Source organism: Mesoplodon densirostris, chromosome 6 (assembly GCF_025265405.1).
Source record: "Mesoplodon densirostris isolate mMesDen1 chromosome 6, mMesDen1 primary haplotype, whole genome shotgun sequence".
Taxonomy (NCBI): Eukaryota; Metazoa; Chordata; class Mammalia; order Artiodactyla; family Ziphiidae; genus Mesoplodon; species Mesoplodon densirostris.
Window position 1 is genome coordinate 53336379 of NC_082666.1, and position 144179 is coordinate 53480557.

Sequence of the window (144179 nt, forward strand, 5' to 3'; positions counted from 1 at the left end):
ACCATCTGGTGTCATTTCTGACATCTGGTGTCAGTCTGAAGGAATTCCTTTATTAATTCTGTTAAAATGGGTCTGCTAGCAATGAACTCCCATATCGTTTTTTATCTTGGGAATATCTTTACTTCTCCTTCTCTTTTGAAGGCTAGTTTGGCTAGATACAGAATTGTTGGTTGATTTTTTTTTTTTTTTTGTCTTACACTACTTTCAATTTGTCATTCCATTCATTTCTGGCCTCCTTGTTTCTGATGAGAAGTCAGATGTTAATCTTATTGTGGGTTCTTTGAACATAATTAATTTGGTTTTCTCTTAAGGATTTCAATTTTTTTCTATGCCTTTTTGGAAAAACCCAAATGAACTTTTTGGCCAACCCAATGTATCCATGAGAAGATATCTTGGTACTTAATTCTACCTTTTCTCTCTCTCCCTTCCTCCCTCCCTTCCTTCCTTCCTTTAGCTTCTTGGATGTGTGAATACTTTTCATCCAATTTGGGAATTTTTTAGCCATTATTTCTTTAAATATTTTTCCTAATATTTTTGCTCCTCTCCTTCTTGGTTCCAGCTACATATATGGTGGTGTACTTGTTGGTACTGTACAGATCTCTGAGTCTCTGATCATTTTAAATCTTTTTTTCCCATTCTGATATGCATATTAGATTACATAATTTCTATTGATCCACTGACAATGCCACTGAGCATGAATATCATCCAATGGTACAAATGCAGTAAGTCTCCTTAAACCTTTGCAGAGAAGATGCTAGTGTTCTTCTAGAGTGGTCATCCTAGAAGTGTGGCAATCCTTTATTCTGTCATACTGGGGAAAATTTGGGTGCAGCTTTAAACAAGAATGATGCAGATTCTCACTGTTCTTACTTTAAGTTTGGTAGGTTTACAAACACAAATACTTCTCATATTGTTGTATACCTTGCTTGATTTTCAGAGTGTCCAATGATTAGTTTTATCAATTTTGTAGTTTTAAAATTGCTATGGGGAGAAGATTTGCTCTTTGAAAATCCTGCATCTGCTTAAATTTTTCAACATATAGGAATTGGCTTAATAACTGTTTTAATGTTCTTATCTGCTAATCTAAATATCTGTGCCAGATTCAATTGATTGGAGTTTCTCCTATTATCCCACTTCTTTGTATTCCTGCTAATTTTTGTTTATATAGCAGATATTATGAGCTTTACCTATTTGAATTCTGGATATCTTTTTATTCCTATTAATATTCTTGAGCTTTCATCTGGAAAGTAGTTATTTGGAAACAATTTGATCCTTTTGTCTCACTTTTAATATCTGTTATAACATACTTCTGTGTAACCTAACCAAAGCCATATGAATCATGTAGTATTCCAGTCTGACTTGTGGGAACAGACAGGCATTATTCCTAGCCCAATGTAAGTACAAGTATTGTTACCTTAAATCTTTTCTGATGGGTCTTTCCCAGGCTTCTAGTGTTTCCTCACTCAAGTTTGCTGATCAGTACTCTGCTGAATACGGAGTCAATTGCTTTGTAGATACCCAGAGTTATCAGGCTGTACTGCTCTCTCCTCTCTAAAATTTCCCCTGTGATCTCTACCTTCCTTTTTTTCCCAGACTCCCAGGTCTTGATCCTTAACTCAGGATATCTGCTGAGCTTCATCGAGGCTTTTCCTCTATGTGCTTTGGCCTGGAAACTCTTGTCCAGTGTCTGGAAAAGTGTTGTTCATATATTTGATGTGATGCTTTAGTTTGTTTTAAACAGAGGTTAAATCCAGTTCCTATTACTCCATCATGAATGGAAAAGCAGTAGTCTCTGTTTTTGTTTTTGTTTTTTAAGGAAGAATATTCCTTACTAACTTGAATAAGTATACACTGAGGGAGATAAGAGCTCCCACCATTGTGGCCAGGGTGTAAAATTAAAATGTAAAGTGTGATCCCCCGTTAAATTTGATACCAATGAACATAAAAGAAATCAGCAGAGCAGCAGATGGTACTGTTTGCTGCTCTGGGAGAGACTTGAGGCTCATAGTCACCATCTGCCTGCACAGCATTTTCTCAAACTTAGTATTTAGCAAAGTTTATTACTACTAAGCTTATGAGCATTACGAGACAGATTACCAAATTCCTGCATTCTACCATGCTTTAATTAAAGGAAATATATGTCATGTGTTGGATAGTTATGGAAGTTATGTGAAATATAACTACCACTGCCTGTTACTCTTCATAATAACTTCAGATTTTTCAGTTCAATGCCAAAAAGAAACATGCACTAGTTATACAATATACCTTTAAGAGGTCTGTGGGATCAATCCGTCATTGGGCTTTGTGCAAATTCTTACATAAATCCTATCCCTGAACACCTTTATTAAACCTAACTCTTCATAGTTAGTGAAGTTCTCATGAATGCAGTTTGTGTTTCCTGTTATAGATTGTAAAATGCTGATGGTTATATATTCTGTATTCTGAGCAACACATGTTCAGTAAATTTCAGAGCATTCATTGGCTAAAAGCATTATAGCTACACATATTGAAGTTTAATCAGCTGGTAGAGAAATTTGTTTAGATACAATAATGCATAATTAATCTCAGCTTTGAATAGAGTTGCAAGTTCTGCATATAAATCTATAGATATCTTCCATCGTTTGCATAATCCTTATTCATAGTAATAGGTTGAAACATAGGCAAGGCTATTTTTGTAGGTCAAAAGTGGTCAAATTTGGCAATCTCATACAGTTCAAACTGACATAAGGCAACTCTACCATCTTTTGCCAACACTGAGACGATGCTTCTTCTGTTAATGATTTCCAAAACTGTTACATAAGTATTTTTTTTTACTGTTATTGCTTTTAATATAAAGATACACAGTGAACACCTTGGTTACTAATTTATTTTTATTTTTATTTATTTATTTTTTTTGCAGTACGCAGGCCTCTCACTGCTGTGGCCTCTCCCATTGCGGAGCACAGGCTCTGGATGCACAGGCTCAGTGGCCATGGCTCACGGGCCTACCCGCTCCGCGGCATGTGGGATCCTCCCAGACCCGGGCATGAACCCGTGTCCCCTGCATCGGCAGGTGGACTCTCAACCACTGTGCCACCAGGGAAGCCCGGTTACTAATATTTTAATTCTGTAATATTTCTGATTATAAACTCTTAATGTGAACTGAATAAAATATGAATTTATAGTTGCTAAAGTGTGGTGAATCTTCACTAAGTTTAAAGGTTTAAAATATATATATTTCAAGTGATTTTCAAATTTCTACACAGGAATAAGAATGTTACAATAACCAAGATAATTTGGGGAAAAAATGCATGGGTGGTCCTTGCTCTAATTGAAACTATATTAAATAAACCATGTTTCCAAGCTGCACAATCAAGAAGGACTGCCTGTGTTTTCTTCCATCTTTGTTATTTCATAGATATGTGGCACTAGATGTGATACTTGACATTTCTGTTCCAGTTTTTTTAATAAGTAAAAGTAAAATAGTATTAACACCTACCTCAAAAGATTGTTTTAAGGATTAAATGAATCAATCCATTTAATGTATTTCAAAGTCTCTTAGGCATAGTGAGAACTCAATAAATGCTAGCTGTTGTAACTATTGTTATTTTAGGTGTATATTTAGTATTTAGAAGTGAGACAGCATGGATTTGCATTTTGGCACTTGATATTCTGTGACTCAGTTGTCCCATTACAAAAATGTAGATAAAAGAAGTAATTATTTCATAGGTTGTTATAGGTTTAAATGAGTTGATGAATGTAAATTACTAAAGATCTTGGTCTTTGAGGCTTAAAACTGACAAACTATTTTTCTGCCTGTATATAACTTATACAAATTTTAAGAAAATTATTGTAATTCAGGCCATGGAGAATATCTAATTTACCACTCCATCTCATCCCCGGTCTCCAAGCAAGATTAAACACAGAGCTCTCCAAAAATTGATACATTCTCCATTGCATAAATCTCTGGGAAAAATATGAACCAAAACTAACACATTCATTTATGGAACATAGAAGTTATTTTTTATGGTGTGGTGTTAAGTGTGTAGGAGACATGCAATAACAAAATAAAGATAGTTGGAGGAATAAAGACTTATATTGCTTCATTTCCATTATTGTACCTGTCTTTCAGAGAGACCAGCTAGGTCTACTGAGTACTCTGAGTCTGGACCCCACTGGGCCCCAAAGCAACTCATTGACCATCTTGGCTTTTCTTTATGTTCTCTGTAAAATCTTCCTGTGTCCACCATTTACATGGTATTGCCTGACGACTTGTTCCCTCATGGTAATATGCCTTAGGAATAGACTACGGCAACAAGTGGGCTGTGGGAGAGAGAAGATATGTGGGAATGGGGTCAGAAAGGGGCAGCATCCCCATTTTTCAGATGACCAAATTAATTTACCATAGTTTTTGGTATAGGTCATGATTTTTATGTGAATAAATGATGCTAATTGGTAAATTTTCAGGGTCACATTTTCTAAATTGAATATAGATCAATAACTTAGTGTTGGGCTTCCCTGGTGGTGCAGTGGTTGAGAGTCCACCTGCCGATGCAGGGGATGCAGGTTGGTGCCCCAGTCCAGGAAGATCCCACATGCCGCAGAGCGGCTGGGCCCGTGAGCCACGGCCGCTGAGCCTGTGCGTCCAGAGTCTGTGCTCTGTAACAGGAGAGGCCACAACAGTGAGAGGCCCACTTACCGCAAAAAAAAAAAAAAAAAAAAAACTTAGTGCTTGTATTTTTTTCAGTGATTAGATAGTATAAATAAAATTTCCCTTTTGCTTACATAATTTTAAAGGAATATCAATCTAGATTTTTATGCAATACCTATAAATATATAAGGTAAGGCAGACTGATTAAGGAAAAAATAGCTTGCTTCATACAACAGGCAATTTCATTATCTAATTTACAGAATACTCAACAGCCTCTATTTTGTATACAAAGCAATCAGGATTTTGGTTACTTTACTAAATAGGTGATACAAGAGCTTATTTTAAATGAAATTAAGAAATTTCATTTGCTTCCTGTGCAAAATCAGCACAAGTTTTGCTTTAAAGACGTACTGAAAATATTTTAGAATAAATTCTATAAATCTTTGGAAAAAAATACCTTAAAGGAAACATAAGACCATTTCAGTTAAATCAAGCTAAAAATATTCATTCTTTGTAAAGTAATATTTATGATTTATTTCATTCCTTCCTCCATATAATAACCTTTAGGAAGTCATAATAATCCATTTCTCTGGTGATTTTAATTCCTAAAGTAGATCAGCTCCCATTATATTAGACATAAAGTAAGTATTTGCATATTGCTATTACTACTCTCATATACACAAGGATATAAATGTGAAATAACTGTATATACTCCCCACTTTTATGCCACTAAAAAGTTTTATGTGTTTGGGTAAATATTTTTAGAGCCCAGTATAGACAAAGCAAACATTTTCTAGCATATTTTTGTGTGCACTCTGACCTCTGGATTTTTGAATTATAAATGAGAATAATAAATCCGCACAGTCTTTGTTATAATAATAGCTCTTTGATATGTTTATAACATTCAAATGTTGTATTCAAACAGAGATAAGTGGAGTTGTGGTTAATATATAAACCACATGTAAGTTAGCAAATGAATAAATAAATGCACTTTGACCCAGTATTTCTACTTTAGGAATTTGTTGAAAGAAGTTAGAGATGTGGATGAAAAAAGCCTTTGGCAGATATCCCAGCTTTATTTACACCTGTAAACAATTAAAACACTATATAATTTGTATACTAGTAATGGAAGTCTCAAAAATAAATTATAACACACTTCTGTGTTGGAATACTAAAGACAATGGTGTATAAGTGTATTGATAGACAATGTAGTGTAGCTGAAAAAACCAAAACAAAACAGAGACAGAGTGGTTTGTACAACAGATGCTAAGAGAAACACAAACACAGAGAATACTAAACTTGTTCAGAGAAAAATGTTAACAGTATTTATCCCTCTGCCAGATGGATTGCATAGGATTTTTCTTTTTCTTTTTGTGCTCTTTTGTATTGCATTTAGGAATGTCTATACTCTTTAAAATTCTTCCATAGAAAGGATAAGGCAATCTACCCTGAATTAGCCACATAGAACAACTACAATAAATTTGATGTATTGCCATCATAAAACATTTGTCGAGAGCTTTACATACGAAAGATATTAAAACTAGACAGTCATAATTGCTCAGTTCTTTGGTTTCAATCCTTGAATAGCTAATGAAAGAGGAATCAGGGCATGAAAAGTAGTGATGTATTACTTTTATCTATCTATCTATCTATCTATGCAAATAATGAACTAAATAATATTCCTTTAAATAAGAATGTCTTATGATAAACCTGTTACAGGTTTACAGTAAAACTACGAGTTTTACTGTAAACCTGTAACAGCAGTGTTAGAACTCTTACCCACAAGTTACTATTATTGTCCAGTTTATGGATTTTTGACAGTCATATGATTATGGTAACATGTGGAGAAGACATGGGTATTCAACCAAGTTTGATCACATTGAGATCATTAGATTACCACTCTGTGATTATAGTTGCCTGAAAGATGAAATCCTTTAAACTGGATCACTCATTTACTCTGAGTGATCCACATGGAAACTGTTACATTTTACTACTACTGAAATATACAGTCAGTCTCAAACATTGTTTCCAGAAACTAAATTATCAGCAAGGTAGCAGGATACATACAAAAATTGGTTGCATTTCTTTACACCAACGATGAAATATCAGAAAGGGAATGTAAAAAAAAAAACTTTTAAAATCACACCTCCAAAAATAAAATACTTGGGAATAAACCTGAACAAGGAGGTGAAAGACTTACACACTGAGAACTATAAAACATTAATAAAGGAAATTGAAGATGAGTCCAAGAAATGGAAAGATATCCCATGCTCTTGGATTGGAAGAATTAATATTATTAAAATGGCCATACTACCCAAAGCAATCTACAGATTTAATGTGATCCCTATCAAATTACCCATGAATTTTTCACAGAACTAGAACAAACAATCCTAAAATTCATATGGAACCATAAAAGACCGAGAATCAGGCTTCCCTGGTGGCGCAGTGGTTGAGAGTCCGCCTGCCGATGCAGGGGACATGGGTTCGTGCCCCGGTCTGGGAAGATCCCACATGCCGCGGAGCAGCTGAGCCTGTGAGCCATGGCCGCTGAGCCTGCATGTCCGGAGCCTGTGCTCCACAGTGGGAGAGGCCACAACAGTGAGAGGCCTGCATACCACAAAAAAAAAGACCGAGAATCACCAAAGTAATCCTGAAGAAAAGAACAAAGCCGGAGGCATAACCCTCCCAGACTTCAGAGAGTTCTACAAAGCTACAGTAATCAAAACAGCATAGTATTGGTACAAAAACAGACATATGTATCAATGGAGCAGAATAAAGAGCCCAGAAGTAAACCCACACACCTACAGTCAATTAATCTTCAACAAAGGAGGCAAGATTATACAATAGGAAAGAGACAGTCTCTTCAGCAAGTGGTGTTGGGAAAGTTGGACAGCTGCATGTAAATCAGTGAAGTTAGAACACACCATCTCACTATACACAAAAATAAACTCAACATGGCTTAAAGACTTAAACATAAGACATGACACCGTAAAACTCCTAGAAGAGAACATAGGCAAAACATTCTCTGACATAAATTGTTACCAGTGGTTTCTTAGGTCAGTCTCCCAAGGCAATGGAAATAAAAATAAAAATAAATAGATGGGACCTAATCAAACTTAGAAGCTTTGGCACAGCAAAGGAAACCATAAACAAAACAAAAAGACAACCTATAGAATAGGAGAAAATATTTTCAAATGACAAGACCGATAGTGGCTTAATTTCCAAAATAAACAAACAGCTCATACAGCTCAACCAGAAAACCCAAACAACCCTATCTAAAAATTGGCAGAAGACCTAAATAGACATTTCTCCAAAGAAGAAATACAGATGACCAATAGGCACATGAAAAGATCCTCAACATCACTAATTATTAGAGAAATGCAAACCAAAACTACAATGAGGTACCACCTCACACCAGTCAGAATGGCCATCATTTAAAAATCTACAAATAGCAAAGTCTGGAAAGGGTGTGGATAAAAGAGAACCCTCCTACACTGTTGATGGGAATGTAAGTTGGTGCAGTCACTGTGAAAAACAATACAGAGGTTCCTCAGAAAACTAAAAATAAAATTACTATATGATCCAGCAATCTCACTCCTGAGCATATATCCAGACAAAACTATAATTCAAAAAGATACATGTACCCCTATGTTCATAGCAGCACTATTCACAATAGCCAAGATATGGAAACAACCTAAATGTCCATCAACAGATGATTGGATAAAGAAGATATGGTACATATATACAATGGAATACTACTCAGCCACAAAAAAGAACAAAATAATGCCATTTGCAGCAACATGGATGCAACTACAGATTATCACACTAACTGAAGTAAGTCAGAAAGAGAAAGATAAATACCACATAATATCACTTATATGTGGAATCTAAAATATGACACAACTGAACCTATCTATAAAACAGAAACAGAATCACAGACATAGAGAACAGACTGGTGGTTTCTGGGGGCAGGGGCTTGGGGGAAGGATGGAGTGGCAGGTTAGGGTTAGCAGATGTAAGCTTTTACATATAGAAGGGATAAACAAGGTCCTACTGTATAGCACGGAGAACTATATTCAGTGTCCTGTGATAAACCATAATGGAAAAGAATATTAAAAAAGAGAATTATATTTGTGTATAACTGAATCACCTTGCTGTACATCAGTAATTAACACAAATTGTAAATCAACTATACTTCAATAAAAAATGAAAAAAGAAAAGAAACCGAATTATTCTTGAGCTTCTTGCACATATATTCCAAATCAAACCTCTATTCAAAATTATCCCCTTTGATCAAATAAAGCTGTTCTTAATTGTGATACAGCTTTCTTTTCCTCAGTTGTGTAAATCAGGGCTCAGCAAACGTTTTCTGTAAAGGGCTAAATACAAGATACTTAGCCATATGGCCTCTGTTGCAAGAATTCAACTCTGCCATTGAAGTGTAAAAGCAGCCACAGACAATATGTGAATAAGTGAGTATGCTGTGTTCCAATAAAACTTTATTTACAAAATGGGCAGCAAGTTGGATTTGACTTGTGGGCCATAGACTGCTGACTTAATCCGGATACATGATCCAATTGTCCACTCTGTGCTATATGCTTAAATTTAGTTCTGAACTAATAGTGCAAATGCCTATATAAAGCTAATAGGACATTATGAACATTAAAGAGCAGACTGAAGAATTATACAATTTTATACGAACATGGACGTTCATTCATAATTCTCCTGAATTTTGCAGACAGCAGAGTAATGAATCTGACAAATTTGCTGAAGGTTCTCTTCCTTCCCCTACCCAATTGCAACATATTTACTTTGTAGTCTGAAAGATTATTTAACTTCTATCATGTGCCAGAGATATTTTCTAATTTTTAATCTTTACATCAATGCTGAGATATATTTTTTATTGTTCTCATCTTAGTGATGAACAACTGAGGTTCAATGAAGTTAAGCAACTCATAGAATGGGATAGAAAATGTCAGGTAAACAAAAGCTATTTAGTCCAGTATTATAGGAGAGAGCTAATCCTCAGGTTAAATCTGTTTGCACCCTCTGACCCTTGTACATGAAATGGACAGTTTTATACAGTTGAACAAATAATAGTTTTAATACATCACAAATTATATGATTTAATGGAATGTTAAAACATTTTTCTTTGGATTATTTTATGATTAAGTAATAAAAACTGAAACTTGTCTAGCTAACTCATTTGTTAGCTAAATATCTGCAGTGACTTTGTGAACATCTTACATTTCAGGTTTGAGATATACATGTATCTTACATTATATATGTATATATCCTATTGTGTGTGTGTGTATACATATCTCCCCAGAGTACATTGTGATATATCGCTATTCTTAGCTTCAAAATATTCATATACTTCACATAGGTATAAGAATGTTCTATGAGCTAAGAATAAAAGTTTTTTTGTCCTTGTTCTTAGAAGAACTATTCTGTCACTGAATTTTCTAAAATGAATTTTATAACTGTGTTGCTCCTTAAGCTTTTTTTGTGGGGGGAGGTGCTGTCTACCATTCTAATTCTTCTACCCAGCTCTTTTTCAAAGCCAACTATCTAGAAATTGCAAAGAGCATAAAACCTAAATATTAGAATGAGTGTGTGTTCATTTTGTGTAGCAAAACTATAGTTCAGTGACATTTTGTATTAAATAAATTTTAGGGGACATCCCCTGAGAAAGCTATACGCTACTTATAATATTTCTGCTATGAGAAAAAGCAGTACACTCAGCTCTTCTATTAGTGTTGACTCTTGTTTATTTATTCATTCAATGCAAAATCATTGAGCCCCTAATCTTGCCTAGGCACTATGTCTTAATCTGTTTTCACTTAATAACATGCTAATTTCAATAGTAGGAATTTTCTAGTGATGTAACAGAAGGCAGAAAGAAGACTTTAATTTAGACTGGGCTATCAGGGACAGTTTATTAGATGAAATGCTGCCAGAGTTCTCTGAATCAATGAGTATGTTAGCTGGGTGATTGATAAGTGGGAAATTCGGAAAGGGAATGGCAAAGGGAGCAGAGTGTCTGGGAGTCTGTCAAGGATTTCTCATTCTCTGACAGCAGAGATGTGCGCCCTGAGGAAGGGTTGCTAGGAAAAGGTGTTTTTAATGCTGTAGGTGTTTGGGTGAAGTAGCAATTGGTGGTGGTGATTTTGTATCAGTCACAAAGGTAGGCTGAGATCCTAGTGGCAAAACAGACAGGGTGTGGAAAGGAACTTCTGCTTTTTGCAGAAATGGATAAAGTACTAAGAAATGATGAACTCCATGATCCAGACCATTCCTCTGTATGTATATTACATCACAGATACCAGATTTCAACTCTGCTTCCATTGAAGGGTCAAGTAACTTTTGTTCTGAGAACAGTGAAAGTTGCATAATGTGGCCTTATCAATTTTTCTTTATTGTTAATATTTATAATTTACCTATATTATTTAAAGGTGCACTTTATTACTGACACCATCTTCACCCAGAATTTCTGCTAAGTAAACACAAATTTAGGATGTAATGCAAACTTTCTGACACTAAATCTTCCTGTAATGACTAAATTAATGGAGGAGATAAAGTAGTCAGAGATATTTATGACACTGATTTAACACCTTCTTCAAATTTAGTGTATCACAAAATTTTGGGGTACTAATTTTATGTGTGACACTCAACTAGTACATTATACAGTACCTAGTTTAACTGTTATAGAAATCCTATATGGCAAGAGAAATTATACCTACTTTACTAATAAAGAAACAGACTCAAAGATTTAGTAAACCCTCTAGCCTTTTACAGATAATAAATGATTAAGCAATATTCAAACTCTCTTACCTTTTTGCTATCCCTTACTATAATAACTTAGCATAGATAAATTCCAGGGTAGAAATATGAGTCACAAAGACACTTTCCTAAAGGCATTAGGTAAAGTCCAATTTTCCTTATGTTTAGGAAAAGTTCAGTTTGCCTAAAATTAATGTATTTTGAATTTTACAATGAAATAAAAGTAAATAAATAACAAAGTGAAATATAATTTATTTACATTAATATTTCACATTACAGTACCTAAAACCACTATTTTAAGAGTTCTTTAGTTGTTCTATATATACATATTAGAATAATCCTATATGTGACAGATTGGATAATTCAGAAGTAAAAAAAAAAATCATTCAGTGTGCCCACAGACAATTTATTTTAGAGTAAGCTTAAAATGATAAAAAAAATTATCAGAAAGACACAAAATGCAAACAAAACTAAAAAGGGTGGCGCTATGGTCATATTTTAGGCAAAATACTAACTATGAAAATTGTTCATAAGATGATTCGGTTTGGTATAAATTCAGTTTAGTTTGTCTAATGTAGAATCCAGCCAGGACTCAGGCTAGGTAGTACTTCAGTGGATGAGCAGCTGGAGAAGGAAAAGATGGTAGAAAAGGGATTTCAGGGACCAACTGGATTAGAGATCTGGTCTCGGAAATATGTGGTTTGTACCTTAGTGTTCAATGGGACTGTGTTTGTTTTCTGTGGCTGCTGTAACAAACCACTACAACCTTGGTGGTATAAACAACAGTTTATTCTCTTATAGTCCTGGAGATCAGAAGCTCGAAATAAATATCACTAGACCAAAATCAAGGTATTGGCAGGGCCTCACTTCTTCCAGAGAATCTAGGGGGGGAATCTGTCCTTGTCTCTTCGTTTCTGGTGGCTGCCAAAATTCCTTGGCTTGTGGCCACATCACTCCAATATTTGCCTCTGTGACCTACTCCTCTTCCGTGTGGCCAAATCACTCTATGCCTCCCTCTTAAAAGGATACACTTGATTTCATTTAGGCCACTTGGATAATGGAGGATAATCTTCCTATCTCAAGAGCCTTAATTTAATATCTCCAAAATCTTTTTTTTTTTCATATAAAGTAATATTCACAGGTTCCAGGGATTAGGACATAGATTTTTTTTTTTTGGTGGCAGGGGGACATTATTCAGCCTACCATATGGACATAGTTTAGGATGATATTTATATCTATATTTAGATTTGCTTGGATTTAAATATCAAACACTAATTTCTCAATTAAGAGCTAAGAGTAGGTACTGGAAGAATACTAATGTGGTTCATAGACTAGAAAAAAAGAAAAACGAAGTTCTGGAAATGGCCAGGATTCTTGGGTAAGTCAGGTACCAGGTGGTATAGATCCTGTAGCTCCATGTTATCCCATCTAAAGGGTGAGGGAATTAGGGTGTTTAACCTACCAGCTCCTATCAGTCATCAGTGAGGGCTGCTCTTATGAAGTGTTAATTCCTCATCACTTTTGGCTTGCCACACACGTGCACAGAGAGGGCTCTAGTAGCTAAGAAAGTCCACAGAAAGAAATGCAGGTGTTATCAGACAGAGGTTGGGCCAACGTGCATGGAAATGGTAACGGCTAAGTGATGTGGTGAGGCATCATTATCTACAATACTGTATCCTACAGCTATTGCCAGCTTTGGGTGTCACATTATCTTTCTTTCACCATATCAGTGAAAGTAGCTCTTGTCCAATTCAAATTTGAAAACTCCTAAGGAAAGAGTCTGTTAGGGCCGGCATTTGTCACTTCTTGAATAAATCCCTATGATTAGGGAGATGGATTCTTGAGAAAATGAGATAACTCCAAGTCAGGCTACATGGTCTGAACTTGGGGGGAAACAGTTTGCAACTAAAAGTAGGTAATATTCCCAGAATAAAACTGTTATGATTTGTCTATTATTTACAGAACATAAAAAGGAGGTCAATAAAGTGAATGGGACACAAAATTCAGGTATGTTAGTCTCTGGAGGCATAATTGAAAACTCAGTATGATCTATCTGGCTTGATGCCAGATTACAGGCAGCATCTGAGTACATATAAAATGGGCTGTAGGTGCTACAGGGAAGAGGACGAGAACTAGGTGTGGTGTGAGGGGTGTAGGAAAATAACTGGGATTAAGGGCATCAATTGAGTTCCAATGAAACTGCTGTACAATCAGAATTTGACCTAGGCATCTAGTTACCTAGTGAATAAGCAGACGTGGCATTCCCGTAAACTACACTGCAATTGAGTGCACTTGCTATTCATCGGTAGATTCACCATATATACCCATATACTATAATGAGAATAAAACTGATAATTCCAAATTCTACCACTGGTGAGGCGAGGGCTTACTATGTTCTGCTGCCTAGATGGGAACTGGTTTCAGTCTTGACAAGAGTGAGTTTGTAATTTGGAGGCCTCAGTTCCTGTAGCCATGAGGGGTCAGGAGAAGTAGGAAGCAATGATCCCTATAGTAACGAGTCTAAATAGTCATCTTTCTACTATATTTTTATTAGAAACTTATCTTTAAAAGTTCAAGTTCAGAACTATGTGACCTTAAATAATGCTCATTTTAAAATAGACTGCCAGTCATTATAGAATCTGAGAAGCCAGTTGAAGAGACTGCAACAAACCTAATCTAGTTTTAATTATTTTGGACAGAAGGAAAAAATGAGAACTGAATCAGTTTTCATTTATTCTGTTGTAACAGCACATGTGCAGTCTGTGTCAGGGCAATTTCTTAATGCAGGGTTTTGCTTTTCTGTAAAAGTATTAAGACCTGCTACCTTTATACTTTATTTTCATGCTTCTAGGGTTTACGATAGAACTTTAATGTTCATGCTTTCGTTTCACAGGATTAAATATTAAACAATATCACTAACTAGATACGGTACATTTACTTTCCAAGTAATTGGATTGTGGATGAACCTGCTGCTACTGTTCATTAGTCTGTAACTTCATAAGACTTTAACTTTATTCTGCTTTTACAATACTGCAATTTGGAAACTTTCCACAGGCTGAGAGAAGCTGAAAATGGCTGGATATGGCTTGACATTGCCTTTGGGATGCGGTATCATGCTCACCAACAAAGGTATCATGCCATCAGTGTTGAACTATAATACACAGCATGCCAAATCATTCAAAATTCCCCACCTCAACATAGATGTCGCTATTAGTAATTTAACAGTAGCTTTACTTCCTTTAAAAAATTAGCTTTAAAGTGATGTATGCTCATTGTAGAAGATGTGGAAAATTGGTGAAAACTTTAAAAACACTTATAATTTCTCTACTCAGAGATAACACTGCAAATATTTTCTTGTACATAAGTTTATGCCTCTCAAATCTGTTGTTTTTCTTTTAACATTATATTATAAGCATTTTCCTTATTTTAAAACTTTTCCTAAGTATATTTTAGAAGAGCTGCCTACTCTTTATTCTTATGGCTGTACCATGATATAGGTAATCATTCATTGCAGGACTTTTGTATTGCTTCCAATTGTTTGCTGCCATAAATAATGGCATGATAAAATCTTTGCACATAAATCTTTGTTCTTATTTCTGATAATTCCTTTAGGAGACATTCCCAGAAATGGAATTGCTGGGTCAATGAGAATGAATATGTTTAAAGTTTGGATACCTTTCCAAACTTGCTTTCCTAAAAGACTTTATGATCATATTTGTATAAGTATCATGAGTTTATGACCATGCCTCTCTCACTATACCCTACCAGATTTGTATGTTAAAAAGCATTTTAATTAATTGCCTAATACTAGTCTAATATTTGAATAAGTTATGATACCATCACTAGATGGAATCATGCATTTCATTAAAATTAAAATTATGCATACTATGTTGCAGCATTAAGCTTATTGATGATATGCTATTAAGCAAAACACATGATATAAAGTTGAATATACTCCATCCTCACAAATATGTATGCATACGGAAATTATTGGTCAAAGATGATGACCAATAACAATAAAACCTAATAATAATAGAGTACCTTAAAAGGAGACAGCTTACTATATAGTTAATAAAAAACAATGTAACAATAAGTGCTTAAAATTCATTATTTCATTCCATTTTATAATAACCATGAGAAGGAGATCCTGAAGCTTGAAGATTTTATGCAAAGGTCAAATAATCATACAGGATGACAGTATGGTTCTGGGATTTAAACCCAGGTTGCTGACTTCAAATCCACAATTAGGATAGTAAGCTTATATTTGAATTCCTTAAATATTTTTCTAGTCCCTAAACTTTATAAGATGATGCTGCATATTCTTTATGGTAGGATAATGTAAAATGTTATATTTAATAGAAACCACAATGAATAAGCTTCTTATGATTTCATAGAAAATAAAGAAATCACTAAGAACCAAATAAAAAAAGGACTTATAAGGGCTTCCCTGGTGGCTCAGTGGTTGGAAGTCCGCCTGCTGATGCAGGGGCCACGGGTTCGTGCCCCGGTCCGGGAGGCTCCCACATGCCATGGAGCGGCTGGGTCCGTGAGCCATGGCTGCTGAGCCTGTGCGTCTGGAGCCTGTGCTCCTGTGCTCTGCAACAGGAGAGGCCACAGCAGTGAGAGGCCCGTGTACCACCAAAAAAAAAGGACTTCTAAGACACAACTCTGAGTAGGAAAACAAATGTTTAAAAAACATGAAAAAATAATATTCTACCTAACAATCAGTGAAATGCAAGAAAAACAATAGAATAACATCCATTCAACCCAATCCAAGGATGAAGAATAACTGAATGTTGCTCAGAATTCAGTGTTTATATTTTATTATTATGACTCTGATATAAATAAATTATTATTTTAATATAACTATTGCTCAACTGCTTTTGCCATGAATAAAGGTATACATTGTAGTAAAGATATAGGCTGATTCTTCATATAATTCATGAATCAATTTTTCTTAAACATTCAGTAAACTTAATATTTTTCATTGATAAAATACATTCTTTAATTCTTTCAAGAAATATTGATTGATTGCCTATCAAGTGCTAGGCATTATTGTAAGAGCTATGGATATATACTATATCCAACAAACAAAAATACTTGCCCTTTTTTTCTTATACTCTAATATGGAATTCAGATAACAATCTAGATAAATCATCAAACTCTGCATTCTATTATATATTGATAAATATATAAATAAATGCCTATAATAAGACAGGAAAGAGAGACATGAAATTTTGGAGAGGGGATATTGAAATTTTACATATTTTACAAAAATACATACATATTTTACATCATTGAGAAAGTGGTTTTGCAGTACAGACTTCAAGGAAATAAGAGAGGGCATCATGAGGAAATTTGTGGCAAGAGCATTCCAGGCAGGGCTAAGCAATGTTTGCAAAGACCCTGTGGTGGAGGATTTATTAGTTTGCTCATAGGAGCAGAAAAGCCAAAGTAACAGCAACAGCATAGTTAGGGAGAGACAATAGAAGACCAGAGAATTAATGGGGGCTACATAAGATTTTGTAATCAAGCTGATCATATACCCAAGTTTATGCCTGTTATTTGGGGGTGATTATTAATAATGTGGTATTCACTCTCAAAAGTGTCCCAGTTTGGATAATAAGTCACCATGATTGTAGTATGGAGTTTGAATTTTACCCTAATAATTTGTCATTGGATGGTTTGAACAGGTGGATGATATAATCTGTCTCATGCTTCACTTGAATAACTCAGATGGCTCCACTGAGAGTAGACAGAAGGGGGTCAAGAGCTGAGCTAAATACATTTATTATTTAAATTTATCCAAATTTAATAATGTCTTTTGAAGCAAAAAAAAAACAACAGAAAGTGTCTGGCCAAGATTATGTGTGATGTTTAGATGTCATGAATTTTTAATCCTTTTTAATTTGGAGCAATTTGTCCCTCTTCCTTTGTCTTTCACAACCTTGCAATTTTTTAAGACTACATAGCAATTATTTTGTGGAATGTACCTCAATTTGGATTCATCTAATATTCACTCTTGTTCATAAGTCATATTGATTACCCTCAGTATTTCATGTCAGGATGTCACAATATAAATTTATCCCATTACTGATGATCTTAAGTTTGGTCACTTAAGGTGGTATTTGCCTAGTTTTTACAACTATAAAAGTGTCCCTTTTGTAATAAATATCTTCTTATCAAATAATTTTAACAGGCATTGATTAGTTTTGCCTGAATAAATGATACCTTTATGGTATCATATTTCAAATTGGTGATTTTCTAATTCTGTCAATCTTTTTATATCTATTAAAGGACATTCCACTGTAAGAAAAGTTTTTTATTCTTCCCTTACAGATTTACATTTTTTTCCACCGTAAGAAAAGTTTTTTATTCTTCCCTTATAGAGTTACATTTTAATAAGAAAGTTATAAAGGTTTACAATCATTTTTTATGCTCAAATAGTTTCAGACTTGTCCATGGAAACTCCTTCAAAGTATGTTCTTTTGGTAGGTCCCTATCATCCTTTGACATGTCTTCACAATTTGACAACGTAAGGTGTTACATGTTTCATCATGTGATTTCCCAGGCCTAGTCACTGGACACACACCTACACACACACACACACACATTGTCAACTATTGACAGAAACTACTGGTCTATATGATCAAAGAAGATAGAGTGGTAATCCTGGGGATTGAAACATGATGCACATGAATAGGCTGCTTCACATACACAGAGGCTGGAATGGTATCATTCAGCTCATGTGAAAGGAAAAAAGTCAGCCATTCATTTGGATGTTTGGGGTCTCACTGCGCCGAAACTCTGGTTTTTTTGGAGGCACATTTTGAAACTTGCACCAAACAAAAAGTGCTGCTTGTTTCATTTCTCTCTGGTTCTATGCCAAGGAAGACACATTTGAGTTTCAGAATCATAATCAGAAGTTGTGTTTTATGTGTTTTTTTTATTCTGGCAGAAGATTCATATCCCTCTGCTCTTTAAGTTCTTTCTCTGTTTTGCCAAGGTCTTGCCTTTATGTGATTCTCAGAACTCTTTTAAGACACAACTCTAATGTGCAGCTTCCTGTTTTACGTAAGTAACTTTTGAACAGATGCTATTTCGGAGTGGGGAAGGAAATACACTGGCATATTATTTTTGAAGGAGAAGTTAAAGATAATTAATATTGTTAATTCTATTTAGCAAAAAAGTATTACTTTTTCCTATAAGTTTGCTGAATAATAATATCTACCCTAGGACCAGTAACTATTAATGCTAGATTATTGTCTATTGACAATAGAAAGAGAAGCAAGCATAGTTTGACTTGTAAGTATAAGGGAAAATTATTGTAAAGTAATATAGGCCATATGTTCCACACTGTGCCAAAGTGTCAGGATGAAAATTTTAAGAAGTAATGAAGGAACTAAAGATGAAAAAGAAAAAAGGGAGGAAAGAGAGAAGGAAAAATAAAGGAAGAAACAAATAATTCACTTCTTACCTAAATGATTTCTAATAACAACACTTTTTTCAGTATGTCATCTCCACATATATTTTTCTTTCTTTGAAGATTTTTCCCCTTTTTCTCCTTTTTCTTTCTTACAAATCCATGAGTATAAAGCTATGTTGAGGGGCTTCCCTGGTGGTGCAGTGGTTAAGAATCTGCCTGCCAATGCAGGGGACACAGATTCGAGCCCTGGTCTGGGAAGATCCCACATGCCGCGAAGCAACTAAGCCCGTGTGCCACAACTACTGAGCCTGCGCTCTAGAGCCCATGAGCCACAACTACTGAGCCTGTGTGCCGCAACTAATGAAGTCCATGTGACTAGAGCCCACACTCCACCACAAGAGAAGCCACCCCAATGAGAAGCCCGAGCATAGCAACTAAGCGTAGCCCCCGCTCGCCACAACTAGAGAAACCCCATGCACAGCAACGACGAACCAATGCAGCCAAAAATAAAAATAAAGAAATTAAAGAAATTAAAGAAAAAGAAAGCTATGTTGATATGTACTAGTCCCTAATATAACATTATTATGTGACAGAAATGGGAATAATGATAATAAAATAATATCATTGCTGATGACTCAAACTAAAGTTGATTTCTCATTATCTCCAGTTAGATAAATGATGTAAAAAGCACTTCATGTTTGGCTATTATCTCAAAACATTATAAAATATGCTAAAGTTTAAATAACCTGAACTGCAATTACCTCCCAATTATCCCTGACATTGAAAACATAATTGATGCCTGTGTTTAACCCACAGACTTCTGATTTATTTACTACTAACTTATGATAAAATTATTTTTGCTCTCCTTGCCAAATTTAAGAAGCATTATTTTAATAAGTCACTTTAAGATTTCATCAGAAGCTTACAGTCCAAGTCATAGCTTAAAATGTGTAATTTTCAGGCTTTCAGTCAGGTTCAAACTTGAAAGAGTTGATGTACTTCTTACCCTACACTGAACAAATGTTCAAAACATTTGAAATAAGGTGTCATTACCAGTGGAGATAAACAGGTTGAGATAACAAGGTGCTTAGGTAAGAAATTAAGAGCAAAATAATTTCTGCAGAAAATAATGTGCATTGTTGTAAAAAAACAAAATTTCTTTTTTGGCAACAGTGAAGATTACTTTCCCTCATGTTAGTCCTCTCAAAAACTTAAACTGATTGCAATTTTCCTGGCTATCAAATCCAAATTTCAATGACTAATTACATTGTTTTTAAGTTTCTGGAAGCATACTTCATTTGTGAAGTGCCAGGGTTTGAGAAGTTAGTTGTAGGTTCTACCCCTTGTGACTTTTTAAAAGTATATTCTTCCAGAAAACAAATTTTTATTTTAGGAAAGAAAAGACTTCATTCTTGAACTGAAAATGGAGGATTGAGCAAGGTACATTTAAGAAAATAGGGTAAAAAATAATTAGAGTCTAATGAAGCTCATTTAGACTTTGATGAAAACTAAGTTAATTTAAAAGTGAGTCATATTCAAGACTTTCTTTCAGTGCTCATACATCAAATCAGAGAGCAACAGTCGTATGTTACATATGGTAATATAAATTTCTGTTGATATTCAGAAGAGATTTGTATTTGTATTGTAAAAATCTCTAGTTAAAGAATTGTATGTATGTGTATGCATTTGTATTTGTATGTTTATATATAGTCATATATTAATATATATTTTAACATTCATATATTTATATATGTACCCATATATATACAATATATGTGTTTATATATAATGTATATGTATTTAGATATACATATGTATATTTATTTGCATATCAGTACTTAGGTATGAATTTACATGAACTATTATAAATATGTATGAAAACTATCTAACAAGCAACTTGTTCCTTAAACATGGAATCATATGTGACTTAGAACTTAAGCACTTCAGCATCCTCTACTGTACAGTCCCACACAATAACATCACATTCTTTAATGTACAGTGCTCACAATGAATAACTGGATTGATCCTTCAATCTCAAAAAAAAAAAAAAAAGAAAACAGAAAACAAGCATGTTTGGGCACAACCAGAAAATTAGGAAAGAATGTGCAAAACTGGTCAAATGATAAAAGTGAACCATTTTCTCCCCTCTTTCCTGAGTCCATTAATCAGTCTGTCATGACACTGCCTATGATATTTATATCTGCCTAGAAACAATAAAAGTTCACTTTTCCCTTCTCCAAAAAAGTTCCTATGTTATGTTGACATTTTCACCCTGGAGGAAAGCCACACTGCACTGAACAGATGCTGCAAACTGGTTCATTCATGCTAATTCTGTGTAAACATGATTACCTGCCGTGCTCAAAAATAGATTCACAGCAATATATTTCAAGGCATATATAGGACCCCCCAAAAGAGTTTAAATACAAACAGAATTGAAAAGAAAGTTTCCATTTGATTTGCTGATATAATTAAAAACATGTATCATTATTTCTTTTTTGATATTTTAAACTTAGATCTTTTTATAGGGAGAAACTGAACTTCTTGGTGACAGATAACATGTGTTTTTAGCCTTGTAGGTTATGAATCTGTGGGTCTTACCCAAGTTGGATCCTCAACAAATATTTTTTGTGCTCAAAGGCTGAAAACTGAAACACTTAAATATAAAAACATTTAAAATAGTATTTAAGGTTTGTATCCTTTTAAGGAATATACAGATTAAGTTTTTGTGCTTAATCAAGTCTTACTGTTGTTGCTTGAGTGCTTACTGATATATTTTGATTTAAATTTGCTATATTACTGTTTTCTCTTTGTCCCACCTTTTCTGTATTTCTTACTCCTTTCTTTTCTTCATTTGTAAATTATCAATTGTTTCAGTTTTCCATTTACCTCTTTATTAGCTTACTCAGTATACATTGTCTTTCTATTCTCTTAAGGGTCACACTTGATATTACAACACCCATTCTTGATCTTTTAAAATTTAATATAAATAAGTAGTTTTATCACTTAGTTAATGGAAAGATCTTACAATTTACTTAACCACATTCAATTTGCTCTGAACTGATGCAATAATATTGTGTGTGTTATATAAATGTATAATATAACAATAACCACAAACAAAGACCTAAACAGACATTTCTTCAAAAAAGAAATACAGATGGCCAATAGGCACATGAAAAGATGCTCAACATCACTAATTATTAGAGAAATGCAAATCAAAACTACAATGAGGTACCACCTCACACCAGTCAGAATGGCCATGATTAAAAAGTCTACAAATAACAAAGGCTGGAGAGGGTGTGGAGAAAAGGGAATTCTCCTACACTGTTGGTGGGAATGTGAGTTCATGCAGTCACTGTGGAAAATGGCATGTAGGTTCCTCAGAAAACTAAATATCATATGATATCGCTTATATGTGGAATCTAAAAAAAAGGTACAAATGAACTTATCTACAAAACAGAAATAGAGTTACAGATGTAGAAAACAAACTTACAGTTACCAGGGGGTAAGGGGTCAGGAGGGACAAATTGGGAGATTGGGACTGACATATACACACTACTATATATAAAATAGATAACTAATAAGGACTTACTATACAGCACAGGGAACTCTACTCAATACTCTGTGATAGCCTATATGTGAAAAGAATCTTAAAAAAAAAAAGAGTGGATATATGTACATGTATAACTGATTCATTTTGCTGTACACCTGAAACTACCACAGCATTGTAAATCAACTATACTCCAATAAAAATTTTTTTAAAAAAGCAGCCAGAGAGAAAAGATTATATACGAGGGAAAACTGGTATTACAACAAACAAACAAATGTACAAATAACTAGCTTGTCACCAAAAACAATGGAGGCCAGAAGTAAAAGAAACAGCATCTGTAAAAGGTTGAAAGAAAAAAATCCCTTCAATCTAGAATTTTATCCTAAAAAAATGAAGGCAAAATAATGATATTCTCAACAGAAAAAAAATTAACATAATTTTCAAATTGATTTCAAAAGGTCTGCACTACAAGAACTAGTAGGAGAATTTTTTCAGGCTGAAGGGAAAGGATAATGGATGGAAATACAGATGAACAAAAGGCATGATAAAACTTGAATAAGATTTGTATATTAGATAACAGTATTGTATCAATGTTATTTTTTTTTCAGTTTGGTATTGTACACTTGTTGTATATGACTTTAACATTTGGGAAATTGAAGTGTATTTTTTGTATTGGTTTTATAATTTTTTGTAATCTGATAAATTTTAAAGTTAAAAAACAGATTAAAAGAAGGAACAAAGTTGGGGAAAAAATTAAAAATAAAAATAGAATTACCATATGATCCAGCAATCCCACTCCAGGGCATATATCCAGACAAAACTATAATTCAAAAAGATGCATGCACTCCTATGTTCATAGCAGCACTACTCACAGTAGCCAAGATAGCCAAGACATGGAAACAATGTAAATGTCCAGCAACAGATGAAAGGATAAATAAGATGTGGTACATATATACAATGGAATACTATACTTAGCCATAAAAAAAAAACACTAAATAATGCCATTTGCAGCAACATGGATGCAACTACAGATTATCATACTAAGTGAAGTAAGTCAGGAAGAGAAAGACAAATACCATATGATATCGCTTACATGTGGAATCTAAAATATGATACAAATGAACCTATCTATGAAACAGAAGCAGAATCACAGACATAGAACACAGACTGGTGGTTGCAAAGGGGAAGGGGCTTGGGGGAGGGATGTAGTGGGAGGTTGGGGTTAGCAGTTATAAGCTTTTATACATAGAATGGATAAACAACAAAGTCCTACTGTATAGCACAGAGAACTATATTCAGTATCCCATGATAAACCATAATGGAAAAGAATATATATAAAAAAAGAACATATATATATATGTCTAACTGAATCACTATGCTGTACGACAGTAATTAACACAACATTGTAAATCAACTATACATCAATAAAACAATAAAAAATAAAATAAATTAGTAAAAATAACCAAACAAACATATTACAGCTTCTGTTTCATACAGATATTTTTCATTTGGATTTTCCCATATAATGACCATTTTCATAGTTCTTCACGTCTCCATTCATCTTTGACCTGGAATCTAGGAATAGTTTTCTCCTGCCTGAAGTACACCTTTTAATAATTCCAATAGTACATGTATGCTAGTGAAAATTTTTCTCAGATTTTGACTCTCTGAAAATATCTTCATTTTTGAAGAATATTTTCATTGGTTATAGAATTCTAAGTTGGCATTTACTCCTATTCAAAGTAACTTTCAACATGTCTTTTTTTTTTTTTTTTGGTCTTTTTCTTCCACTATATCTGTTGAGAAGTAAATTACCAGTTTTATTGTTGCTCCTTTGAAGATAATATGCCTTCATTATTTTGGTTTTTAGAAGATTTTCTCTTTGCCTTGGTTTTTGCATTTCAGTTATCATATGCCAGTTGTGGTTTTCTTACTGTTTATTCCCCTTAAGTTTAATAACAATTAATTTTTACAGATTTATTTAATTATAAAGTTGGCACCCAACAAATTGCACATATTTAAGTGTATAATTTCATGCGTTTTGACCTGTAGATATACTACTGTAACAATCAAAATAAAAGACATTTCTCTCCCTACCGAAAGTTTCCTAGTCCCCTTTGTAATCCATCTCTCCCTCTACCCCAGTCTCTCAGATCTGTTTTCTATCGCTATTGATTAGTTTGCATTTTATAGAATTTCATACAAATAGAATCATATAGATTCTCTTTTGTCAGTTTCTTTCACTCAGTAGAGTCACTGAGATTCATCCATGTTTTTGTGTTAAACACTAATTTCAGTAGCTTTTTTTTAGCTGAGTAGTAGTCCATTGAATGTGTATATCAAAATGTGTTTACTCCTTCTCCAGATGATGGAAACTTGGGTTGTTTCCATGTTAGAGATGTTACAATTAATGGTGTTGTGAACATTTATCTATAATTCTTTGTGTGGATATATGCTTTTAATAATCTTTCATTAATATTGAGTAATAGCCAGGTGTATCTCTATGTCAAAACTCATAAAGTAGTTGTACGTTTAGCTTTTCACAATATAGCCAAACATTTTTGCAAAGTGGTTATATTCATTTTAAGATCCCAGCAGCAGTAGATAAGGATTCTAGTAGCCCCACCCTCTTGTATCACTTGATATACTCAGTCTTTCTAGTTCCAAGGAGTCTAATGATACCTCATTGTGACTTTAATTTGCATTTATCTAATGACCAAAGACATTGAGTACATTCCCATGTGCTTATTTGCCAACTACATATCTCTGATGAAGTGTCTCTTCAAATCTTCCTATTTTTATTTTTTATTTTATTTATTTTTTTTTGCGGTATGCGGGCCTCTCATTGCTGTGGCCTCTCCCATTGCGGAGCACAGGCTCCTGACGCGCAGGTTCAGCAGCCATGGCTCACGGGCCCAGCTGCTCCGCAGCATGTGGGATTTTCCTGGACCAGGGCACAAACCCGCGTCCCCTGCATCAGTAGGCAGACTCAACCACTGCACCACCAGGGAAGCCCAAATCTTCCTATTTTTAAAAGTGGTTTGTCAGTTTTTTGGTTTTGTTTTATTACTTGTTAAATTTACTGGGTTCTAAGAATTCTTTATACATTTTGTATACAAGTCCATTTTCAGATACATGTTTTGCAAATATTACCTCCCATTTTGCAGTTTGTCTTTTCATTTTAATGAGTCTTTTGAAGAACAACAGATTTTAATTTTTATGAAGTCCAATAAGGCAGCTCTTTTTCTTTTATATTGCTTTTTGTTGTTGTTGTTTGTTTCTATTTAACTCAGGATGACTAAGATTTTTTCTGTAATGTTTTCCCTGGAAGTTGTGTAGCTTTGGCTCTTAAGTTTAAGTTTATGATCTATTTCAAATTAATTTGTGCAGAGAGTGTGAGGTAAGTGTTGAGGTTCATTTTTTTTTTCTTTGTTAGCACTCAGAAGATCTTTATTAAATTAACATGTGTAAGCCAGCGTACTATGTTCTATAGGGAAAGCAAAGATAAAAAAGATTCTGTCATTAAAGAAATTACAACTGACAGAAGACAATAAAGATTCTAGACTATGCACTGTGTAGTTGTTTGTTAACACAATATAAAGTATCTACACATTAAGGCACTCATAATTTTTAAATATCATGACTTCTTATATGTTCCTGGTAGAAATTCTCTTACGTTCTAACACTGACAATTGAGTAAGTAAATTTTTTTTTTTTTTTTTTTTCTTTTTGCGGTATGCGGGCCTCTCACTGTTGTGGCCTCTCCCGTTGCGGAGCACAGGCTCCGGATGCGCAGGCCCAGCGGCCATGGCTCACGGGCCCAGCCGCTCCGCGGCATATGGGATCCTCCCAGACCGGGGCACGAACCCGTATCCCCTGCATCGGCAGGCGGACTCTTAACCACTGCGCCACCAGGGAGGCCCGAGTAAGTAAATTTTTAACCTAGACATTTAAATAATTTTGAAATGGCAGTATGTCTTTAATTTAAAATGTCATTGTAACTATTCTTTGGGATTTTCTTCTGAGTCCAACCAGTAGCGCTTATGGGCCCTTTTCATCTTGTTATCTCACTTCATCTCCTCCATGCCCCATTTCCTTGCCAAAAGAGCAACACAAAAGAGGCAACAAGTGGTGATGTTGGGATCCGGCATGTTTCTTCACTACTGGAATTGTTGTTTCTGCTTTTGGATTTCCTGTTATTCTTGCTCATGTGGCTGTAGTAAGTTCTGTTTATTCTACTGTCTTGCCCAGTTGACACTGAGTTTACTTCAAAGGCCTGTGTCTGGAACCTCAATTTCATTTCCATTGCTTAGACTTTATACACAAAGCCAGATGTATTTCTGTTTTCTCTATTCCTCAATTTTCCATCTCTACCTATCAGCATCTTGGCCATGTTTTCAGAATGCTTTATTTCTTTTACAACTTTTAACCAGACCAATGTGGTTTCTTGCTTTCTCTACTTTAAGCTCTTCCCTGGAATTGTTCTTAAATCCTTGCCTCTTAAATCTTAAGACAACCCAGAGAGACTACAATAGCAGTACTTTTCTAGTTCCAAAATGAACATCATATCAAATTTTTCTCCTGCAAATAGGATCATGGACTCAATTCTCAACTCAATACAATAGGCCTATATTTAGGGACAACTATGTCACTGCTGAAAGGGACAGTGAATGAGATCTTCCATTCCAATATAAAGTTTTTCTTTTTGTCTGCAATTGAGGCTCATCTTAAAAATTAATTTTTATAATTTTAAGATAATCTTGAATTTGGGGATAAATCTCACTTGGTCACAATCTATTACACTTTTTATATATTTTTAGATTCCAATTGTTCCATTTTGATGAATATTTGTATAGCTCTATTCATGACTCTGTGGTTTTCTCTTCTGCTAATGTCTTTGTCTGATTGTGCCATAGGGTAATGCATGTTGACAAGAATGAGTCGAGAAGCATTTCTTCATTTTCTGTTTTCTGGAAGAATTTACATTGATTTGGTATTATTTCCTTTTAAAATTTCTGATTTAATTTGCCAGTGTAGCCATCTGGTCCTGTAGTGGTCCTTTTTGTTTTGTTTTTGTTTGTAGGTGTTTTGCTGGTTTTTTGAGGGGAAGGTATATAACAATAATTTTGATTTCTTAACAAGACACATAGCACTGTTCTCTGGCACTTTGCCTCACAAATTCTAGCTTTCTTGGCCTTTTCAAATGATAAACTCTACTGCTCAACTCAAGAAGACTACTAGTCCCTGTTGGGGTTACCTCCCACACTGCACCCTGGAAACTCTAGCTAGGCCACAAGCTTGGCCATCAGAAGGCTCACAGTGTTCATTCCCTTCTTGCAGGAATCACTGTCTCTGTTGCCCATGTTCCAATGTCTGCAAATACTTGTTTCACATATTTTTCTCTTTTTAAAATTCATTCCATGTGTGGGAATATATCTAGTTCCTGTTAGTCATAACCAGAAGCAGAAGCATTATAGCATTTTTATTCTCTGCTACATGTCTTCAATCAATTTTAGAAAATATAAGTTATTATCCTTTTAAATATTGTATCTGCTCCATTCCTTTCTCTTAAAATTTGGTAACTCAAATTATACATTAGTTAGATTTGTCACTATGTTCTACAGAATGCACTCATTTCTCTATTTTTCCCTTCTGACTTTTTATGCTTCCATTTGGATATTTTCTACTAATCTAACTTTCAGTTAACTTTCTTTTTAACTCTATATAAGTTGCTATTAAACCCATCCATTTATTTCTCAATTTTAGTTCTTGTATTGTATATAACATCCATTTGATACGTCTCTTGGCAGTTTCCAGTTTTCAGCCCAAACGATTCCTCTTAACATTTAACATATCAATTATAATTATTTAGAATTTTGCTCCTAATAACACCATAATCTGAATTGCCTATGGGTTTGTTCTCTTGTTTCTTTTTCTCTTGGTCAAGTTTTCTTTTCTTGTATGCTTGGACATTTATTTATTGAGCATTGCATATTATATGTGGAATATTATAATAAAACCTAGTGACTGAATTGTGTTTTGCTGCTCAAGAAAGTATTTACTTTCGATTCTGACAAGAAGTTAGACTAAGAGTAAATGATCTTTACAAACATATGATTGAACTGATTGAAAGATCCATTTTAGGCTTTGTGAAGCCTTTTTTCCTTTTACCCAAGTGTATAGACTTCAGAGATTACAGAGATACTAATATGTATATGTATGTATATCTATTTATCTTTCTATCTGTCTATCTAGAAAGAGAGAGATTTTGATTTCTACTTGTTCTTAGAGTAAGGATTGATCTAATAAGAAATAGTTCCTAATAGCTGAAAGGGGAATTATAATACCAATTTGAAAATGTTGTTATAGTTTCATCTTTAGTTTATACAAATGATGTGTATAATTCAAAATGTGATGTCCTTGATATACAGCAATTCAATGTTATCCAGAATGAATTTATACACCACTGAAGAAACTATAGAAAATAACCAAGGATATTCAATTTGAAAAGGAGGACAAATGTAATTTCAAATATTTTAAACGATGTTATGTGAGAGTAATTAGATTTTTGTAGCTCAAAATAAAACCATGTAAGGAAAGTTACATGAAGATATATTTGTAATCAAAATAAGGCTTAACCTTCTAAAATGGTAAGTAACTAAAATTTTCCAATATTGTCATAAGTAGATGACCAGTCAATTAGTTTAACCAGATACTAAACAATCATCTGTAAAGCTCATGGGAAAGGTTGCTGCTTTGATTAGAAGGTGAATATGAAATCAGAGGTCACTTGGGGACTTAGGGGTCTTCCAATTGTGAGTTTCTTAGATCTAGTCCCCTCTAAACATTAAATAAAAGATATTGTATAGCTCTCTTTGATATTTGCCAAGCATCTGTACAGACCCTGATGGTGTGATGGTTATTCCATAGTTCACTAAAAAGACCTGCCAATGTCCCCTGCTACAGAGAATTTTAAATTCCCTCTCATTTAAATTTTCGCTATGGTCCTTTGTTTTTTTCTCTTCTCTACTCTGTAACTCTATCTTCCATTCTCTACCACAAGATATGTGATGTAAACAACTGTAATCCCAGCATGGTTTGTAGGTTCAGTATACAGAAATAACATTTTGCAGTCTGTATGAGTCATCAAGTTCTTGAAAAAATGGATACGCGAAACAACAAAAAGGGCAAAACTTCTGACTTTTTCTATCATATCACAAAACAATCTATCAGAATCCTCAAAGTATATGCTAACTCCCTCTCTGATTTAGGCTTTTCAAGTGAATATATCTAATATTTTCTTAATAACTGGGGTCTAGAAAGACTTTAATCTCCTTGCCATCCTTCACATTCAAATAACTGATGTGTTGTGATTTGTGCTTGAATTCTTAATTTTTCCTTTTATCTTCTTCCTTATTTTTAATAAAAATTGGCTGGCAGTTTGTACAGTTTTTCTTGCCTGCTTGAAGTAATTCTCAGACTTTTATTTTTCAGACAAGAGTGGCTTTTTGTTTCTAATCCCTTTTTTGTGTGTTGAAACAAACTAAATCCTCTCTTCTCTTAGTATGGCTTTAATCTTTACAATAAAACACTTCCTGGGCTTCCCTGGTGGTGCAGTGGGTGAGAGTCCGCCTGCCAATGCAGGGGACACGGGTTCGTGCCCCAGTCTGGCAGGATCCCACATGCTGCGGAGTGGCTAAAACACTTCTTGATACACAGTCTTTATCATTGTTCTTTTGATAATCCTCAATTTCAATTTTAATAAAAAGTCTCTTGGCAGTAATGAATTATTTATTGATAGAGTCAGTGTCAAGTTTTATTTTTAATACTTAACTGTGGACTGATAATTCAGTTGTTAATACACTAAAATCTCTTTCTGTTCTCTTCTCAGAGTAAAATATTTCTAATCTTAATAGTTTCTGATGTGACTCATATTGAATGGGTTTCAGTCTTTTTTTAATTCTCTCATGAAATAACTCTTTTCATGCCTGGCATTTAGTTGATACATGGTAGTCGCTTAATATTACCAGGTAAATGTTCACAGATAAATGTTACCTGGATTGTTGAATGCTAAAATACTTCTCTAATATTGATATTAACTTCGGATCAAGAGCACTGCAACTTTCTTTTTTATACAATGGTTAAACATCAATTTTTAGCCCACAAACATCTTTTGTTTAATTTTCATTTTTCATTATTTCGTCAAGGAGACTGAAAATATCAATGCATTACCCTTACGAATTTTCTACTAACAACCTTAACTTCTGTTGAAAAAATTTGTAGTGAAAAAAAACTTTAGGAAGTCTACTTGTTGGTGATATGAAAATCATATTTCCAATCCTACTTTTCCAATTATATGCTAGGCCTTGCACTTTAAAAGCTTTCCGAGAAGACTTATTATTCAATTTACTAAGGCTGAGAAATTATGTTCATACCAGACTAGTTCTGTGTGAGGTAAATTTTGAGGTGAAATCTCCTTTCTTTGCTCTTGCTACATCTCTCAACTCTTATGTGGTGCAAGACATACTGCTTGTGATGATGCCTGTCTACTTAACACTGCCCAAATAGTCAAGCTGCCCTCTACAGCATGTAACTATTCTACTGCATGTGCAGGCTATACTGTCAAGGAATAGAATGTCTTATGTAATGACCCAAGAGCTTTCTGACTCTTTGCCTGTCTTCTCTGAACCTTTTCTTTCATGGTGTTGTACAGCCTTCACAGTGTAGCCTACATTTGGAGTCACAGAAGCTATGTGCAATTGTGCTAGCAATATCATCACAAGGATATCAGGATTCTCCCTGTGCTTCACTGGCTATCATATAACAGATCTCAGGACCATATAAATCCACTTCCACAGAACTTCTTGGGAGGGTTATTATTAAGAAGGATTGTAATCCTTCTTAGGATTACAAATAATTTTCTCCATATATCTTTGCATCATTTTTATTTCTTGCATTACTTTTATTGTGGAAGACTAGATTCTAAATTATGAACAATAACAAACACAAACCCACAAATTGCTAACAAGTGCCTGAAGTTCAATGTCCATTCAGTACTAGATTGTAACTTAAATCACAATTTCTGAACCAGCATGTATTTTTCTTACTATTTTGATATCTAGAGTGCAGGCATGGTGTCATCACAAAGACTGATTATGTGGCCTTTCACCACGCAGTCTCTTTAAATCTCCATGAGGAAAATAATATAAAAAAGACAGCCTTTGTATAAGTGGAGGGAAGGCCACTCACAGTGTGACAGATAGGTAGCTTGTGAAAACAGACTGACAGAGTCAGGTGCACTTACCAAGTGTAAACTGCCAGCAAACTGTCAACTGCCAAAATGAATTAGACTCTCATACCAAGGAGCTCTTAAATCTTAAATGTTTAAACATTCAGAAACTTCACTGAGACATCTAGTCATGCTATGTTTCCATGGGTGTCCCTGCCACACCTACAGCGCTGTTCGAAAGAAAAACTAAAAACATACTCTTTATCTTGCATGAATATTTTCTCAATATGCTTCTTACTCAGAAAGAGAGAGAGAGAAATAGAGGTGATTTGGAAGACTGTCAAAGTGTCAGACAGATATATTCACTTTCATTTTGATTATATACATCTGTTAACCTTTTCCAACATTTCTGTTTTCAAAGTGGTATGCATCTTTTGGAATATGTCCTATTTTGTTTCCAACACCATTAGCATAACACATACCCTATATAGACCCCTATTTTGTTCCCAAAACCATTAGCATAACACATACCCTATATAGACTCAAACACAAGAGCATGTTGGGTTATTTCTGAACTTGTTAATTGAGGACATGTAATTGTCTCCCAGGTTATCTTCCCTTCCTTCTCTCCCCCTGTGGCACAATCACATATTTGTTACTTCAAATTAGTAATAATGTCAGAGAAAGTCAAATACTGTATGACTTAACTTATATGTGGAATCTAAAAAAGCCAAACTCACAGAAACAGAGAACAGATTGGTGCTTGTCAGAGGTGTGTGTGGGGGTGCTGGGGGGGAGGGTGAAATGGACCAAGGTGGTCAAAAGGTACAAACTCCCAGGTATAAGGTAAATAAGTTCTGGGGACGTAATATACAGCATGGTGACTATAGTTAACAATACCGTATTGTATATTTTAAAGAGAATAAGGGAGTAAATCTTAAAAGATCCTATTGTGGTAATTATTTCACAATACCAACATATATTATGAAGTCATTATGTTGTACACCTTAAACTTATAAAATGTTATGTGTTAATTATACGTCACCCAAACTGGATAAAAATAATGCCTTAAGTACTCCAAATTTTTGTTATTTCCGTTCTGTCTTCCCATTCCTCTTATTTTCTCTTCTTTCTTTTTCTCATTTATTCCTATGGCATTTACTGAAGGCAGCTACATGTCAGACACTCATTTGTAGAATGAGCAAGTTTGGGACACACTCATTTGGGGGCTGAACAATCAGTCTGCATTTTCTTCTGCCACAGAAAATCAGCTGAATACACTAATTGGAAAAGTAGCTTTATAGTTTTCTTTTTTGCCAAGTAGCAAGAGATACCACTTGCGGGCTCTTGCCAAATATATGTTGAAGAAAAGATATCCATAAGCTTAACATGGTTCTTCTGCCATTGTTGAAATGATGAATAGGAATAACATATACTCTTGCACCTGCCACTTAAATCGTGTGGCACTCACTGATTCCCTTTTCAACTGGTGTTACAAGGACATTCTATTACCTAAAGTACTGGAAGGGGTGAGTTCCTTTCTCTGTCGCACATTTGGGTTGCTTATGGAGCTCTTTTATTTCTCCTCAGTGCTTTCTCCTCATAAAGAACATGTTGCACTATTGTTCGGTACTCAAACGTACTACAATATTTTGAATTCCATCAGCATTGTAACTATTCAAAGGAATTATACTATAAAGAAACTATTAAATAAAATGCTGTTTCTAAGTACAAAACTAGTCTGACCAAGCACAACCAAACATTTTAACATATTGTTGTAAAGTTTCTTTCTAATCTTTTTGGTGGTGGGCACTTGTCCTTCTTTTCTTCAATCAACATAGCATGACTATAATAATATAGTTTCATTGTGAAGGATGTCTCTCTTCCACTGTCACCCAAAACAACTGGAAGCCCACATTTCCTTCCTTCACAGTATTTATGACAACTTGTAATAATACACTTATTTGTATGCTTATATTTCATTGTCTCTCCCTAGACTATAAGCTTTTTGAAGATATAAATAACACCCATTTATTCTCCAACATACATAAATCTCATGTGTGCCACTCATGTGATGTTAGAAATCTCATGTTAGATTAGCATTGTGGGAATGTAAATCACTACAAACTTTTGAAAGCGCAGCATGTCACTATGTGTCATATTTCAAGATATGCCTAAGGTTCTTACACAACAATTTCATTTCTAGAATGTTTCTTTCTGAAATGTACACACAAGTACACACAGATGTAGGTATAAGAATATCTCCTTTTTTAGATAACTATAATAGATAACTATAATAATAGAGAACTAGAAGTAGTCTAAATGTCCATCAAAAGAGAATTAGACAACATTTTCATGGTATATTGATACAATGGAGTTTTACGAAGCCTTCCTAAAAGAATATTATAAATCTACATGTGCTGACCTAGAAAGGTATCTAACACCTGTTAAGTCAGAAAAGAGTCAAACTGAGGTACTTATAGTATGATCTCTTTCTAGAAAGCATGATAGTTACATCACTTCTGGGATTCAGTAAAGTATTTATCCCACATCATCTTGTTCCAATTTAACATGATAAGGATGTATTTAAAATTCATTTCCAAAGATATTTGCCTCCGTCCATCAGAGATGGTGAATTATTTGTCTTTTACTTGCACACACACAGATTTAGGCATTATATATATTGCATTTGTATTGTTACAAGCACACATGGTTATATTTTAACTTAGATTCGGATCCCTGTTTGCCACTTAAAAGTTTTTTAAATGTTTCACTATATTCACTATAAGCATTGGTATGAAATTATCTACCTAAAACATACCAGACAATGAAATTTAAGTCAATAGAAATTACCATATATCTGAGAAAAGGTAACAGGATATCCAACATTCAGAAATGTTGGGATGGCTATAATTTAAAATATTTATCAAAAGTTTCTGTCTGACATCCTGTTATGATAGAGTAACTGACAATGGACTAGTCCTCTAGTTGTAAACAGCCCTAATCCTGGGCAAAATACATATGTCAAAAAAGTTTTCCTACATTGACCAAGAGGCATTAGAACAGTATAATTCCTGAGAGGAAAGAAATTTTGAGTGATCTGTATAATTGCTTTTATTCTTTATTGGGGACGATTTTCCAACTATAACACAGAGAGTTAGAATCTAAGAAGAGCTCAGCATTTCTACTGGAGGAAGAGCTCAGAATTTGAAGCTGAAAGGGCAAAACAAAGCAGCTAAGAGGTGTACATGGGAAGGTGCCAGAGTCTGTGTTAGGTTTCCCTGCAATTTCCTGGATTATGGGTTGTCCACATGCAGGATGAGATTACACAAAGCTTTCCAAAAAGCAGCTGACACAGTTGAAAATGCAACAAGGATATGAGTGTGAAGGAGGAGAGGGCAACACTGGAGGTTGAGCCTGGTTAAAGTGGAGATAGTTATAAAGCCCTGCATGAATGCTGCAGGAATTCACCTGAGACATCAAAAAGCCAAGCCTTAGGAATAAAGATTATATTGCAGAATAAGGTTCATTCTGGATCTGCCCAAATGAAGCCTAAAATCAAACCTGAAGTACCAAAGAGGAACCAAGATTTGGATTTCCAAATTAGAAAGTCCTGAAAATTCTTTGGGCTTTCCAGAAATATTAATAGCTTTAATATAGCAAAGGATCAAGTCTGGACAAGTGAAAAGTGATCAACTGAGAAAAGAATGACTGGCTAAAGCCAAAATCTTTACAGGAAGATAAGAGAAACAAGAGTTCCCACAATGAATTATCAGCAGGGTTAGTGCACAATCAAAATCTATACAAAATATGACGTACACTCAAGAAAAAAAAAGTCAATAGTAATCAATTTAAGGTGGCAAATATTGGACTTAAAATACAGATTTTAAAGAAATTATAATAAATGTGTTAAAGTAACTAAAGAAAAATATGCTTAAAGAATTACAGGAAATATAGCTGTAAATTTTCATGAATTTAAGTTAGGCAATGGTTTCTTAAATACAATTTAAAAGTATAAGTGACAAAAGAAAATTGAATAAATTAGACTTGCTCAAAATTGAAAACTTTAATATTACAAACAATACCATCAAGTGAGTGAAAATGCAAACTGTATAATGGGAGAAATATTTGCAAATCATGTATCTGATAAGGGCCTTATATCCTAACATATAAATCACTCACTACTACAATTCAAAAATAAGAAGACAAATAACCCAATTAAAATATAAACAGAGGGTATGAATAGACATTTCTCTATAAAAGAAATAAAGGCCAATAAGCACGTTAATGGATTAACAATATCATTACTCATTAGGAAAATGCAAATCAAAATCACAAGAAGATATGACTTCATACCCACTAGGACAACTATTATCAAAAAGATAGACAATAAACAAGTGTTGGTGAGGATGTAGAAAAATTAAAACCCTTACATATTGCAGGTAGGGATGTAAAAAAGCAGCCACTTTGGAAAACAGGCAATCCCCAAAATGTTAACCATAGAATTACGATATGACCCACTGTAGTATGCAGCATAATGCCTCCTCTCCAAAGGCATGCATGGCCTAACCTCCAGAATCTGTGAATATTTTATCTTACATGGCAAAAGGGACTTTGCAGATGTAATGGAGTTAAGGGATTTGAGATTATTCTGAACTCTCTAATTGGGCCCAGTGTAATCATAAGGGCCTTTATAAGTGAAGCAGGGAAGCAGAAGACTCAGAGATTTAAACATAATTCCTTGATGGCTTTGAAGATGAAAAAAGGGCACAGGAGCTAATGAATACAGATGGCCTCCAAAATCTAGTAAAGGCAAGAATGACAGTCTCTCTGAGAGCCTCTAGAAGGAACATAGCCCTGCTGACACCTTGAATTTCTCCCCATGAAATGCATGACCTCTAGAACTGTAAGCTAATATATTTGCATTGATTTAAGCCAGTATATTTGTGGTAATTTGTTACAACAGCAATTCCACTCCTAGGTATACATGCAAGAAAAAATTTTTAAATATAAACACAAAAACTTGCCCACAAATGTGTTTGACAGCATTATTCATAATAACCAAAATGTAGAAACAAACCAAATGTCTATTAACTGAAAAATGGATAAATAAAATGTGAAATACACATACAATGGAATATCATTTGGCACCAAAAAAAGAATATAGTACTGATACTTGCTATAATGTGGATGAAACTTAAAAATATTACACTAAGTGAAGGAAGGCAGTCACATAAGATCATGTGTTTTATGATTCCATTTATATTATGTATCCAGAAAAGGCAAATCCATAGACAGAGAAAGTAGATCAGTGGTTGCCCACGGGGTGGGACTGGGAAATGAGGAATGACTGATAATGGATACAGGGTTTCTTTTACACAGCTTGGTATGTTCTAAACTTGAATTGTGGTGATGAGTTCACTTAAAAAAATAAAATTGTATACTTTAAGTGCAGGAATTGTATGGCATATAAATTTTGCCTTAAAAAGGTGTTAAAAAAGTAAACTTCAAGAATATTTTAAAAGTTAAAGTAAGTACAGTCTTAATGTATAATCAGACAGGGAAGCTTAACAGAGGAAAGAAAATTATAAGGAGATGGAAATTCTAAAACCTAAACCAGAAAATGAATGAAAAATTCTCTGATGGGTTTAATAACAACTGTAAGTGGGGTATTAAAGTAGGTGCTAGAAGTATGAAGTTCTATATCCATCCCAATTCTCTTAGCCATATCTTTGCAATTCTTTTTAATATTTATTTTTATTTTTCTACAGTCAGGCTATTATATTTCTAGACGTGGTATGTGTATAGGTTACAGGTTGTAGAGTCAAATTACCAACATTAAATACTCCCTCCACCATTGATAAATTGTGTGCCCTTGAACAAGTTATGAAATCTTTCTCCTCTGTTTTCTCTTTTGTGAAGTGAGACAGAAATTGCACTTATCTCTTAAGGTTATGGTGAAGATCAAAAGAGATATCCAGGGCCTCCCTGGTGGCGCAAGTGGTTAAGAGTCCGCCTGCCGATGCAGGGGATACGGGTTCGTGCCCCGGTCTGGGAGGATCCCATATGCCGCGGAGCGGCTGGGCCCGTGAGCCATGGCCGCTGGGCCTGCGCATCCGGAGCCTGTGCTCCGCAATGGGAGAGGCCACAACAGTGAGAGGCCCACATACCGCAAAAAAAAAAGAAAAAAAAAAAAAAAAGAGATATCCACATTAAATGCTTTTCTCAGTGTAATAAATATTATCAATATTTTTTCACTCTTATTACCTAATATTATTATAGCACAGAGATTACGTGTGAGATTATAATGATGTTTGTGTGAGATTATATTGATATAAGTATTATTTTTTTAATTATGAGGAAAAATATAAACAAACATTTATTGATTACTAACTATATGCTAGGGGTTTTAAATATCTTATATAGCTTATTTTATTTATCATAATAAACTTTATGAATTAGACACAATATCCTTATTTTGGCCAAAATACTGAAATATTAAAAGGTTTCCTGACCCATTTAGTAGATAGAAAAGGATAAAAATCTAAATCTACTTGACAACAAAATCATTATACCATTCTGCTCCCCAGAACAAATCAATGCATCCTCTATTCAAAACCAAAACTTTAAAATCATACAATTACCATATATTGAACTGTAGAAAAGTGAGTCAACTTAAAACCCACCACATCTACCTAAAGAACTTGGTGTCTTCTGAGCAATACCTATCTTTAAATTCTTTTCTAATCATCTCAGCTGCTAAAATTTCAGTAGTTTGGATATAAAACATTCCTTTGTATTGACCTCACAAATTATGAACTCTAGAAAATTCAACTAAACTTCTAACCATTAAACTTTTAAACATTAACTTCTAACATAAACTGTCTCTTGCACTGAGATATAGCAAAAAGAACAACAACAGAGGCAACAATGATAATCTTTTATCAGGTTATTTATCCATGTTTTGTGTTACAACATCTACATACTGAATACATTGGTCCCCTTTAGAAGGAAGAGACAACTTGGGGCCAAAATGCTGGGAAAAACATTTTTTTTGCATATTCAGAAGACACAAAGCAAAAATGACCATGAGAATTTCACAGTGTCATATCCATATCACTTATGCCATATATGCCCTATGTACCTCGTGTGGAACAGCACTTCCAGTACAGTGGGAAAAGGCAGCATCAACCTTTGTTCTATTCGCATCAGCCCTGCATCCTCAAGGGGCAATGCCTTCAAATCCCAAAGTCCTTACATTGTCTAAAGATTTTAGGAAGCAATCTTATCATAAGATTTAATAAAATAGATCTTATGATTTAATAAAATTACATGAGATTTGTACATAACCTGGTCATGTCAAAAACCTACTTTCCCCCAAACACTGGACATCAAGTTGATTTCAGTTAGTCTACAATCTTTTGAGAAAAAATGAGAGGTGTCTGCAGTGGACTTTAAGGATGTATTTAGACATAAAGATTGACACTAATGAAATCCTGAAACCTTTCATATCAATGATTGAAAACTTCTTCTCTCTTGTCAGATAAATGAAGAATGAAGTTCACTTTCCATATAATGTGATTACTCCGCTCACCTTACCTTTACCTGGTGATCTAACCACGACTTTAGCTTCTCTCAAAGAAGATGTGAAAAATACAACTGAATTAGAAAAACATCACAAAAATATAACTTCAAAATACAGAATGTATTTTGAAAAGGAAATCATATAAAATTTTCAGTAAGTTGACCCCTATCTGTAGTAAAGTCATTATGACATACCTCAGGAATGACTGTGATATATCAGTGTGTTTTGGACCCTGCAGTTTAGAACTTATGCCTTATTCCATTTCATTATCTTATCTCCCTATGTCTTAAATCTATCTACATTTTTTCCTTGCAGTAAACAACAACAACAAAGTCTGATTAAAACAGAGGGGAGATACTACTTATGGCTTTATAAGAATGCCTTATTTAACAGTTTGGTACAGGCTCTCCATATCTTTAGGAAACAATAGGATTTAAGTATAAAGACTGACTGAATAGAAGTGGAGTAAAGAGTAAATCGTGGTTGTGTATCAGTTTTATATCAAGTAAGCCTTTTGGAAATTAAAATTGAAATTAAGTGTGTGTCTTGCACTATTTTTGGCATCCAGGGCCCATGGTAGGTCCGGCGCAGCCAATCTTGTGCCTGCTTACCCGGTATTGCTCATTTCAAAGCTCTGATAATCACATTCTCATGTTTTATGGACACATCCTCCTGTCTGTGGATCAGACATAAACATGCAGCTGCTATGCACAGCTCAGGCTGCTGCACTGCCTCAGCAAATCATGAGCCTTCAAATTAGGCATTCTGGAGCATAAGCAGAAATAAGAGAGGAAATTTGTTTTTCAAACGTAAACGTCCAAACAGCCTCTTTTAATGGCTACATTTTGTTCTTTGATTCTATGAATGTAAAAACAAAAGAAAGAAAGAAAAAAAAAGATGTTGGTTACTATTTGGACAGCAAATAAATTTTTTAACTTGATGTTATTTTTGGAGCTATGGAGCCAGTTCTTGGGGGAAGAAAATCATCAAAGCTATGCCCACGTCATTCCTGTTAAAGATTTATTTCACACTTTACCAAATACACAAGGTTTCACCCTAAAGTCTTCCCCTTTAACAGCCACTGCCACCACCATACCTTACAGAGGACTCTCCTACTTTCCACAGTTAGGTAGACTTTCTGCATGTCAGGATAATTCATTTTTCTAGTCAGTATTTATTGGAAGCTTTCTTTAACGTCAAGCCCCACTAAATATTGGGGATAAAACTTAGAATAAGATTTCCTTGCTTTCAAGAAACTCATCTTCTAGTAAACCAGATTTTGTTCTATGGTTAATCTGAGAGAGATGAGAAGTTATGATGCTACTTTATTTAAATTCAGATGAACAAAATCAACAAAGTATAAAGTTAAAAAGTAAATTTACACATATAGGTCAAATTTCCAAGCCTCAGCAAAGTAACTGATTGAAAGAGCATATATGTGTTTTAAAGGAGGGTTTATGGTTTGTTTGCTTGTTTTGCAAGTAACAGAAGCATGGAGAAGCCTCATCAAATTAAAATGATGCAGCTACTGGTTTGAGAAGGGAAATGCAGTTGGCCTCACATGTAACGAGAAGGAGAAAAATAAAGTTATACACAAAGGAAGCTACTTTCCTCCAGCTCTCACGGTAACATGGTCTCATCTTTATTTCTGTTTCATTCTTAATCCTATATGTTTACTGGTCTTTCTGCTCCACTGTACACTTGTCAGAAAAACAAGGGTCTTACTGTAGGAAATTTTTTCCCCTCGTTTTCAGCAAGGAGAAAACCACACATACACACACAAACACAAACAAACAAACAAAAACCCAGTCAACTGATTTCTAGTCCTAAGCCTCCTGAACAAAATTTCAAGAGAGGTAATCTGATTGGCTTTCAGCTCCACACCTTCCCCAGTCTTGATGGTGGTAGGAGTGGGTTAGAGTTTGAGGGCAGAAACATGGAGTACAACTTACTGGCTGATGGGGGCTGGGTGATGATTCCTCAGCACCAAGAGATTGGGGCCTGCTGGAGAGGTTCTAGTAAAGGCCGCAGGAATGACAGGCCTTGCTTTGATGCTGCCCCTTTCTAAAGAGTACAGAATAGAAATCTAACAATTTCAGGTGTTTGTAGTACCTTTTTCCTTTCCCAAGAGAAATTTCCAGGATAACCAAAAATAAGAAGAATGTAAACAGATAAATATAATACCGTGGCATAAGTGCTATAAGAAGGGTGGATACAAAGGATAGCCAGTAGAATAACCCTGAGAAATTGCATTACACAGCAAAGAAGCACATACTTCTAAGGCTCTATTCTTCATATTTTATTTTTGCTTTATTAACAAACTTGTGATTTATTCTATATAGGAGCTCCCCTTATTTTTGAGATTTTCAAGAGCCTATATTAAGTTTCAGAAAACTGTACTAATAATACGTGTACAGCTAGATGACATTTTATAATGTGCACAGCTATGGGTCAAAGTCTACCAACACCCTGGAAGCCTTCCTCATGTTTCCTCCCTGTCAGTATTCCCCAGTCATCACTTAAAGGTAACCACTGCTCTCTCTTCCCTCCCCACAAGATTAGTGATACCTGTTTTTGAACTTCATATAAATGGAATACTGCAGTATGCTCTTTTTCAAGTCTCACTTTTTAAACAGTGCACTACTTTTTTTTTTTTTTTTTTTTTTTGGCCATGCCACACAGCATGTGGGATCTTAGTTCCCTGACCAGGGATCAAACCCACGCCCCTTGCATTGGAAGCATGGAGTCTTAACCACTGGACCGCCAGGGAAGTCCCAAGTCTGACTTCTTAACATTATGTTTGTGAGAGTCACTGATACTGTTTTGTGTAACTGGAGTTTGTGAAATGTTACTGCCACATCAATTTCATTGAATGAATATACCACAATACATGTATCCATGACACTGGTGATGGACATTTGGATGGTTCCTACTTTGAAGCTAGTATGATAAATGCCATTAATATCCTTGTATATGTTTCTTTTAATAAATGTATGTGTACTTTTCAGTTCATTTTAGTAATTATGGTAGATGTATAGTATATCTGGTAGTTGTTTTCATTTATATTTCCCAACAACCGATGATCCTAAGCATATGTTGATGGATTTATGAGCTATTTGGTTATCACCCTTGATGAGGTAACAATTTAGCCTTTTTTAAAAAAATGAGTTGGTTGTCTTTTTCTTTTTCCTTTCTGCAGGCTTTATTAAAATTAAGAACTTCTGTATACCAAAGGATACAATGGTGAGATTTTAAATAAAAACACCTTACTTAAAATATAGAATCTCTTTTACCAAAATTTTATTCTCACTCAAATCTTTAGAATTATGTCTGTTAAGTGAAATAAGCATGCCTCTACTAATATAAATGCAGCTTTACAATATGGTAATAATATTCTATAATGCAAGATTTGACTCAAAGATATGTATTTTTTTTTAATTTGTGTAAGACACCAGTATTAGAAAAAGCAGCTGACTCATTAGTAGTTATATATTTTGTGTGTAATCTTAAGGATCAAAATCTATAAAAAAAAAACTTATTCTCTGTCTCCTCTTCCTCATTTATCTTTTAGATAATTCACAGAAAGAGCTTCCCTCAAGTGTCAGAATCAGGAAAATCTGTGCTGAGAAATTGGCTTGTTTTTATTTTTCCCATGGGCACCATGGCTTTTGTGGCAGACTGGGTCCTCTTTTTGCTTTGTCTCCCAACAAATGTTTACCCCACATTTATAAACTACAAAAGAATCTATGTATACATTTCTCCAAACTAATCTCATCCTTGCCTTTATTTTGCCATTACCCTCACATATTTCTATTACCTTTTATATAAAAATATAATCAATATAGAAATAAAAAAGAAACATAACAAGACTATATATGTGTATATATGTAAATATAGTATGTCTTATATATGTATATAATACACATACACACACAGGACAAACAAGTTTACTTTTCTGATCAGCCTTAAATTTTGTAAGAGAAAGATAAATGATAATTTTATAATTAATGACCTTAATAAATATTTCCATTCTTATGTCTCATGGCATAATATTATTTGTGCTCCAGTCTTTGGCCATATGCTTGCTTAACTTTCGTTTCATGCTACAAATTGCAGATTAGTACTGGGATCGAAGCTGCCTACAGTATTCTGTGCAGCATCTTATTTGTTTGCAAAGTTCTTGAACTATGAATAAGGATAAAATTTCAAAGCCAAAGCATGAGGAAAAAAAGACTGGAGAAAAGCATTTTTATGCTAATGTCCATAGCAATGATTATAAAGCAGAGTGCATACAGAATGCACCATGGAGATGCTAAATAATATTTATGGAGCATATGGGCTTTGCATAGCAGAAGCAAAAATGTTCTTTTCTCAAATTCTGTTTGCCAAATTACTTTTGGCATTAAGGAAAATGCTGAAGTTTCATTTGAACTGTGTACCAAAAACCCTGACCAAAAAACAGGGTTGGGATTTGTGAGCTGTCATTTTATTCAACACAACGCTAAATAGAACTGTGACACGCTAGAATGATTCTGGATAAATTGTCTTTTACTTGCTTGATATAAGGGTTCTCTGAAGGGAAAAAAAATGGAACAAGGAATCACAGTTAGTTTCAGAAAACTTTAAATAGAGAAGTTTCTGAAATTCTTAATGGACACAGTTTACGAGTCCAAGGGCTAAACAAACACTCCTTTTTATGCAAATTTGTTGCTCCAAATTTTATGGTAATAATCCCATACATCAATGGATATTTTGGAGATCTGAAAAACATTTTTTTAATTTGAAAAATTCCTGGACATTTCATTAGTCATTTCTTATGCCTCAAAATTGTACATCTTCATGGATGCCTGTAATTCAGTGCTGGTCTTCATTTCATTTACTCAAGATAATGATAATAAAGCAGTTGCTAAGTGCCGGGGTACAATGCTGACCTTTTAACTTCTAGCACTGCAGGACTGAGTTTATTCCACTGGTTTTATAAATGAGAACACGGAGATTCAGAAAGTCTAGGAAGCTTGTCCAAAGTCACAAAGAGTAGTAAATCTGGAATTCAGTTCTACCTGACCAAAAATGCCCTGTCCTCTTCAAAATGCCACCAAAACTAAAACCAAAAACAAATATAGATCAATCTCAAGCATTATAACAGAACTGTAAAGAAACTACTTTTGAATAACAGCAGGGAGATAGAATATCGCCACCAATGTATATTCTGTTTAGAAGGAAAACTTACCAGGAGGATTCTGGATGACTGAAATGAGTTCCTAAATATCCTTGAGTATTTGTGAAGAAACCCTTCATCCCTTTTAAACTGTGGATATTGTGGAAATGGAAGTTTATTTGCTTTGGCTAAGGTTTAGAAGTCCTGATGATTTTGAATGACTTTTGGTGAGAAAGCCAGCTCCTCTGGCCTAAACAAATCAATCTGTGTACAAACAGGCTCTCAATATGGGAGTTTGGATAGTTGATAAATATAAAATGAGACACTCAGCAGAACTTTCACATTTTCACAATGTACTTTCCAAATGTGAAGGACAAGACTCTATTCTTCCTATTCCTAAAACCAAGGAAGCATGATCCTGGCTGCCAGAAAATATGTAGCTATTTTCTCCTTTTGGGTAAATGAAAGATACCATAGGCTCTATATGTTGCACACTTGAACTGATTGAATAAAAAAAAAGTTTGAGGGCTTCCCTGGTGGCGCAGTGGTTGAGAGTCCGCCTGCCGATGCAGGGGACGTGGGTTCGTGCCCCGGTCTGGGAGGATCCCACATGCCCGAGCGGCTGGGCCCGTGAGCCATGGCCGCTGAGCCTGCACGTCTGGAGCCTGTGCTCCGCAACGGGAGAGGCCGCAACAGTGAGAGGCCCGCGTACCGCGAAAAAGAAAAAAAAAAAAGTTTGAAAAATCATGTAGAAAAGGACATATTACCAAACTATTCTTTATATCTGTGATGATGCTTTATTTAGTTTCATTAACTTGGTTACATGAGAATTCACTCCTACTCACTGGAAAATTTAAGTCCATTATTTCTGCTAGTATAAAGTACTAGGGTAAAACCTACTTGTAGTCATTCTCTCTTGATGATGTATATAAAAAATAACTAAGTACTATGACTTTCATTTGAAGTCAATATTCCTTTTATTAACAATTTTGAAAATGTACTCCTAAGTAAAACATAATTCATCACAGCTTGTTCTTTGCCCTATTTATTGAAAACTTCATAATAATAAATATGCTTTCTCAAACATAATTCTTCTGTCTCTTTGTCACTATCAGTTGACTGCAAACATGATTTATTTGGGGAAAAATGCCTACACTGCTTTTGTTCTGAAGAGTTTTCTGTTAGAGTTATTGGCCTAACATTAAACCAAACTTGTATCCTTTCTGTATATGCATTTTCTAGCAAAGAAAAACACAAACACAAGCAGTTCATCGTTGTACTAAAAGTTTCAATCTGAAGCAAAATGCATGCATGAAGTGAAGCAGGTATTTATGAGGAAAAAGAATTGAAAGAGCATGGCCTTAATAAGCTTGAATAAGAAGAGAAATGTGCCAATTTTCCTGATACTAGTGGAAATATTCACCCTCTGTAGACAATGGTGGCAGGGAACTCAGTTCCAAGTAGGACTGAACAGGGGAGAAGAGAGAGAGAGAGACTTCCTTTGGCTGTAAGAGTGACCTCCTTTGCTTCTCCCATATTTTCTTTATACTGAAACTATGCAGGATCATGAGAGCAAATCTAAACAGGATGCAGATGGCAATTACTACAGCAATATTCTTTAGTACCTTCCAGTTTTTTGTCTCCCTGGGAAGCTTAGCTGCGTATCTAACTTTATGACCTTTTTTTTTCTTAGAAATATTTCTATAGTGCCTTCACCAGAGGTGGCACATACTATGGAGAATCAAAATACAAGATAGTGATAGACAACTAAATAATTAAAAGGGCAATGACTAATAGTGATAACTGTAAATAGTAAATTACAGTATTCATAGCTTGAATATACATAAATTCATTTTTTATTTTCATAACTGCACTATGACTTAAGTCAGGGAGTTTTATTGGCACCATTTTAAAGGTGATGGAACAAACAATAAAAGAGGAATAAAGGAAGGCAATTAAAACTTGCTTAACATATGCTGAGAACCAGGAACTGTGCCAAGTATTTTAGATAATTATTTCATTTAATTCTCATTGAGTCTGTCAAAGTTGGCATAATCTTCTCCACTTTAGGGGGGAGTGAGTAAACTGAGGTCCTAAGAATAAGCTACAAAAGTTTTTTAATCAAAACTTCTGAGTTGAGATTTGAGAAGCAGCACCTCAGCTAGTCTTTCTATCATTCAATGGAGAGATCAAGCATATCTCTTTAACATCTTAAGCCGACAAAACAAAGTTTCATCCTTTGCTGCTTCAAATACATGGTTGTAATTTCTTGGTTTTAAAGAGAAGAAATGAACTGAATATTTTCTTCCCTAGTGGCTTTGTTCTTGTATCTTAAAGTAGGTATCTTAAACCTATATATGTCTATAAAAGAAACAGTATTTAATTGTCTGATAAATACAGAAATCTGTATGGATGATTGGAACCAAATGACCTAGAATTCAGGCTTCAAGATTAGACTGCTTGAGTTTGAATCCCTGTTTCAATAGTTTCTGGCTAATTACCACGTGCAGGTTTACTAATCTTTCCATGTCTGTGCTTCCTCCTCATTAAAATGGGGCTATTAATTATACCAATGTCACCAAGTTGTTGTGAGGCTTACAGAGATAATACAATGATATAAATTGTTTAACATTCAACAAATATTCACTATCATTATTTTTAATATTATTATTACTAAATAATTTTTAAATAAAACTTATAAATATTCTGAGACACACAGAATCACAGAGTCCCATGCAGCCACATTCTAACTAACTTAATTCAGCATCTGGACCTCACCAACCCACCCACCCAGCTTTACCTAAATACCTCCCACAATATGTTCCTCATCACCTCCAAAAATGGTGCAGTATATTTTTAGTGTCAAGTTCTAAGAGGCTTTTTCTTCATATTGAGCCCCAAACTGCCTTTCTGTAATTTGCATGCATACAGCTAGGTTCTGCCTCCTGAGAATATATAGAATAAGTCTAATCACATTTATATAAGAAAACTTTTCAAAGAGTTAAAGACAGATAGCCAGTTCTTTTTGAGATTTCATTACTTCAAACTGAACATTTTTCATTCCTTGTGTTTTCCTACCAATTGACAAGTTTATTTTGACTTCCTCAATTGCTGTTTTTTATCATACTGGAAGATTCTGCACCATTACATTAAAGAGAGAGCAAAGTAGAGAGAGAGTCTCTCAAGCCTCGCTTCACATTAGAATATTTGGAGGACCTTAACAATACCAACACAAGTATTCCATATTCAGAGTCTGATTTAATTGGTTTGGGATGCAGCCAGGTTGGAAAAACTATGGGTACAGAAGAAAAAACACAGAATTTATAGCTAGAAACATCTCAAGTGTGTGTGACATTTTGAGCAATTACTTTTTGAGTCTCAAATTCCTTTGTTTAATCAGCAAATACTATTAAATGCTTACCGTGGGTCAGGCATTGTGCTAAACAGAGGGAATACACAGAAATAAGATATATTTGCTGTTTTCTAGTGCCAGGAGAGTAATAATCAGTGTCACAAATGAGAGTGTATTATACATTTAGATGAGCGGTATAAAAAGGATCATGGTTCTCTGAGATTCAACAAAAACAACAAAAACAAATTTGGCTTAGCATGCATTACAGAGGGGCAAGAGTTTATCTTAAGTCCAGAAATAAAATGGAATTTTGGCCAGGGTAAGAAAAGCTTCTGTGATTGAGTCATGGAGGTTTATAAGAAGTAAAGACTCTTTCTTATCAAGAAAAACAAAAACAAACAAAAAAAACCCAGCCCCAAGTTTCCCTGACCTCTTCATTGAAAATAAACGCCTTTTATTTGTTTAAAAATTTGAAATTTCAGCAGTGGAGGGTCTGCCTGGAGACTAGGATTTGACAAAAACATGCTTGAGGTGAAGAGTGATAAAGCTGGCAGCTTTGTTCCTCTCCCAAAGGAAATTTCCAAATGCGAACCTCAGAGAAGGAAGCAAGCCAGGTATTGGGGGACGGGCGTGCGGTAGAACAGTAGCGCTTGGCTAGAACACCACCTTGTTTGCTAGCCTCTGACCTTCAGGGAAAAATGAAATGGAGAAAAATACCTCTTCTGTAAAAAGGTGTCCTCCATGCTAAAGCAATTTCTCACAACATGCAGAAAAACTGGACATTAATCATTAGCTATTTTGGCCTGAATTTGGGAGAATAAGATTGTTAAAGTTATAAAGGTTTCAAACAAATGCCTCACAATCTTTAAACTGTATGTACATCTTGTTAAAAGAAGATTCTGATTTAGTCATTCTGGGGTGGGGGCAGTGCTTGAGAGTCTGCATTTCTAACAAATTTCATATGATGCCAAAGGTAGCTCATCAGCGGATCACACTTTGAGTACAAAGGATGTAGCCATTGAATACTCTACCTCACTTTGCCTATCACAAAGGGTTTATCTGATGTAATTGTCATAAGTGTTAATTACAAGAATAAACTGGTTTCTGCCTGGGTTTAACCTGAATGCCTTTCCTGAAAATCTTTGAAGAATTAACATATGAATCTGTCTTCCCCAAAGTAGAAATGCTTCCTCAAAGTAGAAACCCTATCTGCCCTTTTCACCTTAGTAACTTCTTTTATTGGTTTAATGGTAATACAATATCCTAGGGATATCATACCATCTTAAAGTTTCTAGCCACTTTTTCTACCTACCATCTTGCTGCATGTCTTGACCACTGACTGACTATGCTTACCATACCACTGATCACCCCTTATTCAATGCACTCTGAAAACTGCATTGATTAATGTGTCTAAATGATCAAATTACTTAGCCAAAAATCAATACTGCATTTTTAATATTCCACAGAAAGACTGCTTACTCTTCAACTCTGAAGAGGAGACTATAGGAATTATATTTCTGTACCTGAAATTTGTGCCATAAATGCATGTTAGAATATTATTTTTATCTGAAAGCTCATACAGTAACTATTCTCTCTTAATAGAACAGAATTCCCAATTTTTTTGCAGAAGGTGTCCTTCTGGGGGATGGGAGCTCTTAATTTTAATCTGCAAATCTCAACTAAGAAGGCAAACAGTCTTGGTAGAATGGACAGAGATGCAATCACAGAATATTTGGACCAGAATTACTTTAGGAAGTATCTAGCTGGTCTCCATATTTTGTAGTTCAGATATGAAGGTAATGGAAGGTAAAATAATTTCTATGACTTAGCCAACTTATTAGTGACAGAGCTGGTGCTACCATCAGTTCCTAGACTAACAGTTCTGGTGACTAGAAATCCAGAAATCAGAGTTTTGGTCATAGGCCTGTACAAAGTCATTGAACTTTTGCAGGCTTGTTTTACTCACCTGTAATTTGAACATTAATTTCTCTAAGACCAAATTTAATTCAAATATGCTCTGAATTCATGGAAACCAATATTAAAAAAATACATATAACTTTTTGTGCTTACTCATTTTTACTTTTGGATACACACTGCACAATCTGAATAAATAATTTTGAAGAGTAACAGACGGCTAACGTGAATTGGTAGGATGAATAAACTACTACTACCTGTATGACTGGATTAATTTTCAATTTCATAATTTAATGGTTCAGTTGAAAATAATATTTAATTTTAATATTATCATAAATGATAGCAAATCTCACCAGAGATAATGAATAGTAAATTTATAATAAACAAAAAATAAAATGGTTACCTGAAATATTTAAATTCAGAATAAAATCAGAAGCTGTGTTTCCATACATATTTCAAATATTTAAAACAAAAAGTTGTATAAAAGATTGCAAGATATATGACAGCTATATTAATCATGATGATACAATATCTACAGATTTCTTTTGCCTTTATAGTGCACTATGGTTATGTCTACATTCATATAAACGTGTGTGTGTATGGAGGAGGAACCTGTTTTTATTAAATTACAAGTTCTATTTTGTACTAAAAAAATAAATATTTCATACTAAATAAAAATAGTAAATAATTTCCTAAGATACCAAAAATACATTTCACCCCACATAAATCATTTGGGTAGCAGATGGGGACACGATCTACTTTCTCCTTGATTCTCTGGATAGGTAAGAAATGTTCAAAGGGTACTTTGGTGAGGTGTAAAGGCTTAAGAAAATTAGTATTACCCAGTGTAAATCCCTAGGCATGTAAACTGCCCAAATGAGAAAAATAGACATTTCTTTTTCTCCCTTGGATTGCCTCTTCAGTCTACACTGGGGAAGAATTGGTCTTCTTGGAGCCATAAAAACAATATGGTGTCTCGTTACCATCCCAGAAGGGAAACAGGGACTGTTAACCAAGGAGCATATCTGGAACATTTTTTAACATCCCCAAGTTTGTAATTTCCTATATATCTGTTTCCCTGTTAAAAAAAAAAAAATGGCCTGTTTGGTTCCCATAGGTATCAAGGAAGAAACTGAAGAGATGCTCTCTCTATATATCTAAATATGGAGAATAACCCACAAGGGATATGTTGGTGGTGAGACTATAAAGTGAGGAGGAAAGACAGGTGGAATGTCAGAACTTGCAGGAAAGTTTAGGAAACTGTGGCTCCATAGTGATTATAACCTATATCTTACCCCAAACTGAGTAACTGAGATAAATACATAGTTGTTTAAGGAAGGAGAGGCTTTGAATTATTGATATGAACTACGTACCTGTCCAGACTCACTTGAGAATTTCCATACTCCACTCCATATTACACCAACAGAACATCCTTAAAAATAAACTATACCCTGTCTAATCCCTCTGGAGCAAACAGTTCAAACTTGATCAGTTGGAGCATAATGATAATAGTATTTTGCCAGGAGAGCGGTAAGGGAACCCCTACCACTGTCTGATTTTGATGGTATCATCTGTTAGATAAAACTCCAGTTTGAAAAGGAACCCAGTAGTCAGCCTTTGCACATTTACAAAGTGAACACAATTTACAAAACCATACAACGTGCAGAGATGAATGCAATGTCAGTGCCCAGAAGGCTTTGTTGTTATCCCTGCTTTACTGTTGTTTCTATGTTGTTGTGACACTAAGAATTATGATCATCAAGGGAGGTGACCTAATCAGGAGGAGAGACCTCAGTTTGCTAGAGAGAAGCAGCAACCAGCTGTCAAAGCAAGGGTCATGGAAAGACACACATTATTTATGTGGAGGGTGCTTGCTGTTTATAACTGTCCCCTTCTTTCCAGGTTAGTCACCATTCTGCTCTCATTCCTCAGTTAGTTCCTCTTTTCAAAACACACGCAATCAGAGAATTATTTATCAAAACACCTGAAGAATCTGGATGAAGTCTGTAGGGTGTATTCTGAATACTGATTTAAAAGAGATTGCCATTTTAATCAGTGGAGGATCTTCAGTAAGTATGATCCCCATGGGATTCCAAGGGAAGAGGAAGTCACACTACGGATTGTATTTTCTCAGTGCCTTCCATCTTGATAGTTAGATTGCTGTCTTTGGTCCACGTGAGCGTGTATGTGTGTTTGTGTTTGCAGACCAGGTCACAGTCTCTTAAACTTTTATTATTACTTATGCAATACTTGGCAGCATAGTTATAATAGAATTTTGTGAAGAGCAAAGTACAAAGGATGAAAATACCATTACACACTAGAAGCCACTTGTTTTGTTCTGTTTGGGCTGCCATAACAAAATACTGGATGGCTTATAAACAATGAACGTTTATTTCTCACAGTTCTGGAAGCTGGGAATCCCACGATCAAGGACCAGCAGATTTGGTGTGAGAGCCCACTTCCTGGTTCTCACTCTGTCCCCAAATTGTGGAAGGGGCAAGGGAGCTATCTGGGGTCTCCTTTCATAAGGACACTAATCCTCTCATGAGGGCTCCACTCTCATGGCCTAATCACCTCCCCAAGGCCTCGCCTCCTAATACAATCACCTTGGGGATTAGGATTTCAACATACAAATTTGGGGGAGACATTCAATCTAAAGCACCACTACTAACATTTACATCAGATTTTTACTTCAAGCTTTTTCCATGTAATTTATATATACAATGTTGTATTTTATTTTATTTCACTTTAGCATAAGCTAAATATTTTAGACAAAATACCAAAAAGCTAAATTATTTAAAAAATACTGAACTTTGTGCTTATATTAAAATGTAAAATTGTGTACAGATATCACTGAAAATATAATGAAAACATAAGCTATTACCTAAGACATTTGAAACACACAGAAACAATAATGATTGGCATAAAGAATATTCTACAAAATCAAGAACAAGACAAACTTGAATCAAGTTGTTCTGTTTTGTTTTGTTTTTAAGAAGTACACTGTGCTTTAATAGATGCTGGGCACACGTCTGAGTGTTTTACGTATACTAATACTTTTATTCCTCCCAATAACCTTATGGTTTTGTTTCTGATTTTAAGCGCTATTTTGCCTTAAGAGTTTTGAGGCACAGAGAGGTTAAGTAACTTTCCTGAGGTCACTCAACTGGTATGTGGTAGAGTCAGTATTCAAACCCAGAAGACCCAGTTCTAGACCCTGTGTTTTCCTCACTGCTCACTCCACCTCTGTCTGTGCTCCTTGGTACTACAGGAGACATACAAACATGCTTATTAAATCCCTACTTACCTTTTCATGTCTGAGCTTTCTCATAATGTGCGACACCAATGGAGATATGAACACTAATATACAAGCCTGAATCATTCAAATTAAGACCTTCAAATAAGTCTGTCCAGACCCATGAAGAAGAAGATGTTATAGAAAGGCAAGGCCCTGGGTAGGGGTTAATCTGGGAGTTTTGTGCCCAATTTGAGAACACAAGATTAGGATAAATTAGAAAAGTTAATGGTACTGTACAAAGTGTGATAATCAGAATAGCTTCCTGGCTTGGATCCTAGGGAATTCAGTACAATTTCATAGTTAAGGGGAGAGTTAAATCTTGCCTTTTGTGAACCAAAAGAATTAAAACCACTTAGGGGCAAGATGTGATATCTATTAAGCTTTCTTCCATTTGGTTCAGAGAGAGAAGTAGTATCCAGGGGAGCAGTACCAGTAAGTAGCAAGAGAAAACTACATAGGGGTGCTCACTATGATGCCTGGTGCCCCCCACACCTGCCCCTCCCATTCATTGCTAACTGAGGTCCACATGTACCTGGGGAGCATTCTTCAAGGAGCTGTCGAAAGTTAAGCATGATGAGACATGATGAAATTGTTCTCTTCCCCTGGGTGGGCATAAAAAAGGAAAAGATGGAGGAAACATTCTCTTACCTACTGTGAATATTCGGGGACAATGAGAAAGAGAAACTCAGTGTCACATGATTCAAGCAGAATTACTTCTTTTCTTTTGTTCCCTCTGCATCTACTAAGAATCATCCCATTACACCACCATTATTGAAGCACACATTTGACTTAAATGTTTACTTAGTTGCTTATTATAGTTTCCTGGTTTGGCTTTCAAGTCTGTACTGCTCAACAGGAACCTTTGCTTTCACATAAACGTGATTCTGTATGAATCGTTCACTGCTATGTATAATGTCAATTAAGTGTTCAGGAAAATTAAAGCATTTTTGAGATTTGCATAAGAAGGGAATGCATGTCCTTGCATACAAATGCTCTTTTTTTTTCTCTTTTAGCAAACGTTTTCTAAATAGCAAAAATGTGTTTTGCTGATTTATTCTAGAAATTAGAATTAATTCTTTACAACCACTGGCATGATCTTTCATTTAAAACATTATTAAAGATTTTTAATGCTAAAAATGACTTCATTTTTTTCTAATTAAAAAGTGGAGTTGAATCAAATAGCTACATATCATATTTAAAGTTTATGACTATTCAAGCAAATGAATTATTAGCAATAGTTTAAATGTATGCATAATTTATACCAAGAAAAAAATAGGTTAAAATGTTTCTAGGCATCATTTGAATGGTTCTAAACCTTTTAACTTTTCTGCTAAAATGACCACTGAGGGTTGAAATTATTATTGTAAAATATGTGTCACATTATCTAAATAAAGAACATACACTAGAGTTAGGGACAAGCCTGAAAATATTACCATCACAATCTGAAATTACTAAGAATTAGTATTATTAGATTACTAAGAATCACATACAAGAAGATTCTTCCCCATGAGATTGTCTGTATTTGTTTTCCTAATAAGACCAGAGTGCTTTATAAAATTCATGACATAGTTAGAGCAGGACCAAAACTTTTCTACTCATGTCCCCATCCTGACGGGTTGGTATTGGCAGTCTCAAATACCTGAAACACTCTCACGATCACATGCCAGGGGATGACTGTTAGTCATGACCTCTGGAATAGGGTGTGGAGACATCCATGATACATATTTGTTATGTTTCAAATAAGTATTCATAGACCCATTAAGGAATTGTGTTATTTTTAAGGTGATAATCTTCTTCACAACATGAAGTCGCAAGCCTAATTATTTGAGTCTAGTCAATGGAAGATAAAAGGTCTCAATACATCAATACCCACTAGAGTTAGCAGATGACGCAAACATTTACAGTAAGTCCCCAACATATGAACGAGTTCCGTTCCGAGAGCGCGTTCGTAAGTCCAATTTGTTTGTAAGTCCAACAAAGTCAGCCTAGGTACCCAACTAACACAATCGGCTACTAGTACTGTACTGTAATAGGTTTATAGTACTTTTCGTACAAATAATACATAACAAACACAAAATATCAAGAAAACATTTTTAATCTTACAGTACAGTACCTTGAAAAGTACAGTAGTACAGCACAACAGCTGGCATCCAGGGGCACGTTTGCATCTTTGAAAGTTTGCAACTTGAAGGTTCGTGTGTAGGGGACTTACTGTATTCTGTTTGGCAGATAAAACACTAGACAGTAAAACTGGACAGTGTGCATTATCGTGACTGTGACACTTCCCTTAGGATTTCCCCTGGCTCTTTTTTTTTTTTTTTGCGGTACGCGGGCCTCTCACTGCTGTGGCCTCTCCCGTTGCGGAGCACAGGCTCCGGACGCGCAGGCTCAGTGGCCATGGCTCACGGGCCCAGCCGCTCTGCGGCACGCGGGATCTTCCCAGACCGGGGCACAAACCCGCGTCCCCTGCATTGGCAGGTGGACTCGCAACCACTGCGCCATCAGGGAAGCCCTCCCCTGGCTCTTTTTTAGGAATTCATCAAGAGATGTGTGACTTCCTTTGGGGGAGTGAATGCCCTTAAAAGCCAACCTTAAGTATCCTGGTCTGCAGAAGCAGGCATATATCCTAACTAACAACCGGCACTGCTTTAGGAATTTGTGATTTTGGTTACTGAGGGCCCACCTTCCGAAGACTAACCACCTCGGAAGTATCAACGTAATGGTGTTTTCCAACCAGAAAAATCTGGACATGACTATTTTTGTGATTCTCTTATTAGATAAATATATCAAATCTTAGTCTGCTGCCTCCTCCCTTTACCCTCTCAAACTCAAGAAGATTAATTTATTTTTCCCAAAGACTACTTCAGTGGGGTAATCAATGCAAATCAAACACAAAATAATCAGGGTTGAATGTTTCTTATTGACCAAATTCAGTTAATAGACCATCAGTGATGATTACAAATTCAAACTGGTCAGAAAACTAACAATGCATTATGATACCACACGGACAAGATTCACATACTGTAATACATTAAAACAAATCTTTCTATAAAAGTACCTGCTGCCATTTCAAGTAATGCAGGACTCCTAAATGCATTATCTGTCTTGAACACATTGTATGTTTCTCATGAATGTTTGATTATGCATGTGTTTATCTGAACTTTTGTTCTTTTGTTTAGTACTGAATCTTGACATTTACAAGCATCAATTTGCACCCTGGGAGATTTGTAATAATTCTGTTAAGGACCCTCCTTTGTCTAGTCTAACCCTCTGGAGGCATTTGAGGAGCAAAATTCCGTGACTAGAAGCTGCTATGCTTTAATTTGTACCAACACATGGTATCAAAGATCATGAAAGCAATGTTTTCAGCCAATTAAACTTGCTAGAAGCTAATGAAAACTGCCCAGAGAATTTCCCTTTGTAAATTAAAGATACACAATAAGGATTGTCCTCGACTTGTTTTCAGTTGGCTTTGTATGGCACTAATAATCTTGGTTAGCAATAGCTGTGAGGAGTTTGCATCTGTGAAGGGCAAACCACAAAGGACACAGAGATTAGCCAGAATTTGGTGAGGCTGCTACCAAAGTTTCAATGTTTATTCCAATCATCTTCAAACTCATTAGCTCTACAAAATTGAGTTGCAAATCTCTGGAGCACATGCTTTATTAAGAGATGGCTGGAAATTCCCTTTTCCAGTTGGGCATAAGCCCTGTGAGGATGGCATTTTTTTTTCCCTGGGAGAATGTTGGCACATCTGTCAATAGTCCAAGCCAGAACCAAGAATTGTATCTGAGTGTGAAAGAATGTATTATGAAAAACATTATTTTGGGATTCATGGTCTTGGAAATTTCCTCAAATTTTAATCTGTTAACTTTAGCCATCTCACATTTAGAATGGCTTAAGTAAAATACTGCATCACTGGCTGAGGCCCTTTTTTGTACACAATGCCAAAGGTTTCCCAGTCTCTGGCATTTTCCAATTTAGCTCATCATTTTTCCTCTATGAGCACATCTTTCAGCACTGGTATATTCACTGGGACACAACAGCCACTTGAAAGATTATCTTTCATAGGGTTAGGACCAACAAAGAGGCCCAGAAAATACTAGCTTCTCCTATCTTGGCTTCCAGAGGGTTAAGATAGACAGAAGGTCCAGAAATTACTAGATTGGGAGGACAAGGTCCCTGAAGCAACTAGGCTTAGATCCATGGAGTCCAAGCCCAAGGTGGGTCAGATGCCAGGATTTCAAAGGTCATGTAAAGATCAACCCAAAACCAATTCCAATAGAAGCCAGTTCAGGTGTCAGTAGATTTCTCATGGAGAGAATTGGTAATGCTTTGATCCAGTACTTGCTGTCTCAGAGTTATTCACATTAAAAGGGGAAAAAGGCCAAAAGGGAAACAAAACAAAACAAAACAAAAAAACAAAACAAAACAGTTGCACAATACAATTCATATACAAGAAGAAATATAAAGGCATTTTTTTTAAAGCCTCATTTCATAACAGTGGGGGAAAAAGGACAAGACTTGGAAACAATTTTTCCAAAGAAAGAAAAAAACTATCTCGAGGATAAAAATAATTTATAATCAAACAGCTGTACATTGTCCCATCTACATAGTACCTGGGTGCATATGTTTTAGCTGATGATGTTAATCTATATAAATTCAGAAATTGTTTCTTGTAATTAGGCAGTTTGGATTTGTGTAAATCAATATGCATTTGAAAGAGTATCTACTTCGATTAAGAAAAGATATATTACCCTATGGAATTTGCTGTAAATGTTTTTTTTTTTTTAATCTGCATTCCCAGCACCTCCACATCCTGGAGACATGGGTGTCTAAACTATTAGTGCTACCAGTGAGGCCAAGTGCAGTGGCATGCTCAAAGTATAGGGAGAAAAGAAGCTAAAAGAGGAACCAAACCAAACCAAAACACTGAACAGTCAGATTGACTAGAAATCCCAATTAGTATATAACCTCATGCAAATGACAAACTTTCCAGAACTCAGTTTTGTTATCTCAAGGAAAACTCCCTGTAGTTTTAAATTGGTTTTGTTTCTCAATATTGCTGTTTTCATAGAAAGGAATTGGAAAATAATGTCTACTTGTTTGCCCCTAATTTTATTTCCCTAAAATTCCCCATTTCAAACATTGCTCACTGGTCTAATGGCATTTCATTAAATAACAGAGAGCTAATAACTGGCTGTGTTCCAATGGCTATTAGCAAAACTGGTTATTTCCTAAACCTGATTAAGCTTGTCCCTGAGTGAAATATGTTCCATACCTGGTAGCTTAGAATACTTAAATTTCCTTTTATATTCAGTGACCTCAGAATTTATTTGGTATAACACTGTCACAACACTTTGATGATTTTTTTAGTGAAGACCAATAGCATCTTAATTATACAATTAAAAATCTGACAAGTACAAATAATAAATAATGGCAGAAAATGAAACCATTTACCAAAGGCATAGACAGAAATGTGTGTCTCAGGACAAGAAAACAAAAGCCATTAATGAATGTTCCATATAAAGCAAATTATAATTTGCAAAAAGTATGCAGAAAGCTCTCATTCTTTATCTCCTGACAGTGGAATGGAGAGAAAGAGTTCTGCTAAGCTGGAGTGCTGCTACCGTCAGCCTAACTCTGGGCTAGTTACATCAGCTCCCAGTAAATAGTTCCTTTATCCAAATCATGGGGGTTGTGAATCTAATTCATATTTGGGGGCTGTCCTCCATGGAAAGAGGTAAATGCCAGAGGCTCTAGTGAAACTGGAAAATATTTTTAAAAACAAATGTAGTCTCTAAAGAGGTCCATGATCACTTTGATATTTTGTGTAATATTTTGTATTTAATGTATATGTGCTTTTTAAAATAAAACTGTTAGAATGATTTCATTTACTTTCCAAAGTAGTCAATACCCTTAAAATATGATGAGCCACTATGCTAAGCATTATGAAAGGTAAAAAGGGGGGAATATGAGAAGGGGAATGGAATTCGCATTTCAGGATTGCCCTGTAACAGGCATTTTCTGTATAGTATTTTTACTAATCATGACAATAATTATATAAAATAGGTATTTATTCTTATACTATAGATGATAAAATCAAAGCTCCTAAGTCAGTTAAGTCACCAGCCCAGTGTTACAAAGAGAGAAAGTTGCAGATGTAGAGATTAGGTGCAGATCAGAAACCAAATTCTATGTCTTTCTAGTAGCATTATATCATTAAAAGACAAAGATAAACTTCCTGTTTTGTAATAAGGACAAAATGGAATTTCCTTTTGGGCAACGTTAATTAAAGACACTTAAACAAACCTTAAATTTTCAACAACAGGTTAGGAACAGGACTTTATTGTCCAAACACAATTAACTTTAGAATCCTAATTACTAAAGTCAGATGGAGGAGAAGAAAGATATAAACAGCCATTCTTAAGAGTAACTTACTTAAATTCAGTAAGTACCTAGAAGCAAGCATTTCTCTCCTGATTCATATTGATTCTCTCTCTCTCTGACACACACACACACATTTTTTGCAAAGTTCTGTAAGGGAACATGTAAGATGTTCATCATGAAGTATTTGTGTGAACAGAGAAAACAGTTACATCAACTACAGGAATTCCAGTACAGAAAGCAGTTATGGAAACACAGTTATGGAAAGATATTAAAAAATAGCACAGAGTAATTATGTAAAACAAAAGTAGCATATATGTAAATCAAAGTCGGACCCCAAAACCTCACTACATATTTACAATAATATATACCAATTCAAGGACATATATCCACATACCTCAACCATTGTCTATAAGGATATAGAAAGGAGTCAAGGATGTAGTTAAAGGGAAATAAATGAAACATGAAAGGGACTTCAGAAACCAATGTTTTTGCGATGCTATGAACTGAGGAGCTTGATTAACTCAGCCCTCTTCACCTGCTGTTATACTATATGTTAAGTGTAAATTTTTTTTTTTTTAGATGTTGGGGGTAGGAGTTTATTAATTAATTTATTTTTGCTGTGTTGGGTCTTCGTTTCTGTGCGAGGTCTTTCTCTAGTTGTGGCAAGCGGGGGCCACTCTTCATCGCGGTGTGCGGGCCTCTCACTATTGCGGCCCCTCTTGTTGCGGAGCACAGGCTCCAGACGAGCAAGCTCAGTAGTTGTGGCTCACGGGCCTAGTTGCTCCGCGGCATGTGGGATCCTCCCAGACCAGGGCTCGAACCCGTGTCCCCTGCATTAGCAGGCAGATTCTCAACCACTGTGCCACCAGGGAAGCCCAGTTAAGTATAATTTTTGTATAATGTCTTTGTTCCTGATATTCCAACATTCATGAGCTTGGCAGTTCTGATTTTTTAATTGTATATTCTTATTGACTCATGGTGACCTATTTTTCTTATGATTTTAGTGAGCTTTGAAGATGAGCCATATTCCTTGGAACTTTCTCTGTGGTAAGCTTTTAAGGTACAGGTTTAAAGTGAGTTCCTCTATAGAAGGCTTGTGATTCCTTTGCCAGGCTGTTGGGAACACTACCAATCTGGAACCAACATCTAAGTCACCTTAACCCTCATTTGTGTAGTATTCTGTCTAGAGTTCTCAAGCAAGACTTGACCAAGACCATGGCTCTTTACAGTCTCCCTTCACAGATTTCATGGGGTGTGGAGAGAGTGGGGGACTGGGAAGCATGTATACAAGTATTTTTCTTGCTGAAAGTGTTGTCTCCTGGGAGTCCTATGTCCTGGCTTCATGAATAAGTATGGTATTTTTTAATAGGTCATTCCGATATAGTCCCAGGTTCTGTGTTGTCCCTGCTGTTTAGATACACCTTTAAATATATCCAGATCCTAATCCACTAAATCTGTCTTCAGATCCCTTTAGGGAAACCTCCAGCTATAATACTTACTTATTTTTATTATTGTCACCAAAATGTCCTTTGCATTCAAGAGATTAGCCATATGTTAAAATTAACGTTTCTATATTTATCCAGCATTTTAGGCGTTTCTCTCAAATAGATGAAAATGTATGTAGCCACAATGACTATCATTCTTTATTAAAAAAGTATTTCTGGGCTTCCCTGGTGGCGTTGTGGTTGTGAGTCTGCCTGCCGATGCAAGGGACACGGGTTCGTGACCCGGTCTGGGAGGATCCCACATGCCACGGAGTGGCTCCCGTGAGCCATGGCCACTGAGCCTGCGCGTCCGGAGCCTGTGCTCCGCAACGGGAGAGGCCACAGCAGTGAGAGGCCCGCGTACCGCCAAAAAAAAAAAAAAAAAAAAGAAAGTGTTTCTACTAACTCTTTATTAATTGAATTCACACTGTAAGATTAAAGAAAGGACATTTTTCTGGTTAAACTGACATGGAAAAATATCTTTTCCTAGAGAGATTCAATATTTATAACAGATTTTACCAAGGAATTGTGAAATAACCAATACTATCTGTGATTATGTGCTGTATGAATGATTTGCCTCTGATATGGGCAATTTATACTTAATGTGAGCATTTACACTGCACCAGCATTTTAGTATATGACCTCAAACAGCCAACTGCCTGTGTTTGAAGAATTCAAGCTAAGAATCATTTATTTGAAATCTTGGAAATAGATTATGACATTTTATTTTATCCTTAAATATGTTGGAGGTTAAAAATGATTCCTTTTGCAAACTTTTTCTAAAAGATTAGTGCTTTCAGTTTTTTCTCGTATTACTATTGGTGTACTATTATATATAATTTTATATATATGTATAATTGCAAAATACATTATAAACAACATGACTGGCATAAGCATCAGGCAAAAGAAAAATGTGATATGATCCACTTGAATCTTAATACTAGAATCTGAGCACATTCGATATTACATTGTTATTATCTAATGACTAATAGTAGTAGCTACCATGTATTAAGTGTTCAAAATATGCCAGACATTGTGCTAGACCTTTTATAGTCATTTAATTATCACAGCATCTCTCACAATGAAAAAATCCCAATTTTATATATGAGAAAACCTATGGTCAGTAAATTAAGAAAATTTGCTCCGCCATGCAATACTCACAAATGACAGAAATCGAAGAGAAAACTAATTTGCTGAAAGCACTGATACCCAACTGTAGTAAATATAGTAATAGATCAATATTTGTTTATATTTTAGTAGTTCGTATTTCCCTAATGGATGTTTTAAAATGTCTCTTTATTTCCTTATTTCATCTCTGTTTTTAGGCTACAAATTATCACACTTTTCCAACGTCAGAAAAATAATAAAACATCATGGCTTCAGGTATGAGTTCTATACTAAGATTGCCTGAAGTTAAATTCTGGCAACATCATTTAACAGCTGTGTGACTTGGGGTAAGTCACATCATCTTTCTGAGCCTCAGGTTCACCATCTATGAAATGGAAATAAGTAGTAATTCATGGTAATCATTCACAAAATAATTCTATTTCATGGTGGTGATATAGCACTTAGGACAATAAATGCCAAATAGTAAGTGCTCAATACATATTTATGTATTGATGTTATAAACGGTCTGTCTCCCATCGATCATTTCCATGCTATTCCTTTCAGTGTTGTCTGAGCTGAAAATCCATGTTTTGTTTGTGAGACTGGGTATTATTAATGTACGCATTTTACAAGGTATCTGTGGCTCAGAAGATACTTTACTTATTGCTGGGTTTGTTTTTTTTTTCCTCCACAGTGTTTGAATAACTGAAAATGACAGATTTGTGAGCTCTGAGTTTGTAAAGTAATTGTATATTGTGATTTTATACCATTTTATTCTTTGAAATGAAGGATTTACCAAACCCAAAGGAAAAATGGTTTGCCATTCCTTTCGGTGCATAAATTTTTGTGCCAGGAACCACAGAAAGTAGAAATTTCCCACCAAGGCTGTGAAAAGAGAGGCAGACAAACCTCACATTGGGCTATCCCACGTCACACACCCATGCTGGAAGTGAACTGTTCAGTGTGTTGGTTTTGAGACTCAAAATATGTCAACTTTCATAGATTTAGGGACTGAACAGGCCAATTTATTTGTTTGGTACATAAGGCCCAGTTCTCTCACTCTTGCAAAAACTCCAGTGAACTTCCTTTCTAGTGTTTATTATAGCATCATCCTTGAATGATAGGAAATAGGAATCAACATAAGTCTATGTATGATTCAATAGCTTGCTCTTTCAATATTTCTGGATTTCATATTTTCAATATATTTTTGAGAACAAGTGTACTAACTTCTCTTTGATTATAGTGTAAACTATCAGTGTTACACTGGAAGGAAAAAGCCAAAAATAAATTACTTTTCCTTCCCGGTGTCAAAATATTCAGGAGAAATCAACACCAAGTTGTTCAACTTTGTTCATGTCTCAGGAAAAAAAAATAGTTTCTTTCTTTTTCTTCCCTAGTACCATGGACTACTTGAAATTAAATGGATATTAGGGAAGATGGAATCCAATCTCTTTCATTTTACAGATGAGGAAGCTGAAGTTCGAGCCATCCACACTTACGCAGCTCATTGCAAAGGCTGAACCACACTGTTCAGTTATTTCATTGCATGCTCATTATGTCATTTATGAAAACATTTACAATTGTTTTATTCTTATTTCCCACATACTCTATTTTTATTTCCCAAAGGGCTAAGTGATTTAGTTAATCCTGTAGACAATATAAATTAAAAATATCTAGTACAGATTTGGTGATATTGAATACAATGAATCAGAAAAAAAGAAAAGCACTTTCATTCAAGAATTTTACCCACATTTCAAGTCCTTATGACTTAATACTCTCAGTTAGGCACACACCAATTAAAATAAAATATAAAATTTATGCTGTGGACTAATTTGCCCTCATTTTTATAATTACAAAATCATGTGTAGTAAAGGATGGATGTTAGAGGATGATCGGAGGCAGAGTGAGTGATCCTAGATCTTTTCCTCTTCTTTGTTTTCAAGAATGATAAAAGTGAGTCTGCACAGCTTATTTTCCATGGCTGTGTCTACGATCCTCAGTGAGGTAATGCAGCTAAGTACTAAACAAGATACCTGAGACACAGTATGCACTGAATACATGTTAGTAATTTATATTTCCATCATGATTAAAGAATTGCAACTGATAACTTGCAAGCTCCCCAAATTCATTTCCTTTTAGATTCTGCTGGACTTAGATCTCATCTGTTTCTACTAAGTAGGAGTAAGATTGTGGATCTCAAAGCACATGGAATGTGTCCCTTCAGAGAGGGAGGTCCCAGCAGCTTGGTCTCTAAATTAAGAGATCACAAATTCTCAGTGTGCAGAGAAAAAATTAAACTAAGTGCTACTTCTGATAGAAAAGTAACCAGTGCATACTGAATTACAGAATATTGGTATACAGCAAGGTTAATTCCAGCAAATACTTACTGAAAATTGGTGGTATTTTGCATTCTAATCCTTGCAATTTCTGCATTCACTTTTACAAAATTAAATTCTTTCATGATATTTCTGAATTACATTTAAATTCATCCATGGAACTGTGAACAATTCTTATGTGAAATTCTGCCATGTTAATCTTGCAAACTCATCCAGAGTGCCTTAAGATCTATGCTGGGAGAGGAGATAAGAATGCTAATTTCATTTATTTTTCTACCTGTTTGCTTCCTGTAGGGAAAATGAATTGTTTATAAAAAAAAAAAAAGTTAATTTTTGTGCCTCATTTTAATGGCTGATACTACTTTCATGACTGAATTGTTCTTGCAAGCAGAAGTTAAACACTAATTGGATCCAAAGGGTAACTACTATCATAGACATCTGCAATGTGAATTTTTCCAGGTAAGGAGCTGAAAGGAGAGAGCCTCTGAGAGAAAATTTCTAAATCAGCATTCCAGTATCATTTCATTCAATAAATACTTCTTAGATACCTACAACATACCAGGAACTGTCAATACAATCATGAATGAAAACCCTTCCCCTTTTCAAGGACCTCACTATATATCAATACATGAGGCCATCTTTGACCTCACGAAGTGTAAGGTCTGAGTAAAATATAAAGCAAAATATAAGAATGGGCATAAGGAAGGCACAAAAAGAAATGCTCTGAAAAATCAGGGAAAATAAAAAGCAGCTTTACTGTGTAAAAAAAAAAAAAACTTCATTATGGAGAATATATTTGATATGGACATCAAACAAAGGTAACATTTTCACAGATGTAGGTCACAGGGTAGAGGTAGAGAACTTCAGGTGTGAGAGAGGCATGAGCAAAGGCATTAGGTACGGATATAGAAATCAAAGCATCTGAAAACAAAGCAAGAGCCAGAGAACTAGAAAAGGGTAAAATTTCAAGATGCAGAGTAAACAGAAAACTGCTGAAAGACAAAATGTCAACCTTAACTCATTTTTCACCCTTAATACCGAATTGAGCCAAAAGTAGCAGTCTCATCTTATGATACTGATTTTAGTTTTCATGAATTAACAAATACACATATGAGGATGGCAAGATGGTGTCTCTAGATGCTCCTGTAGAAGTTAGGATACTTCTGACTTTAAGTGACATAATTTAAAGTGGATTATGCCACTCGGCCACATTATCTCACTGAGATGCCCAATGATAGACTCCTTCCAGGGCAAGTTACTTCAGTAACTCAGCTGAATTTTCATGGATGCTGGTTCCTTCCAACTTACCGTTCTGACATTTGTAGCATGTTGGTTTCTCCCTCACCCCTGGGGCTCCTGTTTGTAAATTCTACTCAAATCTCCAGAAATCACATGTTCCAAACCAAATTTCCCAAAACTCAGAAGAGGGTTAGAATAGCATCTAATCTTCATATACCTTTTAAAAGAAGAGAGACTTACTCTAAAGCAACAAAGGAGGCTTTCCAATACATCTCCTTAGCTAGAATTGCTTTACAGGTTGATTTGTAATACTATCATTGACAGGGAAAATAGTTACCAACTATGGCTGCAACTAATGAAATTTCACCCATTCAAGCTGAAGACACCAGCTAAAACACATGGATACTGTGGACTGGAAAAAAAAAAAACACATAACATAAGAGTTGTGAGTGTCAGTTTTATTCAGGGACCTTACTGAGGACTACAGCCCAGAAAGCAGCCTCTCAGTAGCTTCTGAGAGAACTGCTCCAAAGAGGTAGGGGGAGAAGCCGGTGTATATATATGGTTTTTGGTTAGGGAATACATGTAGTCAAGCATACGCCTCAATTAAAGGTTACTGCTGTTCAAAGGAACAGATATCTTGGTCAATGATTTTAGTGTTTTACTTATGGGAAGAAGCAAGAATCTGGGTTCATTAAAATTCCTCCTGAGATATACATCTAACTAACTAAGAAGCCTGTTTTTCCAAAGCACAGAGTGCTTATTTTGTTTTTTGTCCTTAATTCCTCTCAGGATGCACTGTCAGTCAGCTACTGCAGCAGCTAATCATTTAATCCTTGTAGAAAAGGATAGTGAGCAACATTCTTTGTTTTACAATACTCAGTAAGTGATCAAAAGTGGGGTTTTGTGCTTCCACAGACATAAACTTAGAGGGGGTCGGGGAGATAACTATTGAGTATGCAACAAAGATGTTTACCACATTATGGCTTTTGTGCTTTTTTTAACTTCATATCTACTTGTAATGTAGCCAATGTTTCCAAAGATAACAGTTTATTTATCCATACAATCCAAAAGATGCTTTCTACCCAAATTATGTGTCTTTACTAAGCATATAGAAATAGAAAAAAAAAAAAACAGGTATATAAACACACACACACATTTTAGAATAAGTTAGGGGGCTTCTTCTGGCTATAATGGGATAGATTTAAATAGACTAATGCTCTGACTGAGAAGACCTACAAAAGCTGAAGAAAATATACAGAAAAAAAAGTCTATTTATAAGTATTAATGAGTTTCAAAAGCAGTCAAATTAGAGAGGCCAAAATCCTAGGAAGAAGATCTCACTGAGCCAAATCCAAATTGCATTTGATGCTTTTCCCTTCAAGGCATTTGCAAATTCTTCGGCTACATGCAATGCCCACAGAAGATGCCCAGCAGAGGGTGGGTACCAAGAAGAAAAAAACATCAGAGCGTTAGGCAATTGCATGGGGTCAGGTAGAAAAGAAATAAAGTTCTAGGCTGCTAAAGGAACCTGGAATTGGGTGTTCTAAATCTCAAAGAGGATGGAGGCATTAGGAAATAAGCCTGACACAGTGCCAGTTTTCTCCTGAAATCATTTGTTATTTATAAAATGCAAAACACAGGAGAATTAGAAGCTCGTACACATGTTGAAAAGCTGTATGAATCCTTCAGTAGATATACAGTGCTGAGGATAAGAAAAAATAGAAGAGTTTAGCACCTATCAAAAAAAAAAAAAAAAGCAGCCTTGGTAAACACAAAGGACTATCCAGAAGAAGACTGATTCCTCAAACAAACTCTGAAACACCAGCTGAGATTACCTCAGGCCCTGGTAGGACTGTGTAGGGGAGGAAAAATAAAATTCCCTCTACCCTTCTAGGTTCTTTGCTGAGAGTCCCCTAAAAGAAAAGATTAACAGGAGAAACAGAAGTTTAATAATATACATACCTCCTGTAGACATGGGAGATATCCAGGAAAACTGAGAAACTCCCTGAAATGGCCCAAGCCACCCCCTTTTAAATACCATCTCCAACTGAAGACAAAAGAAAGATGTTAGGGGTGGGGGGAAGAAGAGTGAGCCAGTTATGGAGGGTCTCCAGGAAAAGCACAGTAAACAAGGGTGTGGTTCTTATGCATATTTAAGTCATTAAACTGATAAGTGTTTTCAGAGATTTGGTCATCCCTCCTCTTCCTGGTATAAGTAGGGAGAGACCCTCACAAATGGAGATTCCCCTTATAAATGTAAATGTCTCCTACAAAAGGGTAACTTCTGCTCAGTTTTCAGAGCTTCTCCTTTGTCTCTGTTTCTTAAAAATAATCAGCCTAAAATAGTACTTATGTCAAAGAGGCAATATTTTGGGGTGACAAATTCCACTCTACTTCAATTGAAATGATTTTTCCCACGTTTGGTGCTTTGCAAAAAATAAGGCAAATATTCGGTGGAAGAATATAACATTCTGTTTTATGTCTTTGAGAATTCTCTAAGGAATAATATAAACTTTTGTATAGTTTTTTTTTTCAACTTTAAAGACTATGGCCAGTAATGAACTTTGGATAATATTTCATGATCTCAATATAAAGCCCAGATTATTCATATTCATGTAGAAAAAAGATAGGAAATGAACAAAAAGTATAACTTTCTATAAACGTATTTTTACTAAATATAAATGTGTGCATTATTAATGTATGTCTCTGTATAAATACATATATATATATATATATATATATATATATATGGCTATGTGTAACAAAGCAAAATTTTAAGGCAATATAAATTTTAGGGAGTAAAAGTGACTGACTTCTTTGTCTCATTGCTTTAAAATTTGAAAAATTTGTTTGGAACCTGTGGACAGGTTCCCTTCTGACAACCCATACGGAAAAAAAAAAAAAAAAACACATTAAAAAGGACAGATTTTTTTCCCCCTGAAGTTTTATATTTTCCTGAAGTCTTTAAATATAATACAGAAGACGTGTATTGAGAGTTTGCTAGGTTCTTGGTCACAAAATCCTACAGAGAAGTATTATTTAAGGTATTAAGAGTATAGACACAGAAGTATCAACTGAGTCCTTAAAATAACTACAGTGAAGGTAGGGAAGAAGAGGGGTTTCCAGCAAGAAGAGATCTTCAACAAAAAACTATATTAGTAGCAGATCCAGGAGAGAAGAGTAACATAAAAAATAAAGGGTGACAATAACAGTGGACATCAACTTTAAAACTGAATTTATCTAAAAAATAATTATAATATTTCTAAATATTCTAAATAGTAGCGTGTCTCTAAAACATAAGTAGGATGGAGAGAAAACAACACAGTAACACAGATTCAGTTCAGAAACATCAAATATTGTGTGAAGACCTAGGCAGTCTTAATATCATCCTTAGCCATCTTTTTTTTTTTTTTTTTTTTTGTGGTATGCGGGCCTCTCACTGTTGTGGCCTCCCCCGTTGCGGAGCACAGGCTCCGGATGCGCAGGCCCAGCGGCCACGGCTCACGGGCCCAGCCGCTCCGCGGCATATGGGATCCTCCCAGACCGGGGCACGAACCCGCATCCCCTGCATCGGCAGGCGGACTCTCAACCACTGCGCCACCAGGGAGGCCCCTTAGCCATCTTTAGAAGGATATTTGTCTTTCCATTCATTCTGTACTCTACATAATAAGATGTGAAACTCTCTTGCCACTAGTTCTTTGAACTAATAATGTGGTGGGATTTTTCTGTGTGATGAGAGGCCACACATTTTGAGGCTGGAGAGGAAATGAAAGCTGGTAACCTTATACACAAATTTTGACTGGAAGTGATTCTTTAAAATTTATTCAAAATAAATATAATAAAGTTTTTTCTTGTAGAAATTCAACTGAGATTTTCACAAACATTCTTTCAAAAATTTGATTTTTAAAATGACTACTTTTAGAAGTTATGTTTGCTGCAAAAGTTGAAGTATTTTGAGAATAAGAGGAAGTATCTGGATCCAGAAATTGTACCAGGCGTCACATGGCCTCATGTGATAGTGCAGTTACAGAGAAACAGTGAAAGGGGAAGATAAATTAAAAGATCAGCTCGGTGCTTTGTGTCCACCTAGAGAGGTGGGATAGGGAGGGTAGGAGGGAGACGCAAAAGGGAGGAGATATGGGGATATATGTATATGTATAGCTGATTCACTTTGTTATAAAGCAGAAACTAACACACCATTGTTATGCAATTATACTCCAATAAAGATGTTAAAAAATATATACATGAACCTCAAAAAAAAAAGTGACTCAGCCTGAATTATGAAGTAGTATAGCAGGTATAGGCTTTCATGAAGTCTGAGGTTTGACACTGAACAAAATATGAGGGCTTTCTGGTTGAGAGAGAAGTATCGGGAATATTTCACATTGCTACATAAATTTCCCATACCTGACACTATTAATGAATGCACAAATAATTCATAAGCCATGAAATTTTAATCAAAGTCAACTTTACATTTTGACAAAACACCATTTAAATTTTGTTACAGAAGTAATAAAGTTGCAGAAAGAAAATTTCTACTTATCATATTGGGGTCAGTTAAAAGTTAGGTTTGTTTCTTTATCATTTACTTAGCATTTGCTTTCTCTCATTTGCTCTCTCTTCTGGTAACTGCAGCACCAATTTTTCTCTAAGAAACACATTTCTCCTACCTGTAGTCACTTCCACCTACAGATGGGGAATGGAACAGGTGTCCTGGTCCAAGCCCATTGGAACATTCCATTAATTGTTCACCATGGAAGGTTTTGAGTTAATCAGAACAAATGAAACAAGATAATACTGTTGATGGAACTTCTGGGGAAGAAACATGTCTTCTACCACCCAATTCAAACAGAGGTATGTAACATCTAAAACTGCTACGAAAGTCCAGGAGAGAAAGGAAATCTCAGAGAATATGGAGTGAATTAGGAGAAACAGAGTGAGAGAGAGAAAAAAAAAAAAAGTGCAGCTGTGAGACATTGTTGGAATGCTTCCCATCTAACTTCCTCTTAAGTAACCTTGTACTTAATATTACAGGGACATCAACCAGTAATTTCCCCTTTAAGAGAGTTTGGTTTGAATTCTATGCCACTTGCAAACCAGAGTCCTAGCTAATATACCAACTGACCTTATTGATGCCGAAAGTTCAGCATTAGCATTTAATTTTTATGGAGAATTACCCTAGCCCTTCCTGCTCTTTGTCTAAAGTGGTGATTTACATGTTAAGTCACTAACACATCAATTTCAATGTGATTATAGATCACTTTTCATGAGAACTAGAGGAGCTGCTGCATCATAAAAACACTGGAAACCTGAGGTGAATGATGCAGTTGAAATGGTATAGGAAGAGGAATTAGGAAAATAATTGGAGACAGGCTTTTAGAGCATTACATTTTTCCCCCATTGGATTGAACATAACAGGTCTTTTTACAGTAGTTATTTAAAAGATTATAAACTAAAATTTGACACATAATTAATGCTCTCAGGGCTTATCTTGGCCTTAGGTTTAGTTTTCAGAAGAAACATTCTGGGTTTCAGTTTTTTCTCTGCCAAAGCTTATTTAAACAAATAATATGCCAGTTATACAAAGTCAATGGAAAACTTGGGTTAATGAATATGATTTGCTCCTTGAAAAATTATAATCAAGACAGTCATTTCAATAAATCTCATTGATATCTGAACTCCTTAGCTGGACATTCAATTCACTCACTGTACCAGACAATGCTGACAACTATGTCCTAAACTATTTTCCTTCTTACATAGTTTCCTTCCATCAAACTTAGAGCTATATTGCTTGCACTCATAATAAGGATTTTTATCCTATAACTTAGCTCTTTTGGAATATTTACAGTTCTTTAATGATTTCCAAATATTTGATATTTTCCAAGTTTTACCAATTTTTCAAGAACATGATCAAATGCCATTTCTATTATAAAATCTCCCTTAATTCTTTGGAATAATTGCCTTTTCCTCTGAACACAAATATTTTCATCTTTATCCTTTTTTTTGTATTTATCACATTTTATTTGTATTTATTTATGGTTTTATTTCCATATTTATTATCCTTTTAGACTGAAAAGTTTGATTTCTACACACGTTTAATCTTCATATATGATTCAGTATCCAGAAGAATGACATTTACATAGTAAGTGAGAAATGAACATCATATGTTAAATTAATTAAACAAGAAGCCCATTACACTGAAGTGGCTCTAATGCTTGGTGGCCTAAGTATACAAACCAAAACCTAAGCCTGTAAATACCTCAAGGTTAAGAAATCGAAACCTAAGGACAACCAATCAGAAATAGCCAACTAGGCTTTAAGCTACAGCCAATCAATTTTCTTCCTTTGTTTCTGTACCTTCTCTATAAGCCTTTCTCATGGCTCCTACCTGAGGAGTACTCATAACCACTTCCAGTTTGGCACTGCTCTATTAGAATCGATTTTTGCTCAAATAAACTCAACAGTTTCAATATGCCTCACTTTATCTTTTGATGGCTGACAATTTTAGACAGTCAAATAATGATCAATAAAAATGCTTTCTTTTCAGATAGTTGAGACAATTTTAGTCTAAAGTATTTAGTGCCCTAATTTTCATTTCTTACACAAACACAAAACCTCATGAATTGGTTTTACATTAGAGACACTTCAAAAATTATAGTATAATAATATTTTATAAAACTTGTAATAAAAACTGCAAAATTTCATACTCCATGAAAACTGATGTTATGTAGATATCATTTAGTGTTTTTAATTAAGGTTAAGTAGTTCTTATCAAGAATTTATTGGGCATCACCTCTATACATCTTGATTAATTCATTTGGCCTATGAGAAAAATATAGAAGCCAAAAAAAAAAAAAAGTTTACTACCCTGAGGAAACTTCGCTATAGTTTTAATGACACGTAAACTTTATTCTTTGAAAACAAAAATATCCAAGAATTACAGAGGTACCTAACACATCAAAGAAGACATTTGTCCTGGTTAATTAAGATCTTAAAATTTACTTTTGGCTGAAATTACTTAGATAACTATTTTGGTTCTTTTAATTCATTTCATCTGTATGGGCATAGTTTAAATGACTTGCCCTAAACATACTTAACTAGGCATTAAATTGAAACTTAATAGGATCATTATTGAGGTTAGATACTTTAATGATTTCTTAAAAGACACTTCTGAGTGTATAAAGCAATATATGCATTATGTAGCTGTAAATCCTCAATACCTAAATTAATAATATATTATTAAATAAATATCATTAAATTCATGAAGATCTAGTTATAATAGACATGATTTATCATTCAACGATCATTATTAAAACATATTTTGGGGACCTGAGCTGTGCAACAACTAAACACTGACATGCTTACTGACCAATTATTTGTGTTGACTGTTATGTGAACTTACATTAATGAGTGTTAAATGAGCTTAAATTACTTCCTTTTTAAATGAATATCATGTGGAATTTAATCAAACTATTTTTGGAATTCTCCATCTACATTTATATCACCTATAATTTTATTGTTCTTCTCACTTATCTTCAAACGTTCTGCTGTGTCATTATTTATAAGTTAGGACATATCTTCAGGGATGGAATATTTTGAAAATAATATCAGGAATAAATGAGGGGGACTGATTAATATGTGAATAAATAGATAAGATACCAATAACAGAAAGATCTCTGGAAAATTCCCCCAAACTCAGACACTAAGTAATATACTTTTAAAATAATCGGTATGTCAAAGAAGAAATCAAAAGTGAAATTAGAAAGTATACTGAACCAAATGAAAATAAAAATGCAACATAAAATTTGTGGAATGTAGCTTCAGCTACAAAATAATGATGGACACAATTAATAATTGATAATTTAAAAAATTATCATTAACGGATATTAGAAAAGAAGAAAAGTCTCAAATCAATGATATCACCTTACAACATAAATAACAAACTAAATTCAGATAAAATAATATAGTATAAGCAAACTAGGAATGAATGAAATAGAAAGCAAAAAAAAAAAGAGAGAAACAGATGAAATGAAAACCTAATTCTTTGAGAAGATCAATTAAGTTGATAAACCTCTAGCCAGATTGATCAGTGGAAAATGAGAAAACCTACAAATTGTCAAAATCAGGAATGAAAGAGGTGATATCATTACAGATTCTAGAGTTATTAAAAAGCTAGTAAGGAAATCATATGATGACAGAAAGCTGATCTGTTATTGCTTGCAGATGAGCAGCAAGGGCGGGAGGAACAAGAATGAGAGAGTACAATAGGGCTTGCACAGGTTTTGGGGCTGATGATTATGTTCATTATCTTGATTGTCATGATTTTCCAATTTTATTCATTATGTCAAAACTTATTAAATTGTACAATTTAAATATATGTACGGTTTATCTTATGTCAATTATCCCTCAATAAATCTGTTTTAAAAATTATGAGATGATGAGTTCATGAAGAAATCCAGAAGGTAAAGGGGATGAGGTTGCGCACAGAAAGGGAAAGTTGTATAAAGTTATGGGAATACAAGGGACAAAAGAAAAGGAATGAAAGAACAGTGTGAGAATGCAGGCGGCAAAGGTAGTGATCACGGTAAATTTGTTGTGTTGATGAAAAGAGATGGATATAATTTTTTTAAGTTCTTTTTAATTCCTCATTTTGACTATGTCTGGAAAATTAATAACTCGTATTGGCTTGGGAAATATAGTTACATAGCACATGAATGCATAACCGACTCTCCCTTTGACCTACGTAAACTGCAGGATGTAAGATTTTAAACAGTATGCCAAGACTTCCTTGGTGGCACAGTGGTTAAGAATTTGCCTGCCAGGGCTTCCCTGGTGGTGCAGTGGTTGAGAGTCTGCCTGCCGATGCAGGGGACACGGGTTCATGCCCCGGTCCGGGAAGATCCCACATGCCACGGAGAGGCTAGGCCCGTGAGCCATGGCCGCTGAGCCTGTGTGTCCGGAGCCTATGTTCCACAACGGGAGAGGCCACAACAGTGAGAGGCCCACGTACCACAAAAAAAAAAAAAAAAAAAGAATTTGCCTGCCAATACAAGGGACATGGGTTCAATACCTGGTCTGGGAAGATCCCACATGCCACGGAGCAACTAAGCCCTTGTGCCACAACTACTGAGCCTGTGCTCTAGAGCCCGCGAGCCACAACTACTGAGGCTGTGTGCCACAATTACTGAAGCCCGTGCGCCTAGAGCCTGTGCTCCACAACAAGAGAAGCCACTACAATGAGAAGCCCACACACGACAACGAAGAGTAGACCCCGCTTGCCACAGCTAGAGAAAGCCGCACACAGCAACAAGACCCAACAAAGACAAAAATAAATAAATTAATTAATTAACAAAAAATAAACGGTATGCCATTTATCAATTTATTGCCTCTCTGCTCCAAATGTGCCCTTCAATATACGTGCAGACATAATAGACAGAATTCTTTAAGCAGCCCTTCTGTATAGTGAGCTGCATGCTATGCTTCTCGGTAGAGGGCGCTGGAGAGACACTGTGGGAGGAAACCATCCTTTAGCTGTTTCCTACAGCTGCTTGGTAGGTTAATGTGTGGACTTGAAACATCCGATGAATCTCTGCCCTAACACTGTGGCCTAGGTCAGGCTTGGTAAATAGCCTTCCGCAAGCGATGTACATGGAAGAAAGACCTCCCACCTACATCTGCACAGTGATTCCTTAGCGGGTCCCTATGCCACAGTTTTCTAGAGTGCTCGCAGCAAGCTGCTCCACCACCAGTACAACGATGTTGCTTCCTGTTTGAACAGTGACTGCAGACCAGCTCTGGCCTGGGCAAACCAATGAACTCTGTTATTCAGTAGGCCGAATTAAAGTTTTTCCCATCATCAAAAAATCTACAAACAATAAATCCTGGAGAGGGTGTGGAGAAAAGGGAATCCACCTACACTGTTGGTGGGAATGTAAATTGGTACAACCACTACGGAGGACAGTATGGAGGTTCCTTAGAAAACTAAAAACAGAGCTGCCATATGATCCAGCAATCCCACTCCTGGGCATATATCCAGAGAAAAACATGGTTCAAAAGGATACATGTACCCCAACGTTCATTGCAGTGCTGTTGACAATAGCCAAGACATGGAAGCAATCTAAATGTCCATCAACAGATGAATGGATAAAGAAGATGTGGTACATATACACAATGGAATATTACTCAGCCATTAAAAAGAATGAAATAGGGCTTCCCTGGTGGTGCAGTGGTTGAGAGTCCGCCTGCCGATGCAGGGGAAACGGGTTCGTGCCCCGGTCTGGGAAGATCCCACATGCCGCGGAGCGGCTGGGCCCGTGAGCCATGGCCGCTGGGCCTGTGCGTCCGGAGCCTGTGCTCCGCAACGGGAGAGGCCACAACAGTGAGAGGCCCACGTACCAAAAAAAAAAAAAAAAAAAAAAAAAAAAAAAAAAAAAAGAATGAAATAACCTCATTTGCAGCAACATGGATGGACCTGGAGATTATCATACTAAGTGAAGTAAGTCAGACAGAGAAAGACAAATATCATATGATATCACTTATATGTGGAATCTAAAAAAAATGATACAAATGAACTTATTTACAAAACAGAAACAGACTCAGATTTAGAGAACAAACTTATGGTTACTGGGGGGAAGGGTGGAAGGGAAGGATAGATTGGGAGTTTGGGACTGACATGTACACACTGCCATATTTAAAATAGATAACCATTTAGGACCTATGGTATAGCACAAGAACTCTGCTCAATACTCTGTAATAACCTAAATGGGAAAATAATTTGTAAAAAAGTAGATATATGTATATTATAACTGAATCACTTTGCTGTACACCTGAAACTAACACAACATTGTTAATCAACTATACTCCAACATAAAATAAAAATTTTAAAAAAAATTCTCCAACAAAGTCAAACTTTTCCACGTTTGTCCTTTCTTGACTACTACCTCTCATCCCTCAGCTACCGTATACAGTTTCCTTACAATTACAGTCACTCCTTTAACAGAGTTTCAGCATTTTTTATATCACACTTTCCCTGTTTAACCTACTATGTGATTCTAATTCTTGATTTGATTTATACTGATATGAATGGTGAAATAGTGAAACCCAGTAAGGAGTATCAGGGAAAACACATTTAATTAAATTCCAGTAAGGAAAGGGCTCTTCCACTCAGAGAGATTAAACAAGCCTCCTCTTTCTTTTTTTTTTTTTTTTGCTGTACGCGGGCCTCTCACTGCTGTGGCCTCTCCCGTTGCGGAGCACAGGCTCCGGACACACAGGCTCCGCGGCCATGGCTCGCGGGCCCAGCCGCTCCGCGGCATGTGGGATCTTCCGGGATCGGGGCACGAACCCGTGTCCCCTGCATCGGCAGGCGGACTCTCAACCACTGCGCCACCATGGAAGCCCAAGCCTCCTCTTTCTAACAAGTGTGCCAGAAAGATATCAGCCAACAGGAAAAACAACAATTATGGCAGAGAGAATTCAAAGATGGTGTGATATGTCTGTTGATTAAAGGAGCTATCGAATGATGTTTTAGAAAAAAAAAGTTTGTTTCCAATTGTTCATTGCCAGTAAACAGAAATATAACTGACTTTTTGTATGTTGACCTTTTATTCTGTGACCTTACTAAACCAACCCACTTACTAGGTTCTGTGATATTTTTTGTAGATTGCTTGGTATTTTCTACATAATCATGTTTTCTGCAATTAAGGAGTGCTATTTCTTTCTTTTCTATCTATATGATCTTAATTTTCTTTGTTTCTCTTATTTCACTAGCTAGGACTTTTAGTACCATGATAGATAGGAGTGGTAAGAGCAGGTATTTTTACCTTGCTACCAATTTTACAGAGAAGGACTTCAGTTTCTCACCATTAAGTATGATGTTAGCTGTAGGCTTTTTTTTTTTTTTTAGATGCCCTTTTCAGGTTGAGAAAGTTCCCTACTATTCTTAGAGATTTTCATCTGAGTGGATGTTGGGTTTGTGTTTTTTCTATATCTATTTAGAAGATCACATGGTTTTTCTTTTTTAAAAAAGTTGCATATGTGGTGAATTACATTTTGATTTATGTGTTAAACCAAGTTTTATTCCTATGATAAATCCCACATGTTCATGAGTATCATATATTTATGTATATTGTTAGATTTCTTTTTCTAAATATTTGTTAAGAATTTTTGCCCTTATGTTCATGAAGAGTATTAGTCTGTAGTTTTATTTTCATGTCTTTTTTCTAATTGTAATATCAGGGTAATATTGACCTCATAGAATTAATTGGGAATTCCCTTTTCTTCTATCCTCTGGAAAAGTTGTATATAATTCTTATTATGTTTCCCTTAAATGTTTGGTAAAATTCATCACTGAAAACATCTGGGTCTGGAGTTGTCTTTATGAAAAGGTTTCTAGGTACAAATTCAATTTTTAAAATAGATATAGAGAGATTTATGTTATCAATTTCTTTTTGAGTGTGCTATTGCAATATTTTGTGCCTTTCAAGGAACTGTCCAGTCTAAGTTTTAAAAATTATTGATGTAATGTTGTCCATAATTTTATTAACTTATACTTTTATTATTTGTAGAATCTATGGTGATGTCATCTCTCTCATTCCTGATTTTGGAGAGGTCTATGTTTTCTCCATTTTTTTCTGGTCAGTCTAGTTAGAAATTTTTATTGATATTCTCAAACAGCTTTCACTTTCAGTGATTTTCTCTATTTTCTCACTTCATTAATTTCATATTTCCATTCTGATGTTATTTCTTTCTTTTTATACGTATCTGCATTTAACTTTGTTTTATCTTTGTAGTGTCTTAGCATGGAAACTGAGGTCACTGATTTTTTTTTCCTTTTCTACAATATTATAGGCCTTTATTGCTACTAGTTTCCTTCTATGTACTGCTTTAGCAGCACCCCACAAATCTTGTTATATTGTATTTTCATTTTCATTCAATTCAGAATACTTTTTGATTTCATTTTTATGCTTTCATGTTTGGATTGTTCAGAAATTCTTAAGTTGTTGATTTATCTTTTAATTCCATTTTAATCAGAGATCTACTTTGTTATGTCTTGAATCCTTTTAAACAATTGAAACATAACATGCTTTATGTTCTGGAAGATGGTTTATTTTAGCAAGTGGTTCATGTATGCTTGTAAAGAATGTTCATTCTGCCATTGATTGAGAATCTATAAATGTCAATTAGTTTAATTTTGTTAATACTATTGATCAAATCTTCTATATCCTTACTGAATTTCTGTTTACTTGGTCTATTATTGAGAGAATATTAAAATCTGTTCTTATAATTGTAGCTTTGGCTTTTCCTGCTTTTAATTCTACTGTTTTTGCTTCATGTATTTTGAAGCTCTGTTACATGCATAAATCTTTAAGATTGTTATTACCCCTTGAATAATTAACTTCTTGCCATTATAAAATAATCTTTTATTTCTGGGAATATTCTTTGCTCTATAATCTACTTTGCCTGATGTTAATATCACCCTTTTATAATTAGTGTTACCATAGTATATCTTTTTTCCATACATATCTTTAAATTTATGTCTCAGTACATTTCTTATACACAACATATAAGTACACCTTGGTGTTTTATTCACTATGACAATGTCTGACTTTTAATCAGTGTGCATTTACATTTAATGTGATTATTGACATCTTTATCTTTAAATCGATCATCTTGCTATATGTTTACCATTGATCTCATCTTATAATTTTTTGTGATTCTACTTCATCCCGTTGTTGGCTTTTTATCAATAACTCTTTTGTTGTTGTTATTTTAGTGGTTTCTGCAGGATTTATAATATACACCTAATTTATCATAACCACCTTTAAATGATTTTATACTACTTAATGTATATGATAAGAAATTTATAATACTATACCTCCATTTTTCCCCTCCCAACCTTTGTGCCATATTTGTCATATATTGTACCTTTACATACATTATATTACCTATGCTGCATTTTTATTGTGTTAGTTTGCTCTTGCTGCTATAATAAATTACCACAAAATTAGTGTCTTAAAACAAAACAAATTTATTATCTTACATTTCTGTAAGTCAGAAGTCTGATGATCACATTTGAATTATACCTATAGAGTAAGCAGACAACTTTGGAAAGGAAAATAGATTGTTTTGTTGTTTTGTGCCTACATCTATTTTTCTATATTTTTTCTTTAATTGTGTATTAGCTTTAAAATTTGAAAAATGCATATGTTACAAATATGTGTATATAATGCCTATATAGAAGAAACAATTGATATATATTTTAGTATTTGTCATCTTAAATACTTTTTCAATTAAGGTAGTATATTAATGTATCATAAATTAATTTGAATTTTTTCAATTCAAGCAATTATACAAAATGAAAATGCATTGTTTTGTGGTAAAATATATATTTAAACATAGTAATTAATAATTTAAAAATAAAAACAGAAACTTCAATCTTTCCAGGGTATGCCCATGTCTTTCTACGTACCTGTAGGTGAGAAGTTTTCAATTTTTTTCCTTGAATTTAATTAAAGAAAATCAACTGGGTATTCTATCTTAATTGAACTTAAAGAACTACTGTGTATAAATTCACATTTGGAAGCATTCTGTATACAACTGTTTACTTGAGAGTTTTCACTATTTATCTCAATGTCCATAGCGTACATTGAAGCTGAAGAAATTCTCAGTCACCTCAGTTTCTTGAAATGATATGATAAAGCAAATGAACTCTGCAAAGAAGATACATTTTTAGCAATATATAATATAGCTATGCACTCTCCATTGCAGAGTATTCAAAAATGGCACTGAAATATATTGACTAAATAGAAGCCATGAACTATATATTCTGGATTAGGAATTTGTGGTGGCTACACCTACACCATCCTCTATTTCTTAGAACTAGTTGGTAATTTTGAGAACTTTCAGAAAAATAAGAAGGAGAAAAAAGAAGGCAAGGAGAAGGAGGAGGAGAAGGAGAAAGACATAAAGCTTGAGAACTATGTCATTTCCCACCTTTGAACATATTACTCCCCACTGCTATTAAGCACCAGCTGATCACTTTCAACATCAGTGCATTTGTTTCTTCTTCATAAGGACAGGCTATGTGGTGTCATTTGTATTCACCTCAGGCAGACACAGAGCCTCTGCTCATTTCATCAAAGAACTATTTATGAGGCTGTAAAAAAGATGAGTTTCTCTGAATAGTCTCCAAATTAAACTTTTTAAAGTTTAATGTTGGCACACAAGAATAATTACAGTTATAAACCATTAAACATTTAGAAGAAATTTATAGGATTGGAGGGAGAAAATTTACAGCTGTGGCCTAATACAATAAATTTCCTCTGTAAAAGCAGAACCACAGAAGCATTTCTATTCCAGACTCCGGAAAAAGAAAATGCTTATTAACATTACCCAAACATGGAGGCACTATATTCGGACATTATTTATACAGAAAGATGAATACCTTTAAAAAATATAGTTAATTAACCTTATAAGCAAAAGTCAATTTTTTTTAACATCAGTAAATAGAGTGCACTAAACTTATTTGTAAGATTAGACTATATATACTCTCTTATACTAGAAGACAATCTAGTGCTTTAGAGTATTTTTATTTTTTCTAAGAGTTATTAAACATCAACTATTACACTCCTGGGTGGGTTGGTGATGGCGGGGGGGGGCGGATTTCTATGAAGTTCAATCATGTTGTTTAAAAAAAATAGTTACCCAGCCCCACAACTACACATCAGTGCCTAGGGAGACGTCTTCCTCTGAAATTCTAATATGCCTTCATAGTGCAGATATGTTTGTTTTTTACTGTTTGCTTAAACGAGGACTGTGTTCTACTGGCCCATTAGTGTGATGAAGTAGAGATGTCAGGCAACCACTCAGTCATTGTGAGAAAATATCTGGTCACCAAACAGACTGGCTATTCAGTTAACTAATCACCTATGGCTTAGAGCTCACTTCTACCTGCCATGCCACTTTAGCCAAAAACACTCATGTCTTTCTGTTTCTTTGACTCTTCTTTTGTGACATTTAGTAGCATTTAAAATTGTTCTTCCAATAGATCTTGTACATTTCTTATTGATTCCTAGGTATTTTCTTTTGCTTGTATAAATAGATTTGTTGCCTTAATTGTATTACCTCACGGGTTGTTGCTGCCCACCTCTTTATTGAATTATCATATCACTTGTAGTGTCAATTAAGTCTCTTGGGTATTTGAGGTAAACAGTAATATCATCTGTAAATAAGAATAGTTTTATTTCCTCCTGTCTAATTTTTACCCCTCATATCTTTTATATACATATAGAAGACTTTTAAATGATTGCGGTGATAAAGGAGATCTTTACATTTCTCCTTGACATTGTCGGAGAAGCCTTCATAGTTTCCTCATTAGATTTGTTGCTAACATTTGTGTTGATTGAAATAATAAGTAAATAAATAGATAACTCAAGTATGCTTACAAAATATTTTTATGAGGAAGTATTTTTTTTCAGTGATAAATTTTTTATATGATGTTTAGTATAGGCAAACAAATATTCCATTTAGGTCAGCAGGTGGCATTTACAGAAATGCAGAAGAATTATACTTTTGCGCTTGTTCAAACTTGTGCAGTTACCAGTGAAGACAGAAATAGCCAGGGCTGTTTATCTTATTTATTTATTTAACTAAAAAAATATATTTTTTTCTTTTTTCTAACATCTTTATTGGAGTATAATTGCTTTACAATGGTGTGTCACTTTCTGCTGTATAACAAAGTGAATCAGCTCTACATATACATATATCCCCATATCCCCTCCCTCTTGTGTCTCCCTCCCTCCCACCCTCCCTATCCCACCCCTGTAGGTGGTCACAAAGCACCGAGCTGATCTCCCTGTGCTATGCGGCTGCTTCCCACTAGCTATCTATTTTACATTTGGTAGTGTATATATGTCCATGCCACTCTCTCACTTTGTCCTAGCTTACCCTTCCCCCTCCCCACGTCGTCAAGTCCATTCTCTATGTCTGCATCTTTATTCCTGGCCTGCACCTAGGTTCATCAGAACCATTTCTTACGATGAAGTGTTTTAATGAGACTTTCAGGAAGTGTGTGTCTCATCACCGAGTTTTTAGAATCTAAGAAGATAATCATATACTTTCTTAAAATTTTGGTCTACTGCTGTACAGAGTTATGTTAATAGACATTAATAAAGAGAAACCCTTACCTTCCTGGAATAAGCCCTACTAGATCGTGTTATATTATTATTTTGATATGCTGCTGGATGATTTGATAAAATTGTATTAAAATACAAGAATATTTTATTCCCTCTAGGAATGATGATTCAGTAATGAATCATGGAAATGATAATGATATAAAAGAAGACAAATAAAAGCATCAATATTCTTTGTTAAACATACATGGGAAATGAGACCAAATAAAGTGGCAAGTCAATGAGTTAACTTTATAACATATTCATCTGTGCTTTTACAAAGCCTAAACTAACTATTAAAATTAAACATGAGTTTTTAGCAAGTGACTACTACAGTTTTTAAAGTGATTATCCAATCATACTATTTTTACCAAGTGGTCTTTTACTGTGATGGGTATGTCAGTAAAGTAATGATGAACAAAAACAAGGCACAAAACAAAAGCCTCACACTGCTGCAATAAACCCTGTTTTTTCTTCTAGAGTGGTGGAACGAGGACCTTGATGACACTGTCTCCAACAATATCAGCAAGCCTTTACCTAGAAATAACTACAGCAAAAACATTTAAAAATCTCTGGAAATTGTCTAAAGGATTTACAGCAAATAGAGAAACATCCACTCAAGAAGATATGCTAGATCTTAGTTAGAAAACCAGCAACTGTGTTATTTGATCCACAACCTACTCCCATGCTGCTCCCCAGACCTGCATATGGAAACTCTACCCTGGGTGGGTGTAGCAAAAAGGGAGCTCCCCTTCCCTCTAGCTCCTGGTCTAGGGCTGTGATTTCTCCCCAAAAGGGGAAGGACACTAGTTTACCTTGTCCTCCTCAGCCCCATGTTGCAAAAACACTCTTCTGGGTGAGCACTGGCAACAGGACTGATGTTCCCTTCATTGTCACAAACCATGAAGATCTTGGGAGAGAGCAATTAAGAGGGTCTGGTAGCTCCATAATACTGATACAAGCAAGCAAAATGGCAGAGCAATCAGAAATATAACAGAGAGCAATAGAGGGACCCCTTGAGATCACACTCAACCCTGGGAATCATGAAGATAGTACACATTCACTAGGCTGCCCAATCTCAGAACAGGATGTGGAAACAATTCCTAAATCTCACACTTATCTATTAACAGAGGGCAGAAAACAACTGGCACAGGGGACTTAACTACAACCTCTGATCAATGTTGCCTAGGCATTAGGCTACTCTAACCAAGGAACAACTTATAGGAAGTTTATTTGTTTAAAAATAAAATCACATGCACCCTTGATAGTGTGGAAGACTGTGTGTATGCCCAAGGCTATGCCCTCTCAGAAATAATCAGAATGAGAAAATCCAGGCTACTAGTCCCTGGATGAATGTTTGCCAAAAACTGACTGTGTTAACAGCACACAAGCCACACACATATCCAACATTAAAGAGTAGAAATCTAACTGGTCAGGAGGCTTAAACACACTCAATGATCAATAAGTGGCTTACGCTGACAAAGGAGGAACCTTTGGTAGCCATGCTAAAAGATAAAAACAAGCAAAAAACAAAAAAAAGAAAAGTCTAAGCGGGGCATCAGAAGATTCAAACTGCAGGGAAAATAAACATCATAGTTTCAGTTCAACCAAGTCACTAGACAAATAAACAAATGACCAATCAAACAACAACAACAAAAATTACAACTCCCTATAGGTGTCTGTGGGTGGGAATCAGTCTCCATAGTTCTGACATTATCTTGAGATATAATTTTCAACTGAAAAAATATGAGACATGCAAAGTTCTGAAAAGCGTATGTCAAACAAATGAAAAAACAAAACAAAACATACAATAGAAACGTTTCTGTGGGAACCAGATTTTGAACTTTGTCAATAGATTTCCAAGCAGCTAGGATTAATTTGTTCCAAGACCTAAAGCAAACCACATATAAAGAATTAAAGGAATTCATGCTGACAATATCTCAACAATCAGTGAATATCAATAGTGAGATAAAAATTATAATAAAGAACTAAATAGAAATTCTAGAGTTAATCAAAATGTTCAATAGTAGATTTGAGCAGGCAAAACAAAGATTTAGCAAACCTGAAGAAAGATTATAGAAATTATCAATCCTAAGAAGAGATAAAAATAAAGAAATATAAATAGAGCCTCAGAAAAATGTGGGGCATCATTAAGAACATCAATATATGCACCATACAAAAGGAGAAGAGAGAGAAAAAAGGGCAGAAAAATATTTGAAGAAGCAACGGCTGAAATTATTCCAAATTTGATGAAAAATATTGATCTACACATCCAAAAATATAATGAAGTTCGAATAAGATAAACACAAAAAGATCCACACTCATATGCATCACAGTTAAATGTTGAAAGCCAACAATAAAGAAAATATTTTGAAAGCAGAAAGAGAAAAACAACTCATCACATGTGAGAGAAACCAAATTAGAAGAGTCAGACTTCTCATCAGAAACAATGGAGACTAGAAAGTCATGGGCGACATATTCAAAGTTCTAAAGGTTAAAAAAAAAAACACCAAGAGTCTCAAAAATGAAAATTAAATAAAGATAATGCACTGCTATCATATCTATGTTACAAGAAATAATCAAAGAAAATTCTTTAGGTTGAAAGCAACTGATAGCAGACATAAATTCAAAGCCACATGAAGAAACAAAGAGTGCTAGTTAAAAAAATTATGTAGGTAGTTATAAAAGATAGTGTAATTACATATTTCTTCTCCCTTCTCTTAAATAATTAAAAATTTAATAAAACAATGTATCTAATTGTGTTGTTGGAGGTATATATATACATATAATACATTTATATATATGTAATATATATGTAATTTGTATCATATTATGCAATGCAAACATTATACAATAGCCATACAAAGGAGGGCAGGTGGGAATTAAGATGTATTCGAATAAAAAAGTGAAACCAGATGGTAACACAAATCTACACAAATAAATTAAGAGAATCAAAACTGTAGTGATGAAATGTTCTATATTAGATACTGGTAATGGTTGTCCAACTCTGTAACTTTACTAAAAAAAATTATTAAAAATTGAATTGTATGCTTTAAGTGGTTTTCTGGAGAAAGAATAATTTGAGATAGATATATTACTAGTGAATAGAATTCTCTCAGAGAGAACATCATGCACAAGCCATGAAATACTACACTTAAAACCTAAGGATATTCAGACATAATATATGGTGTGGCAAATAATGAAAAGATGGTTTGCAAGCAGGATAATAAACAAGCAAAGGTCAGCCAATGAAAGGTTTTATATTACATGTTATAATACTAGGATTTTTTTTGTCTAATTGGATCCTAATTTGAAAAGACACGGTATACTTTTATAACACGTCATCCGATTAAATATTCTTTCATTAGTTCATTCCACAACATTCATTTAGCATATGTTAAGTAAAAGCACTTTGCTTGGTGTTGGATCTTATGAAGTTGCTCTGCTTGTTTGAGAGATTAAAGAAAAACTAGTAACACTAAGGTTACAACTGAGACTTAAAAAAATGCTTTAGGTTGAATTTCTATAGTGACTTCATAGATATCAATTATCAAAATAGCCTTCAGTAGACAACTGTTTAGCCATAGTATATGGATTAGGAGATACAAGATAAAAACAGCAGCATTGAAAAAGAAATCCTGTCTACCCTGTACATTGAGAATAAATCTTCCAGTAAGAAGAAAATAGAAAACAAAGAAGGGGGATGAAAAGAGAAAAAGAAGCAGATAAATATGTTTATACTAAAAACAAAATCATATTTAGACTAATATTTCATAACAATCTCACATTACCTGGGACTAGGTTTTCTCAGAAGTTCTTTGTTGATTCAGTTCTTAAGAAGTAGCACATTAATGGACAATTTGAAAAATCATATTTTTTCTTATTCTGTTTGTGTATTGGATACTGTTTGAAATGGAAGAAGGAAGATGGTAGAAACTTGGAATGGTGAAAATCTGAGAGAAAGATAATAATTTCTTTAGTAGATAAGACTTGTGCTGTTCCCTATTTCACTGTCTTCCTGCCCAGGATTTGTTGACTGGTGTAATCAAGTGAAAGAGCAGTGGTGATGGATGTCAGATGATTATAATTTCTGTGTTGTTGTTCTAGCCATCACAAGTCTGAAATATTTTCAGAATGCTGCAGCTGCAACTGATGCCATTTCTGAGCAATGATCATAACAATTTGCAAATATACATGGATTAGCGTTGTACTAGTGTGAGCCTTGGAAACCAGTACACTGTGCAGCTGTTCATTTACAGTGTATAAATGTCCAGTCCTATGGGAAAGGTAACTTTGTACCAGGATGAGCCTACCGCATGGATTTCAGAATGGTCTAAATATAAATTACAAATTAAAAACATACCTGGAAAGCATATTATCTCTACACAACAAAAGGCAAGAAATTAAAATGGAAGTTTATATCTGTGGACCAACTTCCTCTGCAAAGAATGTTCATGAAACTCTGGATTGATAGCTGCTGGCTGAGTTAGACTAATGGTAATGATTAGAAATTTTTAAAAATCATTTTTAAGCTGAAAATCTTTGGAGAAATTGGTTTCTCATAAAATTTCGTTTTTACTCTAGAATGGAGCTTCACCTAGGCAATCTATTAAGACACATTTTTTCCTTGATAAAATTCACGGAATGATTTGTGACTTTTACCCACAGGAAAGCAAAATAAAGACAAACAGGATAATTTCATTTTTCCTTTCAATTATATTTAGTATAAGTTTCTTCCTCTCTTAAAAAAGTTTAAAAAAAAAGATCTTTAGGAAGAACTAAGTGATATACACTGAATTTTCTTTAATAATGTCTTTTTTTGGAATAGGTCTATTTTAATTTTTTTTAATTAATTTGCTGTTGAGCATGAAAAGTGTTTCTTTCACTATACAGACTAGATTTCAAAGCACACAAACAATGAGATCGTCAAAAGCTATTTCACTGGTGTTACATACTTTCTGTCATATTCTAAATGTTACCCATGGAGAAAGCATATGTGGAATTAGAAGTACATATACTTATCCTAATAATATCCTGTTAATTAGTCCAAAAATTCCAAAAATGTTTGATGAATTGCAGGATCATTTCCCCTTTGATGCTCATCAACATTAAAATAAGGTGGAAGAAATATTTACGTATTAGAAATCTACATCCAAACTCAGTCACCTGCAGCCTATACACTGTATAAGATTTAGTGAGGCTCCTTTTAAAGAGTATTGGCCCTTACTCCATGGTTCTCAGATCCAGGGCAGGCCAGAAGAGACCATATTTCAACAGAATTCTAGGTAATTCATTTTCATTAAAGAACCACAGAATTAAAAATGCTGCACTAGTACAAGATTCAAACAAAAATTAAATTGAACAATGCCTACTGCCTGCTATATACATAATACAATGCTGGGGAGTGTTAGAGATAAAACAGAAACAGAAGTCCTGGTCATTAATCTGAAGGGTCTAACGATACAGTTTGGGAAAAATTTAAAATGAACAAGACAAGTAATATAAAAGGGGCAATCAATTAAATAAAGACTATTTACTGTGGAACATCAGTATTGAAGATCAGTGAAGGCCAGAGTTGTTAATAATGTGTCATAAAGATGATAAAATATAAGACGTGGTTGGGTCTTCAAAAAAGTTTAACCATTTGAATACTTAGAGGTGAGTAGATAGGGTCTTTCTGGTCAAAGCTATAGATTTGCAAGTTATGGAAGTAGTATGAGATAAGAAATCTAATTACATGTTGAAGAGAACTGAGAAAGTATATTGAACAAGTAGTGTGACAGCAAATTATGAAGAAAATTGGAAACTGGGCAGAGTAGTAGATTCTGCACTGATTGCTGTAAAACTTGGTCTCTTCCATCACCAGAATATGCAGACTTTTTCATGTGATGCAAGAATGACTCTGATAAAACTTGCTTCAACATGAATAAAGCACTATTTTATAAAATCAAGGATGAGAATATGGAAGAAGTGATTGTTGCTTATTTAACAATCTATTCTAATCTTAATATATTATGTACAATAGAAGGACAAATAGTTTAATTTTAAACCTGGAATTTGAAAAGGCCACAAAAGCTTTCTGATCCATTTATCTCATTTTCCAGCGCACAATTTGGACTGTAGATGTCATAATATCCATTCCATTTTTTCCTATTATATCATGATGCAATATGTTGAAAAAGACTAATACTATGTATTAATTAATGTCTCCATGTTGTTGAGTTATTGTTACCTTTAGAATATGCAATTAATTTTTTTTTTAAATGCAATCCAAATGTGTCTATAATAACAAATATTTCTGTAAGTATAAAATAAATAATAATGAGGTTTCACCTCTATTTAGTGATTGTGACATGCAAATTGTGTTGTTTATTGCTTAATTAGTGGTATGTGCTTTTTATTTGTGCTTTTTACGTGCTTTTTATTTCACATTTTATGAAATCAGTGGTTGGCTATAAGCACTAGATGTAAATAGAAATGATCAAGAACATAAATGGAGGATCCACCTTAAAAAACAGTATCTCTTCTTTTGCAATAAGAAAGAATGAGATGAGAATAGGCTGAAATTTGAGAATGAGAGGCAGATTTGAGAGACTGGTTGTAGAAGGTCTCCCTCTAAGAGACAAAATTGTCAAACTGGTAAGAGAGCAGCAGGCTTAAAATCTGAGGACTGGGGGGAGATGATGTTCTGCTATAACCGCCAGGAGAAAGAGGAAATGGAACTAACTTGAACTTGAACAAAACTTCTACAAGTTTTGAATTCACTTATACTTTTGCATCAAATACTACATGTCCTGTGATAGAGCCTCAGCTAATCATCCAAAGATGAGTAAGTCATGGCCTCTTCATTACCAGGCTTGACCACAGTGGTGAAAAGCTGATAGAAACATGGTTTTTTTGAAGAAACAATGACCATATTTATGGTTCTTTCTTCATATAATGTTTAGTTGTCTACCAGAAAGAGAGGTAAACAGGGTCGTAGCAATGTACCTAGATTGGAAATTGATAGTTGGGAGGAAGTGGGGGTGAAAATACAAGGGACTGAAGAGTGACAAAGGTCAGTGTGTGTGTAAGCAACAGTAATATGGAATTATATTGGGAAAGTCATTTAATCTCTAAATCAGTTTCCTTATTAGTAAAATAAGGATAACTGAACTTTATAAGGTTGTTGTATATATAAAATCAAATTACACATATGAAAGCATGTTGAAAGAAAATACTATTCATATATACCATTTTAGAAAAGTTTGTGAAAGAGAAACAATTCCCATGTTTTCTCCCATATCAATACATATTTTCTAAGGTAAAAGATAATAGATTAATAAAAGGAATAATGGCAGATTTCCATTATTTCATTTTTCTTGATTTTAATATGTAATATTCAGAGTGTTGTATGGAAATGTATATTCATTCACAAATAGTTTTGATGTTCTTTGACCTACAGTGGTTACCAGGCAATCAAATTTATTGACCTGTGGAGAAAAATGAATAGTCCTGAGCTCTCTATAAAGGGTACAGTAAATCTAGTAGCTGTGTAATTAACTTATAATTATGTAAGCAATAAAGGCATAATTATAAGATTATTAATATGTTAAAATTATAAGGAATTTTCTGGCATTTAATTAACATTTACCAAGGCAAGCTACAGCCAATTAAATATCAATTAATAAAAATAGTGACATTTATTTAGATACTCTATTAGCTGTCACAATTATTAACTTGTTATCACTGGCTTTTAAAATTCTGATTAAGTGCCTAAATATTCCTTACAATTTTTATGTGTTAAAAATCTAATTATATTAGTGTCCTGTAATTTAAAATTGATTACACAGCATCTCTCATAATAAATCTCAATACTCTCTTAACTGTCAATTGATGCATAATTGACATGTACTCATTTATAAAGCCAAATAAACACTTCCACTGGAACTAAGCAAGCTTACAAAAAGTTCTCTCTTTAAGTATCCAATCTTAAAAACCTCAGATTAAAAAAAAATTAGTAAGCATATGGAACCATCTACATCTAGTGCAAAACACTGGATGTGGCTCCATGCCTTTAGCTCAGATTCATGATTTAGAATATGTTTTTCAAACACATAGCTGGCTACCTAAGAGATATCCATGTAAATTTAGTTTATCTCTTTTAATCTTAAGCATGCGGCACCCCTGGGAAACTTACAGGTATAACAGCATTTCCCAAGCAACCATTGACTCCTAGGACCAACAGATATAAAAGTATGCCTAGTTGGTACAGTTATGATGAAAGATGTCTTAACTAGTATAAAATATTCATCATTCATGACAGCCATGTTAATCCCAAACTCTCATGATTCAGTTCTTTCGTGCATAACTTCTCAGTTGCCAAGATGAGGTAAGAAGTTTGAGAAGTATACTAACAGATAAGCCAGGATCTTTGTAAAATATACATGATAGCATTAAAAAAGAAGTGCAGTAAGTAAATCAAGAAAGCCACCAAAAGTAATAGATAAAATAGTCTTTGTTTTATATTTATTATAAAAATAATAATAGAAATGATTGCTGTTGTTGTTACCTGGAATTTAGTTCAATTTTACCAAGGCATAGCCTGCAAATCCTAGCCGATTAAAAAGTTACTTGAGGGCCTCCCTGGTGGCGCAGTGGTTGAGAGTCCGCCTGCCGATGCAGGGGATACGGGTTCGTGCCCTGGTCTGGGAGGATCCCATATGCCGCGGAGCGGCTGGGCCCGTGAGCCATGGCCGCTGGGCCTGCGCATCCGGAGCCTGCGCATCTGGAGCCTGTGCTCCGCAACGGGAGAGGCCACAACAGTGAGAGGCCCGCATACCGCAAAAAGAAAAAAAAAAAAAAAGTTACTTGAAAAAATTCTATGGTCAAATATATTTGAATTTTTTTTCTCGAGAGTTAAGGTACACACTAGCAAATAGAAGAGTACGAGGAATCCTTCAGTGAAGAAATCTATTTAAATTTGTCAAACATAGCATTTAAGCACAGAACTTTTAATTCACTTCGAGCTTATTAATCTATCAACAAACTAAACACAGAAAGGCTCTGTTAGAAGACAGGATTATCTTAAAAATAAAAAGACAGTGCAGTGTTCCCTAGACTATCTTAATCCTAAGCATTTTAATGAGAGAATATGATGTATGTGAAATTTAGTGATAAAAATTTCAGGGCTTTTCTGGTTAACTTATGAAGTTATGGGTGAATATGTTCCTTTTAGCTAAATCTGTGACCTCTTAAGGGGGCATGTGTCAAAATTGTTATTTAAAAAAAAAAAAAAGAATGTATTCATTCCTTGTTTCACAATAGCATAAACTGGCCAAAAAAAAAAAACGTAGGCTTAAATGTTTGACTGTCATCAGGTCCTCACATATTACAGACACTTGAACAGACTGATATCACATTAAGAGACAATACAAACTTCCTTTTAACTAGAAAACTTTTTTAAAAGATTAAATTATATTTAAATAAATAATAATCAGGTGAATTGTGACATAGTCAATGTATAAAATATATTTGAAATCAATTAAGAATAATAATGAGCAAATGATAGTAAAGAAGAGCATACTATCTCTGGATGTGAGATGTCTTCTTCAGAAACTATGTCTTTGACTCTAATTTTAAACATAATTATTTATTATAACTGCCACTCAGATTTTGTGGTCCTCATTCAAACTAAACTATTTTCCTTGATAATATCCCTTTAACTGATCTATTTAGAAATTAACTTTTCAAAACAAAAACTGGCTTAATTTACTTATCATGACACAATGTGTCATTCTCACTGCACCTGTTAATCTTCCTTTAAGAATCGGAATGCCCACTTGATCTGAAATATCTTTTAATGAATCACATATACATTTTAGTTTTTAAAAAACATTTGACAGGGCTTCCCTGGTGGCGCAGTGGTTGGGAGTCCGCCTGCCAACGCAGGGGACACGGGTTCGATCCCTGGCCCGGGAGGATCCCACATGCCGCAGAGCAGCTAGGCCCGTGTGCCACAACTACTGACCCTGTGCTCTGGAGCCCGTGAGCCACAACTGCTGAGCCCGTGTACCACAACTATTGAGCTCACGTGCCACAACTACTGAGGCCCGTACGCCTAGAGCCCAGGCTCCACAACAAGAGAAGCCACTGCAATGAGAGGCCCGCACGCCACAACAAAGACCCAATGCAACCAAAAATAAAAATAAATAAATTTATTTTAAAAAAAACCAAAACATTTTACACTTACTATGAAATATATATGGATAAATAATGTGCACAAAAAGGTATGTACTGTTCAATAAATTATTCTAAAGGAATCCTTGCATAATGCCTACCAGGCCAAGAGGTAAAATATTGCCAGCATTTCAGGTAATCCCTGCATGACTCTTGGCAATTAAAAATTCCTTTCCTCCCAACTGGGTACAACCAATATTTTGATGGCAATGGTAAATAAATGCTTTCTTCCTTTTTTGTATAGTTTTACCGAGTATGCATTTTGAAACATTATATTCTGTGCTGCCTATTTTTTAAACTTTATATAAATGGAATCATATATATTCTTTTATCACTAGCTTTATTTATTCAAATTATATTTGGAAGTTCATCTGTTTTGTTGTATGTTGTAAAGTTTGTTCACTGTTCTTTAATATACCACAATTTGTTTATGCATTCTCCTGTTGTGGATGTTTTTATTTTTTCCAGTGTTTGGTTATTATAAATAATGCTTCCAGGACCATCCTTATACATGTGCATGCACATGCATTTCTGGAGTAAAGAGGAATTACTTCATGGTAATTGGTTCAGTAAATGTATGTCCTATGTTAGTAGGTATTACAGCACAATTTTCCAAAGTAATTTTACCAATTTACATTCCCAAAAGAAATGCACAGAAATTTCCATTGATCTAGGTCTTTAATAAACTTTGGTATTATGTGTCATTTTTATTCTGCCCATTCTGCTGGCTGTGTAATTGTGTCTAACTTTCATTCCTCTGATGAATAAGCATTTGAACATTTCGTAATATGCATATTGACTACTGGCACATCCTCATTTGAAGAGCCTGAACAAGGTTTTTACCCATTTTTATTGGCTTATTTGCCTTTTTCTTGGTATTTTGTTGCGACCATTATATACTATCTGGGTACAGGTCTTTGCTAGATATATGCATTGCATACATTTTCTCACACTATTTGGTTTAACTTTCACCTTCTAACTGGTGGATTTTAGTAAATACCAGGACAATCTTAATGGAATTTATCAAATATCATGTCACACTGTATTCTGCTGAAGAAACTTAGCCTGCTCCAAGGTAATAAATATGTTTCATCTAAAAGATTTATTTACTTTTCTATTTTAAATCTATGATATATCTGTAATTGACTCTTGCATATGGTATTAATCAAGGGTTATTCCTTTTTAAAAAATGCAAATGTTTAATTGAACTAAAACCATTTATTTAAGAGGTAATTTTCCCCTTTTCTGGCTGTAGTCATTAATAAAAAGACCGTTAACATATGTTTCATTGTTATACCAAATACTATAATATGTAGATATTTATAATGGGTTTTTATATCTAAATCTTTAATTTCTCCAGCTTTGTATTTCTCTTTTGAGTTTTCCTTGACTATTCCGGACTTTTAATTACCATGTACCCTTTAGAATGAAGCTGTGGATTTATACAAATGTACAAAATTTTATAGGATTTTGAATATGATTTCAATGAATTTATAGAACTGTTTTAAAAGATAGTGCTTTCAAATCTTTTAAAATTTTCTAATTCAGGAAAGTTTACTTAGATTTTTAAAAAACTCATACTTCATGATGTTTTGTATTTATAAGTATAGAAATTTTGCACATATTTTGTTACATTTATTCATAGGCATTTGATGTTTTCTAATGCTATAATAAATGACACTATTTAAAAACTTTTGTTTGTTTTCTACAATGACCTGGTCTTCAATAAACCTGATACATTCACTTTAATTAGAAAAGTGTATCCACAGTGTCATTTTGATTTTCTATATATACAATCACATTTTTTGGCAAATAGTGAAAATTTCACGTTTTTCCTAACCTTTATAATTTTATTTGCCTTAAATATCTGGCTAGGACCAAGTTTGCCATGTTGAATCAAAATTGTGACAGAGAGTGTATTACTAGAATATCAAACAGAATTAGCAGAAGACAGGATTAATGAAAGAAGGGCAATAAAAATGTTCAAACCAAATAATAGAGAAAAACAGAATAGAAATTGAAGAAGATAGCATAAGAAATAAATGAAAAACACTGAAAAGTTCTAACAAATGTATAACTGAAGAAATATTTAAGATGATGCCTGAGACTATTCCAAAACTGAGAAAAGTTATGAATTCACAAGTTGAAAACACCTAGTAGGACAACAAAGAAAACACACCTAGGCACATACAAGTCAAAGTACACAAAGCAAAAGACAAAAAAATTGAAAAATTAAAAATAAAAGTGACAGGGCTTCCCTGGTAGCTCAGTGGTTGAGAGTCCGCCTGCCGATGCAGGGGACACGGGTTCGTGCCCCGGTCCGGGAAGATCCCACATGCCGCGGAGCGTCCGGAGCCTGTGCTCTGCAATGGGAGAGGCCACAACAGTGAGAGGCCCGCGTACCGCAAAAAAAAAAAAAAAAAAAAAAAAAAGTGACAGTGATGTTCCACCAGAAATCAAGTGGCAAGACAATGAAATAGCATGTTTAAAATGCTGATATAACTTCCAAACTAGAAATCTACATGTATTGGAAATGTATTTCAGAATGGAAGAGAAAGGTAAAGAAACATTGAGAGAAATTCCAAAATGAGTTCGTATAAAATGCAAAGCAAGCAGAAGAAAATAACTAATAAAAAAGCAGAGGGCTTCCCTGGTGGCACAGTGGTTGAGAGTCCGCCTGCCGATGCAGGGGATGCGGGTTCATGTCCCGGTCCGGGAAGATCCCACATGCCATGGAGCAGCTGGGCCCGTGAGCCATGGCCGCTGAGACTGCGCATCTGGAGCCTGTGCTCCACAACAGGAGAGGCCACAACAGTGAGAGGCCCGTGTACCGCCAAAAAAACCCCCAAAAAACAAAAGAACTAGAGCAGAAACCAAGGAAATTGGAAACAGGAAATCAATAAAGAAAAACAACAAAATCAAAAGCTGGTTCTGGGCCTCCCTGGTGGCGCAAGTGGTTGAGAGTCCGCCTGCCGATGCAGGGGATACGGGTTCGTGCCCCGGTCTGGGAGGATCCCATATGCCGCGGAGCGGCTGGGCCCGTGAGCCATGGCCGCTGAGCCTGCGCATCCGGAGCCTGCGCGTCCGGAGCCTGTGCTCCGCAACGGGGGAGGCCACAACAGTGAGAGGCCCGCATACCGCAAAAAAAAAAAAAAAAAAAAAAAAAAAAAGCTGGTTCTTATGAAAAGTCAACAAAAATTGATAAACTTCTAGTCAGGTTAACTAAGAAAAAAAAGAGAAGATACAAATTGTTAATATTGGAAATGAAAAGAGATCATCACTATTGATTCTTTACATATTAAGGGCTAATAAATAAATATCATAAACAACTCTATGCCCACAAATTTGATACCTTAGATGGTTTAGTTAAATTTCTTAAAAGACACAATCTACCAAACCTCACACAAGGAGAAATATGTAATGTTAATAGTCCTATATTTATTAAAGAAATTGAATAAGTAATTAATAACCTTACATAACAGAAAGTACCAGCCCAGATGTGTTCACTGGTGAATTCTACCAAACAATTAAAGAGGAAATTACACCAATTCTCAACTCTCTCTGCCAGAAAAAAGAATTAGAGTGAATACTTCCTAACTCATCCTGTGAGGCCAGCATCACCCTAATACAAAAACCAGGCAAAGACGTTACAAGACAAGGAAACTACAGACCAATAATTCTTGTGAACATAGATGCAAAGATCCTCAATGAAATATTATTGAATGAAATAATATTCAATGAATATTGAATCCAAAAATATATTAAAAATTATACAACACAACCGAGTGGGATTTACCTCAGGTATGCAAGGCTGGTTCAGTATTTGAAAATCAGTTGATGTAATCCATCATATCAACAGATTAAAGAAGAAAAATAATATCATATCAATGTATACAAAAAATCCGACAAAATTCATTACCCATTCATGATTAAAAAAAACAAACAAAAACTCTCAGCAAGCTAGGAATAAAGGGGAACTTCATTGACTTGATAAAGAACATCTACAAAAAATCTACAGCCAACCTCATACTTAATGTTAGGAACTAGATGCTTTCCCACTGAGATCAGGGACAAGGCAAGGACATCTGCTTTCATCACTCCTACTCAACAATATACTGGAAGTCATAGCTAATACAGTAAGACCAAAAACCAAAAAAGTCCAGATTGGGAAGGAAGAAGTAAAACAGTCTTTGTTTGCAGATGATATAATTGTATATGAAGAAAATCCAAAGAATCAACAAAATAATACTGGAACTAATAAGCAATTATAGCAAGGTTGCAGGATATAAGGTAAATATGCAAAAGTCAATTGCTTTCTTATATTCCAACAGTAAACAATGGAAATTTGAAATTAAATAAAAAATACCACTAAAAAGAGAAATATTTAGATATAAATCTAAAAAATATGTACAATAGCTACATTGCTATCACCAAGGCAGCTGGATTCTGTTTGAGTTTCCCTCCCTGAGTCTAGGGCCCAGAAGTTGCCTCTAGCCTGAAACTCTGAGCAATCAGAGCTACACCAATAATAAAGAAAAAAATCTATAGAAATTTATGATTCCTGATAAAGGTTTTTTCTCCTCCTTGCAAAAAATCATATTGCAAAGCAACCAAGCTTTCAGAAGAAACAATTGGCTGAATTTTTAGTTTTCATATGCAAGTCAATCATTTTCACTGAATTACATTTATAATACTATTCTGACAAAAATATTTTTAATTTTTAAACCAAACAAACCAAACAATACAAAAAAATAGACATATACATACCTACATACATACATAAAAATAAAGTCAAACAAAAAAACTCAACACCCTGACTCATCTTCAAGGTGTAAGGATAAAATTTAAATCTTCTGATCTTGTATACGATATGTTCCATGGCAGACAGGTAACTACGTTAAAGTAAGGACTAAATCTTAGTTTCACCATTTTTATTCCATAATGGTTTATGTAATTTACTGTTGAATATCCATATAAAACAGACCTTGAACTAATTTTTATTATGATTTTCTTTTGTTGGTTTTAACACTACATACCATATAAATTTAGACATATATAGCCATGGGAGATTCGGTTTAGACTAAGATTTTTTGGGAGAAACACCTCTCTACCCATATTCCAGATACATGTACAGACAAGTGTTGACGAGTTGTACCTGTACTAGTAGTGTAGTTTTTCTTTCTGGTCCAAACTATTACTCAGGGTATCACATTAGGAACTCTAATTTTATGAATTTTCTATCTCCTTAAGTCCAAGTTCTGTCTCCAATCCATAGCTGGAGATGAACAGCACCAGTATTAGCTTACTAGGACTGAAACCACTTCAGACATATGAGATTTCTTGTCATTTCTCCTTGTGTTCAATGGAGAAAATACAGGAGGATTTGTATTAGTAAATGAGACTGTTATTTTTCAAAATTAAATATATAATTCAGAAGAAGCTAGATTAAGATAGGTATGATTTGTGATAACATATTTTAACTTTTTAGTATGTCTTTGTACTTACATTTAAATGGGTGTGTCAAATAGCTAGTATTGGGCTATACTTCAAGACAAACAATGAACTGCTTCTTTCTTAGATGCTTCAAAACAAATAATGAACTGTTATTTGAAGAAGGTGTCAGCAAGTTGACTTACTTCTCTAATTGCTAACTTATCTGACACTTCTTTATAGAGAGTTTTCCTTTTTAAATTGTGAAAACAGGAGAAGGGTTAAGTATGCAGGTTTTTAAGGAACTTCTGTGCATACAAAGTAAACCAATACAGGTGCACTTATCAATAAGCGAGTGTTGAGCTACCTACCGATAAGGTTGCTAAAGGAGACATCAAATCTGTAGAACAGCGATATGGCCAATAAGTTGGGATTTAATTTTTCTAGAGTAATCAGGAATTGATGATGCAATCAATAATAAACTAGACTTGTGCTTCCTTCTAGATTATTCTAATAATTAAAAATTAATGTTTATACATTAATCAGTTAGCTACGGTATTCATAATTTCTGAACTATTATTTTTAAGTAAAACCTGAATCCTAGTAATGCTACTATGATATTCTTTTTTTTTTCTTTAATGGGCCAGTTAAAGTTTAGATCTAAGATAGTAAATGCATAACAATTTTAAAAATATTTTCTGTCTATATTTGTAAAACTAGGATAGTAAAAATCTCCATGTTTTGCAACTGGATGAGTTTGTGTGTGAGGAGTATGAGTCATAGTTATTTATTGGCTGTGTCCATTTAAAATTTTACATTGTATTGAGTGCTTGTGAAGGTAACAATGGGAGATGGCTTACTGATGATATCTATACATTATAGATATATAACAGATGAAAATGTATGTTTTCTTTTATGACTCAAACTATTTTATATTATCAATATCAATTATTCATTATGATTTGGATATGATAGGTAGTAGGAAGTCATAGTTTGTTAGTGTAATCTTTTAAATCACAAACATCTACCTGCTATTTTATTCATACTTCATTAGAGAATTTCTTTCTTAAATTCCTCTTACAAGATATCAAAATTTTATGACCTGTACTAGGTAAATATTAAACACAACTTCTTTGATACATAACCCAAATTCAAAACAAACAGAAACATTGACCTTTTCAGAATGGTTTTATAACCAACTTACTTGGAGATGGTATAAAAATCAATTTGTGTTTATTGAGCATACAGTGTGCAAGCTATGACACTATCTCTTGAATGTTTAAACATTGTTTTTAAGAGTTGGCCCAGGAAGCAAATCTTCTCTCATATTTTGGGAGATTAGCCAGCATTTTATCACAGAGGTTGATTCTCAAAGAAGATAACAACAAGGACATACTAATTATTGTGGAAATTTTGTCTGAACTCAAGTTCTTACTTTATGTACTGTATGTTTTAACCGAATATGTGTTTAAAATATTCAGTTTCTAATATTTGTATTCAGTAATGCTATTTTTTCAAAGAGAGAGGGGGCTCCTAAGTCCTTTTATTTTCTTGGAAAGCTTTCTTGATAATTGGTATGTCAAGATGTCCTAGGCTCATGTTGTATATTTTCTGCCCCAGAACGAGAATCAGTAGTTTCTCTACAAGACTCTGGTTTCTTCTAATGGGAAATGATAAATCAGGATCATTATTAGTGCTTGGAAAGCAAACTGTTGCTGAGCTGGTCATTGTTTCTAACATGTTTTTGATGGACAGAGCTAAGGATATTTATTAGGAATATATACTGGCTAGAAATCATGTGTGTGTGTGTGTGTGTGTGTAGATTTACACAGACATACATATATAAACATATATATGTGTATATAAGTTGCATATAAATATTTAAAGGTAAAATACCTCATGTTTTTACACTGATATTACTATTATATATGCAGCATTCAGGGTTTTTTACTTAACCTTTTCTATATTACATCTGAATCTCCTTAGTTCCACACTGAGAATACTAGTTTTCTAGAACAATAGGGATGATGGAATTAAACTATAATTACATATTTTCAGTGTCTTCTTTACATACAACAGTTTTAAGCTAACAGTGTTAATAATATTTTTATCACCAATTACTTGTACTGAAAATGGTTAAAAATGTTGATATATGCTATCCCCATTATCCCCCTCATTGTCAATCATTGTCTTCTGTCTAAATCATCACAACAGATGGGCACTGCATGCTATTTTCTCCCCCTTTAAATTCTCATTTAGTATAAGTATTACCTATTTAATGCTCATCTCTTCTCCACTATGCGTCTCTCTAGTCATTTTGTTTTCCCGAAGCTTGTTCTTAAGTAGAATGTTTAGGAAAGTTTTATAGGAACCATATTCTGTAAGATTTTGCCAGTTGATATTAGTTTTACAATATCCTTTATGAAGTCCTTTATATTGATACTTGAAGGTCAATTTTCCTGGCTACAAAATCCATGGTTCTCATATTCCCTCCTTGAATAACTCAAGTATTTTACTCTATTATTTTGCATAAAAATTGCTATTGAAAAGTCTGGTGATAATCTAATTTTATTTCTCTTTCAAGTCACATTCTTAATTTTTTCCTAATTTTCTCTTAAGTGCAATAACTTTACTAGACTAGGTCTTGTTGATCATTATAGTCAATATTCTCAGGTGCACAGTGTGTCTTTTAATGTAAAGTTTAAACATTTAAAGAAAAGTTTCCTTAAAAGGTACATTTTCATAATTTTCTCTGATGCTTTTCTTAGGTTCTTTAGAAACTCTGGTATCTGTATGCCTAATCCTCTTTATTGATCTTCAATACTTATCACTTTCTCTTGAATCCTTTTTATCACTTCCTTTGTTACTTTACATTTAAAATTTCTTCTCATTTTTACTTTGTACTTCAATACTTTCAATATAAGGATGATATAAGGCTCTATATTCTTTTTTCTTAAAATACTTTGCTATGGAATTTAACCTTGATACTTTTCTGTTTTACATTTCTATTTGAATTTAATTTTCCCAAACAGAGAGAAAAATGGCTTGACTAAAAGTGTCTCTAACTTCCGAAAGCTCCCCCTTCTGTTATTTTAGGGTAGTGCTAAAAACTATGGTAAACTACTTTCTGAGATTTTCTCCTTTTTGTTCCCCTCCTCCACTTTTACTTGGACCTATTCTTCCGTGCCTTCCTGTGGTCCTTCTCCTGTTTAATTTTGACACCATCCTCAGCAGGAAAGGAGTCTTCAAGAGTTCACTGGAACTAGATTGCTTCAGAACTTTTAGGCCTTACTGCTAGTCATTACAGTTAGACCCTCTTGGAAGATAAAATATCCAATTGTTTTGGGTGGGACCAAATCAGAACACTGCAGCTACTGTGTTTATTACCTTTCTCTGAGTAATTAACCAGATTAAAAATAAAACATTTCGGGCCTCCCTGGTGGCGCAAGTGGTTGAGAGTCCGCCTGCCGATGCAGGGGATACGGGTTCGTGCCCCGGTCTGGGAGGATCCCATATGCCGCGGAGCGGCTGGGCCCGTGAGCCATGGCCGCTGGGCCTGCGCATCCGGAGCCTGTGCTCCGCAACGGGAGAGGCCACAACAGTGAGAGGCCCACATACCGCAAAAAGAAAAAAAAATAAAAAAAATAAAACATTTCAATATCAAAATGTATTTACATACACCTGAAATTAACACATTGTAAATCAACTATACTCCAATAAAAATTTTTAAAAATAAATTGAAAAAAAATGTATTTACAGGAAAGTAGTTTTTTTTTTTTCTTGTATCAAAAGCAGAAAATGAAAAAGCCCAGATTTATTTTCTTTCACTGCACATTTATCCTGACTTCAGCTTTCTTGCTTTAGGAAAAATTCGCACACACACAAAAAAACCCTAGAAATGAAGACAATCTTGGAGAAGATTCTGAGCAAAGATCACAGTGTTTCTTTAGATATTCAAACCCATCCAAGGATATCAAAATTAGATGAGCTGCTGTTGTTGCCTGATACTAACTTCGAAAGTGAAAAGAAGGCCGAAAGACCAGGTTCTGTAATTACAGTCTAAGAAGTCTAAATTCCCAAAAAGTAAGAGGTAAATTTGATATTCATGGTTAGAACATTTTTGAAATATGTTCTTGCAGCTGTGACATTTGGAAAAACAATTATCAATTCAGCAGCAATGAAAAGAAAAATGCATACATAGAACAGTCCTGCTGAAAAAAAGCATAATTCCTGTAAAATACTAATATTGCAAACAAACTCAGTTTTTTCTCACATATGTATACTATATAATCTCCTAATGAACACACTTGTCATAACTTTATTTTTCAAGACATTGTTTGGATGTGCTATGCTTTATCTGAATATTTTATGCCATTTGATTATGCAGTATGTACATATTGTAAAATGCCAAAATATGTATCAAAATGCACATGCTTGAAGCAAAGTCTGAATAATATTATGGAAGTGAGAGGATCACTATAGTGCTTTAGGACACATTTTCAATTAAGCAACCATTTGTTTAAAAACCAGGGGACCAAAATATTCATGTTTTATTCAAAATTAATATCTCCTTAAGGAAATCCTAAAATATCATGGAATTTTGCTCTTACTTCTTACTGTCCTTCCCCATAGGTTCGTTAAAAGTTAATGATAAAAACTCAGTTGTTGGGATTTTTGTTGCTAACCATCAGAAGTCTCTTGGAAGGGTGAACATGTTCACTTAGTAGGCACTGATTCTATAATAAATTAGAATGAATAAATCTTATTCAGGAAATTGAATGTTTATCTATATGAAGGCAAGCAATTCTTTCAGGATTCCAAATACCATTTGAAGATACACACAGCATACATTGTACCTTACCTCACACATATGTATTTGTATACATATACGTATTTGTTTGTTTTGCTCCCACACATAATTTTTTCACTAAGTATATATAAATAATTCACAAAAATGAGTGAAATAGATATTATTTTTATAACAGCTTTATTAGTATATAATTCACATACCTACAATTCCCTATTTAAAGTGCGCTATTCAACGGTTTTTAATATATTCACAGAGTTGTGCCGTTATCACCACCATCAATTGTAGCATATTTTATCACTTCAGAAAGAAACCCTGTACCACAGTAGCAGTCACTCTCCATTCCTTGTTACCCTTCTCACCCAGGCACCAGGCAACTACTAATCGATTTTCTGTGTCTATAGATTTGCCTATTCTGGACATTTTATCAAAATGTAATAATGCAGTAGGTGGTGTTTGTGTCTGGCTTCTTACATGTAGCATAATGTTTTCAAGGATTAGCCATTTTATAGCTTCTAACAGCTCTTTATTCCTTTATTTTCTTCCTAAATAATATTCCATTTAATGGCTATATCATGCTTCATCAATCCATTTATCAGTTCATGGACATTTGTGCTGATTGTACTTTTTGGCTATTGAGAATAATATTTACAGGAACATTTCTGTATATGTTTATGTGTGGACACATGTTTTTATTTCTTTGGGGTTTATCTAGTAGAATTGCTGGGTCAGATGATGTCTCTATGTTTTACCTTTTGAACAACTGCCAAAATATTTTCCAAACAAGGTAACATAGGCCTCATATAATGAGTTGGGAAGTATTCCTTCCTCTTCTATATTTTGGAAGAATTTGTGACAAAATGATATTAATCACTTTTTAAATATGTGGCAGAGTTCATCAGTAAAGCCATTTGGCCCAGGGCTTCTTTAGGGGTAGGTTTTTTTGTTGTTCTTTGTTTTTAAACTCAATCTCTTTACTCCTATAGGTGTATTCAGATTTTCTATTTCTTCAAGTCACTTTCACTATTTCTTGGCATTTGTCTATTTCACCAAAGTGAACTTTTTCTTTTTGCAGCTTTAACTGCATCTCATAAGTATTGATAAGTTTTTGTCATTTTTAGTTACCACAAAGTATTTTCTAATTTCCCTTGTGATCTTCCTTATCCCATTGGTTGCTTAGGAATGTGGTATTTAATGTCCACATATTTATTAATTTCCCAAATTTCTTTCTGGGTTTGGGTTTCTAATTTAATTCCATTGTTATTAGAAAACAGTTTGTATGATTTCAATCTCTTACATTTATTGAGTCTATTTCATGGCCTTGCATATTGTCTTTCATAGAGGATATTCCATGTGCTCTTGAGAAGAATATGTATTCCACTGTTAGATGGAATGTTCTATGGATGTTTGTTAGGTCTAATTACTTTATACTGTTGTTCAAATCACCTATCTCTTTGTTGATCTTCTGCCTAGTAATTCTATTCATTACTGAAAGTATAACACTGAATTCTCCAACTATTGTTGAATTATCTATTTCTCTCTTCAATTTTGTATGTTCATGTTTCATGTAATTTAAAGCTCAGTTTTAGTAAGGTGCATATATGTTTAAAATTGCCATATTTTCCTGATGGATTGACTTTTTTATTATTATAAAATGTTCTCTAACATTTTTATTGTTAAAAATCTGTTTTGTCTTAAGTTAAATCTGACATCTGGGCCGTTTCCCAGGTAGTTTTTTCATTGTTGGATTTGTATTTCCTGTGTATTGATCTCACTGTCCTGTGTTTTTACATTTCTCAAAATCTTTTATTAAAAAGTAGACATTTTAGATAATATACTGTAGCAACTCTGAGTACTGATTCCCACCTCACCTCAGAGCTTGTTTTGTTGTTTTCATGTTTATTTATTTAGTGATTTGGCTGCACAATTTTTGTGGAATCTGTTTCTCCCTCAATGTGAAATCTGTTATCTTGCTATTCAGAGGCTCAGCCTTGGACATGTGCACAATTACACTTGGAGGACAGTGTTTTCTTCAGGATTCTCTTTGTTTCTTCCCATGATCACTCTGTTAAACTGTCTGCCTCTGATGGTAGTATATCTAGGTGTTAGGCTTCACTAATGACAGTTGACTGCTCTATAATTTTTGACAATGCTTTGGAGCATACATTTCTCCACAGACTGATCCAATTTAATTTGGGCCCCCTTGCAGGGGTGGTTTTTGAGGCAAGTCTTTGAGAGTTGTTCTCACCCCAGGAGGAACCTTCTTGGCTATATATTTTCCTGGATAAATCTTTTTTCATTAGCTGCATACCCTTAGGGCAATTTCCACAGACATTAAATGGTTTCTTAAAGTAATTTTTACCAGTTTTAGTTTTGCAAGGGAGCAAGTCCATGGAGTTTCTCACACTGTCATTTGAAAGTGGAAGTTGTACATTAATTTTTATAATAAAACATTTTCAATTTTTTGCACTCTAATTGTTATATGAAAATTTACAGTCAACAAGTTTATTCTGGGGGTGGGGCTTAAGAACACATGCAGAAGTATTAGTCCTTAAATATCCAGGATAACTAAATATCTAACAATTGAAGTTCCCTACTCCATGCTGTTTCTCCAGAACACCCTATTGTTAAGCTCTATCCATTTACCTCATCTTGTATTTTCCTATGATCTTTCCCACTACTGAAAACACAAACTATCTTAAGTCAGATACATGGTATGAAACTTGTAATGATTTAGGGAGGATGGCACTAAGGGATAAAGAGGCAGCAAGGTCAACCACTCCTTCCTCTAATTCATATTTCCCAGGAGACACGCTTGTTCAAAAAGTATGATTATAGGGCTTCCCTGGTGGTGCAGTGGTTGAGAGTCCGCCTGCCGATGCAGAGGACACGGGTTTGTGCCCCGGTCCGGGAAGATCCCACATGCTGCGGAGCAGCTGGGCCCGTGAGCCATGGCTGCTGAGCCTGCGCATCCAGAGCCTGTGCTCCGCAACGGGAGAGGCCACAACAGTGAGAGGCCCGCATACAGCAAAAAAAAAAAAAAAAAAGTATGATTATATACTAGAATTACTAGATCTAAGCTCCCAGAAATAACAACTGCAAAAATATTGGAGATGGAGCAATGTAGAGTATAGAGAGATAATCCATGAAAATTGTCAATACATTTGATAACATGAAAAGCAACTTAAGGAGTGTTAAGTATAGATGCAGGAAGAAGAAAGCCACAGCCTAGATTAAACACAGCTAATGAGGTATCCAAAATGTTTTGTAGGGTACAAGAGAGCCTGTATGTATGACAGAATATAAGAGGGAAATATTGGTCCAAAAATCTGGGTTAACTGAAATCCAGGACATGGAAAGCTCACATCCCAGTCAAATCTCTTATTCTTCCACATCATTAAATGTTTTAGGTATTCCAAATAATTAGTTCCATTTCTTTAGAGGAGAACCCTTAAACTTTTGTCTGGGATAGAAACACCAATGTATACACTCAAAACCAATAATATCTTTCTTTTCCATTTATTCAATTTTGCTTACATTTATTTTAACTAGAAATTTTTATTTAACCTTAGTGGTTAAACTCATAAAATCAAGTCAAATTCTATCCCCAAGCTGTGAGGGACCTTCTCAAATTACTTAACTTTTGTCTGCCTTAGCATCAGTGCATGTTAAATGGAGATAATAATAGGACAACATGATATAACAATTAGTTAAATAATGTAATCTACATAAAGTATCACTGTTATGAATTTTATAATTTCCATAATTAATTTTAGAAATCAAAATTACATCTATTTTCAGACTTTGATCTATTTTGATAATAGGAGTGTTAGAAATCAGGAAGCCCTCATATTCTGAATTGAAAAGGAAGTAAAGAGCACTGAGAAGGAAAAATATAACAGGTTTTAGACATAATGGTTACATTTAGGAATATACCAATGTGAGAACAATATCTACCATTAATTAATAATTTTTGTTTGTGCTCATACAAACAGAAAGTCCTTTAAATTGAGAAAATTACCTGTCCCTGTGTTAAACAACAGCAGTAATAGGCATAGTTTCCTATTAGACAATATTGAGGACAAGTGAAAATAACTGATCTGCTTGCTCCAGGAAATATCTGCTCCTGGAAATAGGACTGTGAGCCAATTAAAACAGTGTACTTTTCAAGACTAAGAGTTTGTTCATCACGACATGCTTCAAGATCTTTGATTTGCTATGCTGGCAAATCCTAAGCTATTATGTCAAAAATTGTGACCAATCCTAACCAGTAACCTTCCTTGCAAGATCTACCTTAAAATAATCAAGTCCAGGCCCTAAAACCCTATACATGTTTTCCTCTGATACCTTCCTCTAAGGCACTATTGAGACTCAAGATGGGTTCTTCCTTAAGGGAGTAGGTCTAATAAATATTTTTGATGAAAAGGTTTTTTTGGTGGTCTCTTCGGGAGACAAAACATGACAGCATCTTTCATGGATACAAATGTACATATCAGTGGGACTCAGGCTGGCTAAATGATATAGAAGAAATTTAATTTATTAGATAATTTGACCTTATGAATTAGTCTTATTTAATTTTCAAATATTTTTAATATTTTTAAAAATTATTCGTTTAAAATTGTTATTCACTATAATTTAAATTTAGATATTCTAACTCTTTATTAATAAAAAAGATTTACTCTTGTAAATGTAGAGTTTTATTAACTATATAACTATACAAATTTACAACTAAAATGTAGGATTTGTAATAAAATTTAAGTTACATCTTAAGGTCTTTCCTAATGACTACATAGGGAATCAGGTTGAATTTAACACCCACACTCAACATATCTATGCCTACATATTCTACCTAATGATTAGGGTTGTGAGAACATATTTATTATAATTTTCCAAGTGACAGTTGGTAAATGTTGTTAAATACCTCACAGGTATTTAAATTATCACCTCTTGATTTCAGAAAACACTCAATTTCTTATTACAACTTTCCTCATGAATGTTACACTGTAATAATTATATCCTCCTTCTATGCACTGTACTTCGTTTACAAAAGAGCATAACAATATTATATGAGTTGAAATTCTAATACAGACCGATAATATAGGAATGAAAAATGTATCTTTTTAAAGAAGATTCAAGAATACACTGTTAATGACTGAATAGAAGAACAAATCATAATTAAAATTTAAACTGAGAAATACTTTTAAGCATAGTTTCAATAATACTAAGTTTATGGAACAATTAAAATTAAATTATTTTGGCAGACATTCTTTGTCAATTTTCTATTAGTGATGAAGAACTAATAATTCATTCATTATGTCTCTCACTGTAGATGTTATGATATAATATAAATCTTGATTATAATATAAATTTTCTTAGCAAAACCTGTATCCATAATCAAAGCATTCTTTAGTACTTTTGCTTTATCATATATTCTAAATTAAATGGGATCTACATTAAAGAAGTTTCTCTCTATTAAATATATAAACGGAGCAACTGAATTATAAGTAGAGCATAGAAAACACACAGAATACTTTTCAAAGGCACAAATCAAATTTCAAAATTGAACCCAAAGCCTTGAACTTTGGTTTCATTAAAGCACCATTGAACAAATGACTGTAAAAGCGACTGCCTATTATCTTTCTGGGAAGCAATAAATTCCAGTCCATGTAAAGACATGATTTGTTGTTGGTATTTTGTTCTTGTTCTCTTCAAAAGTGAGATTGGTGTCTTTAGATATCAACATTGTCCCTGGTCTCATAAGCTTTTACCAAACAGAGCATATCATAAGCTCTGAGGTTTGATATTCAGTGATTATTATAGCTGCATATATGTGGAAATGCTCTTTCAAGGTTATTTTATTTCCTATTTGCCACACTTCATACCACAGAGTAGTACCTAAAAGTTAAATGCATTTTCTTGAAATGAGCCGCATGATAAAACAGTGCAGAAGAAGAAGGCAATAGGGTACAGCGCAAGTGTGTTGTGAAAATGAGTAAACCAGATGTCAGCAATACTTGAGCTCAGTTGTGGATGTGTTAATTTTCCCCTAGATCTGCTCAGGAAGCTGGCAGGCAGAATCCCTTGCCTCACAGATCAGGGAAATAGCTCAGAGAAGGCTCAGAGGCAGAAAATGCAATTGACAGTGGAAACTCATTCAAGCCTTTTTTTTTTTTTAAGAGAAAGAGAGATTGTTTTTAAGTAGTTTTTTTTCTTTTTTCTTTCTTTTTTTTTTTTTTTTTTTTTTTTACTGTTGTTGTTTGTTTAAAAGCAGACTTTACTACTAATAACTTCAAGATGTAGAATGCAATGGAATAGAACAGGATTTACTGAACTCTGGTTTACCTTACTGAACTAATTAACCACTATTCTTTATTGGATGGATCAAAAAGGAGAATGAGAGGTTGAGTTAGTGAACAATATTCTCTGAGTCCATGGCAAAACTAAGAGTTCAACTCATGTACTTAGATTTTATATACAGTGTTTTTCTCCTAAATCAAAATGAAATACTTCAATGAATACTCAGCATTCATTCTTGCAATTGTTAAGAATGTAAAACAACATTTCTGGGCCACTATCATCATAACTCCTTATAATTGATGATATTTTGGTTTAAAATTAACTGGTTTTGCAATTTATGGAATCAAAATTGAATTTAAAAACTCGTCCTTTCTAATGTAGTTTTCCTACAAATGTTCACTTAGAAATGTCCCAGAGTCTGCTAGTTGTTCATCAATATCTATTCTCCCCATCTCCTATAATAACAAAACTATGGAATTTTACCTGTACATCTGGCTGCCCAAAATACTTTATTTTACAACATCTCTTGCAGTCAAGTTTGGTCATATGACTAATGGCCAATGATATATATTAGAAGTGGTAATTGCATTTCACAAAATGTCCTTAAATGGAGTGCGTACAGTCTCTTCTCTTTCCTCCTTTCTCCCTACTAGAATACAGACATGGTAGTTGGAGAGCTGGAGCTGGAGCTAAAGCAGCTATGTTGAAGCTTAAGGCTCTGAAAATAAGAAACCCATACTCTAACAGTGGGAGTGTCCCACCAGCCCTGGACATGTATGGGGGACTTCTATGAGAGCAAAACAAGTTTCTGTTTTGTTTAAGTTACAGCTACTTTGGATTCTGTGATTGTCAGTCAAACTGTTTTAAGTTCTTTCTCTGTACCAGGAACTGTTGTAGGCAGTAGAGGGAAAAAAAATTTCCCTGCTTCCACGGAACTTATATTCTGGTATAGGCTAATAAAAAAAGGCTTAAAGGATGCATGATCCAAGATGGAGGATCTTCTCTTTTATATAAGGAGGCCAACAAACTTCTATGATAAGGTGACATTTAAGCAAAAACCTTAAGGAAGTACAGAAGTGAATAATGTAGAAACCTGGGGAACACAAAAATTTAAATCCTGAGGTAGGAGCTTATTTCTCCTGGAAGGCTGGAGTATCAGCAAGCAGGTCAGTGTAACAGGAGCAGAAAGAGTCATAGAGAGAATGGTAGAGAATATAAAACCTCATAGGCCATTAAAAATATATGGCTTTTACTTTGGTTGGTATGAAAGGCTATTGGAAAGGGTCTTGTACAGAGAAGTAACATATTCTGGCATATAAACAAGGGTCACTCTGATAATTGGTTAACCTGACTAAAAGGAAGTTGCAGTCTTGCCAGATGTCAAAAGGATATGTAAAAATACTTGATCCCCTAGTACAATATTCTGGGGAAAGACCAGAGAATGTGATGAATTTTGCAGAATATAATCCATGATTTGCACATATGAATTGCTATGATCCATATACAGGGATTTTATATTCAGCAATACGTGTGCTACTTACATTTAATCTTCACAACAGTGTTAAGATACTATGATTCCTCATTTTATATGTGAGGACAAAGTGAATAGAAGATTCCCAAGGTTACATATAAAATAATTAGCAGAGAGTTTTTAGACTTGGAAAATCTGAGTCCAAATCTGCTTGCCTTTTTCGCTACTCTCTAAATCATTATGCAGTATTGCCTTACAATTAGATTATCCTACAGCATATATAAAGAAAGAAAACACCTTTGGAGTGACTTCTCAATTAATAAGGAAAGAAATCATATCATACAATCGATAAAGCATATCGATTATTAACCACATTTTTACTTTAATGTATTTTTGTGTCACCAGAATAAAGGTTTATTTTTGTGATTTAATTTCATTTAAACTTGTGGTAAATAAATGGAGTAGTCCAAAGAGGGTTAAAGAGTCCCAAATTCATAGCAGTTAATAAAACCCTTTGGGGGTTTGTTTATTTCTAACTGGTGGAGAATTAATTTGTCATGCTCCAGGGGGTGCCAAGCTCCAGTTAACACCCCATGTGTGGTTAGCACATTTGTAATGGATTGGCTATTTAGTATGATAAAATCAAGAGGCTCAGGTCCCTATACTAACAAGTGCTGGGTCTACAGTTTCTGGGCCTCATGTTAAGCCCAGAGTAGACACAAGCACCTAGCTAGCTCATTAGTTGCTTATTGAAGACTGGAACATCATCCCTGGCCATTCTCTACTTCAAATATATCCAAAAAAGCATCTTGATTAGATCACCTCCAAGGGTGCTTCCTGATTATAAGGCAACAGGCAAAACTTTATTTTTCCCTGAAAATTTTAAGTTCAAATTCTTAAACCATATACTTAACGGCATTCACATTTACACAAAATGGTATCTGCTAGTTTCATCCAACTCTTGGTCAACTTAGTAAACAAATAATCAAATTACAACTAGCTACATCATAAAGCAGTCAGATTTTTTTAATCTTACTGTGTTACCAGTATACTGTCATGTACTGATCAAAGAAATATTTTGATTGAGCTCTGGTTTGGATTATTTAACAATAATTTTGACTCAGGTTTTTGAAAGAAAGAACAGAGTTTCAATTTTCAATCAGTGCCTTATTAATGTAATAAAAGTAAAGCTTCTTTTTAAATTGCAAGGTCACTTCCATAATCGTTACTATCTCCTAGCCTTTGTATTTAATATGGCAATGCTTGTAACCTAGAGCAAATATGGAGATTTAAAATGGAGAAATAACTGTAAATGTGGCAAAGTGCGGTATTAATAAAATACAATGGTGAGAAAGCACTGGAAACTGCAGTGATGTAAGTGAAGTATTAATAAAGAGAATTGTGCCAAGTGCAATAATTACTAGTCATACCAAGGCACAATTTCCCTTTTGTGTTAACTGCAGTCCAGTCATTTTTTTTCTCCAGGACTGTGGGGATGGGACTGGCAAACTAGTACACTATGAAATGTAAGCACTCATTTATAAAGGTTTTATTTCATTTAATACAGTAAAATTCACGAATTCCTATTTTAGAGAAAGATCTGGAATTCTAGTGAGTGTGCCAAAAGGTAACTTTCACAAATAAGAATGAATTACTATTTTGAAAGATTGAATTTTACTTTATTCATTATCTCAGTCTATCAGTGCCTTAGATGATCATACCTATTGACCACCTTTTTTTTTTTTTTTATCCTATGCTCCTTCTCCCCATCATTGCCCATTCTGGTCCTGTACTTAAAAAATAGGTTTAGGGTCATTTCATTTCAACTTGGAACCATTTTTTAAATGAAAACTCTGAGAGGAAGCAACAAGAATAGACATTCTCTCTTCCCTATCATCTGCTGGAGTACACAGTACTATTTTTAAGAGACTGGAAAAGACGTTCATTGCTCCAGCTATCACGGGTCTCTGTGAAGAATATGGGCAAATAACAGGGCAGCAAGAGAAAAGACTAAGAAAGCTGAGAGGGAGACTTAAAGTAGCCAAGATTTTTCCTCCATTCTGTTAAATGATATCGCCTCACTTATGATGTCAAAAAAGCAAGTAGTCACTGTTCTTTTTTTTTTTCTTTAAAGAGAAGGACACATGAAACATTTTCTATTTAAAAGCATGCACTACAGAAAGGAATAGAATACTAACAACAAAGCATCCAATAAAACCTTTCATTGAATAATGAAAGAAGGATGATATCAATATGTTTTTTATCTGGTCGAGAAATTTCTCTCTAACAGTCTTTTGGTGCCCAGAGTTCTAATGGGCTTATGACTACTAATGGCTTTCTAATCTCATAGTCTGTAATGTTAGAGTTTTAAATCTATTTACTTCAATTTCCTGACATGCATCAGAGACAAAGAGGGTATTTACTGGCTTTGTGGGCTTTGTATTACATTTTTTATTACATTAAAATGTGCCCAGACTTTTGCACCAGCAACTTAACTGGATGGTTTTGGGGGGAAGGGTGAATAGAAAGAGAAAAGTCATCAAATATATAATTTTAGAACTATCATAAAAGATATAAAGGTTCATGTTAGACTCATAGTGTGTAAGTAGTTTTGTAAACCTAGAAAAATTTGCCAATGTTTTCAAGCTTGTAAGTTTGGAATCAGTCAGATGTAACAAACATAGTTCTCTATTTCATTTACATTAGATTATATTTACATTATTTTCTGTGATTTATTTCAGAACCCTTTATGGTTCAAGCTCTTGCCTTATTTTCACCTGAGTTACGTTCTGTATCTACAGCTAATATAGTTTTATTTTCTCCTAGTAGAGTGTTGCAGAGGAGGGTCACTTGGGATACCCTAGATAATTCACTGAGTTTCTCTTGTTTTGATTTTCCTCGTATATAAAATTAAAAGGTTAGAGTAAGTGTTTTCTTACCTCAAATCTTCTTAAAAGCAGATCATGTATGTCAAAATGTCTCTGTAAATGTCCACTTTTTAGGGAGAACAAAGCACGGTCTATATTGGACAAAAAAATGGAGAAGTAAAGCAAGTAAGACAATCATAAATGTCAAATAATAGCATATGCTTTAAAAATTATATTTATCCAATTCTATTTACCAGCACCTTCTCTCAAAAAATTGTACTGTGAAACAACTCCTTAAACATGTATCATTTATTTTTAAAACATCGATAATAAAGTCCACCTTTTAGAGTTAGAGGTAAATAAAAAGAAGATAAACTAAAATTGCGATTTAAAAAATTTCAAAATATACATTCAAATATTAACTCATTTATTGAGCCAGTTATCAGTAACCAGTTTGTCCTTCTTCACTCTTTCCCTATACTTTGCGTATGCTCTTCTCATGGTGCATAATAAAAAGTTTTGATTGTGTAATATATCATCATGTCCTATGACTTACACATTATTTTACAAGTTGGTAGTAACCAATAGTGCTTGGCATCCAGTACAGTCTCAGTCATTTTGGTTGACTGAGCCACTAAATCATGAACACAAGTCTATTTCATATTATAAATGATAAAAATGTAAAATCATGATATATTTTGTGATTAGATAAGCCAATAAATGTATTTGTAAGAGATTTTTAACACCAAGTACTGAAAACACACAACATTGCTCATTGTCTTTCCATTAATCAGAAATTTAATCAGAAAGGAAAGGCGGGAAAGAAAGGAAAGGAAAGAAAAGAAAGGCAAGGCAAGGCAAGGTAGGGCAAAGCAAAAGCTGGAGAGTTGCAAGGGATATTTATACTGTCACAACCTAGAAGAGGTATACATCATTTTCTCTCAAAATTTACTTGCCAGAACTAGTCCAATGGTCCTGCTCAAACAAGAAGGTTGAGGAATGTGGGAGAACACATGGATATTCAGGGGACATTAAATGTTTTTGCCACAGGAGAGAATAATGAGACTAGCCCATCCAAGAAGCTACTCAAGGTTACTTGAATGGATGGTTCTAATAAGCTGGGAAATAGAAAGTGGAGAAATACTACCATCTAACAGGCCAGTCTGACCTATACCTTGAAAAAAAATGTAAAGGCAACTCTAAATATGATGTAAGGCAAAGGGACACAGCCAACATTAGTCTTGATGAGCAGATTAGTGATGGCAACTATATTATTTATAACAAATTGTTCTACAGATGATGTGGCAGTGGTTAAGAACACTGATATTGGAGCTGGAATATGTGGCTTCAGTCTTAATTCCTCCACCTACTAGTTGTGATTTAGAACAAGGTTTAACGTCTCTGTAAATCAGTATCTTCATCTACAATTGTAAAAATTAGATGAACCTAACTCACAGAGCTATGGTGAAGATTAAAAGAAATGATATTTGTGGATATATCAGATAGTGCCTGGCATAGAAACATAATAAATTTGTGTTTGTAAAACAACTAAAATAATTTTGAAACCACTTTATTGATTTTATTGACATATTCTAAGTAGTTTTGAGGAAGCATTCTAAAAATTAAGGAATGACTTGGCTTTTATTTAAAAAAAAAACAAAAAACAGGTGGAGATCAAGGTGGCAGAGTAGAAGGACATGAAGCTCTCTTCCCCCTACAAACACATCAAAAATACATCTACATGTGGAACAATTCTTACAGAAAAAAAAGTGAAAGCTGTCATAAGATCTCTTATACAACCAAAGCTGTAAGAAAGATCCCCACATAATCGGGAAGGACAAAAAGAGAAAAAAAAAAGAAAAGAAATCAGGACAGGACCTATGCCCCTGGGAGGGAGCTGTGAGAGATAGGAAAGTTTCCCTTGCCCTGGGAACCCCTTTCCCACTGGCTGGGAGGTGTGCCAGGACAGAGAGCTGGAGTGCCCTGGACTTTGCTTGAGAGGACTGTGTACAGTGCTGGCTTGCTAAAAAACAGGGCAGAGAGAGACCAGCACTGACAGCTGCCACGTCACCACACATCCCAGCTCAAAATACATGCCTGCTAATACATGCAGTGGCTAGATGCTGAAACTCGGGCTTTAGTTGATGGGCCCAAGGAGATGACTCAGTTTAGCTGCACAGAGGAAACCTGAAGGGCCTGATGTGTGGTCTGGGCCTCCACTGTTAGCTTGCATGTGCCGGAGGCAGGGCTAACATCTGAGGTAGTTATCAGTGCTCCCTCAGTGGGGGAAGGTCCAGGGGCTGCTCTGGCAGCAGCAGACATTGTTGGCATACAAACTGGAGGTGGGTGGTGTCACAAAATTGCAGGTCCCCAGCATACAGCCAATGGGGAATAATATACAGCTGCTCTTATCCCAGTGGAAGCACGCCGTTCCGCCTACCTCCACTGCAGCTTAGAATCTGATCTGGGGGCTTCTACTCCAACAACTGAGGAGCACACCCTGCTCCCAAGAGAGCTGTGACAGCCACAGAGCAAAGAGAAGGTCCCACTCAACATCCAGCACAGGCTTTGGTCACCACAACACCAAACACACCCCCTATCAAAGGGACAACGTCTAACAAACTCTGAGGAAGATGTGGTAGGCATCCATACCAAAAACAGCCATTACACCAAAAATGTTGGACAATCTACACATGGATGATCCCACATAAAATCAGCCCTTCAAGACCACAGTAGATAACCGTTTCTCCTAAATTCACAGTCACAGAAATTTAAGTAAAATGAAAAAGCAGAGAAACTACTCCCAATTAAAACAACAAGAGAAATTCCCTGAAAGAACAATGAAACAGACCTCTCCAGTCTACCAGATCCTTAGCTCAAAGAGGTGGTAATAAAAATGTTAAAGGAATTAAAGAAGATTATCAGTAGAAATGCAGATCACTGTAGCAAGGAGCTAGAAACTATAAAGAGGAATCAATCAAATTAGCCAATTCAATTGCTGAGATAAAAGCCAAGCTAAAGGCAATAAACAGCAGACTAAATATGCAGAGGAATGAATAAGTAATCTGGAAGATAGAATAATGAAAATCATCCAATCAGAACAGCAGAAAGAAAGACAACTGAAGAAAAAAATGAAAGCAACATTCGAGATCTATGGGATAATATAAAGCATGCCAACCTACACATCACAGGGGTTCCAGAAGAAGAAAGAGGAAAGGGGATCAAAAATGTATTTAAAGAAATTATGGCTGAAAACTTTCCAATTAAAGAAGGAAACAGATACCCAGGTACAGAAAGCACAGAGGATCCCAAACAAGATGAACCCAAACAGACCCATACCAAGACATATCATAATTAAAATGCCAAAAATTAAAGATAAAGAGAGGATTCTAAAGGCAGCAAAAGAAAAACAAAAAGTCAGTTACAAGGGAACCCCCATTAGGTTATCACCTGATTTCTCTACAGGAACTTTGCAGGCCAGAAGGGAGTGGCATGATATATTCAAAGTCCTGAAAGGGAAAAACCTGCAACCTAGGGTACTCTGCTCAGAAAGATTATCATTAGAATAAAAGGAGGAAAAAAAATTTCTCAGACAAGCAAAAACTAAAAAAATACAGCAATACTAAACCTATCCAAAAAGAAATATTGAAAGATCTTCTCTGAATAGAAAAGAAGAATCTATAGGAAAGTGGAAAACACAGTAGGAAAGGCAAATATATAAAAAGACTGAAGATCACTTAAATAAGCTAGTACACAGATCAAAAAATAATTTAAAATGTTGTAAAAGGGACTATAACTACAGTGAACAGCAAAAGGATAAACAAGAAGACGTAAAATAGGACATCAAAATTACAAACTGTGGGGGGAGGGGAATAAAAATGTATATCATTTAGTTTGTTTTGTTTAGTTTTTTGTTTTGTTTTTTTTTTTTGGCCCCACCACATGGCTTGCTGGAGTTCCCCAACCAGGGATTGAACCCCAACCACATCAGTGAAAGTGCTGAGTCTTAACCACTAGACCACAAGGGAACTCCCAAACGTATATCATTTAGAATGTATTTGAACTTACATGACTATCAGTCTAAAGCAAGTAGATATAGTTATGGGTTAACATACTTGAAAACCAGGGTAACCACAAGTCAAAAAACACAATAGATTCACAATAATCAAAAAGAAAGGAACTCAAGTATAATACAAAAGAAAACCATTGAACCACAAAAGGAAAAACAAAAAAGAACAAAGGAACAAAGAGAAACTGTAAAATCAACTGGAAAACGTGGTTTAAAATGATAATAAATACATACTTATCAATAATTATTTTAGGGCCTCCCTGGTGGCGCAGTGGTTGAGAGTCCGCCTGCCGATGCAGGGGATACGGGTTCGTGCCCCGGTCTGGGAGGATCCCATATGCCGCGGAGCGGCTGGGCCCGTGAGCCATGGCCGCTGGGCCTGCGCATCCGGAGCCTGTGCTCCGCAATGGGAGAGGCCACAACAGTGAGAGGCCCGCATACCGCAAAAAGAAAAAAAAAAAAATTATTATTTTAAATGTCAATAGACTAAAAGCTCCAATTAAAAGATATAGAGTGGCAAATTGGATTAAAAAATCAAGAACCTATGATATGTTGCCTACCTGAGACTCACTTTAGGGCAAAAGATACACAAAGATTTAAAGCGAGGGGATGGAAAAAGATATTTCATGCAAATGGAAATGACAAGAAAGTAGGGGTAGCAATACTCATATCAGACAAAATAGACTTTAAAACAAAGTCCATAAAGAAAGAGAAAGAAGGACATTATATAAAGATAAAGGGATCAATACATGATGAGGATATTACACTCATTAACATATATGCACCAATATAGGAGCACCCAAATATATAAACAAATACTAACAGACATATAGAGAGAAATTGACAGGAATACAATAAGAGCAGCAGACCTTAACACCTCACTGACATCAATAGAAAGATCTTCCAGACAGAAAATCAATAAGGCAACAGAGATCCTAAATGACAAAACAGAACAGTGGACTTAATTGATATCTACAGGACACTACATCCAAAAAAACCCAGATACACGTTCTTTCCAAGCATACATGGGACATTCTCTAGGATAGACCACATATTAGGACACAAACAAGCCTCAACAAATTTAAGAGGATAGAAATTATTTCAAGCATCTTTTATGACCACAATGGTATGAAACTAGAAATCAACGACAGAAAGAAAAATGAGAAAAAATAATGATTACATGGAGGCTAATCAACATGCTACTAAAAAACCAATTGGTCAACGATGAAATCAAAGAGGAAATAAGAAAATACCTCAAGACAAATGACAATGAAAATACAACCTTACAAAATCTATGGGATGCAGCATAAGGAGTTCCAAGAAGGCAGTTCATAGTGATATAGGCCTTCCTCAAAAAACAAGAAAAATATCAAATAAACAACCTAACCTACCACCTACAAGAATCAGAAAAGAAGAACAACCAAAATCTAACATCAGCAGAATAAAAGAAATAATAAAGATCAGAGAGGAAATAAATAAAATAGAGATAAAAAAATAGAAAAGATAAATAAACTTACGATCTGGTTTACCGAAAAGTTAAACAAAATCAAAACACCTCTAGATAAAAAAAATCAACACAGCTTTCACACAAAAAAAGGACCCAAATAAACAAAATAAGAAATGAACTAGGAGAAATAACCAACACTGAAGAAATACAAAAATCATAAGAAAATACTAGGAACTATATGCCAACAAATTAGACAACCTAGAAGAAATTGACACGTTTCTCAAAACATACAGCCTGCCAAAACTGAGTCAATAAGAAGTTGATAATTTGAACAGACTGATCACTAGAAGTGAAACAGAATCTGTAATTTAAAAAAAAATGGATGCAAACGAAATCCAGGACCTGATGGCTGCACTGGGGAATTCTACCAAACATGCAAAGAAGAACTCATACCTATCCTTCTCAAACTCTTCAAAAGAATGAAGAGGAGGGAACACTCCTAATGTCATTTCATAAAGCCACAATCACCCTGACACCAAAACCAGACAAAGACACTACTGAAAAAGAAAATTACAGGCCAATATCTTTGAAAAATATAGATGCAAAAATCCTCAACAAAATATTAGCAGACAAAATCCAACTATACATAAAAAGGATCTTACACCACGATCAAGTTGGATTTATTCCAGAGTCACACGGATAGTTCAACATACACAAATCAATCAATGTGATACACCACATCTATAAAAGAAAAAACAAAAAGATATGATCATCTCAACAGATGAAGAAAAATATTTGCTCAATGGTGAAAAGTCAAAAGCCTTCCTGCTAAATTCTGGAGTAAGACGAGGATGCTCACTCTCACCAATTCTATTCAACATAGTATTGGAAGTCCTAGACACTGCAATCAGACGAGACAAAGAAATAAAAGGTATCCAAATTGGAAGTGAAGAAATAAAAGTGTCATTATATGCAGATGACATGATACTCTATATAGGAAACCCTAAAGACTCCACATAAAAACTATTAGAATTAATAAATGAATTCAGCAATGTGTCAAGATATAAGATTAATATAGGGGAATCTGCTGCATTTCTTTACACTAACAATGAAAGATCAGAAAGACAAAGCAAAAAAAAAAAAATCCCATTTAAAATTGCATCAAAAAAACCAAAAAGAAATCCTATGAATAAACCTAACCAAGAAGAAGGTAAAAGACCTATATGCTAAGAAATATAGAACAATGATAAAGGAAACTGAAGATGATTCAAAGAAATGGAAAGCTATCCCATGCTTTTGGATTTGAAGAATTAATATCTTCGAATATTTTTGGATAGAATGGCTAAGATGGCCATACTATCCAAAGCAATCTATAGACTTAATGCAATCCCTATCAAATTATCCATGACACTTTTCATAAAACTCGAACAAACAATTCTAAAATTTATATGAAATCACAGATGACCCAGAATTGCCAAAGCAATCCTGAGGGAGAAACAAAACAAAACAAAACAAAGCTGGAGGCATAACCCTCCTAGACTTCAGACAATACTACAGTACTTCAAAGCTACAGTAACCAAAACAGCATGGTATTGGTACAAAAACAGACATTAATCAATGGAACAGACTAGAGAACCCAGAAATATATGCACACACCTATGGTAAATTAATCTTCAACAAAGGAGACAAAAATGTACAATGGAGAAAAGACAGTCTCTTCAGCAAGTGGTGTTGGGAAAGTTAGACAGCCTCATGTAAATCAATGGAATTAGAACATTCCATTGCATCATATACAAAAAACAAACAAACAAACAAATGAAAGTCAAAATCGTTTAAAGACCTAAATATAAGGCATGACACCATAAAAGTCCTGGAAGAGAACATAGGCAAAAAATTCTTTAACATAAATTGTAGCAATATTTTCTTAGATCTGTCTTCCAAGGCAAAAGAAATAAATGTAAAAATAAACAACTGGGACCTAATCAAACTTAAAAGCTTTTGCCCAGCAAAGGAAAACATCAATAAAATGAAAAGACAACCTACAGAATGCCAAGAAGACATCTGCAAACCATGGTACCAACAAGGGGCTAATTTCCAAAATATACAAACAGCTCATACAACTCAATATCAAAAAGATAAACAACCTAATCAAAAAATGGGCAGAAGTCCAAAATAGACATTTCTCCAAAGAACACATACAGATGGCCAACAGGCACATGAAAATATGCTCAATATCACTAATTATTAGAGAAATACAAATCAAAACTAAAATGAGGTATCACCTCACACTGGCCAGAATGGCTATCATCAAAAATTTACAAATAAGTAATGTTGGAGAGGTTGTGGAGAAAAGGGAATCCTCCTATACTGTTGGTGGAAATGTAAATTGGTGCAGCCACTATAGAAAACAGTATGGACATTCCTTAAAAAACTAAGAATAGAGCTACCATAATGATTCAGCAATCCCACTCCTGGGCATAAATCCAGAAAAGATGAAAGCTTTAATTCTAAAAGATCCAATGTTAATAGCAGCACCATTTACAATAACCATGACATGGAAGCAACCTAAGTGTCCACCAACAGATGAATGGATAAAGAAGATGTAACATATATAATATATAATAATAATAAATAATTATATAATAATATCAATATATATTATATATCATATATATTATAAATATATAATATTGTATTACATCTTTTATATATATATGTATATGTGTATATACCCACACACATATTATTCAGCCATAAAAAAAATGAAATATTGCCCTTTGCAGCAACATGGATGGATCTAGAGAATATTATCCTAAGTGAAATACGTCAGAGAAAGACAAATATTATATGATATCACTTACATGTAGAATCAAAATAATAATACAAATGAATTTATTAACAAACAGAAATAGACTTACAGATATAGAAAACAAACTTATGGTTACCAAAGGTAAAAGGGAGGTAGGGATAAACTAGGAGTATGGGACTAACAGATACACACTACAATCTATAAAATAGATAAACAACCAAGATTTACTATATAGCACAAGGAACTATATTCAAAATCTTGTAATAGCCTATAATGGAAAAGAATCTGAAAAAAATATATATATACACACACACACACACACGTATATATAAATATATATCATTTAAATATATAACAGGATTGCTTTGCTGTATACCTAAAACCTAACATAATATTGTAAGTCATCTAAACTTCAAAAAAAACAGTAGATAAGATAATAAAGTATCAGAAAAACATATTTTAATTGAAGGTGCTAACTGTCCTATCACTCCCGTTTTTCCTATTCGCCGACGATTCCGTTTTCAGAGGGATTTTGTGTGTATATGTGCAAATAGCAGACCCAGATTAGACTGAGTTTATTCAAAGTTGAGTCATAAATTCAATGACTCTAGAATGGGAAGCTATGCATAGGTACCAAAAAATAATATAAAATAAAATAATTAATAAAAACAAACAACAAAATAAGCAGATGAATAAATGCATCAGGTTAAGAACTATCAAAGGAAACATAGTAGACCCTAAGATAAATGCCTTTCCATTCTCTCAAAGAAATTAAAGTAAAATACCTGGAAAAAAATGAAAAGAGATATATAGTTATTTTTTAAAAAAGAAATAAGCAACAGAATAAACTCAAAAATTAGAAGAGTCCAGGGAATAAACTGGAGTTAAATAATAAAACTATTACAGAAGTATAATAGAAGCAGTGAGAATAATCGTGAAAACAGAGTTAGTAATAGAAAGGAAAATCTTTAGAAAATCATACTAAACATAAATTTTAGTAAAAGTGATAAAAGGGAATATTATCACTAGATAATTCCAAGAATATTTAATGCATAGTTAGTATTCCCTGAAAAGAGAAGAACTCAAAGATATCAATCAAAGACAAATACCTAAAATAAAGAAAGTCCCCAATCTGTACTTTCTTCTTTAAAAATATGTATTGTTGTGACATCTTGTCTTAATACTGTCATTGTATTCTGAATAAGGTTTATATATTTTGTGTCCTTTCGTTTGACATGAATATTGGATAGTTTCCTTTTTTAGATCATATACATGTGTATTTACCTCAGTTTTGAAGGCCCTGTTTGTGTTTAATTAATTGCTCAAGTGCTTATTTGGAAAAATGTAAATTATAAACTGGTATCTATTTCCAGATTTTCCAAAATTTAGACACTACTCTACTCCATTGAGAATGAGAAGGGAATTAGAGCAAACCATACACTTACATGCCTCTATAATGCAGAGATTCATAAAAGTTGAAAAGAAAATGATGAACAAAAACCCAAAAACTTACAGCAAAAATAAACAAAAAGGAGGAAAGAAAAAGAAGGATTAGGGAATTAGCTCCTATTAAACCTATGCTCCTGTAAGTGATAGTTATAAACTCTGGACAAAATAAAACTAAAACATAACCCAAAAAAATCTCTAAAAATCAGACTGTTTTTGGAAGAGAGTCAGAATTTGTTGGAAGTAATCTGCACCAATTCTCCATTATTTCAGGCTACACCTGAAAGTGACAGCAGTTTCAGTGGTGGTGGCTCAGGGTGGCTAAAACTCCCACAGTAATTACATCCCACTGTCTTTCTAAAACCAGAACGAAGAATTTCAGAGCAACCAGAGACACTAAAATACGAATGTGGAACTCCAGAAAAGATAGTCACAGAAGGGGAATCCTAACTTTTTGTATAAATTAAGGTCAAAGTTTAAGCTAAATCCTAAAACATGCCAGCACAAGCTAAAACTGAAAGCAGTTCACAGTGAAGACTTAAAGGACTAAACTGAGGACACCTCCCATTGCAGGCTTGGTCAAGGCTGAGTTTGAATCTAACCAAAAAAAATCAACATATGACAGAAGAATGTAGTAACTGAATCATGAGTATATACAACATTAATATTCACATTGTCCAGGATAAAGCAATGATCACTAAACTTAAGAGCAAAGAAAATGTGACCCATTCTCAAGAGAAAAGAAAATTAACACATGCTAACACCATGATGACTAGATGTCAGACAATGACTTACAAAGTAGCTATTAGAACTCAGCTCGGTGAAGTAAAGGAAGATACTCATGGTAAATGAAAAGATATAAAATCAGCATAGAGAAATAAAAAACATAAAAAGAACCAAAATTAAATTTTAGAATTAAAAACTAGATAATATCAAGCAATATCTGAAATAAAACATTCACTCATTGGCTTAATAACAAAATATAAATGACAGAAGAGTCAGTGAACTTGAAGACAGATCAATAAAAATTATCCAATTGGGAAGAGATGAAAAAAAATTCATAACATGAAGAGAGCCTCAGGAATCTATAGAATATCATCAAAATATCTGACATATGGGTCATAAGAGTTTGCTAAGGAAAGGAGAATAAGGATGGGGCAGAAAAAAAAAATTGCTTATAAAAGTAATGGCCCCAAACTTCCCATATTTGGTGAAACATATACATTTACAATTTCAGGAAGCATGGAGAACCCCATGATAAATTCAGAGAACAATATATCATTGTAAAGCTGTTTAAAATGAAAGACAAAGAATAAATGTTAAGAAGCCAATGAAGAATAAATATTAAGAAGCATATTACATACAGGGCAACATCTATTTTGAATTACAATGGGCTGCTCTTCTGAAATCACAAATGCTAGAAGACAGTGGAGCAATATTTTTTAAATGCAGAAAGAAAAATAATTAAGACTAAATAATTCTTACAACTTAACAGAAGAAAATGAGTTGACTAAAAATTGAGCAGTTTTAACAGACAACCAAAAACATATACTTATGGCAAATAAACATATGAAAAGATCAACATAATTATTTATTAGGGAAACTCACATTAAAACCATAATGAAATACTTCTACTTACTCATCAGAGTGGCTAAAATTAAAAGTGTGACTATAATAAGTGTAGACTAGGATGAAGAGAAACTGAAACTTTCATATACTACTTTTTAACCCCTTTATTGAAAGATTTTAAGGTTTAGAGAAAATTAAAATGACAGAAATCTGTGTCAAATAATCAAAAATGGCATCAAAATATGTAATTTTAGCTCATTTCTTTATGCACAAAAAAGGTGAGGGAATAGACGATTACCATACACTATACCCTGGAAACATTTTTTTTTCTTTTCAATTGACATAAATCTTTTTATAATTACATTAGGCCATAAAAAACATATTAATTTCAAATAAGTTGAACACGTTTTTGAGACAATGTAATGTTATATAAATATGTGTGCATTCATTCATCTTTTAAAGCTACAAATATGAGCACTTTAAAATATTATTTTGTGTTGACCCTGACCTTCTGTCTGATATATAGGCTACTTATTGAAGTTGCTTTAAATTACACAATTCAAGTCTGAATAAGATTGCCTAAAATAGGAGAAATGCAAGTATATTTCTACTAGCATTCATTCTACTTAATCCAGTCCTCCCATTTCCAGAAATTCTTTACAAGTCATTCTTTATTGTTATTAACACTTATGTCTTCTCTACCCCACACATTCCACTCCTGCCTAGACCTTAGTGGTCCTGCAAATATCTCCTCTAGACTTTGTAATTAATAATGAATCACTGAAAATCTCTATTGCTACTACTTTGGAACATTCTCATAGATCTCATTTACATTAGTAAGAAATGCAATTTGGGAAAGGAATGGTGATGATTTTTCTTCCATAATTTTTGTCTAATTTCCAGTGGGGATGTAAATAGTTTTCTTCCACAGCACTCTCACACTAGTCTTCCATACCTATTTCTAACACATGGCTAAAATACTAAGCTATGGAGTAAGACAGACCTTAGTTTCAATTTGAGATCATTCACTTTGTAACTTTGGGAGCTTGAGCAAATACCAATTACCTTGAGCTTTACGTCCCTCATCTGTAAAATGGAAATCTTAGTACATACATCCTTTGGGATACATAGTAGAAGCTAAGTAAACGCTAGTCATTATAATTACTGACCACCCTAATACTTGTCAGCAAAACAGAATCACTTCCAGTTCCAGTCCATCTGACAGATTTAACATCAACAATTCTAAAACAGACAACAATGGAAATGTTCTAGACTCTACCATGTGCATATCCACTCCCTTCCAACATTCCAATGCTAAGTGTCACAGCTTGAAGTATTTGTTTTTAATACTTATTTTAAAAAAAAGTTTTTCTGTCTTGTTGAGTTTTTGCCACAAAGTAAGATTTCACATCCAATGTCTTACTGCGTTAATATGTTGGGAGAAATTCCCTAAACAAAGAAGCTAGCAATTATAAAGTGTCACAACAGAACTGATTTGGAAACTTAGGTCAACCCTGATACCTCAGGGTAGACTTGAGCCAAACCTTAACAAAGATGTCTCTGAAAAATACCTGACATTGTTTTAAATGAACTTTACTAGCTTCTTCTCAAAAGTCAATTCAAAAAACATAACAGCAAAAGAAGTAATATCTTTACCGAAAAGATAAGAAGTAAAATTCCTGATGAAAATGATCACCTGTTATTTACACAGTCAAAGGTTTTTACTGACTTTTATTTAACATGACATATTTTTGTCTCTTCTTATTAAAATGTCCAAGAATAAAAATCTGAATTACTGTTAATAGTCAGTGAGTTAGTGAAACTTTAAAAACTCTAGGTAAATTATAACAAAAGTGCATTGCTGCATCTGTCATCAATTCCTTGGAGGTAGTGTGTTTTTAAGTCTTGACTTCTTTTAACCAACCTTATAGTTAGATATTTAGTACAATTCTCTGGAAGGATTTCACACTTTTTCAGAGATTCCTACCCAATATTTTTGATAAAAATACTATTTTGACTTTGCACAATAATTTTTTGGAGGCCTATTTGGCATATCACTAGGTAGAAATACCAGGGCTTAACTGATGTGGTCTTGTGGTTCTCTGGCTGAGTTACAACATAACTCTCAGGCATTGCTGTGAGTTGTTCAATAAATTCTCCATGGAAACTTAAAGGCAAGTGTGTTGAAGTGCTCTTAAAAATGATTTACCATATCCTACTTCTTTTTCCCATAATTTGGAGAATGTGAATCAAAGACACTTCTCTGCTTTGTAAAATAACACAGGGTTTTAAAATAAAATTTAAAAGAGTAAAAGCATTCTCTGAACAGATAGCGGTAAAATTAACAAATTAACAAGTGGGCAGTACAGTAAAGTATTTATTCTTCAAGTCTATTCGGATATTTTTGTGCATCTACCATGTGTTAAGAACTCCTCTAGGCTCTTGTAGATAGGATGGAAAATAAAACAAAGCCTCTGCTGTCAAGAAGTTTCCCTTCAATTGATAAATTCCATGGAACTGGGATTAATTTTTCATTTTAATACACCAATGCACATAATTTTGCAAAAGGCCTTTTTTAGTTTGTTGTTCTATCTGAAGAAATGGGAGTCAAAGCATTTATAATAATGAAGCAATCATATAAAATAGTTATTTCTAAGACTTTTTCAGCAGTCTTGAAACATCCATATAATCCATTTACCTCCTAAGATTAAAAAAATGTACGTTGTTGGTTTTGCCTTTGTACACTGTATTGAAGCATTGCGGGGGAACTTAGAATGAGATTATTTTTAAGTTTATTGAGGCTAAATAACAAGTCACCCATTTAGTATCTGGAAGTCAAGAAAAGATGATTGAGGTCAGATCAGATTAACACAAACACTGAACAGTTTCCATCTGATGGGCATACTTATAAAATGCAGGATAGTTTTATCAATATCATTTTTCTACTTCATTAGCTTTATTTAGCCTGGAGGCTGCAGAGCAGGACCACAGAGCTCTTCACCATTAGTCCACTTCTATCAAGCTGTGAGGCAAATGGCAAGAAAACTTCATTAAGCCCTAAAGGGCAACCATGAATAGATCCACTTCCTTTCCCTGACTTCACCTCCAGAACTCTCTGATGATGCTTGATGCACATTCAAAAAAGCATGCACTTTAATTAATAGAAATGTTCACTCACTCTCTTTCTATTGCATGTCTAGGAATTGTGCAAATGCCTTTTAGGATCTAGTGGAAGAAAATGGGGATTTGTCTGTAATCAGAGTGAACTAGATCAGGCAATTATTTAATAGAGAAAATTATCTGGTTTGTATCACCTAGACCCAATATGGAGCCAGATATGCAAAGAAATTTTGATGCTTGAGACACAAAATTGTTAAAGTAAACTTACACTTATCAGAATAGCAGAGTGGAGGGGGAAATGCTCATGTGGGTCCAGTGTACTTCTCCAGTGCTTTCTCACTACATAGGATTTTAGATAGCCTAATGTTTCCCATGGTAATTCAACTAAAAAATATTAGACTCTTAATCCTCAGTTTCATCAACTCCTTTTTAAAAGAGTAAAATAAGATTCAGCTGAATCTGACTCAGATATTGAAACATGCTTCTCAGGCTCTGGTATCACTTGCATTAGTATTTCTAAAAATTTCTTCAAGGCTGAAGAAAAATCACCATCATCATCATCTTTGACTCTAGTCCTTCACTACCATCCATTTCCTTTAAGAAAGTATGTATCAGGGGGTTAGTATAAAAATAGAGGAATTTTGGTGGAGTTGTCTAAGGTTTAAGCCTTTAAGTAAAATCTAAAATGGGTTTCTTGACATATTATAACATTGACACCCCCCTCCCCGCTATATAAACTCTTCTCTGAAGGGAAGTCAGAATCAGGAATCCCAATTGGCCAACTAAAGTGCTGAGCACCAATATTAATAAATACATTGCTGTTTGCCTAGGAACTTGTCAGCTATTATACTTTTTAAAAGAGTAATCATATAATTCCCCTCTTGTAACCACAATCCCCTGCTCAGTTCTTTCCCTAGGATGGCATTAGACAGAAAGTTCCCCTGACTGAAAGCTTTTTTCGATTTGATGTGGTAGCTGACAGCACTTTGCGGGAAGCAGGGCATCTTTAAAGTTTCAGTATCTTTTCAAACAATCTTTCTTGGCTTCCCCTGCCCCTTGGCTACTAAAAATCTGAAAGGCACTCAGCAAAATCAACTTGCAATTTCAAAGAGTTTGGCTGTTTTCAAGTCAACTTTGTTTAAAAAGAATTTAAATACAGTTCATCATTTGAAAAATATAAATTCATACATTACAAATAACCCGAGGGCAGCCCCAGAATTTCTGGAGTGCTGAGAGAATGAGGCAGCCAAGTGTGCAGAGAACCCAGATGCGATGCATTCTTGAGGGTTGGGCCACAATGTTAATTCAAAGCACTCTGTCAGTGAGCAAACCTGAAAAGCTACCAAATCAGCTGAAGTTTCTCTTTCCATTTAAACTAGTTATGCTGAGAATCTTATAAAAGGACTTAGTTTAGTCAGTTGTTAAGCCAATGCCAAGGTATTAGAAATTCCAGGCAGGGATTGAGGAAAACATAAGGAGAGAGAGGTAGAAGGTAGTGGTCAGGAGGCTAGGAGGGTAAGAGTAAAGGGAGGGGAGAACAGTGTCAACTATTTCAAAGAGACTACATCCAAATAAGCTGGACTGATAAAAGACAAATGTTATCCATAATGTGTTTACTTTCACCCATCCATTCAATTATGTATCTTATTTATGTGTCTTATTTATGAATCTTTTGCCATGTGTAGGTGCTGTCCTGTACGCTGAGGGAAAAGCATAGCAAAGAAATATAATTTTACCCCCAAAACTCCTATAATCTTGCAGAGGAGACAGAAAATACGACTGGTAGAGAAACAGAAAGATCACAGATAGATAGATAGATAGATAGATAGGCAAACTCAAAGTTATCATTTCCACTGACTGAGGAAAAATTGGGAGATAGGGGTAGGGGATTACTGAGGAGATGAATTTAGGGAGAGATGCGTACGTCAACGGAGGGGATGTGTGGAGAAGAGGACAATCCTATCAGAGAAAAAACCACAGCAAAGATATGTGGAGGGAAAACCATAATCTGGAAATGATGTAAGGTCTAAGCTGGTAGAAATGTGGTGTACACAGGAACTTGGAGGAAGAGGGGAAAAAAGGCAACTTGGGATCAGATTTTGGAAGATTTTGTTACACTAAAAATATTTTGCTTTTAATCTCTTGGTAATTATGAGGCAACAAAGACTTTCTAAAATAATAAGTGCTTTTATCAACTCTTCAACTACAGAAAGAAAACTCTGACTATGTACTGCACAGTATATCCGACGGAGGAGAGATGAAAATAAAAATCAGCAATGTTCACTGGCAGTTGCAATAATGTAAAAGAGAATCAACACAAAGAGAATACAGTGGAGGCAATACATTAGCGCATTCTCTCCTCAGACTTGCCTAATGTAAAATTTGCTTGGAATTCTTATTAAATATATATATCTTTCCATGAATCTATCGTAGGATCAAAGACATTTTATGTCTGTGAGTCTGGAGCTTAGGAATTTGTTTAATAAGTATTTCAGATAATTCTTACCCCCAGGGGAAAGAGTAAGAGTAATTCTTTACCCAGGGGGAAAAACTAAGATAGAGGGCGTGCAATCAGAGTTACTTATAAGGAAACTCAAAAGGATTGTGCTAAGGAGTTGCAGGGTTATGCCAAGGGGCATGCGGATATGAAAAGACCCCATATTAATAACATGTTACATAGTCTAAATATAATTAAGAGGTCAAGTGGGTTGGATGTAGGGTGGATTTAGTTGCTTGTAAAATTGGGTGATTATAGTAGGAAAGGTAGCAAAGAAGCAAGTAGACACTGAGGTTTTGAAATATAACTTAAGGAATTATAAAGTAGCACAAAATGGATTGGCTTTTGGTATCACCTTCCCCATTTATGGTGTCTTTTTATGCTAGGGTTAAATAGAGACCATAAACATTTATGTTTCCTACATAAAATTAGTGAAAATCCCAGATTTAATATTTATATTCCTAGATTCTTCTTTTTTTGCTGGAAAAGTTTCACATTTAAAAGTATATAAATCTCAGTGTGATACAGACATTTGCTTCTTTTCCTTGTCTTGAAGGTCTGTTTCCTCTGACTTAGCAGTATATGCAGAAAGTTGAATCATCAAATTTTTGAGCTATCTGCTTAGGAGAGACTTCTTTGCACTCACACTGTTCCCTTGTGTTTGGAGCTCCAGCCTGGCTTGATACTTGCTGCTCCTGCCACCATGCAGTGTGAGGCTGAAACTCCTTTATTTCCTAGAGGAAGTGTGCTTGATAGGATGATGCTCAAGCTTCAGATCTATCAGGGCTGACATGGACAAGTTCTGTGGAAGGCCCCACATCTTTTCATTTTCTCCATGACTATGCCTCCAGGCTCTGTTGACACCAAATACATTGTTTTAATGTAGTGTGGCAAGTTAAAGAAAGATTTTAATATGGAAGAAGATAAGTTTTTTTGCTTAAAATAAAGAAATTTTTCAGGGTTCAAAGTACAAATTCAGAAGTTTACTCTTCGTAAGGGATGATCCCTTGAGTCATGGGCAGATCCTTCAGTTTCTAACTTGAGGCACCTTTTCTCAGCTGTTTAATGTTACAAGAGAGTCCATCTTCAAATACCCTCCACTCTTAAAAAACTTCCTATTTTCTTGACTGAGGTCTCTTACTCTCTGAATCACTCCTCTTTCCTATGTCTGTTTCCCAAAGTTTGTTTCTTCAATTTTTCAAATTAAATCAAAGGCTTTCCTACACATTGCTCAAGGGAAGACTTTAGTTCTGAAGAACAATGTAGAGTCTAGCCAATTGAAGAAGGTTATATTTCTGTGAGATCGTTCCTTGTTTTAGAAACAGCTGATAAAGCCTAAGATTGTTGTTTGATTTCTTAAGTGATTTTCATTGCAGTCTGCCAGACTAAAAATGGAACTGTTCTATTTTCTTACTCCGCTTTAGTCCATGATGCCATTCTATTTTACAATTTTTAGAGGAAGGAGTCTCTAGAATATCCATTTCAGGAAATGCTTGAAAAGCCAAAAATTACTTTAAAATACACCATTACTATATAAATCAGTATCCTTAAAAAAAGAAGGAAGATAAGATTGCAGATAAATCTCAAGTCTTATTTTTTAACCATATCTGCTTCAAATTTTGGACCCTCATTCATTCCTTGGGTTTAAATAATATTACCAACTTTCTATTCATCTTTCTGTGTTTTTAAATATATGTTTATATGTATTCACTGGACATAAATACAAGTGAATTTATTACTTCATTTCTGAGATGACCAGAACTTTATAACAAACACAACTGATTGTTCAAACTTTTGTCATCTTTAGAGGAGTCATATGGAACTACATCTCAAAACGATGTATCATTGGAGGAAAGGTAAATGATGTATCCAGTGGATTCCTCCAGATTCCCATCTCCCAATGGCCAAATACCTCTCATTTTTAGGACTTGTCATATTAGTCCTCCAGGCAGCCACTATGGTAGGTAGAAGTCTCTCTTTGTAAGTCAGTTTCAGCCAGTGCTCAAGAATCCAAGTAAAGGGCATGGAGACACTGGCTCCACATATGAAGTAAGATCCTTGTTCTTTAACGATGGCTTATAATGCTTGACTAAGTAAAATAAAATTTATTCTCATATATGTCACAAGAGGTTTGGACTTGGTCTAACAATCAACTTGTCTAATGCCATCAATATTCTTATTGAATTTATACAAACAAGTAATTTAAGAGGAAAAATAAAGGGCTTACTCATGTGTCCATCAGAAAAGAGAACATTAAAAATATTACCAACAATTTCAAGTTAATAACCACAATCAAAGTTCTTTCATCAGTCTATTCCAATCTGAGTAAATAATTCTTGCTCCTCTGGATCTTAGGTCAGTAATTTGCTTTCAGGAAGTATATCTGCTTCTAACCTAAAACACATTCTGGAAATCCTAATCTAGACCTCTGGTACTGTCTGAAAGTTGTTTGAGCAATGTCTGCTCAGAGCCCTGTACCAAAACTCTTTATTATGAGTCACAATTCATTTTTATTTTTTTTCTTTTGTATTTTTATTATGATAAAACACAAATACCATGAGAGCAAACCTATAGAATTTTTAAGTGTGAAGTATTGTGAGCTATAAGCAAAATGTTGTTTAGCAGATCTCTAAGTAAAACTTACTTGTCTTGCATAACTGAAACTATACTCACTGAACAGCAGTACTGCATTTCCTCCTCCAACCGTTCCCTGGCAGCTGCTATTCTACTTTTTGCTTCCATGAGTTTGTCTTCCTTAGATATCTCATATGAGTAGAATTGTTCTTCTGTAGTGGTTTATTTCAGTTAGCATAATGTCTTCTATGTTCATCCATGTTGTCACATATGACAGTATTTTCTTCTTTCTTAAAGCCAAATAATATTGCATTACACACACACACACACACACACACACACACACACACCATATTTTCTTTATCCATGCATCTGTTGATAGACATTTAAAATAGAACTACCATGTGATCCAGGAACCTCACTTCTGGATATTTATCCAGAAGAATTGAAATCAGGATCTCAAAAACTCTATTATTTGAAGCATCAACTTCTAAGAGTACCCAGTACAGCACTTCCATAGGATCTGGGACTGATCTTAGCTGAAGGTCATTTTATGCTTCATAACTTTTGTTTGCTTCAAACAATTTTTAGGCAAACATGAGAGGAAAACAGAAACTATTTTCTGATGGTAGAATTGAATGTCTGTGATAAACTTATTATAATAACTAATAATAGAAATCAGGACAGTAATATTCTTTATTTGGATACAATGTACTTTATAAAGACTTGATTAATTTTCCCTTTAAAGATAAACACACATTTTGGAGAAAACTACCAGGGCTGATATCTAAAGTACACAACCTTTAAAATATATCTATATTAATAACATTTTGCCTAAATAGAAATTGATGTTACTACTATATCCACTGTCCTATTTGTAGGCTGTCTCTAAATTTCAATGTGAGAAATACTGGAATTTGATCATTCCCAATGCATGAAAACAAACACTTCTCTCCTGGTCCTCACAATATTCCACAGGCTACGGTAGGTTACATTACAAAGAATTACACCCACTCTTAGCTTTTACTTCAGAATGCAATTCTTGTATTTCTTCAACAGTGCATACAAAAAATACCTAAAGAAGCTCATATGAGCTCATTTCAATTTGTATATTAATTTTAAATATTTCTCCCTCACAATGTTTATAATGATGTGCAAGACATTAAATTGTGCTTATATTTATATATGACCCATTATTCTCCATAGTGGATATCTCCTCAGATAGTCTACCTGGCATCTCAATCTACTAGGACCACCCTCCTTCACTGCCATTCACATAGCCATCATGAAAAATGACATATTCTTGCATGTATCTACCCCTGGCTGTGTTTAATAGGCCCAGGGATTGGCATTTGACTTGAGCTTCACCAAAAATTCTCTTCCCTAGAATTTTTGGACTTGTGTCAGGTATAGGCACATCTAGCAGCAAATTACATTGGGTCTACAGCTTGCTATATGACCACCCTATTGCCACATGAATAAAGCCAATAGGCAATGAAGTAGCATAAAGCTCAGGATTTGAGAGAAGTAGAAGTGAAACATAGAAGCACAAGGTTCAAGTTTTTGGTTTCAGTGTTTGCTGAGGCAACACAGGTGTTATATCCATGGTCACACAGCCATTACGTAGAACTGGTTCTGACACAGGTAGCCTCAGTCCATTTTAAACGATTCCACTAGCATAAGCTTTAAGAGGGCAGTGATGTTTGTCTTATCTGTCCACCACTCTATGCCCAGTGAATGGAACAGCATAGATGCCCAATAAATAATTTTTTAAATAAATGAATACCTATGGTAGATTCTACATATATTATTAACCAAACTTAAGCTTCTCCATCCAAAGGGTTGAGAGTAGCAGTACTAGCTGGCACAGATACACAGGGATCTTCTTTGCATAAAAATACAAAATCATCCTGCTTAAGACCCTGTATTCATGATTAATAAGCATATTTTGGTACGATAGCAGCAAAATATGACTGTTTATACTAATTCCTTATGTAAAATAGTTCTTGTGTACTTTCTAAAACGCATTTTGATATTATGACAATCTCTAAGGATAATGGCACTTAAATAAATACTTGCTCTGACATTTCATGGGTGATAGACAAATGTCATCTTATTACTACATGCACATGCACACATATACTTTACAGGGACTTGAACTGTTCAATTCAGGTTTGGTCTTTCTTATTATTACCATTTCCTAATTTAATATGTTTTAATTGTATGAGTGTCAGTGAGTCAATTGTTGATCTTTTTAGAAACTACCACACAATAGGGGGGATAACCTAAAAGCATGCATAATCTGTACATTCTACTTATATACAAACATGACTGTTATATTTTTAACACAATTTAGGCAAACTGAACCATACCCTGGCTAATATCTAGTGACCACTAATAACATATTTTGAAAATTGAAACACAAAAATGGCAGAGACAAAAGAAAAAATGATAGTCAACCAACACACATTAAAATCTGAGGGGAAAAAATGGCAGCTTTCTCTGTTTTGTTGCATTTGTTTAAAGAAAAATGATGAGATTGTCCCATTAAATACAGTAGAATGGAGCAGAAGAAAGGGGGCCAAGAAAGAAACTAGACCTGTCTACTGGAAGAAGAGGCTGAGAATAGCCTGCTAAAGTTATGGAAGTTGAAGGGTCTTGCCCAGCCAGCAGGTGGCACTCTCTAAGACATGTGGCAGCAAGAGAGGAAGTTCTCAACAAAGAAATGAATGGCACAAGAGTAAGTGAAGCAGGTGAAAGGCATCTAAAAAAATCCATCAGGAAGAAATTCTGGTTCCATCCTAGTGACCAGAGCTCAGAAGCAGGACTCAAGACCCTCAGTGTCAAAGAATGAGGACACTTCTTAGTACCGGGGTGGGATATCGAGATTAGAATCCAGAAAGGAAAACTGGAGCATAAGGTCATGATTAAAAATAAGGCAACATCCCACGGAGTAGAGATGGGGTGTAAGGTCAGAGCAAGAGTACAAGAAAGGAAGGGTTTGATGCTGAAATTCAAAGATGCAGTCTAATGCTCTTTAACCTTTTCTTCTTCTGGTCAGGATGGGTCCTAGATGGGTATCAAATGGTCAGAGATAGGAAGGGTATGCAGACCAGGGATCCAGGATCAGTATATTACAAAGTTTTCTTAAATAGTCAAGTTAGGGTGGGTGGTAGGACAAGTGAGACAACTATAAAGCAATTTAGCACACATTTTAATTGTTGAGCAGATAAGTTATAATTCTGACTTTGTCTCTCATTAACTGTATGCCCTCAGATAAAGAAGTTACTTAACCTGAACATAAAAAGTTCATACTTCATTTATAAAATGAGGAAAATAAGACTATCATTGTTTTGAAGATGAAATTGAGTTACATAATACATATAACCCTTTAGCACGGTGTACATAAGCAGTTACCTATAACTAGCCACATTAGCATATGAGTACTTACTAAAAGTTAATCAGCACTTAGGCCCATACAAGGGTTCATAAGGTTAGCTAAGAATGTGCTACAGAATTGCGTGTGGGCAACATTAAATAGGAATCTTTTTAGGAAATTTAAACTAAGTTGAAGTTTTTATTAATTTTGTCCCAGCCATAACTTGTGTACATGTTAACTATAATAGTAAATATGCTCTTCATCTTTTCAATTTCATGCATATTATTATTAAAAAATAAGTATCTGTCTCAAAACAATGCATTATAAATGTTAAGGTTTTGTTTGTGGTTTTTTTTTTGTTTTTTTTTTTTTACTATTACTCATTACTACTTGCTTTTGAACATTTGATAAATTATCTCTCTATGGTTAGTGGCTTTTGTACACCTTTCAGATGTTTCTAAATTAAAATAATAAGAAACAGTGGTTCTTAGACTGCCCATACAAATTTAGTTTTCCAGCATCATGAAAATGATGTGGATTGAGATTCATCTCCAAACTAAATATGACCTTGTAATTCTCATGTCTATAACATGGCAGTCTCCCTGGGAGCAGGTTAGCCAGGTTTTGCCATAACTTGCTAGAAAACATCTCTACTTTCACAACAAACGATTCTTAAAAATAAGTCTTTAAGTGGAGAGAGAAAGCAGAGGAAGATATTGACTCTTTTTCCTTTGAAATACATCTGTTTTAAAATTTCAGCTGGCTTCCATAATTAATATTGAGTGCTTTTTATGAAAAAGATCATTCTTGGAAAAATGATCGAATCATTTAAACCAGTAATAGTAATAATACACTTTCATAAGGATACATTTCTAATTATATTTCCTTTGTCTCTCAACAGGTACTAGTCTGTTCAGGTTATTCAGGGGAATTTCTAGGGTTCTGTATTCCAGTTTGGCAAATCCAACAATAAAATGCTTGATTCATTCGTGACTAAACAATATAATTACTGTAAATAATTTAGTAAAATGCTTAAAATAAAAAGGATTTACCACTGAAATTCAGACAGAGCTAAGATAAGCAAATGCTATCAAAAGAGGGGGTGACGGTAAAAGATGTTTAATTTACAGGGAAATATAAGATAAAAAAAAATCTCAAACTTGCACCTTTACTCCTATATGTTCCTACATCAAGTAGATATTTTTATGAGCATGTATAAGTATTTTGGTGATTCTCATTTATAAAAGCTACTCAGACTGACTTTTTATATTGGGTTTTTTGTTTCCCTTTGTAGTAAATCACCCTTTTAGACAAAACTTTCACTACCTATACATTTGAATATTACCACTGGGAAAATACAGTATTTCTAGAAAAATATTATAATTTTAGATAAATAGAGTTATTTCATACATACATGCTCATCTAATACTATAATTTTATAATAAAAAAGTTACTTTACTTTGGGGGGATTAGCATTTAATTATTTAATATAAATAAAATTAATTCTGTAATGAAAGATAAATGGTAAACATTTTTCCACACTTACTCTAATTTGTCAAAATATAAATTTCTAAAGTTCTAGTTGAAAAAATTATAAACACAAGGTAAGGAAACAACACATATTAAGTGTGTAATATGTCTCTGAGCTTTACTTATCTTAAACCACTCGACCCTTAAAACATCCCTGGTCAGGTTGATTTATTATGCATATTTTATAGATGAAGAAACCTAAATTTGAATTGGAAATGCTACATGCTCAGAATTATAGTCAGTAGAGATGCTGGTATTATTAAGAAATTGAATACAACCTGAAAAAGGGATGCATTATTTCTATAATTTGCAGATGCATGCAGGTATGCATGGATAAACCACATGGGCCAGGACAAGAGTGTGGCTAGCAAAGTGCCCAGGGAACAAAATTGTAAGGGGAGCTTGCTCTCAGAGCTGTGAGAGTGCAAAGTCAGTCCTTGCAAGACCTGAATAGTGGAGGCTTCCTTAAATTGTACATTCTAGACGCATCAATTGCCATAACCCAAAGAGTAGAACAAGCGTATTGTCAAATCTTAGTTTGCATCTATTGATCTTTCTTCAGCATTTCTGACTCTCTGTTTTCCTTTTAGAAACCTTGGCCACTGGTGCAGCCTTTTAATCAAAAACTTGCTTTCAAAAATCAGTTATGAATATTTGCAATGGTACCTTTTTTTTCCTATTTCAAAATGAAAGAACAGAGCATCAATTACCTGCAAATAAAACAAATACCTTAAACCTTTTCTCAATACCAGAAGTTGACCTTTACAGAAGCCAGAAGTTCATGGACAAAAGCAGAAAGGAAACTAACTTATGCTGAGGGCCTATTCAGAGTCAAGCACTTTGCTCACCACTCAATAGATACCTGTTGAACATGTACAGTGTGGTAAGCATTATCCTAGACACTAGAGATAAATCAGTGACAAAACAGATAAAAATTTCTGACCTAAATAGAGTGTACATTCCAGTAGGGGAGACAGAGACAATAAATGAGTAAATTATCTAGGTTAGAGTACACTGCTATCCTTAGACTCCCCAAACCACTGGGCACTATTAAGAAGCCTCCACTCTAGTGCTTCTCAGGAAACACCCTCCTTACAGGGCAAGCAGTTTACAGGTCTAAGGGGCTGGCTCACCAGGAACCCAGGCATTCCCCCCACCCATCATGATTCTTGTACTCAGACCGCGTAATTCCTGGTTCAAACTCAGAGTTCCTCAAATCATAAATGGAAAATGTACAAGATGATAGAATTTATTTTCATTTCTGAATTGTAAATAACACATATGTTAATAATGCTTGCTACTGATCTCCTCCTACGTTCTTTCCAGTGGAGAGTTAGTCTGGCTTAAATTACATAGCCTAATGAGCAGTGATAGAACAGCTACTTTTTAATTCACTTGGAAAATGTAAGAGAATATAACTACTGTGAAACATGATGACAATTCTATACCTAAGTAGTAGATTCCAATAGGTTTGCTAACATTTTGTTTCTCATAACTCCAGGCTTTTACATTTTTAATCATCAAGCTCATCTTTATCCTAATACATATCTCATTTTAATGTTTATCTCTAATTAACTCTATAGCATCAACTGAACTGCCCCTAATTCCTTACCAATTACTGAGATAATCAAATGAGCTAATTTCTGTGAATCTACTTTCAGTTGTTACTTTGGGCCAGTAATATATTCAGTATAAGTTTTTAAAAAACCTTCACTGTTAAATAATCCAAAACAAGTATTTAAAAATATTTACAATAAACTCTATTTACTAGACTATTTATTAGATATCCCAGTCTAAATATTCTAGCCTGTCCATAAATATGATAATTTTAACATTTGCCATCTATTTCCTTCCCAGAAGTAATACTCTCAGCAGGCTCACCACTTCTGACATTTTCTTTCGTTTTACAGAGATAAGTGGCATCCTGGAAGTGCCTTCCCTTCTCCCCATCTCATTAGCATTCATAATATTAATTGCCAAAAATTACCAGCTGCAAGAAGTTTTATCTAACAAAGATGCTCTATGGCTTTCTCAAGACAATTTAGTACCATTTATGTCCCAAGCAAACACTTAGATATGTAAATAGGAAGAAGCCCACAGTACAATTAATATTTAAAAGGTAAAATGTCAGACTCAGCTAAGCAATTTTTTAACACCTTTCATCCCTCCACCCTCTTTGCTTTAACCACATGTTCGTCCTAGAGATGAGCTCTGGGATTTTACTGAGAAAGCAACAATTGATCACAGCTAAGTGTTTTGCTATAACGTGCCAACAACTACTAAGGCATGCAGTGCTGAATTCAGGTTTCAGGATGAATATATTTAACTCTGAAATTTCTATTGCTCATTTGAATATTTCCACTTAAATAATATATTTAACCCAAGACAGCAAACTATTTGATTTAAGTTGGTATAACAACGATATAAATCAGGGTCAAGCAAGTCAGAAGTAGTTGGCAGGGATAAAATTCTTCACAGTTTGATACATATTGATTAATTACCTGCCAATAAAAAGCTGAATATTGCATTTGTCTTAAAAGTACAATGAATTCAAATTATCTCTTTAACCATGAGGTCATCTTTATTCAGATGTATTGGTGATTCATGAGCATCACATCAATTTCTGTTACGCTTAGAGAACTCACTGAAGTTAAAGGGTCTCTTCAAGTTGGAAAGATGATTTACAGGAAATAACATATATGCAATTATCTGCAATATTTACTTATTATAAAAGAGGGGGAGCATTGTGACTTATTTGGAATTCTAATTCCTAAATCAAAAGCCAAAGTTCTTCCTTCTTGAAAGTTTCTAGCTCTTTGAAGGAGCTGGGAAATAATAAAAGAATATGCCATGATGGAAATGGAAATCACAACTTGAAACTGAAAAAAATACAGAAGAAATAATTAGGTAAAACCAGTTCATCCTATAAAAAAGAAAAGAAAAGAGTTTGGATTTTAGCAAGATACTCAGAATGAGTAGGAGTAAGTTAAAACCAACAATAAAGCACTCCCTGTATATCCTGGATCTAGGAGGTGAGATAAAAATGAAGCATCAGAACAGAGGCACAGGATATTTCCAAGAAATCCAAATATATAATTGAGAATAATGTGCAAAAGTGAAGATGTACAGAAGGGATATCTTGGTCATTTCAAAAATATATTTCTTTAAATCTCTACTTATACATAAGCATGTTATTTTCTACTATAATAATGTTTTTGTTGTTGTTTTAACATATTTCTGCTACTTCAAAGTTAGTATCCTGATCGTCTTCAGCATCAGTATCTTATTGTAACAGGAAAATTATTCCACTGTAGCAGAAAGTCTTTTTCTTAAATGTTAAGACACAGTCATAGGTTTCTGTGACATTGTCAGACAATTATCTGTAACATATAAGGGACTGTAGCTCTAGAAATGTGAACTCTAACTTAGTTCCTTTTTATCACCACATATAACTATGAAACAATTTCCATATTTTATAGAAAATTCTCTTAGATGATTTATATACACTCCTCTATTAAAAGGAGAATGCTAAACCTAATGCTACTTTCAATGTTTAACACTTATCATTTGCAAAATGTATTATTTGGCCACAGTATAGAAGAACTGAATGCATTACATATAAATTTCTAAATGGTCTCACCCCAAACTGCTTGCTTTTAAAAAAACCTACGATCTTATTCATCTCTCTAAAAGATTATCAGTAATCTTCCCTTGTAACAAGCTTTGAATCAGCACTTAGCAATCTCCACCTCAATTCAAATTTCTTATCTATGATTTAAGAATTGAAAACACAAATTGCTAGAATTATTTGTAAAATAAGGAATAAATTATCTCTAAGTGAGTGCCTGAGGGGTTTATATATTTAACTGTGCACATATATGTGTATATATGAATACATTTCCCAAAACTTATGTTGTCTTCTCAAGCATCTTTAAAATTGTTACAGCAATTGTCTGAAGCTCCCATTAGTTGAGTTTGCTTCATTAACTAAGGTGTGATTGAACTCTTTTTTTTTTATATAGCCTTTTAAGAATTCTACAATTACCAATAATAAATGAACGGTGGCTGTTTCAATACAAACATCTCCTTAGTCAATCTACTTGCTGAACAGTAGCCTAAAATGAGGTATAAAGAGCCACACAGCAGGGCCTTAAGTGTAGCTAATCCAGAGAAATCAAGATTATCCTGAAAGGTTAAGTGATCAAGAATAAGAAAGTAAATGACCCAATTAAGAACTGGGTAAAAGATCTGAACAGACACTTAACCCAAAGAGGGTATACGGATAACAGACACATTAAAAGGTCATCAGTGAAATTAGTCATTAGGAAAAGGCTATTTAATACCACAAAGTATATTATTTGACCAGAGTGCTATCATCAAGTTGATATGTCAAGATATAAATCAAGGTCATACAAGTTAGATTCAGATGGCAGGAAGAAAATACTTCATAATTTGATAATTATTGATTCATTACCTGTTACCCTAAAACACTATATATTCCATTCATAGAAAATTTGAATTCATACTATCTCTGTTAACTGAGAGATTTTCCTTTGTAAAAAAAATTTAAGTGAAATATCAAGTTCTGGTGAGCATGTGAAACAATGAGAACTTTTGTGTATTGTGGTGGGAATGCAAAATGCTACAACCATTATGGCAGTTTCTTCTAAAGTTAAACCTTCACTTATCATATTAGTGAGAAACTCTACTTCTTTGTCCAAGAAAATGAAAACTTAGGTTTACACAAAAACTCTGTTCTAATGTTTATAGTACAATTATTCATAATCACCAAAAATTGGAAATGATACAAATGTCCTTCAGCAGGTGAATAAATAAAATGTTACATATGCATAAAATGGAATACTACTTAGCAATCAAGAGGGGTGAATACATGTAACAATATGGATGAATTCCCACTGCATTTTTTTAAGTGGAGGAAGTCAGATCCAGAAAGCTATATATTATATACATCATATAATTCATTTCTATAACATTTAGAAAAGGTAAAACTATAGAAATGGAGAACAGATCAACAGTTTCCAAAAGTTAGGATAGGTGAAAGGAGGTGACCACAAAGCTGCAACATGAAGGAATTTGAGTGGGAGAAGATGATGGGACTATTCTAAATCTTGACTACATTAGTGAATATAACTGCATTTTTCAACACTCATAGAACTGTATGCAACTAGTAAATTTAACTTATATAAATTTTTAAAAGGCAAAAATGAAGGAATGAGAACATGTAGAGTTTGTGTCTACATATTCAAATAATATTTGTATCAAATGATATCAGAATATTTTAGCTGCTATTAAGCTTATTAAATATGGTGTGCTCTGTTTTTTTTTGTTTGTTTGTTTCTTAAAAAGGAGAGAGGCAAGACCATGAGATCAGTTAAAGGAAAAATAATATATGTTCAAAATAAAATATGTAATATTGAAATACACATGCATATAAACCTACACTATCTAATCTAAACATGAAAGCAGGAACAGAGTGTAGGAACAGATGGCATATGAGTTTTATTCCATTTGCCAACTTCAGTGGCATGCTAGTGACTGTCCAGAGTAGGGCAACATGTTGGAAAAAATTCTGAGGCCAAATCCAGACTCAGTGTTTAAGAATACTATGATTGATTGTTGGTACAAAGGGGAAGTAACAGCATGCATATTTTCTATTTCTAAGGAGATTAGTAGAATATATGGAACAAATCAATCCATCAGAGCAGAACAGGTTAATAGAGTTAGGAGATTTGATGAAATAGCAGAATCTTCCTCCTCCTAATATAAATTTGGACACATAACTTTTCCCCATAGGACCTTTTCTTATTTCCACACCAGGCTATGTGCTTATTTTTTTTATTCAAGTATAATTGACTTAAAATATTATATTAGTTTCAGGTGTACAACATAGTGATTCAGTATTTTTATATATTTTATACATTGGATACATTACAAAAATGATCACCTTGATAAGTCTAGTTAACATCTGTCACCGTA